Below are 144179 nucleotides of genomic sequence, written 5' to 3'. Positions count from 1 at the left end.
CTATCCCACTTTCACTCTAGAATAAACTCGACTATCTGCTCAATCTTTGACTTATGACAAACTAAACAGACATACACAAACTCTGCGACATCTTTCTTTTTACTAAGCAATTCCTTACGGTCCCCCCAACCTCTTTGAGAATATGGTTCGTCAATTTTTTTTTGCTAACATGCCCCACCAATTTCAAATTTTTGATTTTTTTTCAATCAAATTTAATCCTCTTGTCATAAACGCAGCAATGTGCAAGAACTTCCTACTCGATGCATCTACGATCACATTCGCTTTACCCGGATGATAACTCAACCTAAAGTCATAATCCTTCAAAATGTCTAACCACCTCATTTGCCTCATATTCAACTTCTTCTGATTAAACAGATACCTCAAACTTTTATGAGAGTAGTCTTCAGTATATTCTCCGACTTTACATGTATCCGATGATAACTCGATCTCAAATCCGTCTTACTTAACCAACTACACTACTGCTCCACGGCGAAACACTCAACTTAACAGACTTCTTCTCTAGTTGTTCTTCTAATTGTTCCTCTAACTCAGTCATATCTCTGAAGCAGACCCCACAAACGTATGAGCACTCTCCTTCGGACATCTCTACTTTTCCTAGCTTCCCACACTCGAAACATCTCGGAGGGATATAACATTCTCCCCCACTTGTCTCAAACCCACCTGCAACCTTCTGCTGAGACTCCTGATTCCCACACCTAGCTGCAGACCTTTACCGCACTCGAACTTAGTCTCACAAAAGAAACAAGTATAGACAGTGTTTAAACACACGTTGCATACAAGGGAATGAAACACAAAACACAATGTCTCACACAAACATTTAGGTGACATATATCTTCCCTTAATTTTCAAAATTAAGAATCAGATCATAACGAGAAAGGATGAATATATCGTAACAATGAAATTCCTGAAACTAATCACACATCTTGCAAGATAGTTAAATAGTGACACTAGGTGCAAGTGTAACTATAACAATCAACACATAATAAAATACAAGCGATAGACAAACACAACTGACACCACGCCCACTCGATCTGACTAGACAGACCTGCTCTGATTGACACATAACACACACCTAGCCCACATAGTCCGATTGGACCAACGGGGCTCTGATACCACTTTGTAACGCCCTAAACCCAATATTCAAAAGTTACTCTAATTCAAGAATGCTTTTCAAAATTACGCAGCGGTTATAAATAATAAATAGGCTTGGAGTCAAAATAACTTATGAAAATATTGGTTTAAGGTATTACATTTTTCTTCATATTGCTAATGAAAATAAATTAGCATAAGCATCACTAATAAAAATATTTTTCTTTTCTAACAAGAAACATTTTAAATTAAAAATAAAATGACAGAGTAAATGACTCTAAAAACTCTTCCCCGTGTCACAATCAGAGCGGAGCTTCATCAAGAACTCAAGCACACGAGACTCAACAACCTGGAAAACCTGGACTCCCAAGAGTCCAGCACGTAACACATAACACAAAACAGGGTGAGTTTATGCAATAAGCAAAAAAAATAGGAAATATACAACAAGGTATAAACATGATTATATCACGTTAATAATTCATGCAACATTTATACCATTTAGCACTCACCAATTAACACCCACAAATTATCACTTATCATTTAGTACGCAATTATGCAAACATCAACCAACAATTTATCAGTCACACAACATTTCATCTATTGAAATTAAGTATGCAATGTCTCCCTAGACACGACCTATATGCATGTGGTACCCATCGTCATAATTTTGGAAAACTTATTCCAAATGTTTTAGATCATCGTCTCTAAAATAACAGTAAACTAGATCATCGTCTCTAGAATACTCATCAATAGACACAACTTATGAATGCATGAATGTGCATATACCAAACATATAGTTTTATCTCTATTATAACATCAACATAATATGGATAACATAATCCAAATATTCTAAATCATCGTCTTTAGAATACATCTACTCATGATAAATCATCATTTATCATCATCAAGAAATTGAACATCATAGTTATATTCATGAACAATCACACCTCGTCATTGTACATAAGCACGAAACACCGTCATTGTTCATACACAGGAACACATCACTAATACACCAAAAGAATTCATACACCAATAAAATTCATCATTTAGTATACGAATAAAATTCATCAATAATCCACGTCAATGAAACTTCATCAACAAACTCACAAATAAAGTTTATCAATTAAATACATTAACTAACACATTAATTTAGTTTCATTCATATATTCATCACCATCATCTTTTCAATATAACGAACAAAGCACCAACTCAAACAAATCATCTCACAAAAATTGAGTAGATTCACACCACAATTTACCATGACTATAACCCACTATCATAGTATCCCATAACTCCCAAAACTCACATAAATGGATTCATGTTTAGTTCTCATTAATCCTAACTCAGCCTACTCAAATTAACAACAAAACAACAACCAATTCATGAAATTATCGATCAAAATTCATACTTTCAATCTATTCAAACATAACAACTTCAACAGTTCAAGCATGAATTTTTATTGTACAAATCACTACTAACTAATAACAACAACATGGATTATTAATGAGAAAGCATAAAAACATAATCTCTACTCATGGGTTTTCTCAAAAAACCCTCTCCTAAGGAGAATCATAGATTACTTGGGAAAGAGAAGCTTAGCTACTCCTTTATTCTATAACTCAATCCTACTTAAAAACATAAACTTCCCTTACCTTTGGTTGTAAAGAAAATGGAGGATGGCAATGGTTCTTGAAGCTCCACCTTGTTCTTGCCTTTTTCCCTCTTTTTCTCCCCAACACATCTGGTGCAATCCGAACTCGATTTCTTCCTCCTCAGACCTTGTTTCAACGATCCGAACGGTCAAAAGTTGGCCTCAGATGTTATGAACCTACCCTCAAAATTTGAAGGACATCCAACGGTTAACGAATCGGGAATCAAAGTTTTTTGTGAGGCTGCTGTGTTGAAAACGAGATTTGCATTCCTCATCTCTTCTTTCTCTTCAACTTTCACCAAAACCCTTCTTTTTACTTCTCTCTCTACCTCTTTCTCTCATAAATAAGTCCAAAACCTCTAATTATTTATTTTCTCCCATAACTAACTCCTAAATTATACTACTATCTAATTTAATCTCAAACCACAATAATTACACAATACATAAAAACACACTTAACATGTCAAAATCAATTTAAAATTCATAAACACACAAATACACATAAGCACATAATTAGACATCATTTAATAAATCATATATCCCTAAAGTATTCCTAATTAAAATTCGGGGCGTTACAACTCTCCCCCACTTAAAGAATTTGCGTCCTCAAAAATTATCTGACTGGAACAACTCCGATAAGACTCCTTCATCCGGCTTTCCAAAAGAACCACCAAAACTCTGCTCACTATCAAGTATGATAAAACTAGTCTATTCCAGTCAACACAATTTCGTCTACTATTAACAAGAGATTAAAGGTGATCAGTTCCTCAATTTGTCAATAGATAGCCGACAATCATGACGATGGCATATTCCATTTCCACCAAACTACAATAGTGCTCCCATAGCACGAACATCCGTTGAGTATCATTCCATAATGAGTACAACACCACTACCGCAAGTAAAATTCAATCCATTATACTCCGGAAAAACATCATCGCATAAAAACTTCACAACTTCTCAAATGCCCATAAGTTCTCAATTTTCCCTAAATCTCATAACTGTACCAAACCGTATGTTCATATTCGAATCTCATTCCAACCACCGTCTGAATACTACCATCTCAATCTTCGGTTGATGGCCAAGGCTTCCCAAATTCTCCTGACACAATGTCAAAACTTGTCATCTCTGACAGACAGATTCTTTTACACAATTTTCAATTTCTTTCGTAGAACTAACATGACTATTTTACTTTCAAATCATCACTTAACTACTTTCTATGCACTTCAACACGAAATATTTATCTCTTTTGACTTTCCCAATCAGGGCACATCATGTTTCGTCATAACTCCAAACTCTCCTCCAACTTTTCTTAGTTTTTTTTTTTTCCAAACTTTTCATCATTTCCCTATTGTGAATCCTTAAGCCACATTCTCATTAACACATCTTCCCAAACAACTAGTCCTTCTCACTCCTTCTATTAGTCCATTGCTGATATACTTTAACCTCATCTCTACATCAAAAGCCTCGTGTGAAATGCTCCAACATACTTTTCCACCTAATGATTTCTCCGTCCTGATTTCTAGTGTAACCTTTTCTCAATCTTAAATCTCTTTTATTTATCTTTGATTATCCATGAGTATTATCTCCACAATTATTGTTCAACTTCCGTTTTGATACATCCTACTTACTACTCCAAGCTCTTATCTGAAAGGTGTTTTTCGTAACTTCCACCGTCATTGATATACACATCTCAGTTGATACTCAACACAATCTCAACTCCTTATAAGGTACTTCACCATAGTCCTTACACAAATTCATCGAATACTATCCCACTTTCACTCTAGAATAAACTCGACTATCTGCTCAATCTTTAACTTATGACAAACTAAACAGACATACACAAACTCTGCGACATCTTTCTTTTTACTAAGCAATTCCTTACGGTCCCCCCAACCTCTTTGAGAATATGGTTCGTCAATTTTTTTTTCCTAACATGCCCCACCAATTTCAAATTTTTGATTTTTTTTCAATCAAATTTAATCCTCTTGTCATAAACGCAGCAATGTGCAAGAACTTCCTACTCGATGCATCTACGATCACATTCGCTTTACCCGGATGATAACTCAACCTAAAGTCATAATCCTTCAAAATGTCTAACCACCTCATTTGCCTCATATTCAACTTCTTCTGATTAAACAGATACCTCAAACTTTTATGAGAGTAGTCTTCAGTATATTCTCCGACTTTACATGTATCCGATGATAACTCGATCTCAAATCCGTCTTACTTAACCAACTACACTACTGCTCCACGGCGAAACACTCAACTTAACAGACTTCTTCTCTAGTTGTTCTTCTAATTGTTCCTCTAACTCAGTCATATCTCTGAAGCAGACCCCACAAACGTATGAGCACTCTCCTTCGGACATCTCTACTTTTCCTAGCTTCCCACACTCGAAACATCTCGGAGGGATATAACATTCTCCCCCACTTGTCTCAAACCCACCTGCAACCTTCTGCTGAGACTCCTGATTCCCACACCTAGCTGCAGACCTTTACCGCACTCGAACTTAGTCTCACAAAAGAAACAAGTATAGACAGTGTTTAAACACACGTTGCATACAAGGGAATGAAACACAAAACACAATGTCTCACACAAACATTTAGGTGACATATATCTTCCCTTAATTTTCAAAATTAAGAATCAGATCATAACGAGAAAGGATGAATATATCGTAACAATGAAATTCCTGAAACTAATCACACATCTTGCAAGATAGTTAAATAGTGACACTAGGTGCAAGTGTAACTATAACAATCAACACATAATAAAATACAAGCGATAGACAAACACAACTGACACCACGCCCACTCGATCTGACTAGACAGACCTGCTCTGATTGACACATAACACACACCTAGCCCACATAGTCCGATTGGACCAACGGGGCTCTGATACCACTTTGTAACGCCCTAAACCCAATATTCAAAAGTTACTCTAATTCAAGAATGCTTTTCAAAATTACGCAGCGGTTATAAATAATAAATAGGCTTGGAGTCAAAATAACTTATGAAAATATTGGTTTAAGGTATTACATTTTTCTTCATATTGCTAATGAAAATAAATTAGCATAAGCATCACTAATAAAAATATTTTTCTTTTCTAACAAGAAACATTTTAAATTAAAAATAAAATGACAGAGTAAATGACTCTAAAAACTCTTCCCCGTGTCACAATCAGAGCGGAGCTTCATCAAGAACTCAAGCACACGAGACTCAACAACCTGGAAAACCTGGACTCCCAAGAGTCCAGCACGTAACACATAACACAAAACAGGGTGAGTTTATGCAATAAGCAAAAAAAATAGGAAATATACAACAAGGTATAAACATGATTATATCACGTTAATAATTCATGCAACATTTATACCATTTAGCACTCACCAATTAACACCCACAAATTATCACTTATCATTTAGTACGCAATTATGCAAACATCAACCAACAATTTATCAGTCACACAACATTTCATCTATTGAAATTAAGTATGCAATGTCTCCCTAGACACGACCTATATGCATGTGGTACCCATCGTCATAATTTTGGAAAACTTATTCCAAATGTTTTAGATCATCGTCTCTAAAATAACAGTAAACTAGATCATCGTCTCTAGAATACTCATCAATAGACACAACTTATGAATGCATGAATGTGCATATACCAAACATATAGTTTTATCTCTATTATAACATCAACATAATATGGATAACATAATCCAAATATTCTAAATCATCGTCTTTAGAATACATCTACTCATGATAAATCATCATTTATCATCATCAAGAAATTGAACATCATAGTTATATTCATGAACAATCACACCTCGTCATTGTACATAAGCACGAAACACCGTCATTGTTCATACACAGGAACACATCACTAATACACCAAAAGAATTCATACACCAATAAAATTCATCATTTAGTATACGAATAAAATTCATCAATAATCCACGTCAATGAAACTTCATCAACAAACTCACAAATAAAGTTTATCAATTAAATACATTAACTAACACATTAATTTAGTTTCATTCATATATTCATCACCATCATCTTTTCAATATAACGAACAAAGCACCAACTCAAACAAATCATCTCACAAAAATTGAGTAGATTCACACCACAATTTACCATGACTATAACCCACTATCATAGTATCCCATAACTCCCAAAACTCACATAAATGGATTCATGTTTAGTTCTCATTAATCCTAACTCAGCCTACTCAAATTAACAACAAAACAACAACCAATTCATGAAATTATCGATCAAAATTCATACTTTCAATCTATTCAAACATAACAACTTCAACAGTTCAAGCATGAATTTTTATTGTACAAATCACTACTAACTAATAACAACAACATGGATTATTAATGAGAAAGCATAAAAACATAATCTCTACTCATGGGTTTTCTCAAAAAACCCTCTCCTAAGGAGAATCATAGAATACTTGGGAAAGAGAAGCTTAGCTACTCCTTTATTCTATAACTCAATCCTACTTAAAAACATAAACTTCCCTTACCTTTGGTTGTAAAGAAAATGGAGGATGGCAATGGTTCTTGAAGCTCCACCTTGTTCTTGCCTTTTTCCCTCTTTTTCTCCCCAACACATCTGGTGCAATCCGAACTCGATTTCTTCCTCCTCAGACCTTGTTTCAACGATCCGAACGGTCAAAAGTTGGCCTCAGATGTTATGAACCTACCCTCAAAATTTGAAGGACATCCAACGGTTAACGAATCGGGAATCAAAGTTTTTGTGAGGCTGCTGTGTTGAAAACGAGATTTGCATTCCTCATCTCTTCTTTCTCTTCAACTTTCACCAAAACCCTTCTTTTTACTTCTCTCTCTACCTCTTTCTCTCATAAATAAGTCCAAAACCTCTAATTATTTATTTTCTCCCATAACTAACTCCTAAATTATACTACTATCTAATTTAATCTCAAACCACAATAATTACACAATACATAAAAACACACTTAACATGTCAAAATCAATTTAAAATTCATAAACACACAAATACACATAAGCACATAATTAGACATCATTTAATAAATCATATATCCCTAAAGTATTCCTAATTAAAATTCGGGGCGTTACAAAGTGTATCTTCACCTGTTAAAAGTAATAGTGTACGATCATAGTGGTTGTGGTCAAGAGGAGGTGAGCGAAGGTTCTCATACCTAGGTGTCTCTTAGGTAGAATATAGCACGGGTGGTGATTAGGTGAGAAGTCTTAAACAGGTTGTTTATTGAGGGCTTTAAACTAATAGTATCATAGTGGATTCACTCCTGGATTGGTATCCCCCAGAGTAGGCTTATGCTGAACTGGGTTAACAAATAACTGTGTTATTTAGTTTTCTGTTTATTACGCTTGTTGTTCATTTCGTATGCGTCGTTAAATGTTGAATCATCTGATCAAGCATTAAAACTATGTTACAGTGTTGGAGCATCAGGTTCAACATCGAAACGCTAGTGTGCCAGAATTTCACCCTGTTTTTATGGTGTGAACAAAAATCATCGCCAAAACACTGTTACGACCACGAGAAAACGCCATTACAACTGCGATAAAATGCAAATAGACAGAGAATTCAATTTTTTTTGTCAATTGAAATGATAAAATCATATTTGTCTAGCACAAATATGAAAATAAATATAATTTTATCTCCTTTTAGCTCTTTTCCTAGTTCAGACTTTCATAGTTATCTCTAATTTAAGTTATTACATATATATGATACTCCTACTGCAATCTTTAATGTGACGGCTATCCGTAATAAGCCAAAATTGGGAAATCTTTAACACGAGTGCGACCATTATTTAACACTTTGACTCAAACGAATTAGATCTAGCAAAATTTGTAAGACTTTCACAACGTGACAAACTAATTCTTAATTTGCACCGAAAAAAACATCTATAAGTAATTCCGACGTAACTGAATATGATTATTTTCTACATAAGTTGCCTATTAAAATAAAAAGGAACAAGTAGTTCTCAAGACGTGTTATCTATTTGTTACTTTTACCAAAAAAACATGTGTTTCGTTTGAGAGAAAAAAATAAAAAAGAAAGAAAAATACGAAAACCAATGTAAATAAATTTAGGCTAAAATTCATTCATTAATTTCCATATTTTTCTTTCTTTTTTTTTCCTTCTCTCAAACTAAACCCACCTGCCAAAGTATATGTATCTTGGCACTAGGTCAGTATATTTTTTGGGTACAAATACTAGGTCAGTATATAGTAAGTCTTCTGAATTATTTTATTCTTAATTTAAGTCAGTGCATGATTAATATTATAATCAATAATTGGACACGGTCTCTACGCGGGGTTGATTCTATTCTAATTATAAAAATTTAGTAATTTTTAGGTACTTTAAAATTTGGTTAAGTATTGTGCCAAAAAATAATTGGTGCTTGTAAATAAAAATCATTCTAAATAAAAATTTATTTTAAATAATAATTTTATTTTGTTAAATTTTATTTAATTCGCGACCGAATTCGCGATTGTCAAATGACCGATTATCCCAAAAGTTTAAGCTGTTAGGATATAGTCATATCAATGATTTTATATTAAATTAACACGCCATGTTAAATAACCAATTATCTCAAAAACTTAAGTTGTTAGGATAGAGCCACAACAATGGTTTTATAGTATTTCTAACAGAGATTATTGAAACCCCTTTCTCCTAAGAATCAGAGAATTAACAAAAAAAAATTCTAAATATTTCTTTATTTTAAATAAATTCACATAAAAATATACAATATTTGTCAAGAGAATACCAATATGTACCTAAACTCTAAAGAACCAGAGCGACACTAAATTTTGCCAAAAAGATAATGATGTCCAACTAAATTTTTACATGCCGAAAATTCTAAGAAAAATATTAGTAACATTTAATTACCTTTAGAAAACTTGTTTATATACTAAGATATAGAAATCTTGTACTAGAAATTATGCATTATATTTATTAAAAAGTTAAAAATTAGTTTTTTCAACACATAATCACTATGGAATCCTTAGCACGTGACATTGAAGCACAAGTTAACTCTCATCATTTTATTTTTATTTATGTTGTAATAGATGATCGAATCCAGAACTTCGTGTATACTATATTATCCAAACCTCTCACTACTAAATCAAATCTAATGGCTTATTCTCATCATGTTTAAGTATTCATCATTTACTCTATATTTTTTTAATGGTTGAGTCACACTCAATTTATTGATTAATATTCAATTGATTATTAGTCGTTAGTATATTACAATGTTACGTTAGTTTTTCTCATTGCCAGAACATGAATCTTGAACCTCCAACTCCTTAACCATTAGCTCAACTAGCTTAACCAGTTAAACTACCCATCAAAAAGTTGTAAGCAGTAGGCCCTAGGAATATTGTTTCCTGCACCCCAAATAGAGAGTATTTGATCTTAATGCTATTGTATTGATTAAGCAACCGAGATGGATCGGGGTTTGATAGGTACAATAGATTTCTCGGCGTTATCTGGGAACGAAAACGTACAATGAGTAAATACGTGATAATATTGATAAATGGCTAGAACCTGTGTAACTGAGATTAAGGGAATATGTATAAATGAGTGATTGAAATCTAATCTCATCAATCTAATCTCTCTGTCAACTTAATCATCGTTACCACTTTCATGTTTTCACAAGCTTTCATTAACAAACTTTGCATATCACCTTACTTAAAATTATATTAATTGTTGAATGACATCGATATCGCACCAGTTTCTGTGGAGACGATAAAAACAATACTTACTTTTGTACTTTAACATAAATTAATTAACAATAAATTAAGAAATGCACAAAAAAAAAGTCCAAGAATATTTTTCTTTTTTATAATAATCCAAGAATATTTTAATCATAACATTATTTTGCATTGAAAATATACCTATTTTTAATAGGAGACAGAGAAAGTATTATTTGATTCTCTCTTTCAATCAACTTATAAACGATTTAAAAATTACTTAGAAAAATAAAAGACATTTAAATAAAGCCACCTTATAGCCAATAGCCACATGACTTGTAACCTTAGCAGCATACAAACATTTCTTTAAATACCTTCTTTTGCATTGGAATTCATTGCAAAAAACAAAAATATTCACTTGTAAATTAGTAAAGACAAAAACAGAGATGAATATTTTCTATTGTTTTGGAAAAAAGTTGCAACACCTTTGTAACACATCATGCCAAAAACTTACTTATCTTATCAAATCAATTTTTTTCTTAGCAGCATGTTTTTGTCGTTTCATTCTCCTAAGAGCAAATCCATTATGGATTCAAATTGTATATTTCATTTCTATTTCCATTTTGGGTTTTGGATTTCTCAAAGTTATAAAGCCTTTAAATCAAACAAAACCTAAAAACTTAGATTTGTTCTTCACATCCATTTCAGCCACAACAGTTTCAAGCATGTCCACAGTTGAAATGGAAACTTTTTCTAATCCTCAACTAATCATCATTACCATCTTAATGTTCATAGGTAGTGAAATTTTCACATCAATGGTAGGACTTCATTTCATTAGATCAAGACTCAAAACTGATCTTGATAAAATCGCTTCTTCTCACGCACGTCTTGCTTCTCTAAACCCTTTCATTGTTGATCAAATTCATCTTGAACTTGAAATGGTCACAAACGAGGTACACAATAAATCGCACGAATCTTTACATAGCATATCACACGAATCTTCACATAATAAATCACATGAGTCTTTGCACAATAAATCACACCAATCTTTGCACAATATTTCACATGAATCATTGAGTACAACAAATGAAAATTTAAGGTACTTGTCTATGAAATATTTGGGTTATGTAGTTCTTGGTTACATTGTAATTCTCCATATTACAGGTGTATTTGGGGTTACTCTATACCTTGAAATGATTCCTAGTGCCAAACAAGTATTAAAAAACAAGGGTCTAAACATAACCACATTCTCTATTTTCACAATAGTATCAACTTTTGCAAATTGTGGTTTTGTTCCAACAAATGAAAACATGGTTGTTTTTAGACAAAATTCAGGTCTTTTACTTATGCTTATCCCACAAGTACTTCTTGGGAACACATTGTACCCTGCATGTTTAAGATTTTGTATATGGGTATTGGGAAAATTTTACAAGAAAAAAGAGTGTAATTATCTTTTGAAACATACAGAAGAGGTTGGTTACAAACATTTGTTAAAGGGGAAGCATTCTGTTTTTCTTGTGGCTACTGTTTTTGGGTTGATTGTGGTACAAGTTACATTGTTTTGTGTAATGGATTGGGATTCAGAAGGTTTGAAGGGTTTGAATAATTATGAGAAATTGATTGGTGTGTTGTTTCAAAGTGTGAATTCAAGACATACAGGAGAAAGTATTGTGGATATCTCAATTCTATCACAAGCCATGTTGGTATTGTTTGTGCTCATGATGTTAGTTTCTCTCTATTTCCCCTGCCTCAATTATTATTATTTTTTTGTCAGGTAATTTAGCGGCTAGAAATTCCTCCCTTAAGGGGGATAAGTGGAATGATTGGGGTTTGAACTCCTACCCCTGCATATATAATGCAATGTCCTACCAGCTCCACGGGACAACAATTATTTATTCTTAGACTAATGATATTAGACACTAATTTTTCATACATGCACTTTATGCCCTTTAAAAATGCATGTTCCAACATTTATTTTTAAAAAATGCATTATTGCAGTTTGCTAGCAGTAGGTTACATATAATATAATAATGTCGATTTCACTTATTTCATTCTTAGGTTTGATCATTTAGTCCCATGATATATAATGCTGTCACTCTCCTTATCATTTCCATTTTTCAATTACAATTATTATGCATAATTTGACTTCTTATTATTCCTAGGTTTTCTCTAATTTTTTTTTTTTTTTTGACAAATGGTTTTCTCTGATTTTATTAAAAAAAATAGTTGATTTATCCTGTCTATTCTTTCTAGTATTTTATAACCCAATCATTGCTACTTAATGTACTATTATTCCTAGAAAATATACTTTTAAGCAAATTAAATAAATTGGTTCAAGGAAGTACTAAGAAATAAGAATAGTACTCCAACCAAATTACAATCTAATTATTCCAATAACATTACTCAAATAATATTGACTTGTTGAATGTTAGGAGTAATAAATAATACGAGTTAAGTAAGTAGTACATGCTTAGATAATAAAATATCATAGATATATTTGATATATTAATTGAGACACAAATTTGAATTTTAGTACTCACTTTCTTACGCTTATTAAAAATTTGTTACTAATTTCTGTACACATGATGTACAGGTACCTTCCTCCTTACACATCATTCCTCCCCATAAAAGATGATATGAAAAATTCAAAAAGCAATAAGAGGATGAAAAAGAGAAGAGGAAAAGTGACAGAGAATTTGATATTATCTCAACTCTCCTATTTAGTCATATTCATAATACTAGTGTGCATAACCGAGAGGAAAAAATTGAAGGAAGATCCTCTCAATTTCAATGTTCTCAATATTGTTGTTGAAGTTATCAGGTTAGATTTCTATTAATTCCAACCTTTCCCATTTCTTTCAATTGTTTGGTCATCACCCTTTCTTCTAACTCCAACATTATAATATTAAAGGTTGAATATTATTTATAATAATTCATTAAATATTGACAAAAATAATTAAATATAATTAGTAACTTAGATAATGTAGTTACACTCCAATTTTAATCTAAAAAAGGTGGCTCAATAATGTTGTATTTTATTGAGTTTATCATGTTACTTGTTGCACTTCAAATAAAAACATCATTAATTCCACAAGTCTTCCTCGTGGCAGTAGCAGATGCATTTTACTTGGTCACGTCTCGAACATGATGATACGGTGTTAACTAACATTATAATCCAATAATACAACACATCATGATTTTGTCAATTCTGGGCGCGCCCTACAAAATTACCAAAATACTCAGTCTGTTATTTAAGTAACGGATTCTACGTAGGAGGGTGTTTTTCTCTCAAAAATCTCATTTTTATAACATCCGCTATTTAAGTAGCGGATTATAATGAGAAATTTTTATGTTAGACGTTGTTTTTTTCTTCTCAAATTTCACATGTTTATAACGTCCGCTATTTAAGTAGAAGAATCTGTCCGCTACTTAAGTAGAGAATTGGTAAAAATCTTGGTAGAGTATTTTTTTCCCAAAATTTTTCATTTTTATAACACAGGGTCATATGTGTGAATTGAGGCGGTAATTGTCGCTTTGTCCGAATAGAAGAAAAAAGAGACAAGGAAAAATACAATTTTTTATTTTTTTTTTGTAATGTTAACAAACAATCTAATATATAATTGGTTGTCGGTATAAGTTTCATTTGACGTAGAACTTCTTAATTTTTTTAAGAAAACTATTATCAAAATAAAATTACTTTTGGAAAAATAAAATTAAGGTTAACACAAAGTAATCAAATGATTTTATTTTTAGAGGACGACCTAGCTAATAATTGTACAATCTCATTATATAATTAATTTTATTTTGAATAAGCACAAATAATTTCAACATGAATATTCATAATGTTTATGTGGGATACTATGCTCAAGTTGTTTATTTATTATAATATAATATAATATAATATAATTAACCCATGTATATGTGTCTTTTGGAATATGAACAGTGCGTATGGGAGCGTAGGATTTAGTACAGGATACAGTTGTGAAAGACAATTGCATCCAGAGGCAAATTGTGAAAACAAGTGGTTTGGATTTGTTGGAAAATGGAGTGATGAGGGTAAAATTATTCTTATACTTGTTATGTTGTATGGAAGGCTAAAAAAATTCAATATGGATGGAGGGAAGCCATGGAAACTTCTCTGAATATTATTGATTCATTATATACACATCTTCTATTTCACACATTTGTACAATATTGTCTTAAGATAACAAGGGAAAATTATGTGGAAGGCTCGTTACAATTCCATTAATGTAAGCGATTTGAGTGTATATGATTGAATTGAGATTTTAAGAATGTGCTAAATATATATGTTTAGGTAGGTAACTTGTCCTTATGCATGCATCTTTGAAAGAAAAAAATTGCGTAAAAAACAAATTATGATCAATCACAAAAAATTAGTAGTCCACATCAGATCTTAGAAAGGATAACTATAGATTTCATTTTAGTCTAGATCTTGCACAGACATTATATGTCCAATGTCTATTATTACATAGCAAAATCAGTGTTATAAAAATAATGACCATCACCTTACATACTAGCTAGGTTCATATTTTAGATTTACCTAACCCCTTTTAAATAAGTAAAAAACTTTAAAAATTTCATTCAGTGAAATATGAATTTTATCTTATATATTTTGAAAATAAAATTATAATACATTAAGAATGGGATATTTAAAAAAAAAAGGTAACTGTTTTTTTAATGAAATTATCAAATATAAAAAAAAATGAAGAGTACTAAATAATTGAATTATAAAAATATTATATCAAATTGTCAAGAAGCACGGAAAAATATGCCCCTAAGGCCCAATCCACACATCATAGGGTCTGTTTGTTATAGATTTTTGGTTTAAATGATATTATGATTCATGTAAGTTGAGGTGTTTTTGCTTTTAGTCTTTGTATTTTTTTTAGGAATTCATCCATGTAAGTTGACGTGTTTTTTCTACGGATTTTAATATTAGGGACTCAAAAGATTTTAACATACATGGATGAAGCTATTTCAAATAGATTTTCATAAAAATCATTTTTGAAATATAACTCTTTAAAAAAATTGTGATTTTGACTATGTTTTAATCTTCAATAATGTGGCTTTATGTTATATGATGTCAAAATTAGTGTTTCAATTTAGAAAAAACAAATATAAAAAAACTTGTAATATTTTGAAAAACAGTTTTAGAAAATCTATTTTCAAAAATTCAAAAAAAAAATCATTTTTTTAAAGCTCAAACAAACAGATCCATATTCATACATAGAAATTTCTTTTGGCGCTCACACCCTTTTTAAGTTTTCATTTTTAGTCGTTCTGTTAGGTAGTGGATGTTGTAAAAATAAGAAATTTTTAGTCCTTATACTAGATAGAAATTTGATAAGATATGATTATATACATGCGTAAACTTTTTTTACATTAATGCTAAATATCAATTGAAACCAAGTTTTATTATTTTAGTTCAACAAAATTAATTCTAGTATTGTATAAACTTTCAAATTTTATATATATATATATATATATATATATATATATAGCAAGGTTACATATTTAAATATAATTTTATTAATCATTTTTAAATTAAATGATAATTGATAAAACTTCTACTAATATTATTTTTTCAAAAATCTCAGTCTAATAGGCTAGTTCATCCCAATTTCTTATTTATCCTTAATTGAACTGAAGCAAAAATATCAATTATTTTGGAACCTTTTTTTTTACAACTCAATCCATTCTGAAATGCTGCCCAATTGAGCAACTTGCCATAAAAGGACAGTATACACCATCCATAAGTAGTTCACGAGTTGAGACACAATGAAAATAGACTCCACTATTGTTGATATAAAAATTATTTGATAATAAATAATGATACATATTTGGTTTCATATAAATATTTTTTTGGCATAATCTAGATATCTTTTTCACACAAACAAATCTCTCGGATCTTGTGGGATCTAAATGGATGACAAATTTTCCCTAAGATTTATAATGCATGTGCATGTCCAAGTCAAAAATCAAATTCAGAACTTTGATTAAGGTATAAGAGACTTGCGCTATTTCATCTTAGAGCTGGTTTCAGAAAAATATCTTGTTGAACAACATTATTACACAACAATAAAGAGTCAAAAAAACAACATTATTAGATATTAACAGTGTATTAAAATTGTAATGTAGCTAATTAAGTGAAAGAACTTAGCATAAAGAATAAGATAAAGTAATATAATGAGAACAAAACAGTCACGAGACACTACAAAACAAACCACCTGCCACCACACCAAAGCTTTCTTCCTCTGTCTGTGTTCAACACTTTTGTTCTCAAATTCTCAAATCAAATCACAAATCAAATCCCTTTCATTCATTTGCGTTCTCTTCCTATAAATCAGAAACTTCAACTTTTTCAAAAAAAAAATCAGAAACTTCAACTAATTAATCTCACTTTTTAGTTTTTCTTGTCTTTCCAAACACAAACATAAACATGGTTCTAACACAGTCAATTAAGTATTTTGTTCTCTTATGTTTCACCTTTGGTTTCAACTTGTTAACCACTTCTGTTTATGCCCTCAACATAGGAGCTGAAACTACAGGAGTAGCTGTTTCTGTTGTATGTATCTTAATTTATGTAAGTGTAATCACTACTTTCTTAATTATTTTTATTTATTTATTAATTTTTCTGTAGAGCAAAGATTGTAGCAGACAATGTGAGTCAAGTTTCTGCTCAGGTACATATCTTCATATTTATTATTTATATATATATATATATATATATATATATATATATTTTGTTTGATTGATAATTAAGATCATTGGATTTAACAGTGCCTCCATTGTTGAGATATGGAAAGTATTGTGGACTTTTGTATAGTGGATGCCCTGGTGAAAAACCTTGTGATGGCCTTGATGCTTGTTGTATGAAACATGACCAATGTGTCACAGTCAAAAATAGTGAGTTCTCTTTATACAACATATCTTCTTAATTAATAACTTAGTTCCAAATTTGATTTTCCATTATTAGTATCAGTAGAATCTAACACTATATAATTGATTACTCTTAGAATTAGGTTTATGCCTAAAAGCTATATGGATAGTGAAATTTGCTCGTTACAGAAAATATGTCGGTGATCTGATAACAAGTGATCCGATAAGTTATAGATTGCGTCAAAAAACATCTTAGAATTTGAATTTGAGCTTAACTAAATTCTAAAAAATAGTTCATAAAGTAGGACATATAGTAGTAATGTAATTTGGATTTTCCAGTAATCACTAGGTCCCTTTAGAAAGTAGACCTTCAATTTGGTACTTAGTATTTGTGAGCTACAAGTCTTTGTATGAAGCAAACCCTGAATTTTTTACTCAGAATCCTTTTTACTCAAACACACTATTAATTTAAATAAAGATGGTAGGTAGGTGATAAGGATTTTTTACCTAATAAAATTACTTTTAATCAGTATATCAGTTGGCCTTGTGCTTGTTATGAAGCTTATGTACACATATATAATAAATAAGGACTAATCATGACCCTTCACCTAATTACTTCATTTCTGGATATTTTCTTATTCATGACCCTTTTCCTTTTGCTCAAACGTATACGCTTAAGAGGACTAAATATCAGTAGTGTTACCAAACTAATATCATTTACTACTATTTTATGGAAGACTCAAAACTATTATTTTTGATAATTTTCAAAACAATAATAAAAAAACAAAAACAAATTTCCATGCTTTGTCAAGGTTATAGAGTTATGTGGGTGGATCTTAGTAACTGCTATAAACATCTAAGTAGCATCGCACTGTGTTCGGTTTTCAACACATGTTGGCGTTGGACGCCAACACAATATTTAGCATGATATAATAGTTACATTTAATTATTCTATTTTCTCAAATTATTACCAACATTGATGTGTCAATGTTGTATTAGTTGTCCGTGTATGTGTCGGTACTTACTTACAATTAACTTCTGATGCAGATGACTACTTAAGCCAACAGTGCAGCCAAACATTCATCGACTGCATGGATAAATTTAGCAACACAAAGGCTCCTACATTCAAGGGAAACACATGCCAAGCTGATGATGTTATTGAAGTTATCAAGGTAGTCATGGAAGCTGCGTTGCTGGCTGGAAGAGTTTTACATAAGCCCTAATCAGTAGTAACCTCGAATTCTAATCAAGTCTTAACTAAGACATGAAAAATAATATTCTTCTCACGGTTTTTGTAAAACCCTTTAATTCTAAAATGGATATTTTTTCATCTGTATGAACTGTCAACAAATGAAAGTAAGGTTGGACAAGTCTTGAAAAGGAAAATCGAATTGAATATGAAGGTTCAAAACTCTGCAATATCAACAAATTATGGTTTTGTGTGTGTCCAACATAGTGATAATTGAAGATAAAATAACTGTTAAGTAGAATAATGCTCAGAAAATTGTGAGGAAAACCGTATGTGCACAATAATTAGCTAAAATAACTGTCTTGACAAAAATAGGTCAAATGCTGAGTTGCTATGATTATGCATATCAGACCTATATAAGAAGGCATTAATTAATTACATGGAGGTGAAACAGAGAGAACAGGCAAAATGATATATTCAACTTAGTAATTGACTTCAGCTTCTGCTTCTTTTTCTAATACTCATCAAACCGGTGTTTGTTTCCAGCTAGGTTCTGCGCTATGTTGTTTAAGCTTCAAGGGTGGTAATTTTGGCAACACCCAACTTGGTGAACCTTTAAGCCACAGCCCTGCACCAGTATCTTTGTGCTTGAAATCGGGAGCTCTTTCATTCCTCTGATATGATTAAAACGAAACATTACATCAATAAAACAAATCTAATAAGCATGAAATAAACTTGTACCGATTTAAAAACAGAGACAAATCAGACAATGATGTTACCTTGTCTAATCTATTATCCCACCATTTAGTTGGATTTTGCAGCAAATCATTCCAGGACTCATCACCTATAAACCAAGTTGAGAAACTTAATATGGTTATAAAACAGATAGGAAGTGACAATAAATGGAAAAAAGGACATGAAGAATCATGAGTTGCAGAGTGCAAACAAAACACGAGACATTGATCAAACATGAAAATGGAGAGCATCTACAAGCTACTATAAGAAACCACTGAAAATATCTCAGTGCCAACTATATCACAAATCACATTTATGATGCATAGAAAAGTCTGTAATAAAGGAAATTATTCACACAGACCTTTGCTTTCCTTTCCTTGTTTGGATTTAACAACAGCAGCATCAAATTCCAGTTCTTTCAGTTTAGATAAAACCCACTGTGGAGCCCTGTCAATCCAGATGGAAGAACTTCCATCCTTGCGCTTGAAGTCAGGGTACTTTGGTTTCACCTACTAAGTAGATACAAATATAAAAAATCCCCCAAATATATTAATCTAAGAGAAAAATATACCAAAAGTCATCAATCATTACCAATCCACTGCGTTTGCTCTCACGGAAATCCCACCACTGCTTTGGATCATTTAGAAGGTCACTCAAAGAATCTGAATAAGAGTTTTGGTATTTCTTTTCATTGGCTGTAAAATAAATCAAAATGGAAATATTGTGGATCGTTCAAACTACCCAAAGAGAAAATTTTACTATAAAATAGAAGAGAATCAAGAGACATACTTATCGATTGTTTCAGTTCAGGTTTTAATTCACCATCCGTCTTGCTTTCAAAAGCTGCACTTTTTGGACTCTCCTACATTTAGATTCACAAAATTTCAGAAAACAAGTACAAAGGATGTGTTATTATAGCCAGATAAAAGAAGGGCAAAACAAAGGATACGAATCAAAAAGTGGAGAAAATTCACAAACCTTTGTTGAATGGTCATCCTGCCATTCACTGGGTTTATTAATGATATCCTTCCAGGATGGCTTTACGACAAGTTCCGCAGTTTCCTCAGAATGGATATCCTTCTTCGATGGATTGATTTCGTCATCCTCATTTTCTAATAAGATATATATAAATATTACCAAAAACTTATCAGAGATTATAGCAGAGCTAAAGCAACACACTGTTACCAAATTTTCACTTTCATTAACATTTGCCATGTTTAACATAGTAGCTGTACTTCACATCCTTATCTTGTATAATATAATTACAGGATGTTTGGATTCACGTTTTTTGAAACCAAAATATGTACTTTTATAAAAAAATCTCTGGATTCTCCGCCATGAAACCAAACATACACCCCGTTTATTTACAATTACAGGATGTTTGGATTCACATTTTTTGAGATTTTACTGCATCCCTATGTTTATTCAATGTGGATTTATAAACCTAGAGAAATCATAGTTAGGGTCTATTTGGATTGACTTATTTGAGTTCATCTAGTGGCATAAGCACCTGTGAAACTGTTTGAGAGAGCTTATGGAAATAGCTTACATATGTCGATTAGTTGTTTTCAGCTTATTTCGATAAACTCTCCAAAATATCTTAATATTATGAAACAGTTTGACTTTATTTTATCTTTTATCATTAAAATTGGCTATACATAAGCCCGTAGTATATGAACTGATTATCCTACAAGCACTTAATTAAGTACTTACCAGACAAAGAACCATTTTTTTGCTTAGAAGTTAAAGAATCCTTCTTGATACGAGGATAATCTTGAACAAAGTTAAGACTCCGTACCATAACCTAATAAAACAACAAAATCAAAATTTCAAACATAGAATAGAAATAAATAAACAAACAAACAAACAAACAAACATTACATTGCGTGAAAGAGGAGAAAAGAAACCTGAAATTGATATTGAGGATTAGAATGTTTGGGACGATGAGTACTAAGTTGTCCAGCAACATGAACAACATCATTAAGTTTGAGATGAAAGTTAGCAGTATGAGCTAAATCACCTTGAAAAAGAAGAGGAATCAAAAGAGAAGAAGGATCTTGATCAAGACGAGTGATGACGGTGGCGGCAAAAGGGTTACCGTCGGGAGAAGTATCGAAGTGAATAGGTTTGGTGACGGTGCCGATTAGGTTGACAGAGTTAGCGAGTTTAGGTTGAAAGGGGACTTCGGTTGGTTTTGGAAACTTGGATTTGGATTTGCGAGTGGTGGTAGTGGAATAGTGAGTATTACTACATCGGAGACGGAGTAACAAGGATGAAGAAGAACAGACTCGCCGCAAAGAATTCATTTCCAAAAACCTTTCCAAAACCCTTTCTCAGTGAAGGACTTATTTCTTTTCTTTTTTTTATATTTTTTTTGCATCGATGGAGGACTTATTAATATTAGGGGGTGTATTTAATTAGGATTTCAATGGATGTTAAAATACTTTTTTATGATGACAAAATTATGTGGTATTCAATTAGGATTTTAAAAGACTTTAAAAAAGTCTAGTAGTATTCAATTAGGATTTTAAAAGACTTTAAAAAAGTTTAGTGGTATTCAATCAAGACTCTTTACAACTTACAAAAAGTCTTGTGGTATTCAAAAGTATTCTAATTTCGATGGATTGTTTAAAAAATAGGATTTTAATGGATTTTGATGGACTTTTTAGTGAATTTTGAGCTACAAAAAGTCTTTCCTCATATCATGAGATTTTGATGGATTCTCTTTTTATTTTTTATTTCTTTCATCTTTCATCATGTTTCTATTTCATGTTTCCTGATTATCTCATGTTTTATATAATCGCTAATATTTTCTCCCTACCTCTCTATTGCCGTCGGAACTCATCAGTTCAAAATATGTTCTTCTCTTACAATTTGCTATATTATCCATACAATATAATTATAAACCTCTAACATAATTTTACTGAGTTTCTTTTCTTACAAGTGGAATGGATTATATATACTTTTCAATCAATTATAACTTGTGTTAGATCAAAAATGTCTTCAACGTATATTAGGGGTGTACATGGGTTGGGCAAATCCGGTCGACCCGGTCAAACCCACCCAACCCAAAAAAGTGGGTTGGGTCGGGCAAGTGGGTGGATATGGATTTCAAAAATGAAAAACCCATTAAAAAAATCGGGTTTCGGGTAAAACCGGACCCAACCCAAAAAACCCACTAACCCACTAGTGCTATGTTTCTTGAAATTTTTTTATGAAAATACTAAAGATTTTTTCATTTGATTATTAAATATTTTTTATATTGAAAATGAGTTATACTATTTTTTACGAAAATAAAAAAGATTGAATAATTTTTATAAACAAATATGATAACTTTTCGCATTATTTTTTTAAAATTTAAAAAATTTGAATAATTTTCATAAATAAATATAGTGATTCATGGTTTAGTCATTTGATATTAAAAAAAGCAAAAAAATCATTTGGATAACACGCTATCCAACCCGTAAATTAGTAGATTTACACACAAAAATGGGTGATTATTTTTTATAGTGAAAAAAAGTTACCCTATTTTTCAAGAAGATACATTGATTGAGTTATTTTTTATGAGAAAATATGATGATTCAATATTTAGATATTTAATAAAAAAAATAGAAAAATAATTTGGGTAACCCACAACCCAACCCAATCCAACCCGGAAATTAGTGGATTTACCCAACCCGGCCCAATGTTATAACGGGTGGTTATTTTACTAAACCAAACCCGGAGTACCATATGTGGTTTGGGTTTTGGTTTTGGCCAAACCCAACCCAATCCGGCCCACGTACACCCCTAACGTATATCACTCACAAAAAACGATTTGCTATATTGTTCAATAATCATCACACATATACCACTCTCAAAATTCTTCAACATAATTTTTTTTTTGTTTTTAATTTAACATGTAATTTTTTTCCCATCTGTTATGTTTTTATTTTTTATTTGTTTTGTTTTCTTGATTCATTGATTTTTATTTTGTTATATTGATTAATTGTTATTATTAATATTGGATGTTATTTTAGGAAATCAATAACTTTGTTTCTTTTTTTAAAAAAAAATTACTAAATCATTTGAAATCATAAAAATCCATAAAGTACTCTAAAATCTAGAAAATCTGTGTAATCAATTCTTTAAAGTCTTGATTTGAAAATCGTGATTGTTGAAAATGTCATTTAAAATCCCACAAAGTCAATACAATCCCACAAAATCTTAAAGACTTTTTTTGTTAAAATAGTCCTTTGAAATCTCAATTCAATACACCCCCCTTAGGCTGAACTACACATTTGGTCCCTTACATTTATTTTAGGTTTCAATTTGGTCCCTTACATTTAAAAAGTATTAATTTGGTCCCTTACGTTTATTTTAAGTTTCAAGTTAGTCCTTTCCGTTAGTTTTGTCACTAACACCGTTTGAACAGTACACGTGTCAGCGTGTCCAAGTGCCATGGGTCAGTCCACGTATGCAAATTGACTGACACATGTGACAAAATTGACGGAAATGACCAACTTGAAACCTAAAATAAACGTAAGGGACCAAATTGATACTTTTTAAACGTAAGGGACCAAATTGAAATCTAAAATAAACGTAAGGGACCAATGTATAGTTAGGCCTTAATATTATCACTCAATATTTACTTCATGAACCTTTCAAAAAAAAATTTACTTCAGCTTAATTTTTCTCCTAATTAGCAAATTTAATAATTATTATATTATTTGTCAATTTTCTCCTAATTTTTTTCTTTTTAAAAGGGCTAGATCTCCTAAGTCTTAGGATATAGTGTTTAACGAGGTTGATTTTGCCATCTGAAAAAGGGTAGCAATACAGTTTGTTGTCTGTTTGCATTTCATTCAGGTGTATTATCTTATAATTATTGATTTTGAAAAGGAAAAAAAAAAGCGCTATTTTCATATCCAAAACCTTTTTTTAGGATCCAGATTGCATGTGATCAAAATTGCATGCCGTCAGATCAAATATGACTATCCGATTAAGATTAAACGGTCTAGATTTAAAACAATCATGCAATCTAATAAAGTTTTCTTCCAATCTAAAATGTCCAATTATGAACAAATGACCAATTAAGTACTTATGCTTATTTTAGAAGCAATGCCAATTAAATACTCATTGTGTTTTGCTCTAATGAGAATATATATTAGGTACCAGTATTTAACCACCATTAGAGATGGTCTAAGAGAATCCACAATGAAGTTCTCCAAATTTGAGTACTTAACTGGATCTTACGTGGACACATCACTTATTTATTATTTTTTAATAATAATACCTAATAAGTATTCAAACCCTCCAAACTAGCACTTCTTAAAAAGTTCTAAATGGGTTCATCAATAACTTTACATCATTACAATGGCTTATTATTTAATAACCCATAATTATCTATTTTATAATATAAATTAATTAAATTACAAAATTAGTATGTAATATTAAGAATTACATAATTAAAAAATAATTTAAAATAACATTACATAATTTTAAAAACAATTAATTTTGTTGATCATCATGCCCGAAACATTGTCAAATATGCTCGACAAGACTAGGTTGAAGTTGAAGATGAGCTCGCCTATCTTGAATGTGTGTGTTGGTATACTACCATTTTTTTCTGAAGCAAATTGATCCAACATTAATGTGTGTGCAGGTGGTATACTACCATGTTAATACATTTAATTGCGATTTTGTGTAAATATCCATTAATTCAAATTGAATATATAAAAGAAAACGGGTCCCATGAAAAGAATATTTTAATGAAAAATAAGGTGGGTCTGAGAGGAGATAGTTCTTAATTGAGAAATAGTACTTACTCCCTCTATATAGGCATGGCAATAAAACTCACACATGTGGGTACCCGCCCAAACCTTACCCGCTTTAACGGGGAAAACCCGAGTTGACCGGATTTGGGTTTGGGTTTTTCCCGATTTTAAAAGATGAGTTTGGGGCGAGTAATGGGGACATTGATAACCACCCCGACCACGTCCCTCAACCCGCCTCGATTATACTAAAATTAGATTTTACCTATTTTTCATTATAAATCCTTAAACAATCTCTTATATTACATTCATATGTTTATTTTTATTTTAATTTGAGTATTAAACAAACCATTTTCTCTATTTTTTTTCTTTATTTACAAAAAATATTGTTGAAACAAAATAATTTTGGACATTTAAGTTTTTTTTTTAATAAAACAATTACCAAAATACAATCCAACTTCATGTCGAAAGAGGCATAACGGGATACCGGAACCCCGCCGGGCATACCCGATCCCCGTTGGGTATGGATTTTGGGGTATACTTTTCATCCCCGCTCAAAAATGGGATGGGCTTGGGGAAACCCGAACTTTATGGGTTTGAGTTTGGGGAGGGCAAAACCTCCCCGCCCCGCCCCATTGCCATGCCTACCTTTGTACCACGATATATGTTGCTTTGACACTTTTACACATATTAAGAAAGGTAATTAATGTTGTATGGAAAAAAGAGATTATGAGTTGATTTATAAAATTGTCTTTCATTTATGGTATGGAAAAAATAAATTGAAGAATTGAAAGAAGAAAGAGTAATAAATAGTTAAGGGTATAATAGAAAAAATAGCATTAAATGTTTCATTGGTAATATAAAGCGACATATATTGTGGTACAATTTTTTTTCTCAAAGTGACATATATTGTGGTACTGATGAAGTAATAGATACTCAAATGGATATTGCTACAATGGTCTAAGATTGTTGTTTGGATTGCTTTAATTTTTACAATTACTTGATTTATTTTTTCACATAGTAAGAGATTAGCCTATTTCATTATATCAGATTATTTCCTAGAATATTTTAATCGTAATTTTTACAAAAAATAATTAAGATTCCTGGATTGCTTTACTTTTTACGTTGACTTGATTTAATTCTTCACACTATAAGTGATTAACCTTTTCGTTTAGATCAAATTCCTTTTTATGTTTTTATTGAAACTTTTTACATAAAAAATTAAGATACAATGTCAAAGATTATGGTGCCAGTTGCTTTACTTTTTAAACGATCTTGGTTCTTCACCAGAGACTACTTTCTTCTCTTAGAACAAATTCCTTGATAGTTTAATTGAACGATTTACATAAAAAATAATTTCATCATATTTTTGCAACAAAATAAAATTGTTAGATAATAAAATAATTAGTCTATGTTATTGGGCCTGTTAGTTTAGAGTCCATTAGGTTTTATTATATATTCTCTAGTAACTTTTTTGTAATGTTAAGTTATTGGTATTCTATTGAAACCCTAGCCGTCTTTCTTTTTTCCTATTTGTATATCTATATTGTTAACATGGTATCTAGATGGTTCGATCCACCTTGAACCACTTGTCGCATCCGATGTTGAATTCCCAAGTGTGGGAATATGTTTATTGTGTGTGTTTGATGTTTGCTTGGGAATATTGAAAGAAAATAAAGAATAAGGAGAATAAGTGTCGTTGTTGTGTGTTATTGTTGTTGTCGTGGAAATTCTAGCAATTGCTTTCATATTGTTGGTTTCTAGTAAGTTATGTTTTGTTACTTTTTGTCATGGATAATTGCATCGGTCAGTCTTTGGGTTAGTGTCGCTTTGTTTGTCAACGTCTTATTGTTGTTTGAGTCATGCTTATTTGGTCTTTGATGATTGATTAAGTTTGTAAGCTGCAATTATGGTTTGTTCTTCTCTCACCTCTGTTTGATCTGATTCCTTTTGTTCAATATTGGATTTTGGTTTCTCGTTGCTTTAGTGTTGGATCTAGTTAAGGCTTGCTATTTGGAAATTTTGAAGTTGAAGTTAAATTTATTCCATGCTTCGGTCAAACAATGAAAGTTGCATGTTTTTGGTAAATCGATTGGCTTTGAAGAAATAATTTGGTGGCTTTTTAGATGCATTGAAGTTGTTGGCACATGATGAGCTATCACGGTGGAACATGGTGGTTAATTAAAACATATGTAGTTTTCATTGTTCCACAAATTGGAATAGTGGATCGTGGGTTTCTTATTAGTTTGGATTCTCCTTTTCTTAAGTCAGGTACGGACCGACTTAAAACGTCATTTTAACCGACTTAAAAAGCGTTTCTTAAGTCAGATCCAAATCCGACTTAAGAAGTCAATACTTCTTATGACTGGAATTATTAGGTCAGGCTCGGAACCGACTTAAGAAGTCGATTTTAACCGACCTAAGAAGTGTTTTTTCCACTAGTGAAGGCAATATGTGGAACTTTTTAACATGATATGGTTGCTAGGCATTGAAGTAGTGACGACTTGCTGCAGCATTGTTGTGAACTATGGTATTTTGGAAGGAATTGGTAATGTTTGGTATGATTGTATTGTTTGATTTGGTCTGGTTTGATTCTTCTCTTTTGGTTGTTTGGTGAGTCGAGTGCTCACAATTTTGTCTCTTTTGATCGATTGCATTGCACTTCTCCCTATTGCACTTCTTCTGATTGTATTGCACTACTCCCCTAGTGCACTTCTTCTGATTGCATTGCGCTTCTCTCTACTGCACTTCTGATTGTATTGCACTTCTCCCCCTATTGCACTTCTTCTGATTGCATTGCACTTCTCGCTATTGCACTTCTGATTATATTGCACTTCTCGCTATTGCACTTCTTCTGATTGTATTGCACTTCTTCCTATTGCACTTCTTCTAATTGCATTGCACTTCTCTTCTGATTGCATTGTACTTCTCCCTATTGTACTTCTTCTTATTGCATTGCACTTCTCTCTATTGCACTTCTTCTGATTGATTGCACTTCTCCCTATTGATTCTTATGATTGGTTTAGTTTGAATTTGTTCGATTGATTTGGTTTTTGGTTAGCTTGGACTGCATTAGATTGGACGTTGGATTAATTTGATTTGGTTCTCCACTCTTTGATGGTAAATTGATGCTCTCAGTTGATCATGATCTTAATTGGGTTGATTTATTGTCAGAGCTAATTTGTAACAAGTTTAAATCTTAGTAAGCTTTAGCTTGAGGGGTGATGTTAGAAGTTTATTTTATTTGGTAGTTTATTTTATTTTCGTATTTTGTTTGACAAACTCACAATGCTTCTTATTGATGCATCGTGAGTTTGAGAGTAGGTGTTAGATAATAAAATAATTAGTCTATGTTATTGAGCCTGTTAGTTTAGAGTCCATTAGGTTTTATTATATATTCTCTAGTAACCTTTTTGTAATGTTAAGCTATTGGTATTCTATTGAAATCCTAGCCGTCTTTCTATTTTCCTATTTGTATATCTATACTGTTAACAAAAATAATTACATATTTAAGTTGCAGGTGTATCTGTGAAGAAAGAGGCGCATGTGAACTTTTTGACTGACCCACAAGAATGGAGATCGACGCTTCGACCCGCAGATATTCTAGTGTACGGTTGGACAGGAGGGAAACATGTTTGTGTGGACTTGACTGGTGTTTCCCCACTTGTGGGATTAAGGTCAGGGGATTTTACCGTGGGACAAGCGACCCTTAAAGCTGCTTCAAGCAAAGTGGCCAAACATGAGAAAGCGTATTCTGACAATCAACACGCTTTTATATCATTCGTGTTTGACACTTTTGGCTTCCTAGCACCAGATGTTGCTGATCTTTTAAAAATAGTTCAAAGGATCATGCATAACAATATTTTCTCTCATAGGTCTATGGATGTAGTTTTCAAAATGATTGGTTTTGCCATCCAAAAAGGTTTAGCGGCGCAAAAAAAAAATTACATATATTTGTGTACATTAAAGTCTAAACTTATTATTTCTAACAAAAGAAAAGTTTAAAATATATACCCAAAAAAAAGTCTAAAATTATTATATTTTTATGAATGCAAGCTTTGCCTCCAATTTTTCATTTCTAAAATATCTTTTGTTTTTTATTATTATTACTAGGCAAGCCTCGTGATGATGTGGCATCTCTAAGAAAACTTCACATTTTTATTGAAACTTTACCAACTTCTCTTATTATTATTATTATCATTATTATTAAATCTAAAATAATATAAAATAACATTTATCCTAAGCCTATTTAAAAATTGTTTCACAATTTATTTTGCGTGTTCATTCATCCCCAAATTTCAAATTATCTACCTATATGTTACTATAACTATAGTAATAGTAATAGTAATAGTAAGTAATAGTAAAAACAAGAAAGCCTTAAAGACAATATTATTGTGCTACTCATCACTACCACAAAACCACCACTGAGCATAATTTTGGAAATCAATACTGTTTGATGCATATATAACAATTATAAATAAGATGATTTCATTTTTAATTATTGTGTTTTTGCAGATCGCAAATTATATCCTTTTTGATAATTTACTCAAAATTTTATGAATAACAATTAGAAAGATGTGTAAAGCATTTTGGAAAGCTATACTTTGTTAGCAAATTCATACCAGAAGTCTAATATTTGATGATGTGGTCGGCAACAATATGGTGGTGCATTCGGAGTATTAGAAACAACATTATCTTTTAGGGTAAGTTGTTAATGTAGGAAAATTAATGGATCAAGTTCGAAATATCACTTGATTTTGTTTCTTGGGAGAAAAAGACTCTTTGTTTCTTCTAATAGGTGAAATATATAATCAATGATTTATTTGCAAATCATGTAAAATTTTGTTGGTAAAGAGTGTCCATTATACTCCACATCACATAATTCATTTTACTTGTTAAAAGAGTGCGATTAATTAATTCTCTAAACTTTGTATTGTGTGTGCTCTCGTGATTTTACAAGATTACAATTCGGTCTAATAATTTTTTGGGCATAATTTTTTAGCCTAAAATCTATTTTTAATATAAATTATTGTTTTGTTCAATATTACACGTTTTTAGTCATTGTGAAATATTGTTTGTATGAAAGGGTTTCGGACTGTGAAATTTAGATCCGATGTTTAGATTTGAAATTCACAATAAAAGAGAGTGTGTTGAAGTGTGTTTGTTAAAGAGTGTGTTGCTAGCATTATTCTATGAATTAATACTTGTAACTCATGCAAAATGGCAAAAGTTAATATGCATAAGCCTTTTCTTATGTATGGTGCATAAGTCATTCACAGCCACCAGATGATTTTACACATGTAATAATCATAACTGAAGAACTTTCTATTTTTGCTTGCTCAATTTCGGCCACATTTTACATGCGATTCGATCACCGATTTCGAAAACTAATACCAGAAACATTCATAAAATTGAACGATGATCAAAACGGTATAAAGAACGTCGAGTTTCGTTGATTATTGAGGGAGAACGAACCGGGTCGCCGAACTGGGTTGTCGTGACCCGTTTTTGCAGAAAATGGGTGAGGAAGATGATGAAAAGTGACGCGCGTCCACGCCCACTCTCACTGGCGGCGCGTGGGGGCGCGTGCGGTGCCAAGGAGACTCCAAATTTTTTTATTATTTTTACATAAAAATAGTAAATTATTTTCTGAGAATTTTGGGACTAGTTTGGTATTTTTCTGAGACCTGGAACTATTTTTAGTTAATTAAATGAGGTAAATATGCTTTTATAAATATAAGATATTAATAAAATTTTCCCAAAATTTTATTTAGCGTATTTTAAATTATTTGGAACGGTTGGGGATACCTCACTCTCTTCGGTTTTATATCGTCTTAAAAATTTTAATTTATTTCACAATTTTTATTAAGGGTTAAGTATGTTTTTGGAGAACAACTCTTTGAAACCATTCCACAGCAAAAATGGTTTCATACCGTTATACACTAAAACCATTAGTCTAGTTAAATGGTTTCATGGCGTTATACACCGAAACCATTATTATAGTTAAATTATTTTATATGAGCATTAGTGTCAAGATGTTATACACTGAAACAATTAGTCTTGTTAATTGGTTTCAAGATGTTATACACTGAAACCATTTGTCTAGTTAAATGGTTTGATACTGTTATACACTGAAACCATTATTATAGTTAAATGGTTTTATATGAGCATTAGTGCCAAGATGTTATACATTGAAACCATTAGTCATTTTAATTGGTTTCAAGAAGTTATACACTGAAACCATTTGTCTAGTTAAATGGTTTCATACTGTTATACACTGAAACCATTATTCTAGTTAAATGGTTTCATAGCGTTATACACTGAAACCATTAGTCTTGTTATTTGGTTTCAAGATGTTATACACTGAAACCATTAGTCTGGTTAAATGGTTTCATAGCGTTATACACTGAAACCATTATTTTAGTTAAATGGTTTCATATGGGCATTAGTGTCAAGATGTTATACACTGTAACCATTGTTATTAAGTAAAACATCACATAACCATTTTACAAAACCATGCTACATAAAGCAAAAAATCATATAAAGCAATTAGGGTTAGTTTAGTTGAAAAAAATTTGGATAGTATGCATGAGATATTGGATTCGATCATTTTTTTATTGTAAAGAAAAATCGATATATATATATATATATATATATATATATATATATATATATATATATATATAATTAATTAATGTATGAAATTTTATTTATATTGTGATTATGATTGATAAAACTTAAAATTAAATTGTATGTTTGACAAGTATGCTTTATATATACATGAACCATTCGTTATTATGTTGGGCATCGAGGGGGTGTATGACGAAAATTAATTAAAAATGGATTTTTATAATATATACTTCAAAGGAACAAAAATTATTATTTAATTGGAAACGGGGGGCGCGCTAGAAATTTGGGGGAGGGGTACGCTAGAAGTTTGGAGGAGGGAAAAAAATTGGGGGCGCACTAGAAATCTAGGGGAGGAAAAAAAAATTGGGGGCTCACAAGAAATCTAGGAGAAAAAGGAAAAAAAACTGGGGGGTGCGCTAAGCAAAAGGGGGGCGCGTAAGTAATGGGGTAGTATATGGGGGGCGCGAGTAATGGATTGACTAATTTTGGGCTTGGGCTGACCTTTGGTTGACTTTTGGTGTAGGAAGCAAATATGGTGGGTGTAGAAAGCAAGTTTATGCATGGTGCATAAGTTTAGGCTTATGCACCATAACCACACAGTAAATATTCATCACTTTCCTCACGCAACATTGGATGACATCTCTTCAATTTTAATTTTTTTTTATATGAATATCTCTTCAATTTTGTACAATAAGTTTTTTTTTTCTCTTCACTATTTATTGGTTTCTATATAGTGATTTAGGTTACTCTTAGATTGGTGAAATATTTTAGCCATACATTATTTTATCGATATAATATTGATTTGTCTATTTTTTAATATAGATATTACGAAGAATTTTTGGGGAGAATTAGAAGAAGAGAATAAAAGAAGGTTTTATATTTTGCCTCCATTGAATTTTTAATGGCCAAAAAGTCTATAAAATAAGATAGTTCATGAAAGTATATATCTTTAAGTCCATTTCCACCGTAGTGCTATTCACAATACCAAATTTATATGTCCTAAACATATACAACTCCTAAAACAAAAACTATTGCATTGAATACCTACTAATCACAAAATATTTCTTTTTTCACAATTATATAATGCTATAATAACCGATTCCATAAATCTATGACCGCCCAACCAAATCTAAAAATTTATTTATCTTATTATTAATCAAAAATTTCGTATCTAGCTAGAACAACCCTCACAAATTGCAAAAACTAATTTGTTAAGAATGAAGCGGATTGAAGCTCTAGAATCATCATTAGCCGGAATCAAAAAATTGGCGCGATTTGGGTCAGAATTTGTATCGATTAAAGAAATTATCGTTGGAATTCCCAAAGTGATACATTCTCTAAGAGCTGTATATTCTTCTTGTTGATCAAGGATTATTACAATATCGGGTAACTTTTGTCATATATTTTATGCCGTCCAGATATCTTTCCAAATGAGATAATTGTCTCTTCAACCTAGTGGCATCTTTGTTTGGAAGAGAGTTTTCATTTTCCCCATTTTTAGCTCCGTTCTCAAGTCTCCGAACTTACGAAGTCTCGTTTCCGTAGTATACCAATTCGTTAACATACCTCCGAGCTATTTTTTATTAACATAATGACATCGAACTCTTATTGCAACCCGTATTACTGAATCGACTGCTTCTTTTTTCGTACCAACAATTAAGAATTGGTTTCCTTTCCTTGCTGCATGAAAAACCAAATTACAAGCTTCGGATAAAAAACGAGCAGTTCGAATAGGATTTATAATATGAATACCTTTCCGTTTTCCTAATATAAAAGGTGTCATTCGAGAATTCCATTTCCTAGTACGATGGCCAAAATGAACTCCAACTTTCAGCATCTCTTCTAAAGTCCCATATATATATATATATATATATATATATATATATATATATATATATATATATATATACTTAATTAATAAAATAGTCCCTTAAAGACATTTTTGGTTTTACATAGGTCCCTTAAAGAAAAAAAAGGTCCGAATAGGTCCCTTAAAGAAAAAAAAGTCTGAATAGGTCCCTTAAAGACATATCCGTTAATCAGTTTGGTCCTTTCCGTTCATTTTTTCGAGGACCAAACTGATTAACGGAGATGTCTTTAAGGGACCTAACTGATTAATGAAGATGTCTTTAAGGGACCTATTCAGACCTTTTTTTCTTTAAGGGACCTATTTGGTCCTTTTTTTCTTTAAGGGACCAATGTGAAACCAAAAATGTCTTTAAGGGACCATTTTACTAATTAAGCCTATATATATATATATATATATATATATATATATATATATATATATATATATATATATATAGGTAAATGCTAAATAGTGCCCCCGGGGCACTCTTTAAGCCCTTAAATAGTAAGTTTTATATAGAATTTTTATGGAAATGCGTAAAGTCAACGCATTGGAAATTGAAATGTTTAATTTTTTGAATAAAAAGTTTCTTTTAATGGAATGCTTAAAGAGTGCCCTCGTTAGCAAGACCCATATATATATATATATATATATATATATATATATATATATATATATGGGGTTTTCTAACTTAGACCCTAGTTAGGTCTAAGTTAGCAAGGTGCACCTTTTGAGTTGGACAAAAATACCCATTTTTTTTTTTTGAAACAATAGAGCAACTGGGGCATGTATGTAATTTGCATCATAAAAATACCCTTTTTTTTTTTTTGAAACAATAGAACAACTATTACATTTTTTAAATTTCTTCCAAATTTCGACCTCATTTTACGTGCGAATAGAACGCCGATTTCAAAAACTAATACCGGAAACCTTTGTAAAATTGAAAAACGATCAAAATCCATATAAGGAACGTCGAGTTTCGTTGAGTATTGAGGGAGATCGAACCGGGTCAAAAACCGGGTCGCACGACCCGTTTCTGCATAAAACGGGTGGGAGGGACGATGAACAGTGCGCGTCGCCCACGCCCACTCTCACCGGCGGCGCGTGGGGGCGCGTGCGGCATCAGGGAGGCTCTTTTTTTTTTTTTATTTTTTCATAATAAAATAGTAGATAATATTCTGGAAATTTTGGTATATTGTATGAAATTTTTGGAGACCCGAAACTATTTTTAGTTAATTAAATGAGTAAAAAGGTAATTAAAAATATTATAATTCCATAAAAAATTTCCAAAATTTTATGTAAAGTACTATGAATTATTTAGAACCCTCTTGTGTACCTCACTCTCCCTAGTTCAAGTCATGAAATTATTTTCACAAATTCCGCTGATTATTTAAAACCATTTAACAAATAATAATAATAATTTCATAGATTTGTACTCTGAAACCAATTGTTTTTTTATTTGTTTCTAATAAAATATTAGATAATATTCTGGAACTTTTGGTATATTTTATGAAATTTTTTGAGACCTGAAACTATTTTTCGTTAATTAAATGAGATAAAACGGTAATTAAAAACTATTGTTTGCTTCTGAAACCATTTAGCGGGAAGAATGGTTTCAGAGAGTTATACTGTGAAACCATTCTAGCAGTAAAATGGTTTCAGAAGCAAACAATTAAAAATCAACTCCCCTGAAACCATTCTATCAGTGAAATGGTTTCAAAGTACAACGCTCTGAAACCATTGTACCAGCTAAATGGTTTCAGAAGCAAACAATTAAGAAATTACTCACTGAAACCATTCTACCAGTAAAATGGTTTCAGAGAGTTGTACTGTGAAACCATTCTACCAGCTAAATGGTTTCACAGTATTATATAAAGATAATTAAAGGTAGTGAAAAATTGAGTTTTTTTTTTTGTGTCCAAATCAAACGAACCAAGTCTCTATTTGTAGACAAAAAAAAATTATGAATTTTGGTATAAAAATAAAAAAATAAAAAATTAATTTACAACGAAATAATTGAGTTTAAAGTATTAAATGGAAAAAAAAAACACGCCAACCACCCAGCAGTTGACACGTGTCCTGCTTTTTTAAAATGAAATTTTCTCTCTCCAGGCGCAGATCTAGTGTGGTGCACGCGCTGGCTTATCATGGAGATGGATGATCTGGACTGTCTGATTGATCCGACAGCCATGATGAGATCATTTCTTGGCCGTCTGATGGAAATCAACGGTCTGTAACGGTGGTCCTGCGGTAGGCGCGCGACACTGGATCAGCGCCAATATGTTTTTTTTTTTTTTTTTTTAAAAAAAAGAAAGGGTATTTTTGTCCAACTCAAAAGGTGCACCTTGCTAATTTAGACCCAACTGGGTCTAAATTAGCAGCCCCCTATATATATATATATATGAGTTTGCTAATTTAGACCCACTTAAAAACATGAAGGTTTAAATTAGCAAGGTGCACTTTTTCACTTTGGACAAAAAAATTCTTGATACTTAGTTATTATATACAGACTAGAAACTTGAGGGTTAATTAGGTAAATTTTATTAAATACTAGCAGGACACCCGTGCGCCCGCACGGGAGTCGCGGCGTTGCCGCTTCTCGGTAACATGAAATAGTAAAAAATAAAAAGGATATAATATTTGGTTATAAAAATAGAAAAAAAAAAACAATGGTAAAACTATCATAAAAAAACTTTAGGTCTCCGTATTAATATATGAATATAAATATAGATAATGTAAAAATTATGAAAAAATAGGCTACCTTATTAATATATTAGTAAAAACATAGGTCGTGTAAAAATCACCAAAAAACTTAGGTCCATGTATTAAATCACCAAAAAACTTAGGTCCACCGTATTAAATATGAGTATGTATAACCCGTAAAATTATAAAAAAAATAAATAAAATAGACAACTTAATTAATATATAAATAAAAATAGGAAAATGTTAACATGTGCACCAAGGGCACATGTGTTAAGGAAGCAAAAGTAGAAATAATACATTGAAATTTGTGCATTTAACTTCTTAAACATTAAAAAAAAAATTCGAACATTAAATGTAATTTTCTATATTTAGAAGCTTAACATGTGTCATTGTGCACATGTTAACATGACCCATAAAAATATATCTCCCGTAGAAATCACAAAAAAAAAAAGTTTTCATATTAATATATGAGTATAAATATATGTCCCACATGTGTTATAAAAGAGCGGGCAAACTTATTAATATGAGTAAAACACATAGGTCCCGTAGAAATCTCATAAAATATATGCGTATAAAAAATAGTAAAAAATTGGAAACTTCATTAATAAGAGTATAAAATAAGCCCCGCAGAAATCACACAAAAAGATTATATCCTTGTACTAATATATGAGTATAGAAATTATGAAAGAATGGACAACCTTATTAATATATATATATATATATTAATAAAAAACACAGAACTCGTAAAAATCAACAAAATAATTAAGTCCCTGTATTAATATATGATCCAATATAACCCGTAAAATTATAAATAAATAAATAATTTTATTAATATATGATTAAAAATATAAGTCTCGTAGAAATCAATAAAAAAAAGGTTCTCGTATTAATATATGAGTATAAATTTAGGTCTACATAAATTATTAAAGAACGTGAAACCTTATTAATAAGAGGAAAAATATAGGTCCGGTGAAATTCACACAAAATATTATGTCCCCGTATAAATATATGAGTATAACTCGTAAAATTGTAAAAAAAAAAAACTTTATTAATATAGGAGTGAAAATATAAGGCCCGTAAATATAACCATAAGAAGTAGGTTCCCGTATTAATGTGAATATAACCCGTAAAATTATTAAAAAAATAGACAATATAATATATTAGTAAAAACACAAGTTCCGTGAGTATCACAAAAAAATAGTAGATTTTCGTATTAATATATAAGTATAAATATTAGAGTTGGGTATATGGGTCATGGTCCGCAGGTCGACCCATTTAACCCGCAGCCCGCACGAGCTTAAGACCATTTTATTTTGGTTCGTTTATATTTTTGCTCGTGTGAGTTGGACCTTTAAATCCGCGGGTTATGCGGGTTGGACTGTGACCTGTCTTATTATTATTTTATCACTTATAACATAGGTCCATGTCCAAATCCAACTTTCTAAAAAAAAAAATAGTCTAAACCCTAACTATAAAAAATAACAACACACTCTTATTTTTACTCACGTAGACAACAACACAAAAATGTCACAAATTTATTTATTTTTATTTGTTACTTACAATTTATATGTTATAATATAAAATTATTAACAATATAGTTTTTTTAACTTTTATTCTATCAATATTTTAGTTTAGTTTTTGGGAAGTTAAAATATGTATGAGTAACCATCACATAATGGGAAGTTTTTTGTGCAAACTTTTGAATATAAACACAAAATATCCCTGAATTCAATGACGTGTCAAAAAATAAAATAGGAATAAATTGGAGATTTCATAGGTATTTTGTTTTCTTATATAGAGAGATTGTGCACCCATTTACTAATTTATACCCACTAACATAAATAAACAATCTAGAAAATAAAAAAAAAAGATAATGTGATACGATCCAAAGTTCCAAAGCACATTAAAAGATGAAGCATATGAAGCATGTAAAATTCCTATAGAACAATATTTATAATCAGTCCATGTAATCGACAAGCGTGAGGACTAATAAAAATAAGGTAAATTATCAACAAAAAAAATTCCAGTGATAAAAATAATGTAAATTAATACGACAAGCTTAGTATTGATAAGAAAAACAATCCAGTGATGACGTACACTAGCTTTGCAAAAAGGAACAAACTTTGAAAACATTTATCAACAAAAGAAAAAAGATTGAAACAAACTGTTTGAGAATCTCAAGGATAAAACAGTTTTGTAATTTTTATATCAAACTTACCAAATTGCCCTTCAATTTTAAGTATTAAAATTGTAATTGTAGAAGAATGAGTTTTTTTTTTTTCCAAAGCGAAAAACAACACCTTACTAATTTAGACATTCATATTTTTAGGTGGGTCTAAATTAGCAAATTCCAGTAGATGAATTAATATGAGTAAATTGGTGCAATTTAAAAAGATTAATGAATCACTTTACATTACCAATTAAACATTTAATGTTAGTTTTCCTATTATACCTTTAACTATTTATTACTCTTTCTTCTTTCAATTCTTCAATTTATCTTTCCTATACCATTAATGAAGGACAATTTTGTAAACTAACTCATAATTTCTTTTTTTCATACAACATTAATTACGTTTTTTAATTTGTATAATTTGCCCAAAGTGACTTACATTTTGGAACAGAGGGAGTATTTGGGAATCAAAATTTGTTGTAGAGTTAAAAACAAAATTTGATATGTTTATAGAGATGTAAAAGTTATAGGGTTAAATATGTTTTTTTGTCCCTATAGTTTCTCATAATTTTCATTTTAGTCCCTAAAGATTTTTTTCACATTTTTTAGTCCCTGAAGTTTTTCCGTCAATGCTTTTAGTCCCTACTTTTCATTCAACTCGTGTAGACTTTCACATTTTTGAATGATTTTTTGTATTCATATTTATAATATTATAAGAACATTTTCGATAAAAATTTAGATTTTTTTAAGATAAGATGAATTATTTATGTGCAAAGAACTGAAAAATTCATATTTAATTCATCTTTTGTTAAAAAAGTTTAAAATTTTGTAATAGAGATTCATATAATTTACTAAACATGACCGCATAAAAAATTTAAAATGGTATACACGAGTTGAATGAAAAGTAGAAACTAAAAACATTGACGGAAAAAACTTCATGACTAAAAAGTGTGAAAAAATCTTCAAGGACTAAAATGAAAATTCTGAAAAATTATAAGGAACAAAAATATATTTAACCCAAAATTATATAACCCACACAATAGTTATTTACGAAAAAATTTCTTTATACAAAAAAGTTTAGCAAATTTTTGTCCCCCAAAGAATCTAATTTTTGTATAAAAGATTATTTTTTTTAACCGAAAACAAATTTACTCTGATAAATATTTTATTAAATTTTTGTCGCCACACATTTTTTTTGGTAAACAACACTATTTTTTCTTGACAATGGGATTCATTGTTATTTATTACTTATAATTCTTTTTTTTTTTTGGATACTTATTATTAGTATAATTTTTTTATGTGTCAAAATTGTAAATATGTAATTAATGATTTTTTGTGTTTGAAATTTTATAAACAAAATGGACTAACAAAAAATTTATTTGAAAACCAAATAAATGAATAAAAACATATTTGAAAGATGTGAGAAAGATGTGTTGTTGTTGTTGTTGTGTCTGATGGTGAGAGAGAGAAAGAATGGATATCTCAATGGTCGGTCCACAACACTTATCCTTTTATAACCTCTATGACATGCATTATATGTTTGTTTACAACTTTGTCCATCCACTTAATACCAATGTCTACTTGTATTCTTTAATTATCCCTTTATATTTGTTAACATATTTTCGTATGGTCTCTAATAATTCTCTCTAATTACTATTTCTCTATTAATTGAATTTGAATGTTACATTGTGTGATCGTCTTAGTTACTATTTCTCTAATCGTTCTGTTAAATATGTTTGGATCTCATCCCCAAAAGCTAGCTCAAAGGGTGAGGTTGTCCTCACATATTTATACACTTCACATCCCGGGAACCTAAGCAATGTGGGACTTCAAACAATCTCCAACAACACAACAACATATTCAACACCCACCCTCACGCCTAACGTGGTCCTGGGTCAAATGCTCACATTACAGTCCTTAACCCGGCTCTGATACCATGTTAAAACTATTCAAAAAGGAGGCTAGGGTTTTCCATTACAATAAACCAAAAAGTCATATAGAATAATAGATACAATAGAGTATATAAACTAGTAATTATGAAAGACTAAACTACCCTTACAATAATAATATAATTATTATCTAACACGTTCGTCTTAGTTGGAGATTTCGGATCTACGATCCTCCCTTTACCTTATCCTTTAATACAAGTTGCTATTTTCATTATAACTCATTGTTAGTTCTGATTCTCATCTATCATCAATCGTATCATATCATAATCCATTTCACAACACAATTAGTGTATCCCTTCATTTTCACACTTTGTATACCTTTCCAAAGTCAAATTTTAATTTTTCTATTAACTGATTTATTATCTCTCCTTTACGTATTACTGTAGCAACTCTAAAATATGAACATACTCTTATAGTCTTCTTTAATTTCAATGGTTTGACCAAATATTTTTTTGAACAACAATGGTTCGACCAAATGTTTGCAATTGCAATTGATGCTACATTTTAACCCTGTATCTCTTCTTTTCTTTTCGTGAGAACATTTTAACCATTAACATCTATGAACTTTTCGGCTTCTCCGCATTTTCTTAATTAAATGTACGATTTCGGCTTCTCCGCAATTGCAATTAATGCAGTTTTCACCATTCAAATTTTATAATTGTACCATTTTGGCCCCTCAATTTTTAATTATGCGATTTTAATTTCCTAAATTTCACAATTGTTCAATTTTAGCCTCCAAGTTTCAATTGCTCGATTTTGGCTCCTCAAGTTTATCCATTTTGCATTGACTAGCCCTCTGTTGACTTTTTTAACTAAAAATTAATTATGTGACATTTTAAAATTTAAAAATATTTTTTAAAATAAATAAAAAATGTTTTAAAATTTAAAAAACATATATAAAACAAAAATATTTGTTTTAAAAAAATGTAGTATTAACTTTGTTAAAAAAATGTATTAACTTTTGTTTTAATAAAAGCTTTAATAATTATTGTTTTAAGAAAATAGTTTATAAATTTTTAAAAACACTTTAAAAAAATAGTTCAAAAAAAATTTGTAAGCTATTTTTTATAGCAAAATTATTTTATAAACTACGAAGAAAACTCATTTATTTTAATTTTTTAATTTCGAAACATCTTTTTAATTTTAAAATATTTTTAAAATTTAAAATTCAACATAAGTGATTTTTAGAAAAAAAAAAACGGATGATTCGCAAATGCAAGGGGGGGTAAATTTAGGGGACCAATATCAAGCAATTGAAATTTGGAGTTTAAAAACGAACAATTATAAAATTTAGGGGATTGCACAATTAAAACTTCGGGATAGTTAATGGTAGCCCAACTGAAGAGTTCAAAGTTTGTAAAGGGTTACGTCAAGGCGATCCGCTATCTCCTTTCTTGTTTCTTATTGCAGCAGAAGGCTTGACAAGCAAGATTAAAAGGACGGTAGAGATTGGTAAATTTCAAGGTTACAAAGTTAGTGATTCACTTCAATTCAAGATACTTCAATTCGCGGATGATACAATATTGGTGGGGGAAGACTCTTGGAACAATCTATGGACCATTAAATCTGTTTTGAGGGGCTTTGAAATGGTGTCAGGTTTGAAGATTAATTTTGTCAAGAGTAAGTTATACGGTATAAATGTCGATGAAAGGTTTCTTTCGGTTGGATCTTCTTTTCTTTTTTGCAGGTCAGAAAGTATTCCTTTCAAATTTATGGGCATTCCAGTGGGTGCTAATCCTCGGCGCAGAGAGACTTGGAGGCCGGTGGTGGAAGCTATGTCAAAGAGATTAAGTAGTTGGAGTAGTCGACAACTGTCATATGGTGGTAGAATTACGTTAATTAATTCGGTGTTGGCAAGTTTACCTTTGTATTTTTTCTCTTTTTTTAAAGCTCCCAAATGTGTCATACAACAATTGGTGCGGATCCAAAGAAATTTTTTTATGGGACGGTGGATTAGAAGATAAAAAGCTATGTTGGGTAAAATGGGAGCAAGTGTGTCGTTCTAAAGATCAAGGTGGTTTAGGGGTAAAAAACTTTGAACTTTTTAAATAGAAATCTAATTAGCCTTTTAACTTTATTTGATCACTTAATCAATTAAGATTCCTAATTGATAAATAGCTAATATATTTATATAAAGATATTTGCCCACATAATATTATTGGAATATCATAAAATATTCCAACATCAAATTCATCTCCTTCACACACCAAAATTGGATTTGATATTTTCTTTTAATCGATTTTTAAGCAATTATTTTGTGGGTGATGGTCTTCCTTAGAATCCTGTTTTATTTACCGTGGCCAATCCCAGAATACTGTTGGATTCAAATTTGTTTTCTTTTGAAAATTAGTTCCCCTGAAAATAGAACACTGAATTATGAAACGTTAATTTTGAGTTGGGGATACCACGAACTTTATTTTGGTCTAAAACAGTAATTTTTTATTTTTTTTTGTATTAAAACAGTATGTTTTAGGATTACGGTGCACAGTATAATTTGCGGGCGCTGCAACAAAACTTTCTTTTTGGGCATTATGTTTAAACTAGTCCCACACCCGTGCGATGCACATGTATTATGTGGTATTTTATATTATAATGTTGAAAAATTATTCGTATAAATTTTAACAATAAGTGTTGTGAAAATGAAAATAATAATAATAATAAAGTGATGTACTTATCACTTCCTCCAACCAATATATTTTCAACCTTATATGTTGATCATTCTTCAACTAATTTTTTTTATCTTTGAAACCAAACTATTTCCCAAAGTAGCAAGAATCTTATCACACTGGATGATCAAAGTAAAAAAAGGGAAAAAATCAATAATAAAAAAAACATCAATGGAGATTAAGTGAAAATGTGAGAAGTATATCAATATAGTACATCACATTTTCATCAACAAATAACATATCTATAGACGTAACCTCAGTTTGGTTTGTATTTGTCTGTTACATTCCACACATGAACAATTCAAACTTTTAACTTTAGATTTGTTTTTTCAGCTACTATAGTAGACACGTGAGGGTAGATAGGAGCTATGGTTTGAAAGAGTAATTTTTTTTTAACTAAAAACTAAACTCAATAGAAATGTAATTAAGTCAATAATGTATACATTCTTCGTATTTTTTTGTGTGACTAAATTATAAACTCTTTGTTGTTTCTATGAAAACGGTTGACATTTAAATAGGATAAATGTTGAAAGAGAATCCAACTATGCTCATCTTCATTGTCACTAAGGAATGTTATAATAATGTAAAAAAGTGTAAGCAATCTTGTGACATCAATTTTTGGATAATTGGAGAGGTATAATTCAATAATAATGTAGAAAACTGTAACATCTTGTGACATCAATTTTTGGATAATTGGAGAAGCATAATTCTTTATTATTTATTATGAGATTGATATAATATAAAAAAAAAATAGAGATGAGAATGATATAATATAAGGAAGTGATGTGGCATTATTGTGTGATTTAATTGGATGTAAGTGGGTGATATGGATTTCATTAAAGATAAATTAAATAAATAAATGCCGTGTGCGGCACTGCTCAATTCTGGGTCAATTGAGTTTCAACTTCGATTGGTATACGTAAATATGTTGCATATCATTGTTATTCTTCTGTCTAGAATTCAAAATTTATTTTGCTTTGATTTTGAATCTATGACTTTGTTTTGTTCAATTGCCATCATATATAACACCCAGAGACAAACTATTAGAACATGCATCTAACCCATAACCATAGTCAAGTAGCTAGTAAACAGGGGAAACATGAAGCAAACACCAAATCCAATTCCAAACATGTTTCTACCATGAAAAGATTTTGCAGATTGAGAGTTAAAACAAAACATGCATATAATAATTCTTTCCATTGCAATGCTAAAACATAAAAAATATAACAGTAAAACATGGTGCAATATATTGAAAACCAGGTTTTGAATTTGGGTTGAAAAGTTTACCGACGTTTAGTATAATATATATGAATATGATAAAAATAATAGCAGTAATAAATACTAAAAAAACGAATTCTTTCTTAAAGGACACAAAAAAGCTACGGCTCTTTCTTGATCTTGGTTTAATTAGAAGGATAGAGCTTTTTATTTATTTTAATATTTATTTTATTATTAAAATAAATAAAAAATGAAAATATTTTCATTCGATTGGTTTACTCAACTCACGAGTTGATCAAAAAATCTGTTGATTTGGAATCACCGGATGGGTAGGTGTTAAAAATGATGATATGAATATGATATGACATGAATATGAATATGATATTCTAAAATTAGAAACTCTCCATAGTAATCATTAATTGTTCTTTTGTTATATACTCCAATTTTTTAAAATTTTACTCTTAAGTTTAATATTTTGAGAGTTTTATTCTCTTTAAATTGTAATCTATTATTCATTTTTTAATACTTTTTAAAATGGATTGCAATTCTCCTTGTATTATGTGAGTAGTGGACATGCCTATCAATTAATGATTCTATTTTAAAAGAATATTTATCACTTTTGTCAATTTTTTCTTTTTTTCTTATTCTAACAAATTTTAACCGAATTTGTCGTTATATATAAAGGGCCCATAGCGGAAAGAAATTGAATTAAGTTTGAATTTTAGGTATTTGGCGCCACTTCTTCCTTCTTCTTCTTCTTCTTCTTCTTCTTCTTCTTCTTCTTCTTCTTCTTCTTCTTCTTCTTCTTCTTCTTCTTCTTCTTCTTCTTCTTCTTCTTCTTCTTCTTCTTCTTCTTCTTCTTCTTCTTCTTCTTCTTCTTCTTCTTCTTCTTCTTCTTCTTCTTCTTCTTCTTCTTCTTCTTCTTCTTCTTCTTCTTCTTCTTCTTCTTCTTCTTCTTCTTCTTCTTCTTCTTCTTCTTCTTCTTCTTCTTCTTCTTCTTCTTCTTCTTCTTCTTCTTCTTCTTCTTCTTCTTCTTCTTCTTCTTCTTCTTCTTCTTCTTCTTCTTCTTCTTCTTCTTCTTCTTCTTCTTCTTCTTCTTCTTCTTCTTCTTCTTCTTCTTCTTCTAATTATGGTGTGTTTTGCATCGCAGGTGCTTTTCTTCCGTCGTTACATTCCATTGGACCGGACCGGATCACGGATCGATATTGCATTGCAGGTACTGAAATTATTCACACTCACCTCAAATTAAATTCAATTTTAGGTGAGGAACTGAGCGTTTTCGGTTTCACCATACTAATTCATGGAACATTTTGAACTAATTTGAAATTTGAAGTGGCATTGCATTGAACCGTAGTGAAATGAACTCACCTGAAATTGAATTTCAGGTGACGTTTCACCATACTCGTAGTGACGATCTGAGCGTTTTCACCATAACATTAGATCTGCGTGTTTTTGGTTTCATCCATTTCACCGTCGAAACTTGAACGAACACATTGAATTGGAGTTTGATTTTCACTTGAGTTGCTCACCGAATGTTTTCGCCGATTAAATATATTTCTGAAATTGAAATTCAGGTAACTATATTGTTGTATTCTTCACCTGGATCCATTAATTAGAGTTTGATTTTTTTCCTTGAATTGCTATCTAATTAAGTATATGATCGAATGTTTTTCACCAATTAATAATCTAACTATATCGTTGATCGTTGAATATTCATTTAGTTAGGATCAATATTCCTGATTTCATCTTATATATATATCCTAATTAACGAGATTGTAATTAAATTTTATCCTAGAAAAGGAAAATGTAATTTATTCAAGGCTAAATTGTACTTCTGCCCTCCTAATTAATTTTCACAATGCGTCAAAAAAAAAATCACAAACTTGTGATTTTTGCCCTTTAACTTTCAAAATGGCTCTTTGGGCCCATAACTTTCACAAACTTACAATTTTTGCCTCTTGACCAAGTCAACACAATGTGGCATGTGACTCACATGCCACATCAATATATGTGGCAAGCCATGCTGACATGGCATAGGAGTACTTGTCCGCATGGCAAGACATGCTGACTTGACATGTGAGTCACTTGCCGCATGAGCGTTGACTTAGTCAAAATTAGAGGGGGGCCATCCTTCTGCAAAAAGGGGCTAAATTTAGTGGGTCAAAATTGCAAGTTTGTGAAAGCTAGTGGGCCAAAAATGTTTTTTTTTTTAAAAAAAAAATAAGGGGTCAAAATACCAAGTTTGTGAAAAATAAAGAGATAAAAGTGCAATTTATCCCTTATTCAAATAAAAAAGAGAAAACTATATAAAAAAAAAATACATCAATGAAAATAAGAGATAAAAATAATTTATTTTTAATGGGTAACTGCAAGAAATATAATTTGTTGGAAAAAATGTAACGTTAAAAATGTTTATAGGATTATTTATATAAAATAGGATGTATAATATATGAATGTAATAAGAGTTATAATTTACGATCATTTTGTATTTCTAAGTAACATATATAATATTTACTATCACGTGACATATATAACTCAAAAATTCACATTTAGTATATGAAAAATTTAGAAAGAACAGATTCAAAATTCATGCATGTAGTTTTTCTTTTTTTGGTATTCAAAATTCATGCATGTAGTTAGTTGGGGGTGGTGTTGGTGATTAAAATAATATGTATATAGTTGGTTGATGATAGTGATTGATGTACACAACTTTATTAAAATGTCATATTTAATATATGAGAAAGATGTAAATTTATTTGTGTACGATTTATCTAACGTGTCTTTAAAAGATTCAAACTCTTTGTTGGTTCCCCTGATTTTAAATAGATGAATATTCATATAGTGAGAAAAGTAGCAAAAGTAAATACTACTATGATCAATGTTAATGTAAGGGGAAAAAAAAAGTATATATATATATATATATATATATATATATATATATATATATATATATATATATATATATATATATATTGGAATATAAAATCTATTGAATTGCATCAACCTTGGAGCATATTTAACCAATCTATCCAAATCATCAAGATTGAATTTCCTTTGCTTCAAAAAAAATAAAAAAAGAGTGAATTTCCATTGTACTCACAAATGCTTCCAAACCTTAACCTCTCCAAAAATCAATAGTCAAATATTTTCCAATAAAGCTTGAAGGATGGGGTCCACCTTTTGACCAATCAACCCAAGTCAAAGTCCTATTAGAATTCCTCTTCCCAAATTCATTACTAATAAAAGTTGGCAAGTAATGTATTCACTATAGTATGGAGAGTTGCAATTCTTTTTTAACCTAGGAAAATATGTCTTGTCAGAGATTATTTGAAGGAGTTCATTTGATAAAAGTAGATTGTGGAGAAATTGAACAATGGTATGCATGATTCTGAAAGTAACACAAAACGTTGTTTGAGAAATCAAAATCCATGTATTTAGTTAGTTGGAGGTGGTGTTGGTATATGTAAATAACTTTTTGTTTTTGATAAATAATATGTATATGATAAATAATATGTATATAGTTGGTTGACGGTATTCTTAGTGATTGATATGTATGACTCTAAAATGTCACATTTAATACATAAGAATGATGAAAATTTATTCGTGTACAATTTATGTAATGTGTCATTAAAAGATTTAAACTTTCTGTTGATTTTATTTTTCTTTATCCAAACTTTAGGATATGTTTCGTGCGCAAGATAAGAGACAAGATATGATAACTGTATTATACTTACTATGTGACAAAATATAAGCAAAAAATCATTTTGTTCATTGTAAATTACTGCATTAACATTCTGCATTTCACATTCTGTTTCTTAGCTGTTCAAATTGGTTTCAAATTTAGATCTGATGCATTTTATTTATGACACTTACTCGAAACAAATAGTGACAAACTATAGGGAATACTCACCAAATGGAGAGAAGGTATATAGTAAGAAAACAAAATAGACAATTTCTAACCGAAGGATATATATATTCAATTATTCACTATGCAAAACAAGAAGAGCCCCAAATTTTAAATCAATGAATATATTCATCTTGGGAGAAAAGTAGCAAAAGTAAATATGATTAATGGAAGGAAAAAAGTCAAAAAAACAAAGTATATTGGAATACAAATTAAATCAATTGAATTGCATTAACTTTGGAGCATATTTAACCAATGTATCCAAAGCATCAAGAGGAAATTTCCTTGCAAACAAATGACAAGTAGTTGTCCTAATTCCATTGTACTTACAAGTGCTCCCGAACCTTAACCTCTCCAAAAATTCAATAGTCAAATCTTTTCCAATAAACGTTGAAGGATGGGGTCCACCTTTTGACCAATCAACCCAAGTCAAAGTCCTATTAGAATTTCTCTTCCCAAATTCATTACTAATAAAAGTTGGCAAGTAATGTTCATCACTATAGCATGGAGAGTTGCAATTCTTTTTGAACATAGGAAAATATGTTTTGTCGGAGATTATGTGAAGTGCAAGGTAACGATCAATTTGAAACCATTGAGACCCTTTTTTCCATTGTGAATCCTTAAGCATATTGGTTTCCACAAAGGTTTTTTTTGAGTTCATTAAGTAAGTATAGATTGTGGAGAAGTTGAACAATGGTATGCATGATTCTGAAAGTAACACAAAACGTTGGTTTGAGAAATCAAGCAATGCATTTGCTAGTAGACGTCTCTCTGCCTCTATCATGCTAGTTTCACCCCACTTTGTTTCCTGTATTACCAATACAAAATTATGTATCTGCTTAAATAACTCAAACAATTTAATCGAGAGTGCTTATTATGTAAATATTTAGGTATAAGTTTTTTTTGTCAAATAGTTTAATGGATTGAAATTTCACTTTAAAGATGAATAAATGAAGTCTTCTGGGTTCGAAACCGACTCCTGTATATATAATGTGATATTTTAACAATTGAGTTACGCTCACAAGGACTTTATAAAGTTATTGTTATAACAAAAGATAAAATTAAATGAGTATTAAATGAAAATAACTATGTACAAATATGCTTCCTTTATCTGTGTAATATTTTTCAAAATATTGCTGTGAGACTTTTTTTTATTTGTTAGGAGATTGTAGATTTGTAGTCTTCTGTAAAAATTAAGGAGTAATAACCTATGAAATATGCCGTGTATTATTTAAGTGTATATTCATATCGTTTTTACGGATTGATTTCGGCCTGTTTATAGTGTATGGATTTATTTCTGTGTTAATGCTCGATTTATTTGTTAATTTTTAATCTCATCCAGATAATAATTTTAGGAATCGATCATTTTATATTAACTAATTTTAGATTTCCTTATGTATATGATTTGTCGTACAATAATAAGGGCATAGTCAAAGAATTTTTTCATGCCATATATACACACAAGGTGAGGAAATGAATCTTCTTATTTCATTTTTGGTTATTTCTAAATCTCTTATTTATTTTATTTTTTTATAAGCAAATGATTGAATTGTAAGGAGTATAAGATATACTTTTTTTTTGTTGATAATTTTAAAAAAGAGGTGCAACACAAGAACTTCCCAGGAAGTCAGCCATCCTAGTACTACTCTCGCCCAAGCACGCTTAACTGCGGAGTTCTGATGGGATCCGGTACATTATATGCTTTGAATACACGATAATGAATCTAACAAATAATTTAAATCTCTTATTTATTTATTTATTTATTGCTAATGTTATTTATTTTACGGTTATTGCGAATGTTATTTTCAAACAATTAATGGAAATCACAATAACTATTCTTTTGTTTTAAATCAACAGTTGTTTTTTGTACCAATAATAAAAATAAATAAAAAATTAACAGTTGTTTTACTAAAATAAAATTAACAAAAGTTAATTACTGTAGCATAGTACTAAACATCCAATTCTTCCTTGAAAAAACAAATACCTATTTTGTTGAAATAGTCCATAATAAAGGTAATAAAGGCATACTTTGAACAATAAAAAAGTGCAAAAAAAAAAGTGTAGAAATCGTTCTTGGAATATTGTCTAAGTATGTCAAAAAGAGGTGTTCTTGGAATATTAGTGAATTTGATGTTTATTCTATCAGTAAGAGGTGTTCATATTTCTTCACCAAAAAAAAAAAGAAAAAAAGAGGTGTTCATATTCCTGTTGGTTTAGAGTCCATTAAGTTATATATATATATATTCTACAGTAACTTTTTGTCTTTTTGTAATGTTATGTAATGCAATGATATTCTATTGAAACCCTAGCCGTCTTATTCTCTTTTCCTTATCTCTAATTCTAACAGCGAGAACGTCTAATTATCTCGGACGGAATAAACGATTAATTGTAAAGAAAAACACCTAAAAACACGTAGTAAAGAAGTTTGGAGGAAAAGAGAATACCTTGCTTGGGATTCTCCGGCCATAAAACACCGAGCTTTGATTATAAACTGTTTGATTGAAAGAAGGGCTTGGATGAATGTAGATAGAATACAACCCTTCATTTCCTTTGAAGAATTTCTCCCAAAGAGGAGCCAATAAAACAGGTCCTTTTGTCAAAAACATAAATGCAATCTTTGGTGTTTGTTTGAATGGAGTTTTATCAATCATAGGAACAAATGAAGCTCTCCATAACAATTCATCCTCATTCATATCATGCATAGCCATTGGAATCTTCAAAAAATCTTCCAAACTATTTCGATTAATAGAAAATTTTGTTTGGTTATTGTGATCATTTGATGTTGTTGAGTTGATAGATAAAATTGGAGGAGAAAAATCATGAGGAGGTGGATTGAAGCTAAAGGATTGATTTTGGAATTGTTGGATTTGAAAGTTGAATGCAAAATTTTTAAGACAAAAAGTGAGTGTGATACCAACAAATAAACCACAACCAAAAACTAGGTTATAAGCTAAGAAGTTAAGAGAATAGAGTTTATCATTGATAAACTTTAGATATGATGAGACTTTGCCTTGTTGATCCTTATTGTTCTTCATGGTTATGGCAACAAAAAATAAAAATGGAAGAGATTTTGTATTGCAAAGATGAATCGAAATTTTGTGTTTATATTGCTATGTGCCTATGTGCAATACAAGTAGTGAAATTATTGAGTTTCTAACACTGTAAAAAAAAAAATATATATGTAGTGTGGAACAGACAAGCATCGATGAAGCTTTACCTTTTTCACCTTAAATAGATTACTCTTTTTAGGTAAAAACCATAAATAGATATTCACCTTGATACCAAAATAATACTAATAATATTGGTATTGTGGACTGACCAAAATAATACATAATTGTATTGTGTATTTTTTTTTAAAAGGAAGTGATAGCTAGCACATGAAACTCTCACACATAATTACGAAAGTTTCGGATTTAAATCTGAGTGAAAAAGTTTAATTTAACAATATTAACATTGTAAATTAAGCTACTTTCTAAGTCAATGTTTTATCAATGTTCATTTTCTCGAGTCTCCACCTGGGGAGCTTCAGAGTCTTCTTTTTGACGATGTCTTCGGGGTTTGCATACCTAGAAATATCCGTCTAACTTTGTAGTTTTGTTTCTTTTGGGTTTCGGCCCTCTTTTATAAAAAAAAAATTAAAATTGTAAATTAAGCCGTTTTTTATTGACAGTGTATTTTACTATTATTATATGATGATGATAAATGGGATAGAATTAAAAGTTTCTATATAAAAAACATTGTATACTTGACCAATAAAACATTGTATTCATTCACGTTTTTTAACGGTGGCTAAAATAAATTTTGTACATATTTAAGATAATTAAACATTAATAAAATATAAACAGACTGTGCCGCTAACTTTAAACAGGGATATTTTTGAAGCCACTAGGTTTGGTCTAGTGGTGAGGAGTTTGAGTAGTATGCAGGAGGTCCTAGGTTCGATCCTCTCTGACTCCGTTGTAACCAAAAAAAAAAAGGGATATTTTTGTCAAAAAAGGGAATGTTTTAATTTTGATGAATACTTAAAGGAAATTATTATCTGATAATAAAAATGGAAACTTGTTATGGATACCAAAAAAGAAAAAAAAGGTCAGAAAATATTGTTATGGCTTGAACATGCGTTAAGTATTATTTTTGTAAAAAAATAAAAAGGGTAACGTGTGTTAAGTTTGCCCATAAATTATTAAACAATTATATTTTTTTTATTTTTTGGCTTTCACCACTAGTTTAATGTGGTTCGGGTCAGTTTTGACATCAAGTGGTTCAAGCCCCCTTCCGATTGTAGTTGCGGGAATCGAACCGTAGTCTTCTCTACCAAAACATACCTTAGTGCATTATTACAAAATTGCAGGTGCATTCTCATTTGGCAATTGTTTCAAGCTCATCGTATCTCATGTTCACACCCCCAAGAGCACCACCAACCAGAGATAAGGCATGAACATCCGAATTGGAAAATTGTTGGGTTTTGTAATGTTGTTATTGACACTGGTCTTGTTGAAATTAATTTAGAAGGCTATATGTACACTTGGTTCAAATGTTTAGGTAAGGATAATGCTGTTGAGGAACAACTCGTTGTAAGGGGGGGACTATGCCTTACGCCAAAGAATAAAGAAAAGAACAGGGCATGCCTAACGTCAGAACTATTATTAACGTCAGAACTATTATTAACGTCAGAACTTGACATTAAGTGAAACTATTGCAATAGATATATCTATTCATGTTATAATCACTATTTTGTATGTAACTTTTCAGTTTATGCAACTGACAAATATTTGTCTTATATTTCAATCTAAAGTCAGAGAACCAATAACATATCTCTCACCTCATTTTATAGGAACATTTGATGTCTGATATATATAGCAGATTAGCAAAACAGAGTTTATGGTAATTTTGGTTTTAAAAACTCATCACATCAGACAAGTTCATTAGTTTTTTGGCCTCTCAGCTCACAAGTCTGCACAGTTGGAATCTCCAAGTATATATATGCATTTATGGCCTCTCAGTTTTCTGGTGCATACTTCTGGGCATTGAAGCAAATGAAAGGGTAGAAGATAAAAGGGAACAACTGCAATTTGATTCTTCATGAATATTCAGCAGTCATTACAAATAAACTATACTAGGCGCTCGGTTGAAGCACATTCCTATGAGTACTTTCAGTTTAGTGTGTACTCAGTTTATCCAATCCAATCAACAATACATTTTCTTCTTCTCGTTAACTCGGGTCGGGTTCCTATCCTATCAGTTATCACAAACAGCTAGTTACATGATAAGGAACTATTCTACAACCTAATACAAATGCAGCTAGTTACATGACGCCTGAATCTATCAAAGGTATGCCATAACAAACATGAACGTAATGCAGACATCATTCATAATTTGAGTTATACAAACTGCATATGGAAAGAGTAGTAATGTGCAAGTAAAGTTATGAAGAGGATCTACCAGCAGATACGATAAGTTGAATCAAATTAAAATGGACGTAGTTTAATCCTACAAGAATACATGTAATATGACACCTATTCTTTATCCAGCAACAGATACAAAATGTTAAAGCAATTTATACTGAAAATAGTTTAATCCTAGAGGCTAGAACTAGAAGAATCAAGCTATGTGATACCTTTTCTTTCTGCAACATCTCCTCCTCCTCCTCCTCCTCATGTTACTTCCATATTTCTGAGCATCACATCACTCTTAGAGTAAAGAACATACTGTCAAGCACAAGCAACTCAGAACTATTACCAAATTTCAAATGTTACTAAGCATTCGGTAGAAGAACAGACTGTGGAAATGAGTCAGACCCATTATTAGGCGCACCCTTTATATTGAGTATAGAAGTAATCAAATTATAAATCTCAACATTCTCAAACGAAGGCACCTTCTTCCCTCTTGCAAATTGAGGACCATGTCCAATGAAAATAGTCCTCATGGAAAAAAATTCATTATCATAACCATGTGCACCACCACACTCTTTGTTACCCGTCCTACTCTGCTCCACCTTATAACCCTCATGAACCAACCCAATTATCGGGGGAATCCTATCACTATCAGCATAATGAAGCCTTTCAGGCAAATCCTCCTTAAGAAAAACCTTCAACTTATTCCCATTCTCAACTTTCCCCGAACTCAACCCTTCATTCATCTTAGCCACAACATCGGCATAGGAATAATTACTAGGCGGCCAAATCGCAAGCAAAGGCGTATAGGAATGAACCCAATTAGTTTTAATCTCGACCCAAGAAGCTAAATCATCTAAAAAAACAAGCTTTTGATCACAAGTAGCAACCATACCATGATCACCCACCATAATAATAGTAACATCATCAAAAAACCCTTTTTTTTCCAAGCCATTAATAAGTCTCCCAATAATCCCATCAATCCTAGAAACAGCTTGAGTAACCTCATCATCATCAGGACCAACTTGATGACCCTGATGATCAGGATCCTCAAAATAAAGAGTCATAAAAACAGGTATTTGATCAACAGGTAAATCAAAGTAGTCCAAAACAGAATCAACTCTATCTTCAAAATGAACAGAACCATTATAATGTTTACAAAATTCATCAGGACAAGTCCAAGAGCCTTTAATTACCTCAGAGCCAGGCCAGAAATAAGTGGCAGCGGATAAACCGTTGTTTACGACAGTTTCCCATAAAGGTTGACCTAACCACCATTTAGATTCATGACTTGCCATGGTAAATTTGTCACCAGTGATTGGATCGTAGAAGAAATTGTTGATGATGCCGTGATAAGGAGGGTAGAGACCAGTGACGATGGAGTAATGATTAGGGAAAGTGAGAGTTGGGAAAACAGGGATTAAACCTGTGATGGCTTCAGTGCCATTGGTTATGAGACGGTGGATGTTGGGAGTTGGGGTTTTGAATTGGTAACCGAAACGGAAACCGTCGGAGGAAATGAGGATGACGACGGGATGAGGGAGTTTTTTGAGGGGACGGGAAGTGGTTGTTGGTTCGGAAAGAGAGAAGAAAAGAAGAGAGAAGATAATGGCTGATATGAGTGACATTGAAGTGATGAGTTTGAGAAGAAGAGTTGGTTTGTTAGAATGAGAAGTTGAAGAAGTGATGAATGGTGTTGATACTTCTTCTACTTGTTTAGTATCCATATTCGGATTCTATCTACTGTATCAACAACTTGCTACTTCTGATTATTATGCTTTCTTTTTCTTCTTCTTCTTCTTGTCGGTAGTATGATTCTTAGATCTGTTTAGATTCCATCCATGTGTCGGTTCCGTCAGTCACGTGTCAAAAACTAATGGTGTTAGTGAAAATTTTGACGGGGGACTAACTGATGGAACGGAATAAAAGATAAAAGACCAACTTGAAACTTTTAAAACATAAGAGACCAACTTAAAACTTAAAATAAAAACAAGGACCAAATGTGCGAGTTATTTATTTATTTTTTTTTATAGAAACAAACTCTCTACTTTGTTTAAAACATATCTAGAAGTAATAACTAAGGTTTTGACTTTTGAGTAGTACTTATTATTTTTTTAAGCAAAAGGAATATATATTAAATAAAAATAAAAAGTACAGAGACTGGGGGATATAAGACCTGACCCAGTTACAACCCAAACGGGAATACATCGTGATCAAATAAAATCAGGTCGAATAGCCCTATTCAATCATAACAAAACAAACACTCATCACAAGCGCAACCTAGCGAACCCGCGTACGGGCCCGGAACCAAGTTACAAAAAAAGATGAAGAGTGAGAGCATCACCAAGATAAAAAGGGTTCAAAACTTAGCGAATGGATCAACCGTCAACACGGAACCAAATCCACGTGCCAACGATCCCCTGAACAAGCAGCAGGCATAAAAGCTCTTTCGAGCAAACAATCCGCAGACGAATAAGAAGTTGATACAAGAGTAGAGGCGGTTATTGCGTCTTGAGACCTGCAGATATCAATAGACCTGGAGCATCAGAGAATCAAAGAGCGCAGCAACACCAACACAACCGGTTTCACAAGATGCGTTTGAACTCAGATCGTGGGATGAACAAAACGTTATTAACGAAACTACCCTTTCGGGTTAATAGAACCAAACCCTTTCGGGTTAACAACACCGTATACCACCCAATCTCAACGAGTACAAAACGAACACAAAACAATACAAGGCAAACAACAACAATGAACCGCAGTCGGCGAACAATACGAATACGGAACATACAAATAGAACGAACTCATCAGTGGCAAACAAACGAGCCAACGGAAACAGGAAAGGAGAACTTAGAGAACCACAAGTCCAGGAAGAACGAAATAGAATCCACCGGAAAAGATCTCCGAGTACCCAAAGCCACTGAAACCTACCGAAGAAAACGCAATCCGACGCCGGTGAGTGATTTAAATTTGAGAAAAAGGCAAAGCAAAACAAGCAAGAAAAAGCAGAAAAAGAAAAAGATATAAAAAGTAGGTGCCTTAATTAAAATAAATAAAAATATCTGTTTCTTCGGTTCCTTTTTTTTCTCCTCAAACTCAACCTATCCACTCACTCAAACTCAACACAACACAACACAACACAACACAACACAACACAACACACTTTGTTTCTTCTTCTTCTTCTTCTTCTTCTCTCATCATCAACTCAACTCATGTATCTAATTCAACCTTCTTCTTCATCATCATCATCATAACAATATTCTCTTGTGTTGTGTGTAAATGGCGTCACCACATATTCATCATACTATTCGATTACAATTTCAATCTCTTCCACTTTCATCTTCAACCTCTTTCTTCACTACTCTCCTCCCGCTTCCACCTTCCCTCGATTTCTCACCAAGGAGGCTTTTCTCTCTTCCTCCACCGCCCTATTCTTCTTCACCTTCCAGAAAACAACAATTGCTTCCTTTCAAGGTTACTTTTTTCACCCTATACCCCTTTCTCATATTACTTATTATTATTATTAGGTGATGTGATGATCATAAATTAAGTATCTTTATGCCACCCCATGTTTTAATTATGCTCTAATTACACTCTCATTCCACATTTCAATCTTGGGTCACTCACATTATGATTAGGATTAGGATAATCCCTTAAAAGAATTAGAATTAGAATCATGTGTGCTTTTTAGTATTTAGCATTTAGAATTAGATGTTCACATATGAAAAACATATGCTAGCTAGTTCTATGCAATCTTCGATTTTTTGAACGAATAAACCACCAAATTCGTTCTTGACTTTGTAGGGTGCTTTCAAATAGGTCATGACATTATGAATATTTTATGAAGGTTTCTAACTCTGTCAAATTTTACTCATATTGGTTCTTGTGAGTTGTGACAGCATATTAGGGACTAAATTGATAATAAGTGGTTAAATATAGGAACTAAATTAATAGTTAGTTGTTAAAATATAGAGACTTATTGCCAATAAGTTATTGATGAGTAAGTGGTGATTAAATGTAGAGAAGTGAAACCTAGCGTCTCCTGATAACACTCTATCACCTTAATCCATTCTTTTGTTGAGGGTCTGGCACTTATTACAGGCCGCTCTGTCATTGTCTCGTCAAGCCAACTTAGCTTTTTGGGAGGTTAAACTGCGGGTGCTTCCCTTCACAACCACCAGTCCCATATCAAGTTAGTAGAATTCGAGATGGGGAGAGTCAAAATGATACAAATGCGCATTTCCTCTCTGTATCGAGAGGTATTAGATCGAAGTCACATAAGTAACCGACTTGACAGTTTAATAGAGTCAAGGATCTTCTTGAAATATTCATAATATCAAGAACCTATTTGAGAGCGTCCTACAAAGTCAGAGACTAATTTGGTGGTTTATTTCTCTTCGAATATAAAAGTTACAGCTTTAGAAAGAAAACTTCTTTGGACTATTGTATGTTTTTTAGTATGTTCTCTCTATTGATTTCATTCTATTAGTTTGTGATGACCACAAATGAGTTACTGGGCCGAAATAAACCGCACTAGTGAATGCTTTATTGACCTGCACAACCAATTAAGCGTTATTTACTATTTAGTAAAACTCTGTAACTTCCCCCAGCTTTATATTTAGAAATAGCTTCTTGTTAATATTGTTTTTATTTTTACTTTAGTTAAAATGTGTAAAGCATCATGGATGTTACAAGTTCCATTGTTGCTTATTATTATGTTTTTCCATCGGGAGCTTGTATCTGGTTCATCCATACTATTCAAATGCTCTAGCCAGACCAGCTGAGATGGCTTATAAGTTATAATTGTTTTTACTATGTTCTTGAACGTTAGTCGAATATATGGGTTATGTTACTGGTTACTAAAATCTACTGTTTTCTTCTCACAGCTTTTGTTGGTTTTTACTCACTTTTTGCTTCAGGTATGTGCAACTATTGCCGAAACTGGTCAACCAAAATGGTGGGAAAAGAATGCACCAAATATGATTGACATTCACTCCACACAAGAATTTCTGAATGCTTTGAGTCAAGCTGAGGATAGATTAGTTATTGTTGAATTTTATGGGACTTGGTGTGCTTCTTGCAGAGCATTATTCCCCAAGGTACTTTTGCTTCAAGAATTTAGGCTGTGTTTGTCAATTATAATTAGATATTGTTAATGGCTGCATACTTAGGGTAAATAACAGTTATGTAATTGACTGGCTCACACATCAAACATGATCAACAACATGTGTAAAAGGTTATACCTTGGTTCTAGAAGTGATGCTAATCTCTAAGTTTAAGTATTGTCCCTTGACAAGTAAAACCTTTGAATCACATCACATTATTATTAAATAAATCTTTTCATGGCTGTCAGGGAAATATTGGTTTATTTAGACCTGAATTAAAAATAATTCAATTCGGTGCTTGTATGTTTTCCAGTTTGGATGATGTTTTTCAATTCCAGACTTGCAATTGCTCAAAAGTTGGTGTTTATAGCTTTAGAAAGTCACAGCCACAACACGTTGGGATGTGAGAAACCTCAACCAAACACATATCCAAGCAGACTATTAATATGTGCTTAATTCGCATGCTGCTTCTGATTAAAAAAGACACAACAGTTTTTATTCTTGCATGCTGCTTGAATTATACTACAGCTGTCCTGTACCTGATATATTTGTTTAATGGCTTTGGCAGTTATGCAAAACAGCTGAAGAAAACCCTGAAATTATTTTCCTTAAAGTAAATTTTGATGAGAATAAGCCAATGTGCAAAAGTCTGAATGTTAAAGTACTTCCTTACTTCCACTTTTATAGAGGGGCTGAGGGGCAGCTTGAATCGTTTTCATGTTCGCTTGCCAAGGTAAAATTTACTATTTAGTTCTGGTCATGCTAATCTTTTCTGGCTTCATTTTAAGAGAATGAGTAGTAGTTATTTATTGTTAGTGACTTAGTGTATGTTCTAAATTCTAATTTATATTTTTTAATCACAAAATGTTAGTATAGTTAGTAATATTATTATGCTCGGGTGAGGACCGAACCTCATATCTTCTTTCACTCCATTCGTTAACTCCACCACCCTAACCACCAAACCAACCTTATATCTCCTATTAATGTCTATTTTGAACCCAAGAAATGTATATACCGTAAACATATCTTCCCTCCTCGCTAAACATATTATATTCTATATAATGTAGAATTTAAGGAGAAAAAAATGCAAAAGTGCATAAAACTGATGAATAATACTTTTTCAAATTCCTGATGCTTATGTTTTCTGTAGTCGGATCCTGCGTAATTCTCTTAGGAACATTGAGCTAAGTTGTACAACATTTGCTGTCTGTAAGAAGATACTGATAATAATGCATATTTGAGTGCTTGGCTGTTTTAATTCAGAAAATGGATATTAGATGGATATAGATGTATCAAATTGCATATCATCACTTGCATATTTTCCTTTTTAAGGACTAGAAATGTGTACCTCAGATTTCTAAAGTGAAACAAAAGTACGACGATGGATATAGATGCTTATAATAGTGGATAGAATTTAATTACATAGAATGGTGGGAGCCAAATCTTCTAATTTAATAATAAGCTCTAATGGTTCTTTTGAAAATTACAGTTTCAAAAAATAAAGGATGCCATCCAGACACATAACACAGCTCGATGCAGCATCGGTCCACCTAAGGGAATTGGTGATTTGCTTCTTGAACCTTCCTCTGCTCCCAAGGATATACCAGCAGAATCTGTTTAATAATCATAATACAACCTCCATCCATCTGTAGCTTTTATAAGTTTATCTACGGAAGAGTTAACACCATCGGAAGCTGTGGTCGAGAAAGACTTATGATGTGAAGGTTATGTGTAATCTGTATATTTACACTTGTATTATTTTTTTTATCTGTTTTAGAAGGATATAAAGCAGAATTTTTCTATTCTCTTTCATTCTTGATCATTCATTAGCTGATTGTAATCAAGTACTTGAAAACTTCAGTGAAAATGACATGTTAGGTCTTAAGTTGTATTTAATTGAAAAATTTGTGCATCTGTAAGCTGAATACAGCTTGTTATGGCTTCATTCTTTTGCGAAATCGGTAGTTAGACGAGCAAAGAACACATTAATTTAGCTCTTAATTTTTTTAATTTAAATTATAACTATTTCTGCTGTTACAGAACCTCTGTTCTTGATGATTTTTGTGAGACAATATATTTATAATTAAGTTAATAATATGTATATATTTATAATCTTAAATTATGTTGAGCGATTACTAATAAAGTTTAGCATGAACCTTAGCTTATATTAATTACACTAGGTGAGATTATAGTTACACCAATCTGGATCCTCAGCTGCAGCACTGTCTGCTGCGGCTGCTGTTGTATCATCCTGGCCCTAGACGTACACTGATATCTGTCAATCTAACACAATTATATGCCTATAATATGCAAAGTATTTATTATACCTGCCACAAAATTTTTTACACGCTGCTTTCTTCATTCCCACAAAGTCTTTCATACAATTCCTACAACAATATACGGATAAAGCTTTTGTGCCTCAAATTCCAAATTAGCTTTTTCTTGAGTGGTCCATCAGTATTGTTTTTCTTAAGGTGAGTCAACCATTCATCATATCATAATATTTTTATCTAATTTAATAACATTCGAAAAAGTGCTTATGGAATAAATTAAGAGTTAGCAATGGTGGGTAAATAGTGTAGTGGTATTGTAGTGTCATTCTATATAGTACGTGAAATTTCAAAATGATTTCACACAACCGCATTAATTACACGCTGCAGCAACCGCAATGACTGCAATCGCAACAACCACATCCGTGATTTAAGACCTTGCTCACACAGAACAAAACATTGGTAGCGGTAATTATTTGGTTCCATATGCAAGCGGTGTAAAGGACAAAGTGACCATGACAGAAGGATAAAGAAAAAATATTGCATAGTATAGACTGACTTGGATCAGACAAGCCAAGAGTAATTTTTATGCGGACAGTGCCAAGAGTATAGAAGTGAATTTGTATAGAAGTGAATTGATAAGCCAAGAGTAATTTTTTTTTTGTTTACAATGAGCTGGGGATCGAACCCAGAACTACCCAAATTTCTCACCACTAGACCAAACCCAGTGGCTTAAGCCAAGAGTAATTTTTATGCATATAATTTGTATAGAAGTGAATCAAATAAGTCAATGATCTACCCTTGATTGGTCGTAAGTTTACTTGGTTCAAAGGGGATGGTCTCTCGATGAGTTGTCTTGAGAGGTTTCTTCTTTCGGAGGAGTGGTGCTTGACTTGGCCCAATTGCAAGTAGGTGGCCAAATTGAGGGGGTTATCCGATCATTGTCCTCTGGTTCTTTCAGCGAAGGAGGAGGATTGGGGACAAAGTGTTTGTGAGAGAGAAGTGGAATTCGTTCCAAATGGATGGATGGGGAGGGTTTGTGCTTAAGGAAAAGTTTAAGTTGATAAAAGGGGCTTTGAAAGAGTGGCACAAGACTCATGTCCGAAACCTGCCTAGTCGTAATGATTCTTTGAAAGACCGGGTGTCGGTTTTGGATCAAAAGGGGGAAGAGGAGGATCTGTCAGTAGATGAGATAGCAGAGCTTCACGGGGCGACTGCGGATATTTTCTCTCTATCTAGGTTGCATACCAGTATTAGTTGGCAACAGTCTCGTTCGTTATGGCTCAAGGAGGGAGATGCAAACTCTAAGTATTTTCACTCGGTCTTGGCAGGTCGTCGTCGAAGGAATGCTATTTCTGTGATCCAAGTGGGTGGGAATACTCTAGAGGGAGTGTCTCCTATTCGGCAGGCTGTGTTTACTCATTTTGCGGATCACTTCAGGAAATTCAATGTGGAGAGGCCTGAGGTGGATAACCTTCTGTTTAAAAGGTTGAACCATTGTGAGGGTAGTAGTCTCACCAAACCTTTCACAGAGTTAGAGGTGAAATCTGCTGTATGGGACTGTGAGAGTTATAAAAGCCCAGGCCCTGATGGGATAAATTTTGGTTTCATTATGGATTTTTGGGCTGAACTTCGTGGTGATGTTATGCGTTTTATATCTGATTTTCATAGGAATGGTAAATTGACAAAGGGTATCAACTCTACTTTCATCGCTCTGATTCCAAAGGTCGACAGTCCTCAACGGCTGAATGGCTTTCGACCAATTTCGATGGTTGGTAGCCTGTACAAAATTTTGGCAAAGGTTTTGGCGAATAGGTTGCATCTCGTTATTGGTAGTGTCATTTCAGAGTCTCAAACGACGTTTGTAAAGGATAGGCAGATTTTGGATGGTATTCTCATTGCCAATGAGGTAGTAGATGATGCTCGGAAGGCTAAAAAAGAACTCATGCTCTTTAAGGTGGATTTTGAGAAAGCCTATGATTCCGTGGATTAGGGGTATCTGGACGCGGTTTTGGAGAGGATGGCGTTTCCAACTCTTTGGAGGAAGTGGATTAGGGAGTGTGTGGGCACAGCTACTGCATCTGTTCTTGTTAATGGAAACCCAACTGATGAATTCCCTCCTGAACGGGGTCTTAGACAAGGAGATCCGTTATCTCCTTTCCTTTTTCTATTGGCTGCTGAGGGTTTGAATGTTCTGATGGAGGCTATAGTTACTCATAACTTTTTTACGGGGTTTAGGATTGGGGAGAGTGATTCGACTTCAGTGTCGCACCTTCAGTTTGCTGATGATACCCTTTTGCTAGGGGAGAAAAGTTGGGCTAATGTTCGGGCTTTGCGGGCTACTTTGGTGCTGTTTGAGACTATGTCTGGCTTGAAGGTTAATTTCAATAAAAGTATGCTGGTATGTGTGAATATCCCTGTCTCTTGGTTAGGTGAGGCTGCGTCTGCTCTGAGTTGTAAAGTGGGAAATATTTCTTTCCTTTATTTGGGTCTTCCTATTGGGGGTGATTCGAGGCGTCTGATTTTCTAGGAACCGGTGTTGGCTCGGTTAAAGAATAGATTATCTGGGTGAAAGAGTCGTTTTCTTTCTTTTGGTGGTCGTCTGGTTTTACTTAAGTCTGTCTTAACCTCTTTACCTGTCTATGCTCTATCCTTCTTCAAAGCTCCTCCAGGTATCATTTCCTCTATTGAATCTCTTTTAATTAATTTTTTTATTGGGGGGGGGGGTGAGGATTTTAGGAAAATCGCTTGGGTAAATTGGAAAACTATTTGTTTGCGTAAGGAGTATGGAGGTTTGGGGGTTAGGCAGTTGAGGGAGTTTAATTTGGCACTTTTAGTTAAATGGTGTTGGAGGTTGTTAGTGGATAGAGAAGGGTTGTGGTTTAGAGTGTTGGTGGCTCTGTATGGGGTAGAGGGAGGGAGATTCGAGTTGGAGGGAGGCGTGGATCATTGTGGTGGCGAGAGATAGCGAGTATTAGGGAGGGTGGTGGTGAGTCAGGTGGTAGGTGGTTTGGTGACCATGTTGTTAGGAGGGTTGGAGATGGGTCCGATACTCTTTTTTGGACAGATTCTTGGTTGGATGAGACTCCTCTATGTGAGCGGTTTGGGCGCTTGTTTGCTTTGGCAGAGACCAAATCGCATACGGTGGCTGAGATGTTCTTTTTAGGGTGGGGGTTAGATGGGGCGGCGTGGGTGTGGAGGAGGCAGCTGAGGGCTTGGGAGGAGGATTTATTGGGGGAGTGTCAGTCTTTACTCTCTGTCATTTCTTTACAGGTACAAACTTCGGATAGGTGGCAGTGACAGCCAGACCCTGATACAGGCTACACTGTCCGGGGCGCTTATCAGCTACTGACTACTATGGATTCGATTATTGTGGATGATGCAAAGCATCTCATTTGGCATCCTCAGGTTCCCTTAAAGGTTTCCATTTTTGTGTGGCGTTTATTGCGTGACAGGTTACCCACAAAGTCCAACCTTGTCACCCGAGGCATTTTATCTTCTGCAGCTCGTCACTGTGTTTCTGGTTGTGGGGTGGCCGAGTCGACCCACCATTTATTCATCTTTTGCAGTACTTTTGGTTCTATTTTTGATTTAGTTCGCTCTTGGATTGGCATTTCATCGACGGGTTTCACTTCTATCCGGGATCATTTTGTTCAGTTTACTTTATCAGCTGGTGGATCTAGAGCATGTCGGTCTTTTCTGCAACTCATTTGGCTTGTTAGTTTATGGGTTGTGTGGACGGAAAGAAATCATAGATTGTTCAGAGGTTCAACTAGCACTCCTCATCAGATGTTGGACAAGATCAAGCTCTTTTCTTATAGGTGGTTGAAGACGACGAGTGTTACTTTAGTCTCAAATTACCATAGTTGGTGGTCTAGTCTTTTGCTATGTTTGGGCCTTATATGATTGCTTGTATTTCTTTCTGTGACTATTTGTAAACTTTGTTAGTCTATCTTAGCACATCTTGTGCTGAGAAGACTGTTTTTTGTTAATATATATATATATATATATATATATATATATATATATATATATATATATATATATATATAGAGGATGTATATTATGAGAATGATAAAGATATATGAGAATATGAGAATAAATTACAACCCTTAGATTTAAATGAAGGAGTAGGATTAGAATACCACTTAAATGAGTCATGTGCCATTGTGATGTGTCATTATTATTACTATTCACTTTCTCTCTCCTCAAAATTCTTCCTTCACACGTAAAAACACTTTCTCTTCTTACCTATTGTCTCTTTGCTTCTGCCGCTCTTCTCCTCCTCTCCGCCTTCCACCGACGTCTCTGTTTCGGGAAACCTCCGCTGACCCATAAACTTCCTTCGCGTCCCTCTCGTCTCATCTTTCTCACCGCATCTCTCTCCGCGTCTCATGAATTTCTCTGCCATCAAACCCTCTTGTTGTGAATCTCCCTTTGCGTTTAATACAATTTGAGTCGGGTCTCTGTGTTCAATTTGAGAATAATAATGTTATTAGTTTGTGTTTAATTCAATTAAGGGTTAGAGTTGGTGTTTAATTTGGGCAAAAATTGGTTGACAATTGAAAAGAATTAAGCCCAACAATATATTCAATAATTCAAATTCATGTTAAATTATGCGCGATATCTTCAAATTCATGTTAGAAATAAGCAACAGAATTTGTTCGACACTTAAAAACACACTGTTATGACCATATCAATTGTTAGGCTCAAGGAAATATGCTGAGAACTCTTCCGTAGCTTATTTCTATCAGCAACGGTGTTATCTTACGAGGAGCTTAATGTGACTAATCTCTTATTAGCATTTTGGCTCTGCATGTTTAACTCACCTGCTGTGTGTTTGGTGGATTCTCCATGTAATCAAACAAAGTTGCAATTGAACCAATAATAAAAGAATCAAATGAAATTGCAAATAAATTGAAACATGAACCAATAACATTGTGGTACAAGTAGACCGGTTTTTTATTGTGATGGAAATGTTTTGGAGGCATGTTCTATTCTAAATTTGAAAGTGAAAGGACAGTAGTTTCAAAAGCATGCATATGGCTGGTACAAATAAAGAAAAATTGTGGTACACTGACAAGGTACACTGATATTACTGATATGGTAACAAATGATCTATTTGCAATGATCTATATTACTGATATGGATTACAACTTACATCCATCCAACGCCCCCGAAGACATATAACGCATGTCCCGTGCGTAGGAAGATTCAAATTTCTTTTTGATCCTGCCTTTGATGAGCAAAGAAGAAAACTCTTATCTTATAGGGATGTATTGAGGCAATTCAATCAAACTTTTTCATTTAATATAAGATGATAATTACAATTTGTACAAAGATAGAGCTAATTCCCATTTACAATGTGAATCACTCTACAAATAGAGCTAACCCCCATTTACAATCTACGTCTTCGACAAAATCAACGCAGTGCCAAGTTCTTTCATTTACAATGTGTAAGCATAGTGAATACAAACTAAGCACCAGTGAGCTTTGTCGCATATTACAACTACATTAAACTAAGCATCAATTTCAGTTAGTCCTCGACAGAATTTCACGCTAGTCTTCGATACCAGTACCAATTTCATTTAACTGGTCTTGGACATCAGTGCCTAGTTCATTTGCCAATTTCAGTTAGTCTTCGACAGAATTTCACGCTAGTCTTCGACACCAGTACCAATTTCATTTAACTGGTCTTGGACAGCAGGGCCTAGTTCATTTGCCAATTTCAGCAGTGCCTAGTTCAGTAGCAGTGCCTAGTTCATTTACACTTCAACTGCTGCTACACCAGTACCTAAAGAACAAATTGTTTCAAACAAGCATTTTATCAAACATCTAGAGCACATTAAAAAAAAAACAAATAGCTTCTATATTAGTTGTAAGGTTAAATACCATAAAATCAAGGTATGAGGGACACAGAGATTTAAAAAAACCCAATTATACAGAAAATCAAAGTATAAGAAGGATACAAAACAAGAATAAATCAAAAGGAAGAGAAGCAAAAAAAAAACCTTGTTCCTGGTGTGGCGTTGATGTTCAAAAGAAGAATAGATCCAAACTCATGAAATTGAACAGAGAAGGAGGCGGTGATGTTCAAAACGAGAGATATGGGTGTGGCGTTGTGAGGTCCATCGGCGGCGAGTGGCGGCGTCGCGTTGAGAAAGAGAGATCGAGAGAAATTTGATGAAGGAAGGAAGAGAGAGAGAGAAGCTCGTTTGTGAGAAAAGCGAGTCACGTGACTCACTTACAGTAGTCTTTTAATCCTACACCTTCATGTTAATCTAATGGTCATAATTCATTCTCATATTCTCATATATATTTATCATTCTCATAATATACACCCTCTATATATATATATATATATATATATAATTTAAATGATTCAATTAATATGTACCAAATAATTGCATGCTTTGGGACTTATATATATATAGTAAAATTGGCTCAGCGTGCGTGATTAAGTCTAGGGCCAGGATGATGCAGCAGCAGCCGCAGACAGTGCTGCAGCTGAGGATCCAGATTGATAGTTACACATTGAAATCTAGCGCAAGTGGTTTGTGCGTAGTGTGTGAGTGTTGTGAACTCTGAGGTATCACGTTTGATTCATATTAATAAAAAGAGTGAGAAAGAAGATAATATTTTTCTCTTATTTTCTTGTATACAAAATATATATAACTTGCTGACCAATATGTGGTTGAATAATTTTATTTTCTATAAAAATTATTAATATGGATTGCATGGTTTTTCGAAAAAAAAATATGATCCTAAGTGACTTAGATCATGTGTTTCTGTATAGTCACATAATCACATTCACTAAAAGGAAAAACTAATGTTTTCACTTCATCATGATTCATGCATCATGAGACATGAGAACTTGTCCTAAAAAACCGTAGAGATCCACAACATTTGGGTTTTCTAGTGATATTCTTCTAACATCAACATTCATCATATTCATATTCAGTCTTAGAAAATGTTTATTTTTTATTACCTTCATTCTGTGTTCTCTCCACTTTTGTCTGAATAATTAACAGACGAAGATGACAACGTATGGAACAATCTCAGAAGACATTCCATCAAATCCAAACTTAATTTACGTTTCAGAGGCCAAAGAGCGGTTCCAAGCAGGTCTAGGCGTAACAAGAGCATGGACAGAAATTTTTCAATCTTCTCATTTCAACTTACCATCTTCCTTCTACGGTGCAATTCAAAGAATCAACACAAACGCCAAACATTTTCGAGCGAATTACGTGATCATCATATTGTTCATTCTTTTCCTTAGCTTACTAGGACACCCAATATCATTGATCATATTCATCGTGATGATGATCGGATGGTTGTGTTTATATTTCCTAAGAGTTACACCTTTGGTGATTATGAGGTATCAAATTGACGAACGATTTGTGGTTATCGCATTGTTGTTGATCACCATCGGTTTGCTTGTGCTAACGGATGTAACACATAATGTGGTAGTTGGTTTGTGTGTTGCACTAGGTTTTGTGTTGATCCATTCTTTGTTGAGAGAAACGGAGGATTTGTTCACATTGGATGAAGATGTAAGGATTGTAAGGGGTGTTAGAGATGTTATCAAAGTCCCTCTTAGACAACCCGGTTCCTCTTCTTTTACTTTGCCATCTTAATTAATTACCAAAATTGTGCTATCTATTTCCTTTGATACTATATATATAGAATCAACATGAATTTATATATATTTCATTTCTTCTCACTTCCTTTTTTAATTCATGATTGTTGATTCATTATTATGTTATTATACAATAGTACAATATATAAGATGAAATAAACTGCAAATTTCACTATGATGATCACAAATGAGTTATGTAGTAAGTGTCAAATAACCAATTAACACGTCTCCTCACGCAAGAGCTCACTTGAGCTTGAAGCGTGGATAATGCATAGGTTCACCTATCATATGCTTAAATTCCACTTTTTAATTAAAAAGTGAGGGGAGTAGGGACCGAACTCTAGACCACTTTGCCATAGAGACTCTAATACCATGTCAAATAACCGATTATCCCAAAAGCGTTATCATAGAGTCATATCAATAATTTTATATTATTTCTAACGGTAAGTAAGACAAGATATTATGTACAGTACTAATTAAGGCGGTTATAATTTAATTTTTACGTCAATTCATGATGGTCAAGTGAAGTCGAAACGTAGATTTAACTCGTAAACTCGTAAAATTTACCTCATATTAAAATAAACATATATAATATATGTTTTAGCTTATTTAATTTTGAACATAATCTGAAATAACAATTTTATTTTTAATTTATAAAAGTAAGTATTATGAATATTAATTTACTGAAATATGACAAAATTAATATATTATTAATTTAAAATTAAAAAAGTAATTAATATTAGATAATTCACACTTAATTGATTTTCTCTCATTATCATTAGTTAATATGACTACAGACATGCATTTCAATAACAAATAACACAATTTTCACAAAAAATATGACTTTTTTGTTGTTGTTAAATATGACTCTTTGAATCACGTATGTCATGTGAGATTAAATATTATATATGATTGAAATTAACCCCTATTATTTTATTTTACTTTTATGTATCTTTTTTGTCGACAATATTTATGTGTCTATTATTTCTTAAATAACTTATTATAAAATAAATAGGTCTTCATATTAGTATGAGTAAAAATATAGATCTCATAGAATTTTTCCAACAAATAGGTTTTCGTATTAACATAAGTACAATATAAATTACAAAAATCAAATAGATCCCGTATTAATGTATGAATAGAAAAAACAAAAAAGATATCCCCTATATTAATAAATGAGTACAAATACATATCTCTGAAATTTCAATAAAAAATAGGCATCCATATTAATATATAAATAGGCTAGCATATTGAATTTGTTGTGTTTGGTAAAATTAGCGGTTGAACTAGCTTATAAGTATGACATGACATAAAAAGATAGACTAAATTAATATTTAATTTTTTTCAAGTAAGATGACAGAGATAAAATTGAAAGAAAAACTGATAAGTTATAAGCTAATAAGTTACTTAAAACAGTGTTTGAAAAATAAATTATAAACTAGTAAAATAATCTATAAAATCTATTTAAAAAACGTTTATCAAACAATGTTTTTTTAATCATATGAATTTATAAACTATAAACTCCAAATCTGACTTACCAAACAGAGCCATTACCTTTTTCTTTTTTTGAATTTCGGACAGAAGAAATGTTCGAGGAAGTAGCTTCTCAATAACTTTGTGTAAATGGAGCTATCATAACTCTTGAAAATCAATGTATCCAAAAGTCCTATAAATATTTTTTTAATAAATTAAATCTATTGATTAGATGTAAACTCAATTTGTTTTTCACCTAAAATATGTGATAATAGTTGGCCCTGAAAAGGACCATTAGTCATAATCCCTTGGCCCTCGACACTGAATTATATATTTGGTAAACTAGATTTTTTATATAATTATTTTAGGTTAGAATAGAGTTAAATAACAAATAAAACTATATGGACCACATTTGTCACCACCAAGGTTCCTAATAATAGAATTCATTTTTGCTTAACCAATGCATATATATCTAAATATAGGTGCCTTGTAAAGATTAAAATCTTGAACTCAACCACCTCATTCTTCAAAAGACAACCACATTTGCTTAACCAATGCATATATATCTAAATATAGGTGCCTTGTAAAGATTAAAATCTTGAACTCAACCACCTCATTCTTCCAAAGACAACCAATTGGTGTGTGAGAAGAAATAAGAAGAAACGTGGTCCAAGAAGGAACATACTAGAAGATAAAGACATCATGATTCATAATCTTTAAACAAGGATAAAATGGCTTTTAAAGAATGGCACCCCACCCTTCTTTTACACTGGACAAAAATATATTTTGCATTAGTGCATGATTGTGCTCACAAGGATATGATTACTATGTCTATAATTAATGGTTTATGTTATATTTGAATTTCGGAAAACCGGTTTTGGAAATCAATTTTCAGTCGCACAAGATATTATAAAATTGAGTCACTGATTAGTTCATTATTTTTAAGTGGTTTTGTGGTGCCGTTTAAAATTGTGCGATACAGACGATTAACTTTGACATCCATAATAAAACAATTCATATAAACAGACGATCCAAACATATCATGCACTTGATTTTTAACTTTGAATTAATTTTTCAACATACTTTCATATAAATACTTGAATTTGTATTTAGAATAAATTTAACATGATGAATTCATTGAAGATGAATTTGTGACACTATCGAACTAAACAAACACTATGCTAATCTGGCTGTAGTGATCACAACACAAGATTCCTTGTGCAAATATCTTGTATCCTTTGCAGTGCTGGATCGATGATTTAAAAGGTTATGCATAGATCATCATGTACTAGTAGTAGTTCTTAAAGATCATTGAATAGGTTTTCGTCGTTTTCTTTTTAAATAAATAAATGTAAGTAAATCAATTGTACCACGATTGGTCAGATTGATCTCCATCCTGATACGTTTTGCATTATTTGTACATGCTAAAGGAGCGTCATGCATCATATACATGTACTATATATTACTCAACTTGATACTTTATTATACATGTACTAGTGAATTATATATTGTCTTTTAACTCAACTTGATCTAAGTTCACTGACTTTGTCCATCAACCAACTTGCATATTTTTTTTACCTATAATTGAATTAATTAATTATACATGTATTTTGGATCAATCGATTACGTGAGGAAAGCTATTATATCTGAATGAATTTTCACAAATTACACATTGAAAATCATCAATGCCAGTTTCAAATGCTAAACTAAACGTAATATAAACTTTAAGACAGAATAGTATAAGACATAATATAAATATTTAAGGTATTATCTTGTATGATATAGTACAAAAATGTTATTTTAATATTTTAAACAATTTATATAATGAATAAAAGATTATTATATGATCCGGTAATTAAAAATAAAAATTTCAATTTTTGTTTAATCCCTTAAATTTTAATTTGTTTAATCCCTTAAATTTTAAGACGATATAAAACCGAAGAGAGTGAGGTATCCCCAAATAATTCAAAATACCCTAAATAAAATTTTGGGAAAATTTTATTAATATCTTATATTTATAAAAGCATATTTACCTCATTTAATTAAATAAAAATAGTTCCAGGTCTCAGAAAAATACCAAACTGGAGTCTCCTTGGCACCGCACGCGCCCCCACGCGCCGCCAGTGAGAGTGGGCGTGGACGCGCGTCACTGTTCATCATCTTCCTCACCCATTTTCTGCAGAAACGGGTCACGACGACCCGGTTCGTCGACCCGGTTCGTTCTCCCTCAATAATCAATGAAACTCGACGTTCTTTATACCGTTTTGATCGTCGTTCGATTTTATGAATGTTTCCGGTATTAGTTTTCGAAATCGGTGATCGAATCGCATGTAAAATGTGACCGAAATTGAGCAAGCAAAAATAGAAAGTTCTTCAATTATGATTATTACATGTGTAAAATCATCTGATGACTGTGAATGACTTATGCACCATAAGTAATAAAAGGCTTATACATATTAACTTTTGTCCTATAAAAGTAATAATTGTTATGTCCGAAACTTTATGGAATGTTAAAATAAGATGAAAATATTTTAAAATAAAAGTACACAAATTAAAAAGTTTCTCATTTTCTAAGAACAAAATTGGAACCACAGACATATAAAAATGGATCAATCGTATCATTCCTCATTTAATATTTAATTATTTATACACCATACTCTCCAATTCCATGATGATGATAAGTGATAACTCTTCGTTTGGTGAGATAACTCTCAAATAATAATACAGTAATACAATAAAAATAACAAAATTAATTAGTTTTTAATTTTATTATTATTGGAAGTGCAAAGAAACACGTTGAATCGGCAGTGAGGTGAGATTGAACTAAGAAACAACCTCGCCGTACTTTCCTGTTTCACCACCGCATCTTCCTTCTCCACCAACACCGCTTCCACCAATTCTCCATACTCCGCCGCACCGTCTCCGGCACCGGAACCGGCAATAAATGCTACAATAGCCGCTTGTACCGGTCCTAAACTAGGATTATAAGCAGCAGATTCCATATATGAACCTTTATAAACATTCCCGCTCGAATCCAACAACGCCACACCGGACGGTGATTCACTGTACGGCGCGTGTGATTCATTCGCCGCTTCCAGTGCCGCAACCTTCAACTGATTAGTATAACCGTTGGATTCGGCGATTGAATCATCGATGGATGCTTCGAGATCGAGAAGCGACAAATCATTGTGACGAGGCTCCAAGAAAAGAGGAACGTGTTTAGGGAGAAGATCGTGAGGACCGAAAGGATGAGAGAGAAATTGAGAGAGAGAAGTGAAATCCGATGAATCGGAGTTAGTTATAAGGAGAGGAATATCGGAGGCGCCGCGGATTTCTTGAAGAAACTGACGGCAATGACCACAAGGTGCGGCGGAGACGGCGAGATATTGAAGCTGAGTTTCTTTATTTTGAGAGAGATTTGTTAAGAGAAACTGTTCAGCGTGAATTGTGTGGTGAAATGGAAGGTTAGGAAATTCGACGTTAACGCCGATGAAGATTCGGCCGGAGATTCCGACACCGACGGCTGCTACGTGGAATTTGGAGATGGGAACACGGGCTAATGGTTGGGCTGATTTGACGATGTTTGGGAGTAGTTGGGTTAGGGTTAAGCCCGTTGATTGGGATATTGACTTAGCTTCTGAGGCTTCTATTATGAATCTGGGTTCAGCCATTTTAATAATAAATAAATTAAATGACTTGAAGTGATGATGATGATGTGAGAAAGTGAGTGAGTGTGTTAAAAGAGATGAGATGAGGAGTGGAGGAACGGGGAAGATATGTGATGGTCCTCATGCTAATTTATAGATTGATTGGAGGAGGAATGGGTAATATGCCATTGCCAGCTATGCCATACTTACTACCAATAATTTGGGTTGTTTTTCTTGTCAAATAGGACTACAAAATACATCGGGTATTTACTTTCTTTTTTTTTGGGGGGTCAAATTGAGTATTTACTTAATATTATTAATAGGGTCTTGTTAAATAGTGCCTCCGGGGCACTCTTTAAGCATTCTCGGGGCACTATTTAGCATTTTCCTAAAAAAAAAACATCATTCACATTTCAATGTCTCATGTAATCTTGCTTATATTACTTTTTAAATTATTTATTATGCAGTTTATTAAATTATAATTTTTTAAAATTGGAAAAAGAATTTTGTCAAAAAAAAATAATGGAAAAAGAATTGATATTTTTTATAAATACCCTTTATTTTTACGTTAATGTATTCAGACATAAATCAATTCTGTTTAACTCACTTTTAACCAAAATCAAATCTATCAAGCTCAATTATGTTAAATCAATTTTTTTTTTGCAATACAACCAAACACAACAATAGTCATGTCACTAATCACATTCATTATTTTGATTTTAACATTGCAAATTTAGTATTAACCGATGATCAATTGATACAATATGCACTAGCAGATATTAAGACGATGTTACGTAGTTGTGGGAAGAGTTTAAAAGATTATCCTCCATGTCAGTCGCATTACGCTCAAAAGGTGAGATAGTTTTAACAGTTGCCTCAAGTGGGATTGCTGCATTGCTTATACCTGGCGGTAGAATAGGACATTCAAGGTTTTGTATTCCTCTAAATGTTGACGAGTTTTTAACATGTACCATAGTTCCTAAAAGCCCTTTGGCGCTATTAATACAAAAAACAAAGCTCATTATATGGGATGAAGCACCAATGATGCACAAACATTATTTCGAAGCTGTTGATCGAACTTTAAAAGATATTCTCAAGTCTGTTGATGAAAAAAATAAACATATTCCCTTCGGTGGAAAAGTTGTTGTTTTTGGCAGAGATTTTAGACAAATTCTACCAGTAATACCCAAAGGTACAAGGCCAGAAGTTGTTGATGCTACTATTAATTCTTCGGTTCTTTGGAATTTTTGTGAAGTTTTAACATTAAGTAAAAGCATGAGGCTTCGCGGTGGTACTTCAAGTGCAGACGTTGAACAAAGAAGATTGTTTTCTGAATGGGTTTTGGGTGTTGGCGATGGAGAAATTGGAAATGACAACGACGATGATTTAGAACTTGACATTCCATCAAATTTATTGATTCCAAATTCAGGTGATCCTCTTGCTTCTATTGTTGAAAGCATCCATCCCCAACTTTTACAATACATGAACGATATAACGTATTTCCAAAATAGAGCTATACTAGCTCCTAACAATTCAATAGTCGACACAATAAATGATTATATGTTGGGGGTACATTGCCTCTAAAATCTAAAATATGTTATTGTGTTTTATTTTATTAGTAGGCTACTTTACAAACAAACCTTTTAGTTACACTTCTTTTTACATTTACCACTAAACTAAGTCATACAATCAATGAGTTAAATGCACAATTGCAACCACAAAACCCTACTTCATTTGTTATTTCTCCCTTTTTTTTTTATCTTCAAATCCAATTTTATGTATCTCAAATTCAAATTACCTCACTTTATACAAATTCAATTTTTTTATTAAATAAAAATCAATTATTAACTGGGCATCGATATATCCTATACATATTTATTAACTGGGCATCGACTATCTGCCACGTTTTTTTTTTAATATAGGTTGATTACACTTTTTTTTTTCTTTTTATCTACAAATTCAATTTTTTGTATGTAACCCAAATTCAAATTACCTCACTTTATTTTGTTACTTCTCCCACATTTTTTTTTTCCGTTTTATCTACACGTATTTTTTTTTAATCTTACTTTAAACAAAAAATAGTTGTCCTTTTATTTTATGTTTTCATTTTTTGAATTTTTTGAAAATTTTTATATGGAAAATTTTCATCAATAAGTTAGCGATACTAATTACCTAAAAGAAATAAAATATTAATGCTATATTTGTCCATTTATTTTATATTTGTCTACACGTATTTTTTTGAATTTTTTTTATATTTTTTTTGATATCAACTTAATTTTTGGACTTCAAGCCAATATTCAATTAAGTTAATTTTTAATTCAACTAAATATATTTAAGAACAAAACTTAGAAACGGTTCCATAGAAACTGTTTTTTTTTGTGCAACCATAGAAACGGTTTTTACTGTGACCAATTAAAACATGACACATAGATCATATATACGTGTAGACAAATAATAATACAGTGCAACCATAGTAACCATATTTTTTTATAATTTTACGGGTTATAATAGATCATATATTAATACAGTGACCTAATTATTTTGTTGATTTTTACGAGACCTGTGTTTTTTATTAATATATTAATAAGGTTGCCAATTCTTTCATAATTTCTACATGACATATATTTATACTCTTATATTAATACAAGAATTTAATCTTTTGTGTGATTTCTTCAAGGATATATGCTCTAGGATTTATCTTCAAGGATTTAAGCTTCGAAGTACGGAGTTAGTTCTAGAGTTGTGTGTGATTTGCTCGTAAGCTTTTAAGCAAGAGTGAATCTTAGTTTCATAGGAGAGTGTCTCCACCATTGGTTCTCATTGTGTTGATAACAACGTTGTCTGTGTTGTTAGAAGGAATTGAGACGGGGTCTCATATATAGGAGTTCCTAGGTAGAAGTTGCATTGGGTAGGGATTAAGTGAGGAGTTGTAAACGGGTGAGTTTAACTTCGAATTAATACTGCTGATAGTGGACTTCATTCCTGGATTGGTATCCCCATAGTAGGTGACGTTGCACTGAACTGTGTTAATAACTCTCGTGTTATTTATTTTAATGTCTTTGTTATTTGTGTTCTGTGTACAGACAAGTGTTGACACACTCTGCTCAACACCTACTGCGTGACAGACAAGTGTTGACACACTTTGCTCAACACCTGTCTACTGTGTGCCAGGAATTTCAATTTTCACTATCTTTCATCAAATATGAATCCTTATGATTTTTACTATCTTGAAGACTTTCTAAAGTTTTCTCCAGTTTCTCCAAACTATGGAAATCTTAACATGGTATCAGAGCCTCGGTTTCGATCACCGAGAAAACGTCTCGCTTCCGCCATTGTACCGGTACCGGAGAATTCTTCCATTGCTTATCAGGAAGAAGTTTACACTGTACTTTTTGATCCACCTTCATTTCTAATGGTTCACTCCATTTTTTATCACTTGTGGAAGAAATCAAAGATGGAGAAGAAATTCTTGCCACTTCCTCCTCTGCGAACTTCAATCTATATTCAAGAATCTTCCTGCAATTCAATTTCAGAAGCAGAAGATGAAATTTCAAGTTCCTCAACCTGTGTTCTTGAATCAATTATATCAGATAGCAGTTTCAATTTCAGTTTTGGTAATTTTAATTCTGAAAGCGTTCCAATCAAGTTGATCAAAGCCGTTAAACCACAGATTGAAGGATGCGCGATCAAGATTGGGGAAATTGCATGTTCCCTTGCCTCCTTCAACATATCTAAAACTTCACAATCCATGAATACAACAATGAAGGTGGCATTTAGAATGCACAAATTGTTAAATTTGTTATAAGTTGATTTTTGACCCTTAGATCTGATAAGGAACACAATTTTATTATAGTCTATCAACACCAGATTTTATCTCACAACCAAATTAAATCTATTAATCTAACCTCATTCTCTATCACCTTCTCCCTCCTCACCATCACTAGTTTCTGACAAAAAAAAAACTACACCCATTCCTAAAAACTGTGTTGCTATGGGATTTTTGCTAGCAAAAGAACTGAATCGGTCCAATATTCCAGATCTGACATTTTCAAACTTCCAAAGAGAATAAGATGCAAAAAAAACTATACGAAGAAAAATCGATTATAAATTTAAGCTCCACTATTTTGGTAGATTTTATCCAGAAAAAAATCTTTGAATTCCAGATCTAAAAACTCCATTGTTGCGGCGCACGAGCTCCTTTGTGTTCGGATTCAAAAAACTCCATTGTTGTGGCGCACGAGCTCCACAATTTTGGAATCCATCTAGTGAAAGGGAAGAAAATAAAGTTGTTCATTTAAGTTGTTAGCTAAGCTATTTTATCCCAAATTTTTGTGCTGTGATTTTTTTGTTCTTAAATGATTTGAAGATGAAGAGTGAAGAAGATGATGGTGGGTTAATATTATTTAATTTTTTTAGATAAAAACATTAATTAAAAAATGACAAAGTGTAAAAAGGTGGCATTTAGGGTGCATAAGGTGTGATGAAGAATGATGAAGAAGTCGTATAGTGATGAAGAAGGAGGAGAATGAAGAAGATATGTGATAAGGTGTAGGAGGTGTATGATAAGATTTAGTGGGAATGCAAAATCTAACCTCCCATTTTGCTTTTGAAACTTTGTCTATGGTGCACAAATTTTACATTTTGTGCACCCTAAATGCCACCAACAATGAAGGTTAAAGAATTTGAGAAGAAGAAACCTATTGTGAAATTGAGCACTCCTTCAACATTTGTTGAATATTCTTCTAAATTGATCAAGAAATCGATGGAGATCATCCATGAGGTTGATTCCTTTTGCAACAAAATTCGCTCCATCACCTCCTGTGTTAGTCATGCTCTTGAAGATACGGTTCATTTTAATCTCAATCTCGTTTTGTTATACATGTGCTCCTTGCTTCACCACGTCAACAACACAATTCTCACTGTCGAAACCGTTTTCGATCCCGACGGTGGAGTTGAACCTCTTTCCGTCGCAACTTTTGGTGGTACGATAACCTTGATATCTTCTCAGATGTTAATTTTTCGTTTGATTATCGTCTTAGCTATTGAATTTTCCGGTGAATTCGCCGTCACTATTTTTGATCCCGGTGGAAATTGTCTGATGAGTTTGATGCATTCAATTAGTTTGTTACTGTCACAATCCCTCCAAAAACAACGGAATGCTTCAAGAGAGGGAAGGCTTGAATTCCTTATTTGTTTTGGCCCTGGATCGTTTTCTCTCCTGTCTAAGCAAATTCTGATGGTGGATGCTTGTGGCAGTGAAGAGTGTGTCAGAGTATTAATTCTGGTGGAAATCGCCGCCGCTCACCGTGAATTCACTAGCGTCGTTCATTGTTACAAAAGGGATGTGAGCAGAAAATTGATGTTGAATCACAACTGCAAACCTGATTATTCGAAAATGACATCAAAGCATTGCGTTTTGTACAGGTCCACTGGAAGAGTTTGAAACGACGTCAGAAGCTGCGTTTTGAGCAAAAACACTGCGTTTGAATTTTAGAAGTTTTTTTTGCTTCCGGTAGCTGATGGAGAATTGTTTTGTTCTATTGGGCCTGAGTCTAAAACCTTGCTAAACTGCAGTCTGGGCCTCTCATACTTTCCTACCAGTTCTATGGTTTTTTTTTGCTAGTTTACCCTCATTTCTCCATCATTTGTATTTTCATTGTGATTCAAACTCAAATTGGAAAATTTTCCAATGTTGAGTTTGAGGGAGGATGTTAAGAATAATCATGATTAGCTAGTATCTTCCATTAGTTAGTTAGAGTTTATATTAGTTTGTTAGACTTTGTTATTAGGTGATTTGTTAGTTAACCCCTAAATTGCTCTATATAAGAGCTACCATTGTATCATTTTCACTATCTTTTATCAAATAAATTTAATTTGTATCCATTGTCAGTATAATTTTTTTTGGGTAAATAGGTTTTTACCCCCCTGCAAAATAGCCGAATTTTGTGTTACCCCCTGCAAAATAAAAATTTTGGATTCCCCCCTCGTAATATGAAGATTCTTTGTCTTTCCCTCCTTATTGGCCAACTTGGACATTATTGATGATGTGGCAAGCATACATGTCTTTTCTATCACTTTTTATTTATTTATTAAGTGCCATGTAGGTTAGTTAATTATATGTTTATTCTTTTAAAAGAAAAAAAATATAAAAAAATATTTTTTCTATAGTTTTTTTTTACCGAAAAAGAAAATATATAAAAAAAATATAAAAACATATTAGAAAACATAAGTCCAGAAACCTTCTCTCTATGGAAAACATGTCTTCTTTTACCTTCTTCATCTCCCTCACAACATCATCTTAAAACTAAACCAAAAACCCAGAAAACTCCAATTTTCATCTGATTCCCTTTTGCATTCAATTTCTCATAAAAGCAAGTTCTGTTAACCATTCATCGAAACCCTCACATCTTCATCAAATCCAAGCTCATCGTCACTGTTGACAATCATCCCTCTTTTTTTATTCTTTGTCCATCTTGTGTTGCCGTGATTTCAAAAATTTAAAGAAGGGTTCTTATAAATTGAAAGTGAATTACGACTGATGCTGGGGTTTTTACGGTGAAAATTGAAAGTGAAAATTGAAATTGAAAGTGAATTACATCTTGTGTTGCCGTGAAAATTTCACTGGTTTTTAGAATTGGTGATGGTTGTGGAACGAAATCGATTAGGGTTTGATGATGATGTTGCTGGTGGGTTTTGTTGTTGTTGTTGTTGTTGATGAATATGAGTTTTGTTCTAAGTTTTGTTTAAGGAAAAAAAATCTAGATTTATTTTTATGAATATGTTGTTGTGTTCTTCAGATTTTGTTCTTCCTGTAAAAATACTGGAATGTTGTTTGTTGTTATAGATACTTTCTGTTGTTACAAATATTTTGGAAAAAAAATTCTATAAACAAAATTAAGATTATATTTATTTATTTAAAAAAAAAGAATATTGTAAAATTATAATCTGATTTATTTGTTTATTTTTTGGAAATATATATACAATAGAAGAGGGGAATTAATTTTATTCAAAAAAAATATTTTTTAAAAAATAAATATGAAATATATTTATATATGTGTCACCGAATAAATTAAACAAAATTGAAATAAAAAGCCACATAAGCTGCCACATCATCAAAAATTAAGATTTCATATCTAGTTGGCCATTGAGGGGGGTAATTGGAAGAATCTTGACTTTGCGAGGGGGGAATCCAAAATTTTTATTTTGCAGGGGGTAACACAAAATTCGACTATTTTGCAGGGGATAAAAACCTATTTACCCATTTTTTTTTACATATGCATCCAATGATGTATTGTCACATCATTTGATGAATGTCAGACAAAAATGTTATAATTAGTCAACGACAATAATTTATCCATAAATTTTTAATTTAGAATAAAAAATAACTAAAAAAAAAATAGTTGAGAAAAGATTAGGATGAATGATGCAAAGTAAAAATAAAATGCAATATTCGATAAACTCAAGCCAAGCATGAATAAATAAATAAAGCAAAGATACAAAACATTTGAATCTTTGATACTACACACAACAAGCAGCAAAATTGGAAGCAATTCAGTCTCGCTGCGAACCCTAGCTATAGCACCATCTTCGTTCTTCAACTCATCTATGTATGTATTTCTTCTCACTGTCACTGTCGATTTCTTTTCTATTTTTTCTTGTTCTGAATTTCTGTTGTGATTTTTTGCTTGTTATTGATATTTGGTGTGATTTTTGAATGTTCTTGTTTCTTTGTACTTGGCAATATGATGGGATGATTAAGCTAATGATGGAGGGTTTTTCTTTTTGTGCATGTGATTGTGTACAGTAAGGGGTGGTGTTGGAAATTGTAAATTGAGATAGGTTGTGCCTTAACCAATGAATCAAGTTTGGATTCAGCAACTTTGAAACTGAATTTCAGTCTTGTTTCTAAAATGTTTTTCGGGTTCGGGTGGTCTGTGTTAAATTGAATCAAGAAACAAGAATAGTAAAATCGCGCTGTTAATCCCCCTATGTTTCAGCATTGAGCTTGTGTTTTGAGGTTGTATATTTTTTTCACTTAGATAACACCTAAATTATCCTTAAAATTTCATGCCATATATTGACTGTGACGAAAACTGGGGTGAAATTAAATGAACACATTTCTCACGTCTTAAGTATCTTAAATCTATCATACAAAATGATTGGGAGATGTAGAGGGAGGTTATCCATGTGATAGGATTCAGATAGGATGCGTGATTGAAGGAAATCTTTAGGTGTCATTTGCGACATAAAAGTACCACCAAGTTTAAATGAAATGTTATTACATAGTTGTAAAGTCCTCCATTGTTGTAATGTTATTACTAACAAGGAAGTATACTAATTGTCACAATGATGTGAATCTTAAGATTGATGTTTGGTCATAGAGACAAGATGGAGTAGAAAAAAATTGTTTTAGAGAAAATTGAGATAGCTCCCATTGTAGAAAATCTTTGATAGAGTCTCATCCTAGGTGGTTTGGTTAGTATGTTGTTTTGATGAAGCTTTTAAGCAACGTCTACCGACTACCATGCATCGTTGATCCTTTTGATTTTTGTTGAAGGTATAAATGTCCTTAATGATTTTTGACATTATTTAGGTAATTGGTTTTCTTGGAACTTGTATATGCAGAAAGTTACATTGATTTAGTGCAAATTTTACTTTTGTTTCTGGTAATTTGTGTAGTCAGTGCTTAAATATTGATATATAGTTGAATGTGTCTTTGCTCTACGCCTTCCATCTATTCACAGTAGGGGTTTAGTATCTTATACAGAGTTGACCATTAGTTACTTGTCATATACCTCCGAAGATTCCAATCTTGGAATTTCACATTGTTGCATTTTTTATTTACAGGTGTTTATTAACTAACTAACTAAAAGACGTTGCCCCAACAACTCAGAAGTTCATATCAGAGTGTACAGAAAAGGTGAATTGCTTGGCTGTTGAAATCGTGTGTGATTTTCATGGTGTAGTCACTGCTATGCAAAAATATCTTGTGGATTCCTTATATATAAATCAAAAAAAAAAGAAAAGAATGGGCAGAGCGGCAGCAGGGACAAATGGAGGAGACTTGAAGAAAAAGTGTTTGATGATGGATGATAACACGGTTGAATGGCTAAATCTTCCTCGAGAATTATGGTTAGATATCATATCCAAAAAATTGAATACATTTGATATTCTTCGATTCCGCAGTGTCTGCACTTTATGGCGCTCTATTCTTCCCCCTCCTTTTCCATCTCCTTCTCATACACTTCGCATTCAAGATGGTAAGTTTTTGCTACTCACCGAAACTAAAATATATCGCCTACAACCATTATTGCCAACTTGCTCTTCTAATAAAGGGTGGATCATAAAGGTTGAAAAATCGAAATCTGGCAAATTTCGTCACTTAGATGTTTTGACCAACACTCAGATCTCACACACATTCCCATCTAATGTGTTAGATTTCATGAACTTACGAGTTAGGGAATTGTTTCAAACATATACTCTCAATTTTTCTAGTGATGGAGGTAAATTTAATACATTTGAGCCCCTTGATGATGTTTATAAAGTAGTGTTGTTCTCTGATGAGGGTCTTGGTCAGATGGTCTTTACCCTGCGTAAAGATAGAAAATTACGTGTTTCCAATATTGGATATAACAATTTCATTATAGTGGATGATGGGAATAGAATCTATCATGATATAATCCTTTATATGGGGAAGGTTTATGTTGTGGATAAAAGCGGAATCATTTTCTGGATCGATTGTTCATCCTTTAAGTTGGTTCAGTCCTCACCCTCGTTAAATAACGATGGTAAAAGTAAGTATTTGGTGGAGTCAAGTGGAAGTCTTTTTGTGGTTGAATTGTATTTTAAAAGAACTGGAGTGAATACCAGAAAATTAGGCATTGATATCAGTGTTCTAAAGGTTGATGAAGAATCAAATAGATGGCTTCGTGTAACAGACTTGGGCGATGTTCTGTTTGTTTTGAGTAAAGACTTAAATTTTTCATTGTCTGCTAATGATTATTATGGTTTTGAAGGAAATTGCATCTACAGCAGTGCTAAGGGCAGGACTTCTCGTTTCAGCTTGAATAATTCAGAAGTTAAATTTGTTGATCACATTTTTTGGCCTTTCCCAACCTTGTTCAATTCTGATAGTGTATCATTTCATATCCAATAAGTATTGAGTGTGTGCTACATATCATGAACCCAAGTGAATTCTCAACCAATGATATTCAAGTTTTTATTATTTGGATTTGGATTTATGGTATGAACTTATTAGATTTTATAAAATCGACTTATAAGGTGATGAATGTCTCTTTTTATATCAACTCTATTTTTTTTTTCCCCAATAAATTTAGGAAATGTATTATGTACGTCACCCAATTACTGGGCTCATTTTTGTTTCATTTTTGTGTGGTTATGCAGCACGAGTAATAATATAGGTGGGTCTTGGAGTTGGAGGTATCATCCCTTCATCTAAGAACTTGAAACCTCACCAAAATTCAGAGGTTCGTCGTGTTGGCAGAACGAACAAGCTTAGAATAGGTTCAATTAGAGATGTCATCTGGTGACAGAAGTAAATTTCATCTTTAATTTTTCCATTGCTAATTTTTGTGTCAATAGGGTTTTAATTTTTCAATTCCATTTTGTATAAGATATTTTAACGTTTTCTAATCAACCTTTTTTTGGGAAATATTATTTTGTGATTAACCTGAAACCTTAGTGCTTTGATACCAACAAGTATAGAGTTTATCATGGTAATTCTTGCCGATATTTTATAACTTGAAATATTATTTTATAACTATTAATTCTATAATTTGATTTATTTTAGTCATTTTAATACGATAAATACCACATGAAACATACAACACAAATGGAAGATCACATGTTTGAAGTTTGAATGCCACGAATATCTATCCTAATAATTTCAGCATTTGTTAATTGAGTTAAGATTTATGGAATCATGCTATACATAACTGTGAAGTACATAAATTCAGAATAGATATAACTGACTAAGAACAGAAACAGCTTACCTAATAATCACCAACAAAAATCAGCACATTCAAGAGTCCTTTCATATTTGTTTTGGTTTGTGCCATGTGCTAATGCCATGAGTCCCAATGATAGCAAAAGAGAGAGAGAGAGAGAGAGAGAGAGAGAGAGAGAGAGAGAGAGAGAGAGAGAGAGAGAGAGAGAGAGAGAGAGAGAGAGAGAGAGAGAGAGAGAGAGAGGTGCAAATAGCAGTTAAAATGGGGTGAGAGGATAAGAAGGCAGCCACGTAATGTGCATGTAAATCACTCACTAACTTATGAATGATGCATTACTGAGGATAATCCAACGGCCACAACTTTTTGTTCCTAGAGATAGACATATTGATTGATATTGTAGACTAGATTTTTGTGTAGCAAAAAAGTAACAGAAGCATATATCATGTACTCTTGGTGAGTGAAGAAGTGAAGATGAGTAATTTTGTTGGAATAAGGTTACCAGTTGTGGCATGTTATTGTTGTTGTGCCACACCAAATCCTCATCACCCTCCTCGTACTATTGTTGCTTCCTCTTCTTCTCTGCTAAACAGGAAATTTAAGAATGTTCCTCGTCGCATGTTATTAGGCTTTGGAGCATCTTCATTAACATTCTCTCACTTTATGTCTACTTCTTCTGGTGTCAAGTCCTTCATTGCCTCAGCTAGAATAACCTCTGGTCCCTCCGTCGATCAGGTCTTTCTCTCATAATAATATCATCTGTTTTTCATTTACATATTTCAATATTCTATATACTCTATAGCACACCAACACTTCTAATCATAGGCGTGTCCGGTGTCTGACATGTGTTCCAACACACGCGATTAAATTCAATTAATTCATTTTTTAAAATTATTATAGGTGTCAGACATGTGAGTGTCTGTGCTTGATTGTCTATATCAATGCTGAATTGAACTTTCCTACTTGTTATTACTTGAAATTTGGTTAAATTCAATCATTTTTGTTTTTCTAATCCTTTGCCCCGTATTATACCTTTTTGTAGATACTCAAGAATGTGGAATGGCCAGAGCAATTCCCCTTTAAGGACGAGGATTTTCAACGCTTTGATGAGTAAGTTAAGTTCAAACAACTATACTTTGGCCATGTTAGGATAAACAGCTTATAGCGCAATTGCTTATTGTGATAAGCACTTTTGTATAAGCTATTTATATAGCAAAAAAAAAAAAGTTAATTTTTTTTTGCATAGGCTATAAGCTGTTTTCATAAGCTATCTTGAAGAACTTATGAAAATAAACTGAAAACAGCTTATGAACAATGGGCCCGTTTGGATTTGACTTATTTTTTAGCTTATGAAAATAGCTTATGCAAATAAATCAAAATTTATGTTAATTCGTAAGTTTTTACTAACAAAAATTGTCTCTTTATATGGTATTTTTTCATAAACTACCTTAAAAAAATTATAATGATACATAAAAGTTTACTTATTTGCATAAGTTGTTTCGAATAAGCTAAAAAATAAGCCAATACAAACAGGCCTTTTATAAGTTCTTCCAAACAGTTTCACAAAACTTATATTTGTAGATAAGCTCAAATAAGTCAATCCAAACTAGACCTTACATTGAAGTACAAAGTTAAAACATTTCTTAAATCTTCCCTAATTCCCTTTAGGTCATCAGATTCTACATTCTATGAAGCACCTCGATTCGTAACACACATTGATGACCCTGCAATTGCTGCTCTAACTAAGTATTACTCCAAGGTTTTTCCACCTAGCAACACTCCTGGAGTAAGCATTTTGGATATGTGTAGTAGTTGGGTAAGAAATTTAGTAGTGCTGTTACTCATTTTCTTTTCTATAGTATTGCATACATGTATTGTCATCATAAATCTTCACTTTGCATTAGGTCAGCCATTTTCCGTCTGGATACAAGCAAGAACGAGTCGTAGGATTAGGCATGAATGAAGAAGAACTCAAAAGGAACCCTGTAAGAAAATCCTATAGCCTGAATATAACTATCTAGCCAGAATTTCATTCAATGAAAATATAGGGACATGGCTACATATCAAGAAGGCCTTACTGATAGAAGTTCTTTTCTGTTGTAGGTCCTCACGGAGTATGCTGTACAAGACTTAAATGTGAACCCTAAACTTCCATTTGAGGATAACTCTTTCGACGTCATCACTAATGTGGTAAAAATACCTCTTCATATATTTTAACTTTGGTGCTGGAAACTAGTGCAAGTAATCCATGCTATTGGCTGATACTTGGATTGTACGATACGATGCATATGTTTGCAGTAGTTTCTTTGAATTTCATTTTTCTGTTAATCTCATAATCTCACTTTTCTTCACTAGACAAGCTAAATCAAAGCACTACTATTAACTACTTGAGAATTGAATATGCCCTGCAGGTTAGTGTTGATTACCTAACAAAGCCTCTTGATATTTTCAAGGAGATGAGCAGGATACTCAAACCAGGTGGATTGGCCATAATGAGGTGAAAATCTTGTCTGCTATCGTTTTAGAATTACTTCATAATAGCATTTCTGTAAAATCTAACAATTGAAAGAATTTTTACGAACATGCACTTTCCTACAAAATCATCACTTTCTTTCTTTATTATTCAATCATGTTCATCCGTATACAATTAAATAATCCATCCCAGAACTTTTCAGGACCCTTCGAACAATTCATTGTCATGAATCAATATACTATTCCATGTTAAGACATTATGGATATGAAATGTTATAGTATTTTAGAACCATTGAAAGTAACATTTATAAACCAATCTGCAAATAATTTCACACTGAAAAGGATACAATTCCAACTGTGGTTCACAATTTTGTACATGTGCAATTTCATACTGAAAACGACACAACTTCAATCGTGCTTTGCAATTTTATACTGTGTCATTAAAGCGATTCCTTCAATCATATAATTGCATTAAAACAATCACTTCGTCTTTTCTGTAATACCATTTCTCTTATCTATTATTGGTCTTATACCTCTTATTGTCCTATTCAACTAAGGATGACTTCATCGATGATTTCAGCTTTTCGAACCGATGCTTCTGGACAAAAGCCATTTCTATATGGACATCAACCGGGGATGCTGATCATGTTATGATTGTTGGATCCTATTTTCATTATGCAGGAGGATTTGAACCTCCTCAGGTAATTCTGTCACTGATATTTTCCTATTTTGTTAGGACAAGCTTCCAGTAGCATGAGTCTTTAAACTCCTCTTTCTAAAATCTAACTACCTCGCTCGCTTTGTTGCATATTTTACTTCTTAGTTCTCTGTCTCTCACACACCACCTGTATTATATCTGAATCACAACCCTTGCACCAACAAAACTAGCCATTTGTGGTGCATCCATGTCGTTTTAATTCTTGTATTAGTAACTGATCATGAAGGGAAACTTGTGATGAGAATGTATCTTGTGATATATGTTCAGTTTTTGTGCGACTTCTATTCTTATTATTCGGCATTTCCCTTTTTCTAATAACAAAATATTTTGACAAAGATCAGTTATTGACATACTAAATAGTAGTTTAAAATAAAGCAGAAGGTTAATTACTTCAACTGGTTTTTTTCACCAGTTGACAGAATTTTCTTTTACTAGTCATGAAACAAATAGGAAAGTCTCTACAATGTTGTAAATGATGTGATCATTATGTGACAGTGTTGCCAATGCTAAGGCCAATTTAACTTCTTTTTCTGTAGGCTGTGGATATATCTCCAAATCCTGGACGCTCGGATCCCATGTACGTTGTGTACTCGAGGAAGCTTCCTACCGCTTAAGAGAAATATATAAAATGAGAATTTGTAGCAGGTGTATTTACCTATCAGAAGTTACTTTGATGGAGAATTTGTTCATATTGTATGCCAATATTTTTATATTTTTAATGTTATAGCATTGTTTCATATCATGTGCAATAAAGATAAGAGAGTTAAAGTAATAAACTTCATGACAAAGGCCACAAGATGGCATGTAGCAGCCATAACACATTAACACTACCTTTTTTTATCATGTGCAATAAAGACAATGAGATATTTTTGTCTAATCTGCTCCAAGATTTATAAGATAAACTATTTTATGACATGGTCTTCAGAAGGAAGGATATAATGTTCCATTGACTGCTAGATAGAATCAATCTGATCTTACCTAAGAAATGTTATTTCCATGAGAGTGATGAAGTTTATGAAGTCACAGTTTTTTCATCCTCTATGCATAATGTGAATTCCTATGTTTGTTTTAAATGATTCCCAAGCTTATTAGTGTAATACTTGTGTACCATGTAGTACATTAATAATAGAAGGCAATGCCAAAAATCCAAAATAAAGGAAAGGTGAAACAACACAAAAGAAAGAAGTGAGAAAACATATAGAAGAATAGACTGACGTATACAAATAGGAAAACAACAACCAAATAGTTCGAGAGTCTTGGACTCAGTTATTTAGAATTCGATTCTTTGATCTTCAAATGCCTAACATTCCAATTGAGGTTAATTACTTGGATGAGTCTACATTGTTGCCTTTATACATTTCTAAGGATGGAGAGATACAGTGAGTGATATTAACAAATGAAGAAGATGACAAAGCAATTATCTATAATCAAAGGGATAATAGAGTAGTGAGAGAACTACCATTTCCAACGATATTCATTGGTTCTCTGCCATTGATTACGTTGAAAGCTTAGTTCCGACTCCTTGGAAGTAAGTTCTCTTCTACCGTTTGAAATCTTTGTTTTTATTATCTAAAATGATTTGTCATTCGACTACGAGGAAAAACTAAGCGACGTTGCTCTTGAGATCGATGGATAGGATGATTTGTACCAGTATCATCAAAGTATAGGAAAGTAGGAATTATGAATATTGGACATATGACTTGGATCTTTAGTTATTTTGAAGTTTATATATGAAATATGAACTTATATATTAGTTTATGAAAATTGTTGCTCGTTTGTCTAAAAAATTCTTATAATTTTGTTTTTAGTTTGATATATGACTTGGATCTTTTGTTATGTTGAAGTTCATATGTGGCATATGAACTTATATATTAGCTTATTCAATTGTTCACTTGTTTGACTCAAAAGTTATCATATTTTTATTTGAAAGTGGATGATAGATTTAGGGTGGGTGGAAATATATGATGAAGCTTATGTGTATGTAAACTATTGGGAAACACATAAATACTCCAGAGAGCATAAGATAAAATTTAGAAGTACTGTAGTTTCATAATATCCATGAGACCAAGATGACTGCTATTTAATCTAAATTTACTGTTCAATACAACAAATCTTGTTATGTGTTAGTTTGTTAACACTAAGCTTACTATGTGACTGTTAGTTCTGTTGTTAATTTGAATAATTTTGACAGTACTGAAATACACAATGAGATGAGATGATATATTTTTGGCTAATCTGCTCCAAGATTTAATCATTCACAATGCTAAAGCTGATTTGGATTGAAAATAGAAGACAATGCCATAAAGCTAAAAAAGAAAAAGAACTAATTAAGAAGAAAATAATGTATAGAGAACGTACAACAGGTTAACTTATAATTTTTCCCTTTATGGAATCAAAGAAAAAACATATATTTCTTTGTTATTCATTCATATAACAACATGAAAAATGAAAATAAAAGAAAATGGAAACTTGGTGTTACATTTTCCTTTCTTGGCTATATTGTAACATCAAGTAGAAATTAAGGGTATTAGGATACTTTTTTTTTTTTTTTTAAGTTACACATGATTGTAATAGTACTACTAGTTCCCATTGGCCTTATCCTTGATGGATTCAAATCTAGGACCTTTGTCACCAAACTTAGTTTTGCCATAAAGCTCCAAATAGTCACCATAACGATAATTACTTGGATACAAAAGCTTTGGAGCTGGAGAAATAATGGCTTCACCAATTGGATTATAGAAACTTGCAATAGAGAGTCTACTTCCATTCTTATCAGGCATAACTCTATGCACAACACTTTTGTATAAACCATTGCTCAACACTTCAATTTGGTCACCTGTTAAGACGATTGAGAAAATGATTTAAACGAGCTTCTAAAATTGGTGGACACGTGTTAGACACCAGACACAACTTTGATCAGACGTGTTAGTGTCATGTAGATAAGCTATTTATAAAATAGCGCGCAAATACCTGTGTTGACAAAAATTGCATTGTTTTTGGAAGGTGGAATCTCAACCCATTTTCCATCTTTGAAGAATTCAAGACCAGGGACTTTGTCATCTTGAAGCAATAAGATGATTCCACCAGCATCAGTGTGTTCTCTTAATCCTCTTACCAATTCTGGATATGGACATTCAGGGTACTTTGCCACTTTTGTTCCCATAGCTGGTCCATTACTTCCTGAAAATGCTTTCTTTATGTATTCTTTCTCCAAACCAAGATTCTCACTCATTACCTCAGATAATTTCTCTGCCAGTTCAACTAGTTTTCCAATGTACTCATCCATTGTTTTGCTGCATTTACACAAGCACATAATATACATACTTGGTATAAGACCTTGTTTGTTTGGATAAAAACCTTATTTAAGTGCTTATGCTTATCGTATAAGTTTTTATGTATAAACTTTTTTTATAACAAAACATAAAATAAAGTCAAACTATTATCATACAAGTTATAAACTATTTTCATAAACTATCTTGAAGAGCTTATGGATCAATATAAGCTCAAAAAACTTATGAACATGTCATAAGCTATTTTCATAAGCTCTCTCAAACAACCTCTAAGATGTATGCGCACTTTAAGACAAAGAATTGGAGGGAATCACGTTTCTATATTATAGATCATTGTTAGCTTGATCTAAGATTAGCGGAATTTCAAAATGACCATTCAATTTTAAAATTCTCGATCACATTAGTCCTTGTCAGACAATTTCATGAACTAAATTGACTAATCCAAAAAAACTAATATAATTGAAGATTTTCAATTTTAAGTACTATTTTTGTAATATTAATAGTTTCAGGGACTAAATTGAAAATCTACGAAAATTTTCACATTCTATTATGCTTTAGAAAAGAAGCCAAATGTTAGAAGTTGAATTGACTAACCAAAGCTCCTCAGAGAGATTAGGAATTTTCCTAATATTAGAAGTTGGACGATGCCAAATGAAGAATGAACTTTCCCAGTCTATATCACAGGTGTCTTGCTTTTTCTCCAACCTCTTTGCTATCTCAGATTGGTAGAAACTTTCCTTCAGATTATCTTCATAGTAATCATTAATCACTTTCTTCACCTTCTCCATCAACTTCCCTTCAATTTCATGATTCTCAATCTGCACAAGTAGTAACATGTTACATTAAAAGCATAAAAATAAAATGTTACATCAAAACACCATCACAAATCCACGGTTTGATCCCCCACAATGCGATCAGGAGGGGGATGAAACCACTTGATGTCAGAACTGACCCCGAACCAGATTAAGCGGTCCAGTAGGCAAGATACTGGTGGTGGAAAAAAAAAACCAACACAAATACTAGTACTATTATTATTCACATTACCAGAAAGCACCCCCATTTTTGACATGCTTCATGCAAAAGGGCCATAGTTTCATCCCTTTTGTCACCATTGAGAGTGCTGAAATCTATAACAGGAATTGCCATATCTATGATAAGTGTATTTTTGATTTTTTTTTGTTAATATGATAAGTATTTGTTTGATGAAGTGATATAAATGGATGAGGTATATATAGTGTTAAAAAAAAGAGACAAAAACTGTCTTAACAGAATAATAAATAGAGACTAATTAATTAAATAGTGTTGAGTCTATATTTAGTAAAGACTTCAAATGAGTGGACATTTATTATTATATATTTTAGATTTGATGGTCAATCAGATTTTCTCTTGTGTTCAAAGTTTTGATTCTTTATTGTTGTGTTGTACACAAAGATATTTCAAGTAGCCTTGTTTTATAATTGAGGCTTCCTCTAATTTGTAGAAGAAAAATTATCTTGCACCATTTTTAAATGTATTTTTTATCGTTGAATCAATAAGTCATATTATATCGTATTTGATTTAATAGTATCATTTATTATTAAATAATCAAAACTAATTTGTATATGATATAAGCTCAAATAAGTCAATCCAAATAAATCACGTTATATCGTAACCTATTTTGATTCTTGAGTCTTACCTGTGCATCATAAATTTGACCTTTAGTTGAACCAAAAGCCACTGTGGATTGAGTCCAATGATTCAACATTTTAAACTATAATGTATGTAAAAAACCAGGGGCAGTGGCCCAGAAAGCAAGGTTTCATTGAATCAAAATCCAGAAAAGGGAACATTGAATCAGCCGGTGGGCGATTTTGGCTGGATGCTGTTGAACACATGTAGTAGTAAGTAAGGACTAAAGAATAACTAGGAACACATGTATGACGATACACCGATAAGAGTTGAGTCTAGTAGAAGGAGCTATAGTATACTCTTATAATATGACGAAACAAAGTTTGAAAATCTCAATTTAACGAGATTCACATTTAATGTCTGATACGCTTTGAAGAGTTATCTCTAGTAGAATAAACCTATAAAAACTAAATCTAGGATTTAGATTTCACGCAGTAAACACGCAACAGGGTAATTGATTTTGACTCTCCGAACTCAAATTAATGGTGTAAAATTTAAAGGCGAACGATTGAAAATGTATATGTGTAATTTAAGCCGACTGATATTAAATAAACGATTGAGAATCTATATATATCCTAAATGCATGTACTCTTGTCGATGCAGAGAATCTTTATCCTAAATGGACAAGACATAATAATTGTAGAATCATCAACCATTACTCATTAGTTTATACCAAACCGCACATAGAATGTGAAAAGTCTTTGAAAATGTCACCGGGTTTTACATTTCAATGAATAGAAAAATGCAATAGTACATTTTGATTTTGAGTAAAAACCAAATTTGTCCCTATAATTGTTCTAAAGGTTCAGTGTACTAAAATGCTGCAACTAATTAGATTCTGACATTAACAAAATTATCATATTAATAGAGTAGTTCTTGAAATTTTAAAATATTGATCATATAATTTGTTCTTTTGTAAGTGCCAAACACAAAATGTTATGACACTCATTCATATAATAGGATCTATCAATGTCATTATTAATGTTAACAACTAAGATCGATATTTTCGTGAGTATAATTCAGTTGGTTGAAATATTATAATAATATGCAGATATTAAAGTTTGAACCCTAAATTTTTCACTTAATTCATCTTAATTAGTGAAATTGAGTCCACCAAGATACTTGACAAAAAAAAAAGAAATAACACCAACACTTATTATTCCTAAGATTTCGAGTGTTCTACACGATATATAAGATAACAATCACCGTTAATAAATTAATTGAATATCTTTCTTCCTACATTTTTTATCTACAAAATCATTTATATTTTTTATTTTTCATAATCACGATTCTTTATAGAAAACTCTATTAAAATCAAGCCATTTAATATACCTTGTGACACAGTAAACAACAACAAATATGAAAAATAAGATCCATATTTTTTAATAATTTTGATTTAGATATATTGGTGAGCATAACTCAATTGGTAGAAATATTGCAAATTATATTATAGGAATCAGAGTTTAAACTCTGATACTCTCACGTATTTACGTTTAATTAGAAAATGTGGAATTCTAACCACCAGACTACTTGACCAAATATAATTTAAATTTAGAAAAACTTCTCTCAAATGCAACAATAATTAACAAACAAAAATAAATAGTTAAAATAATTCTATAATTTATGTAAGCATAATTTTTTTGGCCACCCAAGAAGATAAAGTTACGTGGTTGCATAAGTTAAACATGCTCAGAATCGCAATTGGATGAAGAACCAACATAATCAATAGATTTTCCAAATTTTAAATACTATTTTCTTTTACAATAAATTTTAAATACTATTTAAAATTTGGTTGATGTCAAAAATTAAGTTGACATGTCTTTACAGTTTCTGATACTAAATTGAAATTTTGGTAAGTTTCGTTATACAATATATTTTTCATGCTGCCAAACTTGACTTTAGCAACACCATTTGTTTATAGCCTCCAAGGCTCTAGCTCTCGAAATTGGATTTAGTGTAATCAACTTTTTGCCAAAATATTATCCGACAATTTAAAAATAATAGATTTAGTTTTTTTTATATTGTAAAATACTGATTTTAAATATAGACCGTTCAATTTTAATCGAATAACCACCAACACATGACTACGTGACTGCTGGGATTTGCCGGCAAATCTATCTATCTAGATTCATAGCTCTATTAAAAAATAAACAGAAAAATGGAAAGAAAAGAGAATGTTTGTAAGAGTGAAGTGAAGTTTAAGGAAAGGTAGATATTTCAAAAAAGAGCAAGCCACATTATTTTGTGGATGAAAACAATTGATTAATATTTATTTAGCAAAATTTAAATAGTCAACAACTTGTTTTTTTTAGTAGCTTCAAACTCCATTAACAAACTATCCAATGAACCTGTTTTAATTACTTTGGTTTTCTGTGTTTCTAAGTTATGTTTTTCCTCCAATTCTCTGCATGCTTGGCCTAATGTAGATTATTATCTCATGAAGGAAGGAAGAAAAAGAGATAAAGCATCATCATAATTCATAATATCGTAAAGTGTTAATGCAAACTGCAATCTTTCTATCTAGACAAGATTTAAAATTGAAGTCATGCTTGCTTATTCACACTTTCTTTCGGTGAAATCAAGTAACTTGCTAATTTATTAGTCCGAGTAGTAAACCTTAATCAAATGGTTAGGGTTAATAGCGGAGTTAGACTAAAATTTTCAGATGGACCACTACAATTTATAGATTAAATACTTAAAACAAAAATACGCATAGCATATATATCGTAGGTGTCATCATTGGACCGGGTATATATTAGACGTCCATCATTGGACCGAGTCGATATTAGACGTTCCCAAGATCTATGGTGCTAAAAATGAGTTTAGTTCTTATAAAATTAACGAATTTTGCTTTTTGTTCTTATAAAACAAAAAAATCACATGTTATTTCATGAGTTTAGTTCAGTTGGTATGGACATTGTATTATATATGCAGGAGGTCGAGGTTCGAATCTCAGTCATCTCACTTATCCACCTTAAAAATGAAATTTCTAGTCATTATGCCTACTTGACAAAAAAAAAAATCAAATGTTTTTATCCTTAGAATAATATCAATCTATTTTGTTTTTAATCCTAATGAACAACATTTTGATATGTTTTTAATATTTTTTTAACAAAATATGAAATTATATATGTTTAATATAATATATAGACATGTCTTGAACAAAAAAGGGGTCAAAACAATGACATTAAGATTAGGCCCGTCCCTATGAGGTGCAGGGTGAGCGACAACATCGAGCCTCAAAATTTTGAGGGGCTCAACTGAAAATGTTGAATTAATATAATAATAATAATAATTATATATGGTTAGTGTTTATAAAATATCAAATGTACTCAATAGATTAATTATGAGGCCTTATAATAATGCTTATATATTACCAATGTTTAGTAAAATATCATATGTTTAATAAAAAAAGATATCCTAATCAAGTAAAAAAAAATTACACGTTTCTTGATTAAGAATTTCCTCCCCTCCCAACCGAATTTTTTCCATACGCATGAGCCATGAAATCGAATATGTGACCACATGTTTAAGGGAACCAAAACGCCTACCGCTTGAATCAATTCATTATTGATGTTTCTTATGTTACTTATAATTTAAATAAATGATATATTTTTTAAATTTTTTTTAACATGTTTTTTATTAGGAGTCTATTTTTAATATTTAAATCAGACCTCCAAATAGTCAGGATCGACCCTGATTAAGATGAACATAAACATAAATTGGTGATGACCGATGAGAGACTAAAAACAAAATAGAAAATATTTAGAGTATGAAAAAAAAGTGATTTTGTTTTTATAGAGATAAAAACCAAATTTACTAATTTTATTTTATAAGGATGAACAATATATTTAACTCTAGGAAAAATATAGAATTTAAAAAAAAAAAATAAAGATGTCGATTTGTTTCCTTTGCTCTAAAGGGTGGCTATTAGAATTGGAAAGGGGAATTGAATGTGTATGAGATATGAAGAATAAAATATGGGTAGGAGTTTAGGTGGAATTAATTGTAGTATTGGAATATGAATTTGAAAGGTTTTGCAAAATGTTATTGTTGACAATTAAGTAATTAATTAATTAAAAAAAAAAGTAGAAGATTTAGGCGGACTATCAAGTAAGTTTAAGAGGGAAACCTGTTTTCTGTCTTAATATATAAAGGATATTAACCGGTTGAACTCAATGTCTTAATCTATAATATGTAATAAGCCAGGATGATTTCTCTTTCTCTCTCATATGCATTCTTCTCTGTGGTTCATTTGACATTTAATACAATTATGAGTTTTAATGCGCATTTTCTCACATTTTGAATTTAAAAAATATTTCCTTAATTTTCACGGAGCAATAAATGTGATATAATTTCGGTAATACATTTATTTCTAATTATGGTAAAAATACGTTTTTCATGGCAATAGAAGAAAAATTCTTATATTATTTGTGAATGAAAACCATACATGATGATGGATGAGATGTTTGAACTAATTTATTATCATACGTTGTGTTTTTGTTGATTTATATGTATATGTTTTTAAATATTTTTACTTTTAATTTATACAATATACTTTTTTATGTGGTTTTGTATTGGTAGATTTTTGTGTTATGGTTCTTATTGCTAATTTGATGAAAATATACATGTTTTGATTTCCAGGGATTCCCATGGAGATTGATTTGTGGAGATAAAGTTGAGATTCATGGAACAAAATATATGCAACATTCATATTATTGAGGTACTATTATTTTGTGCAATTGTTTATTCTTCTATTTTTCCTACAATTATAATTAATCATGCTATGAAGGACTAAACATATACTCATATATATATATATACCAACAATATGTAGATATCACCATTTTATTTATGTGATAGGTATTTCAGGTATAGTAATATTACTCTTTTTTTGTCTTTATTTTTTTTATTCACTTTCTCATCAAATTTTCCTCACATCAATTTTAATCTTCTTATACTTTTGTTTATCCTATTTTTTTTTTCTAGCTACAACAATCATAGGTATTCTCTTCTTCTCTTCACCTCTTTTGTGTGACTTATTTGTATGACATTTTTTTTGGTCTAATTTTTTATACATTTCTATCATAATTGAATACCCTGATTCGAGTGTTTGCAACGTGTATAACCTTAATACATGGTTTCTAATTTTGATTATAATTGTTTTCATTGTTTATTGCAGATTCATGATCCAGTAAAAAGATAAGAATGGTATACCATCTATATATGTGATTGATCTGTGGTTTTTATTTATTTATTTGGTCAAGATCTATGGTTTTTATTTTATATTGGTATTTCTAGACATCTATATTTTTTTTTTACAATAGACATCTATATCTTACATGTTAAGAAGATGAAATAATTACATGTAATAGACATCTATATTAATTGACCTCTCTGTTGTTGAGAAGATGAAATATTATATTTATCTTACATGTTTATTGAACCTCTCTATTGTTATGAAATAAAAATTTGGAACTCTCTATTTTTTAATTCTTTTTATATGTATTTTTTCATCTCTCATTCTTTATTCTTTTGGTTTAATCTACATATATATACATATTTAATCAAAGTTTAAACATTAATAAAGTGTATCATGAAAGTGTACACAAGACACATGACAATTATAAATTATTATACTTTTATTATTAAAGCTTAAGTAAAAAAAATGTAGAAACTTTAAGTAATTTCTAATTTATATAATTCTCTATAAGCAATCATATATATGTTGAGGCAAAATCCATTTTAGTGTTTTAATGACAACAAACCTTCTGGAATAAATGTTAAGTTTTATGAATGGTGATCTACTGATGTTTGCACTTGAGTTTTTGTTGAAAGATAGGTAATGACAAAAGTGGACAAACTAGAAGCCACTCACATCAACAAGTGCATTTTATATACTCAAACAATGAAAGAAATGGAGTAGCATCAAATGATCATAACAATAGCATCACAAGCTTCATGAAGATTTTTAAAGGATGTGGTTTGAATCATAAGAGGTTTGATTTGAAGATTCAAACAAGAAAGCAAGTTTCATGGTTAATAGTCTTCCTCATCACCACAGAGTTCACAATGAGTATTAAAGATTCAAGGAAGAATATGAAGATCGTAGTTGATGGAAATACTTGCATCACGAGCTACAGAAGAACATAATTGATGTTATATCATGTCAAAGCTCACGTTGAGTTTTGTTACATGCTTTGAGGATTTACTACTACAATTAACATCAATGAAAATGATGCATATGTTGAAAATCTTCAAAACCTACTCAAAGTTTCATCTTAGCTTCTCAAGACAAGAATGATCTAAGAATGATTTTACATGAATTTGCAAAGGAGCTTATGCACCACAATGCATAAAAGTTTCAATCATTGTCTAAGCTAGAAAATGATAATCCTCATGATGAGTACTCCCACGCCTCCACTAAAAGCATCTCAAAGTACTCAATGAACAAGCAACAATGTGTGCAAAACATCAAGAGGAATTGTGGAAAGTTTTGCAGTAACATGAAGATCCCACTTTAAGAAAATCTTGAGATACTGTTTCAAGAATGATCTGAGAACATTCTTAACAGACAGACTGCACTTTTGAATATAAGCATGTTTTGGATTAAGTGCTTTCTGATTTTATAAGTCAACTTTGGACAAAACAAATAAGCACTTTACAAAGGAAATATGGATCAAATCTCTACAGAAGATAATCTCTTTTAGGATCAACAACACTTGGTGGAATTTTAAGTATATGCTTTCCTAGTCATAATTCATGCAAAGAATTATGAGTTTGATCATTCATGATCTTTTGTGGCATTGATCAACCAACTGAAATATCTGATCATATATCATAGGCCAATCAGATTGCAACAACACTCTTTGAACTATGAGTTGTATTGTACTTGAGAAGAAACATTCTTCAATGCAAGTGTCATAACAAGTACACTTTTGTCCTACATGCCTTGATACTTTTCCAGCTGGTTTATTCCCAAGCTAATGCTATCTCTGAGTTGTCCTTGAGCCTACTGAACAGCTGCATATCACAAAGAAAATAGAGATGAAGCTTCATCACACTTGCTGATGCAGTCAAGACTGGTTCAAGACTGATTCAAGACTGATTCAAGAACGATCCTGCACACAGTTTTTCAAAACCATTTCCAACTGTCATGAGTCCTTTTACTGAGGTTCCAAATGGCTATATCTGACCTCTGACATTGGAAGGAAGCAGGAAACAACTCATTTGTACTTGCCAACAACTCACACTTCTTTGCCTCTTGTGGATCAAAGCAAAATTCAGTTCAAGACTGTTTCAAGAATGAGCAGAGAATCTGGCAATTTTGCAGCAGCTGTCTAAAGCATCTTTGGCACTGAGTAACAGCTATAATTTGCTCTCTAACTGATATACTTGAAGGCCAAGACTCACACATAAGGTTGCATCTATAAAAGGCAAGCAAATCCAAGAGAAAGAGCAAGAGTTCAAGCTACAAATCATCAATTACTTGTTTTTGTCTACAAGTCCTAAAACTCTTCTTTCATCACTCAAACTCAGGCTCTTCATTCACATCATACTTCTGAGTTTATTGAGTGTTTCTATTTGCTTCTCAAATAACCTTTGAGTTTCTACAAGCAAATTTCTCAAGAGACCACTTTTCAACATAACCCACTTTTAAGTGGTTATATCTTTGTCTCTCAATTTTACCACTCACACTCCAGCTCTCTATCAACCTATTGGATCACAATATTACTGAGTGTATTAAGTGTATTTTGTATAAGCTTCTCAAACTAGTTTTGAGTTTTTGTATAAGCTTAGATCCAGAACAACTTCCCTTTGTAAAAAGAAGATTGGCTCAAGTCAATACGTAACTATTGATTGAGTGACACCTCTGTATGGCTAAGGTAGATCAAGCTTGTAGGGATTGGAGGTTTCTGATCGTGGTTTAGATCAAAGAAGATTTGTATTTGAGATCGGTAGTATCTCGAGATCATAGTGGAAAACTCACAGGCGTGGGGACTGGACTAGCCCAGGATTTGGGTGAACCAGTATAATTTTTGTGTGTGAATCTCTCTTACCTTTAACTATTTATTTACTGCAAACACACATCACACAAACCACTTAATCTACATTCACTTTGAATTCTCACGCAGCAGAGAACATTCTCAGAACAAGCTCACGCAGCAGAGAACATTCTCAGAACAAGCTGTTTTATATTCCACTAACATTTATCCAAGTATACACTTGAGATTAATTTTGTAGAGTTCAGGATTAATTTTAAAAGGGTCACAATTCAAACCCCCCTTTCTTGTGACTATTTCTTCCACTTCAATATAAACCGATTTCATTTTTTCTCTCATATTTTATGGCCTGATTAAAAACAACCAACACATCTCCTTTGATTTTGCCTTCAATGAAATCTATCTATATCTATAATCTATAAATCTATAAATATGATAAAACCAGATTTATTCTCTCTCATCTTCTCATTCATTCTCATTTCTCATGCATTTGAAATTTAATGTGGTTATTAAAATTAATGACAAAAAAACAATCTGTCCAAAATGATGATAAACAACGAAAATGGTACATGTAGAAAAAATTGTTCAGTCCAGCCCATTTGCGTATTTTATTTCATTAAACCAAATTAATAAAATTGTTGACCACACACCATATGTAAATATGATAATCCCAATTATCACATTAATTACATTCATGATTCTTGCCTTTTTTTTAAAACGCATCATTGATTTATTGATTTAATGAAATAAAAGTCATTCCATTCGTTAGACCAATAGCGTGTTTTTAATAAGGAAAAGTTTTTCTATAACATTAAACTGATATAAATACAAATAATAAAATGACTTAAAAATTTATTTGAATCTTTTTATGACAAGAAAAAAGTTGTCTAAATATAGCAATAGCAATAAGAAATTCCACAATTTTATGCGGAAATTTTTTTTTCCACATAAACTGTTCAATTAATACTTTTATTTTTGGCCAAAATCGTATAAATGGTAATCAATTATGTAATTATGTAATTAAATAATGACATAAAAAAAAAAAGTTGTACATATGAGAAATATATGCAATTAAGGACTAAGGAATTAATGACTGATGAATATACATAACCGATAAAATAAGAATTATTCTTACTATTAAAACAATTTAAAATAAGAATTATTATTAGTCATTGCAATTGTAATAGGATAAAAAAATGAGTGTAAACATGTTTATTAAAAAAAATGTGTGATATCCTCTTTTAATTTATTTTTAAAAATTGAGAAGCTTTATACGATTTTGTTTATAATTCAAAATTACAAATTTAGAAAATGACTACTATTGTACAGATTTATTTGTTAGTATTTATTTACACTTTTAATTTTAAGATATTTCATCCATAAATCATGGAAAATAATTAATGTTATTATTTGATGTCTTTCTATTCTTATTTTTTATTTTTTATTCTCATATCTTATTTTTCTTGCAAATATATGATGTATATTTTTTTATCAGTATTTACTCCCGATTTTTTTTTTATTTTTATAATGATTTTGTCAATATGATGTTTTATATTGGATTTAATCATTTGTTATATTTCATTTGCAGATATGTAGAAAGAATGTGAAAGGACTCAATTAAGACCAAGATGATTGCAATTAAGGAGAAAATTGATTTATTTTTTATTAGGTTAGGATTATTTTCCGTATTATTTTTTATTTATTTAGAGAAGACCACAAAAGAGGAGAAAGGGCGATATAATTTCCCAGACTCTTTTATTCTTTTCTATTTGGTTAGTGTTGACGTGGAAATTTGGTAAACAACCGCTAGTTTAAGTATTTAAACTCGCGAGACCAACTAGTAAATCTCAGGACAATTTTGTGTTTTATTCGTTTTAAGAAAACTGTTTGAATGTTCGTTTTAACAAGGAATCAGATACTTAGAAATTAAATAGTTTTCAAAATACAAGAGAAACTAATTCGAATCGCCTCGAAATAGCAGTTTCTCGAGCAAGTAGTTGGAACTCAACTTAAAGAAAATTACTGGAAAGCAAATTGCATTAAATGAAAAGCAGTTACAAGTAAAGATGGTTCACAAAACATACATTTCTCCTCTGAATTCCTTTCGTTCGATCGCTGAGTACTTAGAATTTTAGAGAGAGTGTTTGTATAAAATTTTGTGACCTTTGTTCTGAATGAAACTACTATAAATACTACTCCAAAGTGGTAACTGCTTCTTGATCATCTGGACGCTCTTCGATCTGCCACGTCGACCACGTTCTCCACTTTCATCTTCCATTCCTTCAGCGCGCGCCAATGCCTTTTGGGCCGTTCGTTGTTTCTTTTTTGGGCTTGGCCCAACCACCTCTCGATTCGATTTCGCGCTTTCGATAACCTCCTGGTAAAACCAAAACTGGACGCGTTTTCCATAGCTCTCGAAACGCTCCTTGGCTTCGACATAGTTAGCTCTCGACACCAACTTTGAAAGTTTTATTTTGACAATATAACCTCCAAATAAATATTGGACCCACCAATTATATTTAATTGATAAATACCAAATTTATATCCAACAAATTGCCCCCCAAAAATGCCATTTTCGACGGTGTCTATCGAAAGAGGAAGTGGCATTTTTGAAAGTATCAATGGATAACTTTCTTTTCCATTTATCTCTCCTATCGTTTAGGCTGCCATTCAAAACTTTGGATTGGCTCCAAAACTTTTTTTCTTTTTTTTTTTCTTTTCAACCTGTCAAGGGGTTTGGACACTTATCAACATAGGAAGTTGAAAAAATTTGTTATTTTCATCAGATCGCGTGCCTCTATAAATAGCTAGATCCTCCCTTTATTGCGTTTTCTTCAATTTTTCGCTCTGTCAACTGTTCATCTTCTTCTTCATCCTCCGTGATTCTTTCTTGAATTCTTGCTTTCAAAAGACTTCTTATTCTCACCGTTCTGTTTATCACCACGTCACCAGCTTTCTTTTCACTCGGATTTTCCTCAACTGTCTCAAACAACCTGTGATTCCCAAATTTAACCCTAATCACCGTTCTTTTACACCATCTTTACACCTTCATCAATGGCGTCAGGTTCAGACGTTGGAAAAATCCTTCCTTACGCCGGTAGGTGGACCGCCGCCACTCTTTCTTCTTACGATACGGATGTGGTTCCAAAACCATCGCTGCGTCTGGACTTGCAAAAGTTTTGGGAAAATCAATTAATCTTTCCTTATTCTGTTGATAACCTTGTGCATGCGTTTGGGGGACCCAAACCAAGTGATAAAAGTCGGAATTCCAAGGTTCTGTCTATTTTTCCTGTTTATAAACCTTGTGCTCCTAGGGTTTTCATTAGTGAACCCTATAATTTTAGCTATATCAAGGCGCCTAACAGAGTGTTTCGATCGGCTCCTTCTTTGAATGACCAATACCTTGGCTGGTTAGACAGGGTACAACGTGATAAAGCTGACATTTGGCAAGCCTGTGGTATTTATGACCTTATTCAACTTTCTCGGACAGGCCTTAAATACCAACAAGAGATGATTATTGCTGCTTTACACTTCTTTGAGTCTTCCACCAACACTTTCCACTTCGAATGTGGCATGATGACTCCTACTCTGCTAGATGTTGCTGCCATTACTGGCCTATCACCTCTTGGCGACACTTATGATCCTTGCAAGGCTTCTGACACCATCAAATTCGATTTTCGAAACAAGTCTTACTCCAAATACATTGTGGAAAATCGAAAGACTAGTGATGAAGTGAGTGACGAAGAACACGTTGCTTTCCTAACCTTATGGCTATCGCAGTATGTCTTCTGCACTCAATCTCTCCAAGTAGCCAAGAAATTCATCCCTATGGCTATTCAACTACATGAATGTCAGCAATTCAACTTCGCTCGACTTGTTCTTGGATGTCTTTATGAATCTATGAGGGATGCTTGTGAACACCTTAAGAGAACAGGCGATGGATCTACCTTTTTAGGTGCTGGCCCCTTCTGGTTGCTGCAATTATGGCTAACTGCCACTTTTCATGCTGAACTTGACCTTTTCTTGCCTGAGCCATACTATGAGGAATCAAGAACGCGCCAAATCGAAGGCACAAGGCTGGCAAGAATGATTCCTAGGGAAAGAGGCCTTAGTTATGATGTGGCTTTTCAGCAATATTTTAATGCTTTTTTCAGCCTGAAGAAATTCAAGCCTAGCTTTGCTCCTTTTGTGGATAGGCCACTTGGTCCTCCTTGGTTTACTCACAGATTTCCTTCTCCACCAGAATTTGAGATGGTAACCAACAGCATTTGGAATGCTTATTTAATGCCTACAGTCTTGTCTTGTCGAATTGGTTTGACTTCTGGAGATTTTGGGTTAGTTGGCTACTTCCCAAACCTGGTGTCTCGCCAATTTGGCTTAACTCAAATACTCCCTAAGAGCATATACTTAGAAGAGAGGGAGGTTTGTTTAGGCAAGCATGGCATGACAGAACCACAGTTCCATTCGTTCTTGAACCATTTCAATCAGCCTTCTTATGAGCTTACCCCATTCGACTTCGCTCCCTCACGTGCTTGCACTAGGGAATTCTTTACCTGGTGGTCTCGACACTATGAAGGACGCCTGGTTGACAAGACTGCCTTGCTTACTGCTATCTCTAATGGGTTCGACTCATCTATTTTGAACAAGATTAAGTCGAACCTGAACGCCAGAGGTATTCTTTTGGTTCTACTTTTACTTGCATAATTTTTTACCTTGCGTGCTTTTCTCTTATGCGCACTTCTCCAATGCAGGGAGTAAGTCGAAGGCAGGTTCCAGCAATTCTAGCAAACCTCTTCCTCCACCACTTAAGGTTGAACTAAAGGTAAGCCTTTGCCTTTTTGTGGCTTCTCACACTTTTGTAGGATTTCCATATTAACTTTGATATGCCCTTTCCAGATTGCTTCACGCAAAAGGCCTCATTCAACTGGAACCCCTTCTGTTTCGAAGAAACAAAGGCCTATTCCAGCCACTTGTTCGAGTGCTCCAGATGAGGTATCCATTTAACTAAAGACTTCTCTTTCTTTTGTCTTAAATGCGAATTTACTGAACTGTGGCCTGTATGATATTCCTGTTCTCTCGACCATCCCTGAGCAGACTAACGTTGCCACCGCTCAAGATCTCCCTCATAATGCTGAACCCATTACTGATGAGAAAAAGAAAAAGAAGAAGAAGAAGAAAGAACACCAACCCAACCAAGAAGGCACTCCTGAGCGCAAGTCCTCTGAGATTGAGGCACAACCTGATACTCTGGCATCACCTGAGGACCCTCCTTTAGAGCAATCGGAGAGAAAGAAGAAGAAGAAAAAGAAACAGAAAAAATCTCCTACTGCAGCTACTGTTGTCGAGGCTTCTGCTACTGCAAAAGAAACAACTTCACAGCCTGAAGCTTCTGCTACCCCTCAAGCCCAAGTAGGCCATTCTTACTTCTTGTTACTTCTTCAGCTCTTGACTGTGTTACTCATTCTTTCATGGTTTCATTTGTTTCAGCCACACAATTCTGCTCAAGTTATTCCTCAAGATGAGCCTGCTCCTAGCAAAGCGGCTGAAGGGGTGGTCGAAGGACCAAGTGGTACGCATCCTGAAGATATAGCAGAAAAACCTCCATCTCCTCAGCCTGTCGAAACCGCCATCCTTACTGAAACCTCATCACCACCTAAGGCTCCTGGCTCACCTCACCGCGCTTTCGAAGATGATACCCTTAGGCCTAACAATGACGGAGACCAACTTGATCAAGGCCTACCGCAACAGAATCCTTTGACAAACCCTGCCCCAGTATTGACTGATAATGATCCTCCAATCAACTTTCAAGCTGACCCTGCTGCTGACACTGAACAGAGGCCAACAGTTGATGGCGAACACTCCACTACCAATCAACCACAACCAAGTGGGTCAAACCATGAGTCTAGTTCACCCAGTGCTGACACTTTCGACTCTGATGATGGGAACTCCTACATTGGTGATTCACTTGGTGAAGAGGGAACTTCTGTGTCGAAGCCACTTCCTACTGTTGTCTTGCCAGCTGAACTTGCCAAAAAGTTAAAAGATTTAACTCCAGTAGATGCACTCAACAAGCTTTTATCAAGTCATGGCGCCTCTAGCTCCGCTGTTGAGGACACAGAGGGTAAGGAAGATGTACTTGAGCAAGAACAGTTTGAGCATGAAATCAGATTTAGGCGAGAAATTCTTAATGGGGATATGCTGGGCCTACTTGAGCGTGACTCTTCTATATATTACAACATCAAAGCCCTTTTTCGCAAGCTGCAGAACCCAAGGACTGACGAAGCAATGTTCCTTCTAGTGACTCAGGCTGAAACCTTTTTAGAACAGTTCGTTAGTCAATCTCAACTCCTAACCAGGACTAGCAGCCTTCTGACATCTCTGCTTGCAACCCAGCAACACCATTTCGAGCAAGCTAATAATTGCAATGCAGAGGTCACAACTATCAAAGCTGCCTCTGATGAAGCTCTTGAGCAACTTGTGGCTTGTGAGAACAATATTGCTCAATGGCAATCTGAAATCGAAGCGTTAAAGGAAAAGGTTCGACAGGAAGAGGCTAAGATGGAAAAACTAGCTGCAGTAGCTATCGAAGCACAAAAGGTCAAGCTTGATGAGCTAGCACGTGAAGGCATCCAACACTACAGTGATGGTCTAGCTGTCCAGAAGCGGGTTGAACACCTTGCTAGTGATAAAGAAATGCTACAACGTAAACTGGCGTCTATTCGAACTCAGTATTATCAATTCCAAGCGGCCAATCAAAAGCCTCCTTCGACATCCCAACAACAACCTTGACTTTATAAATTTTCCTTTTAGTCTTAAGTTTTTATTCTCTTTTGGACGTCGTAATTGTAAATCTTTTAACACTAGCAACTGTCGAACAATTTCGTACATGCCTTTTGAATGTATGCCCTTTTTAGCTTTTTAATGCTGCATGTTCATATATTGGCTGAGTATGTTATTCCTTTGTTGTTGTTTGCTTTCCTTCTTTTGGGTTATTATCCCAAGCCTTATTAATGGCATTTTGTAAGGAATGAAGCGAACATGTTTCCAAAGCAGTCAACATAATTAACTACATGGCTTTGGGCATTAATGCCATGGCATTTCCCTATGCAAACTGACCATGGTTAGTTGTAACTACCTAGCCATTAACGCGTATTAATCCTTCTATAAATACCCACGCCTTGCAACTCTTTTGTTCATCACTTTGCACAAATTAACGCATCAACACCCCTCAGCAAAGAATGGATAACAAGAAAAGTTCTCCTTCCTCTACCCCGGGCTCAAGCACGCCACGTCCTCTTGGAAGGGGACGAATCAAGATTCCAGCTACCAAACCTCCACGCACTAGAATCCGTCGCCCTAGGCCGGCACCAGCTAAGGTAGTAGAAACCATCATTCTCTCTTCTGATTCTTCAAGCTCTAGTTCAAATGATGAAGATGAAGATTACCTCGAGTTCCTCAGCACCCTAGAGCCTGACGAAGAATATCCAGGAACTCCGACTCCTTCTTCTGAGGATGAAGACTCTCAGATCTCAGAACTTTCCAGTTCTGATTCAAAGGATGAAGGAGCGCGAGCCCAGGGTAAACCTTAAATGGTTACCCTTCAACATTCAACCAACTCTTGTACTTTCTTGAACATTCTTGAATGATTGGTTGTATTGTTGATTTTGTATGAATAAACATTGATTCTTGGCATTTCCTTTTACCATTTTGCAAATTTTATTCTTGCGTTATTCGTTTCTTATGCTTATTTCTTGCAACATTGGCTTGTATTTCTTTAAATATTTGCCATTCATGTTGACTGAACGTTTCTCAGGAGTTAACTCTTCAATCTCATAAGCTCCATTTGACAAAACCTGAGAAATCTTAAATGGCCCTTCCCAATTGGGTGACCACTTTCCAAAGACTCGATCCCGTCTGTCCATGGGAAGGATGACTTTCCAAACTAAGTCTCCTACGTCAAAGAGTTTGGATTTAACCCTTTTATTATATGCTCAAGCAATTCGTTCCTTTTGTCGAATCAAAGCATCTAACGCCTGCAACCTCTCCTCATCCACGTCTGTTAATTCATCTAACATTATGTTCCCATAGTGATCAGGAGGTAGTTCACATTGCCTTTGCACTCGAATTGACTGCATCATTATTTCAACAGGTAACACAGCATCGTGACCATATGTTAATCGAAAAGGTGTCGAACCCGTTGACTCTTTAGGAGAATTCCTACATGCCCATAGGACTTGGTCCAAGGTCTTATGCCAATTCTTTGGCTTTTGAGCAACGTGTTTCTTAATTAAATTAATTATAACCTTGTTGGCCGCTTCAACCTGGCCATTTGCTTGAGCATAATAAGGCGTCGAGGTCATTAGTTTAAAACCTGATTGTTCAGCAAAATCTTGCATCTTTCGACCAACAAACACTGTTCCTTGGTCTGTAGTGATCGTCTCAGGAAGCCCAAACCTATAAATAATATGGTCTTGGATAAAATTGATCACTGTTTCCTGATCCACGTTTGTTAGGGCAACGGCCTCTATCCATTTGGTAAAATAGTCGATCCCAACTAGTATATAACGTTGGTTCTTGGATGACGCAGGCCTAACCTCACCAATTAAATCTAAAGCCCAGCCTCTAAAAGGCCAAGGTTTGATAATCGAATGCAACTCACTGGCAGGGACGTGTTGTATCCCTGCGTGTTTTTGACACTCTTGACAGCCTCTCGCATATTCTATGCAATCCTTAAGCATGGAAGGCCAATACAAACCTTGTCGGAACAAAAGCCATTTCATTTTGTGGCCTGCTTGATGGGCGCCACAGGCCCCGCTATGGGCATTTGAAATCGCTACATACGCCTCATTTTCATTGAGGCACTTCAACAAAACTCCCTCAGGAGTCTTCTTAAATAACTCATTTCCCATGATTGTGTAATTCAAGGCTCTATATTTCACCTTCCTATCGGCTGTACCTGTTGGATTTTCTATGTATTTAACAATGGGTTGTCTCCAATCATTGTCAGCCAAATTGTCAATCACGAAGACCTCAGTCATCACTTCGTCAAAGTGTGCATCTGCCATTTCTGACTCCATTTCGACACTTGGTTCATTTGCCCCCAGCTGGTGGGGTATTACCTCACATGAGATTAGTTTTTCTTTAATTTCAACTATCTCATCTAATTTTTCCCTTGTTACCTTATAGCCAGAAGCAATTTGAGCTAAGTCATTTGCTTCTTGGTTCTCGATCCGAGGCACGTGTTGAATGTCACAGGAATCAAATCGTTTTAGTAACGAGAAGGCAATGACAAAGTATTTCATCAAATGTTCTTGAATGCATTTGTATTCCTTTGCCAATTGTTTTATTACTAACTCAGAGTCTCCTCTGATTTTAACATGTTTTGCCCCCAAGTCTAAAAGAATCTTTAGACCTGCAATTAAAGCCTCGTACTCAGCTTCATTATTAGAGCATGTTCCATTAATCTTGTACTTAAACTTTGTTGGAATCTTTAAAGGAGAAATGATTAAGATTCCAATTCCTGTACCATGTTTGTGCTTCGAGCCATCAAAGTATAGCATCCAAGGTTCACGTTCTACATATGTTATTGGAATCTCAGCCACTGAGTGATCAACAAGAAAGTCAGCCACTATTTGACCTTTTACAGCCCTCAGGGGTTGGTAAGTCAATGAATATTCAGTTAAAGCTAAAGCCCACTTCCCAATTCGACTATGCAATATTGGTTTCAATAACATATGCTTAATGATGTCAAAATGAGAATAAACATAAACATGAACTGGTTTGATATATTGCTTAAGTTTGGTACAAGAGAAATACAAACATAGACAAAGTTTTTCAATTGGACTATATCTAGTCTCAGCATCATTCAAGATTCTACTCAGATAGTAAATAGCCTTTTCTACGCCATTTTCATCCTCTTGTGCGAGCATGCTTCCAATAGTTGAATCTGATGCTGCGATGTACAACTTCATTGCTTTGTTTCGAATAGGAGGCATTAAAGTTGGAGGCTTCGACAAGTATGCCTTGATATCATCAAATGCCTTTTGTTGTTCCGTTCCCCATTCAAATATATCACCTTTCTTGAGCCTCAGCAGTGGAGAAAAAGGTTGAGCTTTGCCACTTAGGTTTGATATAAACCTTCTCAAGAAATTGATCTTTCCTAGCAAAGATTGAAGTTGTTTCTTCGTTCCTGGAGGTTTTGTCTCCATGATAGCTTTTGTCTTGTTTTGGTTAATTTCTATGCCCTTTTTATGCACAACAAAGCCAAGGAAATCTCCTGCATGTACACAAAAAGCACATTTTAGTGGATTCATCTTTAATCCACATTTTCTCATTCTTTCGAACGATTTTTTAAGATGTTCGATATGTTCATCCTGGGAGGAGGATTTCACAACAATATCATCAATATAAACCTGCATAAATATTTCGATAAAATCATGAAAAATTAAGTTCATGGCTCTTTGGTACGTTGCTCCAGCATTTTTCAATCCAAAAGGCATCACCACCCACTCATAGGTGCCTAAAGCACCAGGGCAACGAAATGCGGTTTTTGGCACATCATCTTCGTCAATAAAGATTTGATTATAACCTGAATAGCCATCTAACATACTCAAATATTCATGCCCTGCTGCTGAGTCAACTAACATTTCGGCTACAGGCATGGAATATTCATCCTTAGGTGTAGCATTATTCAAATCTCTAAAGTCTATGCAAACCCTAAGTGATCAATTTTTCTTAATAACAGGAACAATATTAGCTAACCATTCCACATACCTGGTTGTTCGAATGAACTTGCATTTGAGCAACCTTTCAATTTCTGCTTTGATCTTTGTCATGATTTCCGGTGCAAACCTCCTTGGAAGCTGTTTTACAGGTTTCTTGTCTGGTCGAAGGGGTAGCCTATGCTCCACAAGATTTCTGCTTAGCCCAGGCATTTCGTTATAGTCCCATGCAAAGCAGTCTCTGTATTGCTTAAGCAACTCGACCATTCTGTCTTTTAGGGTTGGGTCTATATTGGCACTAATATAAGTTGGCCTTTTAACAGAGCCATCTCCAATATCAACTTCCTGCAAAGGATCTTGGGCTTGCATTCTTTGAATCGAACTATGTGGATCTTTCTCAAAACCCAAAGGCTCATCATCATAGATACAATCCAACCTTTGCTTTTTTCCGTCATTTATCTCACTAGCCTCCAAGGCCAGTTCGTCTCTTAAGTCACCATTGGCCTCGACAGCCATATCTTCTTGAACATTAATGGCCTCAAGAGCCATTTTGATTCTATTTTCGGCTGCGTAAGCCGTAATCCGATCCCATGCTGGGGACTCAATCATCAAACTCATCATGGTTGACCCATCCAGACACTGGTGGGTATGCATCCTCACATAAGGGTTTCTCTATGTCTTCCCTTTCCCAACAAAAGCCATGGGTTGGATGCAACTTAACTGAGTGGTATACATTTTTTGACACCACTTCATTTGGATCGAAGGCAGCATCTTGCTCACCACAAGGAGCAATCAAAGCCAGGTTTTTGTCAAAGTTCTGTAAAGTCACAGTGCCTGTCTCTGAAACATATGCACTTTGATCTGCTTCCACATTCTCGACTAAACCATCTTCTCTCCAGATAATTAATCTTTGGTGCATGGTTGAGGGAACAGCTCAAACACCATGTATCCATTCTCTGCCTAATAACAGATTGTAATTAGGTTTGGCAGCTATGACCATAAACAAGGTCTTCCGAACTGTGCTACCAACACATACTTCCAATTGCACTGCCCCCAGGGAATGGCCAGTTTTGCCTTCATAGTTGGCCAGCACCACGTTGTGGGAATGAAGGTCTGTGTCATAGAGACCTAATTTCTTCAACATAAAGTGAGGCATGATATTCACCACAGATCCTTCATCCACTAAGACTTTATTGATTCCCACATTATTGACCTTTGCCCTAATGAACAAAGCCTTCAAGTGGTTCTGCATTCCCAGGTCTGGCTTCTCGAAGACAGCTTTTTGCTCTTCGACACAACCATTTTGCATAACATAGTAACACATTGGCTTATGATCAGCCAAATTAAGGGCCTCGAAGTCTTCTTCCAACTCATTGACTTCAGTAGGCACATCATATTCTAGTGGCAAGATGGATACCACATTGACCATGACGTCGAAATCAGACCCCTCATCCAGGAGATCATCATCCTCCATGTCATCCTCATCTTCTGCCCCTTCTTGGGCATTTCCTGCTCTTGGCTCTTCCAATATTATGGAAAGCCTCTCTTTTACTGGCCTCTTGGCCATTTCAACCTTTTCAGCTTTTTGGGTTGCAACAACCTTGCCCCCAGCCTCAGCCTCTTTTGCTGTCAACTTTTGTTTCCTCTGAAACCTTCGCCACTGAGTGCGAGTCATATTCCCTTATAGTTATTCCTATAAGAATATTTGTTGACTTCAGTGGCAGCATTCACTGTTTCCTTTCCAGCTACCACTTTTGAACCCTTGGGTTCAGCTACAATGTTCACGTTGACATTGCTAGAGCTTCCATTTTCCATCATCCTTCGATTGAAAGTGACATATTGTCCACTCACCCATTGGTTAACAGGTGCTCTCCCAGATGGTTTGAAAGTGTTTTGGGGGCCTAGCCTTTGCTGGATCGAAAGGCCTTTGGTAATAGGTTTTCCCCAATTGGCCCCTTTGTAAGGCCAAGCTTTTTGATTTGGCCTAGCTTTTGGCCATTTTCTCTTGTTTTCAGCATAAGGTACAACATTTTGAAGGCCTGTAGTGGCCTCTTTGTCGCACACAGCACTGCATCTAGGGCAATAAGTTCTCGTAGAAATTACAAAAAAATAGTCCTTCATATTAACATGAGTAGAAATTAAAACTATAATATATATTACAAAAATAGAATAGATCCCGTAATAATGTATGAATCTATAGATTTCTTTACTGTCATAATTAATGCATATTAATTTATTTTGTTGGGTTGGAATGCATATATATTTTTGTAAACTTGTTATTTTCTTTTGTTAAAAAACTATACTATGTGTTTTTCTTTGTGTGCCCAATTTTGTGTTAGTGTAAGATTAATACGCTAGTTATATATTATTTCTATATTTGACTTGAGCAATTGAGTACAATGAAACTTTTTTTTTTATCGAAAGTGGCAGTGAAACTTCTAAATAATATTACACGTACAAAACAAAAATTTACACACATAAACTTTAATTTTCTCTGTTTAATTACCTTTTTCTGCTTTTTTTCTTCATGTTTTCCTTATATAAACTTTTTTTATTTTTTTTGGACACATAAACACTTCTTTCTTCATGTTTCCCTTATATAAACTTTTTGGACAAAATATCCAAATTTCCATGTTACAACTATAAGATCAACCAAAAGAGACAAACAAACAAAACTAATTAAATGATAAGTCAAATTTCAATCGACTCTATAACATATTCATTTGAACAATAAAAATTGTATTTCAGGTAAACATTTCAAAACTCTAATTAATTCAAATTTAATTACAATAAAATAAATAGTTTATGAATCTTGAAACTGCCAATATAATATTGAAAGTACCAAAGATAAACCTTGAATCATCTGCAAAAAAGAAAAAAGTTGGATCAAATAAACACATTCAAGTTTTGAAAGAAATTAACAATAAAGATTAACTAACTGTTGGATATAAATTTGGTATTTATCAATTAAATATAATTGGTGGGTCCAATATTTATTTGGAGGTTATATTGTCAAAATAAAACTTTCAAAGTTGGTGTCGAGAGCTAACTATGTCGAAGCCAAGGAGCGTTTCGAGAGCTATGGAAAACGCGTCCAGTTTTGGTTTTACCAGGAGGTTATCGAAAGCGCGAAATCGAATCGAGAGGTGGTTGGGCCAAGCCCAAAAAAGAAACAATGAACGCCCCAAAAGGCATTGGCGCGCGCTGAAGGAATGGAAGATGAAAGTGGAGAACGTGGTCGACGTGGCAGATCGAAGAGCGTCCAGATGATCAAGAAGCAGTTACCACTTTGGAGTAGTATTTATAGTAGTTTTTCATTCAGAACAAAGGTCACAAAATTTTATACAAACACTCTCTCTAAAATTCTAAGTACTCAGCGATCGAACGAAAGGAATTCAGAGGAGAAATGTATGTTTTGTGAACCATCTTTACTTGTAATTGCTTTTCATTTAATGCAATTTGCTTTCCAGTAATTTTCTTTAAGTTGAGTTCCAACTACTTGCTCGAGAAACTGCTATTTCGAGGCGATTCGAATTAGTTTCTCTTGTATTTTGAAAACTATTTAATTTCTAAGTATCTGATTCCTTGTTAAAACGAACATTCAAACAGTTTTCTTAAAACGAATAAAACACAAAATTGTCCTGAGATTTACTAGTTGGTCTCGCGAGTTTAAATACTTAAACTAGCGGTTGTTTACCAAATTTCCACGTAAACAAATTGGCACGCCCAGTGGGACTGGTTTTGTGTTTATTAAAGTTGTGTTCTTTGTATGTTGTGGAATGAGAAACTTGGTACTTGCATATAACTGGTAATAAGTTAGGTTATGGTTAAAACTACTCAGAGATCTAATCCTAGTAAAAATCAAAATTCTAGTGCGATGAATAGCGAAGCAAGTTCGAGTGGTGGAGTCGATCCACCTCCACAGAGTTTGGTAACATCTGAGTTGGTGAATGTTCCAATATTCTCCAGTCCAACTATTTCGACTGTGCATGATGTTATTCCAACTTTGCCAATACCAACTATGGCAATTCCGTCCGTGACTGCTGGTTTTGGACGTTCGAAACCACCATCAGGTCAGGGTTTTATGTATGGGCCTCCCCCTACACTTGGCTTAGGGATGCCAGTTTTCGAATCTGATAGGTATACTTCGTCAAGGGTAACTCCCACACCCTTAACGACTGCGTCTGTGTTGTCTTTGAGGCAGCAAATGGATGAGAGCAACCATGAAATGGTTAATCTCTTAACACAACAAATAGGTACTGTGTTTAATCCATTAATTCAGAATACCAACGAGAGTTATCAAATGTTGGCATTTCAAATGAGTCGAATTGCAGATTTTTTTGGGACACCCCCACCACCTCCTAGAGTAAATCCTATTACTCCACAAGTAATATTACCTGCAATGTCATCGACTCCAGTGCAGCAAAGGCCAACTTATGTGGCCAATGAAACAGTTCCTAACCCAACACCTACGCCAGTTGTACAAGAGGAAACCTATTATCCTCCCGAGGTTAATCAAATACCTCAAGTAGTAAATCAAAACCCTCATATTGTCAACCCAAATCCACAAGTGGTACATCAGAACCCCCCGGTGGTAATGGTTAGGAGGAACCAGGATCCTGACGAGGTAGTGCGGGAGGTGCAGAACAATAACTTGCTTGGCCAACACAATTTGGCTAACATGGTCGAAACGATTTTGGCCCAAAACGGCCTAAACACGGGTTGTCGAAGGCCAAATTTTGTCTCTGCCTTCATGAATACGTGTTGCAAACAGAGTTACCAAGAGGTTGGAAAGTCCCAAAATACACTAAGTTTGCTGGGGACACTAATGAGTCAACCGTAGAACATATTGCTAGGTATTTAGCTGAGTCTGGGAATTTGGCGAATAATGAAAATTTGCGAATGAAGTATTTTCCTAATTCGCTTACCAAGAATGCATTTACTTGGTTTACAACTTTGCCTCCCAATTCGATTCATAGTTGGGCCCAATTGGAAAGGACTTTCCATGAGCAATTTTATATGGGCCAAACCAAGATAAGTCTGAAAGAGTTAGCCAGTGTAAAAAGAAAAAACCAAGAGTCAATTGATGACTACCTAAATAGGTTTCGTTTGCTGAAATTCAGGTGCTTTACTCAAGTACCTGAACACGAGCTAGTGGAAATGGCTGCTGGTGGGTTAGATTATTCGATTCGAAAGAAATTGGATACCCAATACCTTCGAGACATGTCACAGTTGGCTGACAGAGTAAGACAAATCAAAAGGTTAAAAGCTGAAAAAGTTAGAAATTCTAAGTTTCAGAAAAAGGAAGAAATAGGTTTTGTTGATTCCTATGATAATGAAATTGATTATGAAATTAGTGATGAATACTTAGATTTCGATGATAGTGATATTAATGTGGCTGAATTAAAGTCTGGGCCTCCTTACACTTGCAAATTGTTGAGGCCGTCGAATGGAAAAAATCCTATCGAACCAAAAAATGATAAGTTTGTTACGAAGACTTATACTTTCGACATTACTAAATGTGATGAAATTTTTGATTTATTGGTGACTGACGGCCAAATTATTGTGCCAAAAGATATGAAAATACCACCAATAGAACAAAGAAAGAAAAGAGGTTATTGTAAGTTTCATAACTATTTGGGACATAAAACTTATCAATGTGTTGTTTTCAGGGATTTGGTGCAAAAAGCGCTGAATGAAGGAAGGCTGAAGTATGCTGATAAGGCAAAGCCTCCAATGAAGGTAGATTCAGATCCCTTGCCACCTGCTGACGCTACCTATGTCGAAGTCTATGACTGCAACATGGTTGAAGTGATAGATGCTGCTGCTCCAATCAAGGCTGTGCCTGAAGAGGAGTATGAAAAGAGGGTGCGTGAGGTGTACCCCAAAATACTTAAAGAACTAAAATACGCTAAAAAGAATACAGGGACTAAAATAAAATTTAAAATATTTATAGAGATGAAAAATTTCTTTTAACTCTTTTATAAATATATTTTTTACCCGTGCTTGGCACGGGTCAAAATACTAGTTCATTATAATTTCAGTTTGGATCAATAGAGCTGTATCTCAAGAATAAATGATGCTTAAGGAGTAAATAGTTGTTGCTTTAAGTAGAAATGCAAATGGGCTACTGGATCTTATTCCTGAATCCCTATGATGGGTAGTCAATTTACTATTGGGCTTTCAAAGCTGTTCATGTTGAATTTTTCTCTACCCACTTCCGTGTTTCTTTTTTACCCCACGTTTCCAATATTTACCCACTTCCGAATTTAAACTAGAAAAATTTCGTAAAATGCATTTCAAAGTTTTTATACAAGGGCAAAAATGGAATAATGGGGGGTAGAAAAGAAACACAAAGATGGGAAGAGAAAAATGGAAGAATGAAGGGTAGAAAAATTCAATAATATGGGCTTTATATATAGTTTTTCAATCCCCCCTCTATATGCTCAAATCTGTTAAAATATAAATTATAAAAAATGTGCTTCGGATAAACCTCCTGCATTTTAAGAGGATAAATTGAGAAATTGACCCTATATTATATTGAAGTTGTATCTTACTAATCTTAATTTGCCAACAAAGGTTGATTTAATTGGTAAGAAGTTGGTTCATTTATATTTCACAAGAGCATAAATTAAACTTATGCTGCCATGATTAAGACTCTTGTTGGTTGATGATTTATAAATAGGAAAATGCTAACGAGTGCTCTAGGACATTTTTTAAGAATTTTTTTTTTGACAATAGTCTTTAAAAACTTTAAATAGTAACTTTTTATGAAAATATAAAAAGTCAATGCATTAAAAATTGACATATTTAACTTTTTAAATAAATAGTTTCTTTTAACATTTTATCATCCGAGCTGTGCTTTGTTTACGGTAATAATAACTACAAGCTTATTGATCTACTAATATAACATGAGTAGATGACTTAAACCCATACCATGAGTGTCAAGTCAACCATTGGTATTCAAATGAAAGTAATATTGAACTTAGGATTAGCTGATTAAATCTACTACTAATTAATTAAGAGACTAAAACACTTGTAATAACTATATTATTAATTTATAATTGACATGCACAAATGACAAAACTCAAAGTTTAAAAATTTTGTTTGGTGAATAAATGGAGAAAGTGAGCATGTGGAGATTTATCGTGTCAACAAAGAACGAAAAGTGAGGTCGGTCGGTCCAACTCTGACAAATTCAATTAATATTGAGCTCATCTCATCATAGCTAGCTCATAAATTTGTTTCATTCAGAAATTAAATCAACATCATCAAAAAGAGCTTATTTAAGTTAATAATAATATATGGTCCCCAATATTTACTCAATGAATTTGAGTACATATATGATGTATGTGGATATATGGCTATCCAACATTTCCTTTGTGTGTTTTCTGCCATGCAATGAATGCAACTTGCCCTTGGTCCTTAAAATCCCTTTCATATTGTTTTTTTCCACAAACTTTTTGTTTTGTATCTTTCTGTACTATACTATTCTTTAATTTCAAGATAGATAGCAGCTTCATGACATATGGAGATATATAATTATTATACAGATGATGTTTAATTTAAAGATTAAAGGTGTAAAAACGAAAATATTCTTTTTGAAACTTGTGCATTTGATATTTTAAACATACTGTATATCAATAAATTTTTTTATTTTTTTTATACAATAGAGATGTTAAATTTATTTTTTTAGGTATAACTGTAATAATTAACAATTAGAGATCGATATATTATATGAGATTAGAACACACTTACTTGATAATCATAATCACAAACCATCGTTACCAGAAGCGCACCAATATCGAAAACATCGATATATTAGACAAGGTCTTCCTCTGCCTATCACATGCTCCATTCTTTGAGGTCTTTGATGGGGAAGACAACAAATGAGCGTTCATTTGACAACGTGACGGCAAAGGGGACCTAGCCTATCTATTTATAAGATAACAACCCTAGTACCACCCATCATGGACTCTAGAGTTGGGCCTACACTTTGTTTCTACACAAATCAGAATTAGTGTTCAAGCCCATTATTACTGATCACAATTATCGGGCTTAAGCATCATCAAATGGATCACAACAACATCAACCCGTTTTTATTAAAACCAAAACCCACAATTGATTGCAGCCCACAGAATATTAGAAAATATTCTAACATTCTCCCACTTGGGCAAAATCAATTGTGTATATTTAATTTGAAGAAAACATTTTGAAAACGACTCTCGGGTTGATAACATATTTTAACGTGGCCACATTGATCCCAAGATGCAACATCTAATTAAGACTCCATCCAACAAAAGTTAAATGATATCGAATCATAGCGGTAATTATATCATTATCGACACAACACCTTCCATGGTTACAAATACCACCAAACTCCGTCGACTAGTCATTTGTGTAGAGTATAGCGAGAAAATGATATGTTTGTGATCTCAACCATACTATCATTTTCTTCGTCAGTCCTCAATTTCTCTCAAATGCCTTAAAGCTAGAGAAATTCTATGGTCCATAAGATACCACAAGTCCAAGCTCCAAAACAATGTTGACTACCGCGGTATAATGATCTAATCAACATCGAGCTCCAATATTTTAGACATAATTTCTCTCAAATGCCTCAAAGCCAGAGAAATTACATGGTTCTTAAGATACCATAATGCCTCAGCTCCAAAATAGTGTTGATCACCGGCTAAGTGATCCCGACAACACTGAGCTTATTTATTTATGTTTTCACATAATGCCTCAGCTCCAAAATAGTGTTGATCACCGGCATAGTGATCCCAACAACACTGAGCTATAATATTTATTTATATAATGCCTCAGCTCCAAAATAGTGTTGATCACCGGCATAGTGATCCCAACAACACTGAGCTCAAATATTTTTATATTTCAAATAATTTCAAATTTATAAAAGGAGTTAATATAAAATTTTAAACTCCCACTAATCAAGTATATCAAAAGAATATAAGTTATCTCCTACTAATCAAGTGATCTATGATGTTCAACATTTCAATGGAAACATAACTGGAGAAATTCATTTGAATCAAAACCAAATTGAATTAGTATTATCAAAAGAGCCCAATATAATAGTACAATCACCTTTGGGCAGAATGTACAAACTAAGGTCAAATTAATCCCCAGTCAAAACCTCAGATGAGTTAATCAATGAGTATACATTGAGCTTTGAAAGTTGTCACCTTTGGGCTGGCAAATTCCTCCGTTCAACGCATTCTCCAATAACTTCATCTCAAATTAATTTTTAATCGTAACATATAATAATCACCTTTGGGCAGAAAATTACATGTTATAATTAAAATCATTCCTCAAACTACAAAGAAAATCTCATCAATCAATATAAGTGGTCCCACTTTGGTGGTAACGGCCTATACCAACACACGAAATCTCTTGCATAGGAATCAATAATTAAAAGTTTTCACATACAATTATATGTCTTTAGTTGGGGAGAGAAATCATTACTATAAAACAGTCAACTCATATGAGATCATTACTGTGAAACAGTCAACTCAGTATAATAAATAAATGATTTATGCAGCGGAATAATATGAGACTTCATTTGAAATATTATTGAGGATATAAAACAAATAGTCCCGAACTTTTATAAATAACATAGGACTCCTCAATATAAGTCTCTATAAACATTTATAAATAGTTGACATGTAAAACTCTCCCACTTGATAGAGAATTATAGTTGAATTACCAATCCAAAAGTGTTAAAATATTTAAATAAATATTCAACTATTTTCTCTATCACACAATGGACATGTCAAACAATGTCACACAAATTTATATTTTTCCAGAATAAAACTCTCAAAATATTAAACTTGAAATACTCTCACTCAATAGAGTAAAATTTAAAAATCGGAGTATATAACAAAAAATCAATTAATGATTATATATAGAGAGTTTATAATTTAGAATATTCCGTCAAAAAAAAAAAAAAAGAATATTCCGGAAAAACAATAAAACTTTCATATATAATTGCACATTTATCATTTTAAAAAAGGAGCTAGTAGATAATGTTAGAAAACAAATTTCTCCTTATATGCAATTATATAACAAGTCACAAGAGGATAAATAATTACACCACTAACCTCCAAGAGTGTGACTTTTTCATCCTTGCAAATAGAATCAATGAGAATCAAAGACTCCGCGATAAGATATTTGAAGGTGTCATCTCAAATGGTCACAAATCAAGTGCAAACCGTTATATCATAATAATAAAAGAAATCTAATAATAAATCAATGCAAAGATAATTCAATCTCCAATCGCCTCAATAATTGCTCAAAAAATTTCTCTATGAATATTTCATAATTGAGCAGTATTCTCAAAAGAAAGAGAGTGACAATCACCAAGGCTAAGCAGGAGAAAATATGAATGCTAGCAACATTTAAAATTAATAGTCCAAATTCTGAATTTGCTCATAACTACAAATATTAAATAAATACTATTTGAGCAAAACAGAAAAAATTTGAACACTAATATCAGAACACGTTAAATTGAATTGTGGTTGGTACCAAAAAAAAAAAAAAAATTCCTCAACCAATTTCTCGTAACATACTTCACATGGTTGCTACAAAATAGAATCATGTCTTGTTACTATAATTATCGATCCACATTATCAGTAAAACTTTATTTCCACATTAGGAACTTATATAATATAAGTGATCAATTCCAAATAAAGTAATAATAATAACCACTGATATAAAAATAAGAAAAATATGGATCTCTCTGATTTATAAAGGGAACTTATATCGGTTCCGAAAATTAGAAAACCACAATTAAGGGACAAATAATTACAAGTTGAAATCTCAAATCAATAATCAAAACTGAATGCACTCATTGTTTATCACTGAAACGCAACAACAAGAAACAAACCACACAAGTTTCATCCCATTGCAAATCAAAATTAGATCAAAGTATGATATTTGCATAACTTTGCAATAAAAACAGTTCAGTGCTTTGATCTTATATGGTCACTCTGTACTGTTTAGAAACGATATAAATAAAATTCTGAATACAATCATATTCACCTGAATGGCATATATGAAATAAAATTAAGCCAAAGAGCTATAAACAAGAAACAGAGACCAAACGATGCCATTGCATATTACTTATAATTTGTTGAAACCGAAAACAAGGCATATATAAAGCACAAACCGCAAAACTAAATGATTTGATCGGAAAAATTCATAAACAATAACATAACCAAAACTTGAAACTTGTATGTGGCAACTTCTAAGGCAATCAATGAAAACGATAAGCCAAATAACCAAACACGGCATAAATAATTATTTTTTCTGAATTATCAATTAGAGGAATGATCCCATAATTGCAACAAATTCCAATAAATAAGATTGTCATACAATATTTTGAAACCAACAAATAGGTTTATAGCATCTACAGTTTCAGGTCAATCAAAATTAAATAAACGTGATTGACTGGAAAAATATATATATAGCCGAATAAAATTTCTCAGTGATCAGACAGACATCGCTATTATTCACAAACGCATTCAGCAACAAGAGAAGCATATGATACACTAATCCATGAACCGAAATCAATTTATTTATTTCCAATATAGCATATGAATCAAAAAGGATGATTTCGGGAAAAGGATGAATTTCGGCTCAATAAAATTAGGGTTCTAACTCATATAATAAGAGGCTCTGATACCATATGTAATAATTAACAATTAGAGATCGATATATTATATGAGATTAGAACACACTTACTTGATAATCATAATCACAAACCATCGTTACCAGAAGCGCACCAATATCGAAAACATCGATATATTAGACAAGGTCTTCCTCTGCCTATCACATGCTCCATTCTTTGAGGTCTTTGATGGGGAAGACAACAAATGAGCGTTCATTTGACAACGTGACGGCAAAGGGGACCTAGCCTATCTATTTATAAGATAACAACCCTAGTACCACCCATCATGGACTCTAGAGTTGGGCCTACACTTTGTTTCTACACAAATCAGAATTAGTGTTCAAGCCCATTATTACTGATCACAATTATCGGGCTTAAGCATCATCAAATGGATCACAACAACATCAACCCGTTTTTATTAAAACCAAAACCCACAATTGATTGCAGCCCACAGAATATTAGAAAATATTCTAACAATAACATGTACCCTTACCCTTAGAATAGATGTTAATATGACCCATAAATTTTTCTGTCTCCATTTTTTGTTTTATCAGTAAGTAAAAAAAACTAAGGTCTAATTTTCAAGAGACCAATATCATCACTCGAAAGGATAATGGATAGAGTAGGAGGACAAGATTTCCAAACCATTAAACATTGATTCATACTAGAGCATATTTGGCAAGCCAATCAGCACAAAAATTGTCTTCTCTCAAGGTATGTTGAAAATGAAGAGACCAATCATGAATCTTGTAATTTCGAATACGGTTCACCACATGGACATAAGGGTGGGTATTCGGAACCTCTTGATCGATGAGATTGATAGCGACTTTGGAATCAGATTCACAAATAACTTCAGTGTATTCTTCTGACCAAGTCAAACTAAGACCATGGACAATTGCTAATAATTCAGCTTTAAGGTTGATGGTTATGCCACAAAAATCCGAGAAACCATATCCCACCAATATTGTTATGAATGATCTCTATTTAATATATTAATTATGTGAACATATAATGTACTGACATTTATTACTTTGAAGTTTATAGTTTTTTCTAGTACAAACTTAATAAAAAAAAAAATTGAAAGACAAAGACAAGTAAATCTCTTTGTATTTTTTGAAATATTTGAGTAAATAATGATGAATGCATGACGGAGAAATGGATGTCGGTAAATTTTTGTAGAGCTAGAAGTCGCACATTTTTCATGCTCTTAAATATAAGGAACCAAACATAAGGAAGCCAGACCTGCTACGTACACATACAGTGATTTAAATGTATCTAAATGATGGAAGAGGATGAGACGAGGATCAATGCCAAAGAAGAAACTATTGAAATATAGTACATAAACTTTGAACATAATAATGATATGTCGATAGAGTTGGTTGGTACACGTACATAATTATAAATTGTTTCAAACAATTTAAATTTATTTAAAATAACTATTGGAGTTTAAGTTTCAGTAGTTAAGTTCAACATTAACTGTAAATGAAAAAAATATTTAATTTATAAGAGAAGTGACTCATAAACTTAATGTTTTAAGATTTTGAATGAAGTTGTATGTGGTATCTTGTGATCTTGGATCATTGTCTCATTGTTTCTCTCACGCTCCCCAGAACTTCCCAAGAAGTGGTATCAAACTCAACCCAAGTGTGGAAGGGGTTAAATGTTATATCGACTATGAATGAGAAAAATGTTAGAGACTATAACCCTTAACCTTGATGCGGATTTGATTCCACTATACCCGCTTATATTTCTCTATATAACCCTATTCAAATATAACCCTTAATGTTACTATTATATTTCTCTATATGCTCTATTCAAATATATCTTTTTCTAGAATAAATTTGATTACTAAATATATAAAGAATTTAATTAATTTTTTCTAATTTACTAGTTACATTGACATGTTTTTTTGCTCAGTGAAAATTATATGTTTTTTTTTAAAGATTCCCTCAAACAAAAATCGAGAATGAAATACTAAAAAAAAGAGTTTTAATTCTCCTCTTCTATAGGGATCATATAAAAAGCAACACATTTTAAATGGATTCATAACGAAAGGCTGATATAAATGTCATGGGTCATTTTTTTTTCCCTTAATGTATTCCATCTATCTCTTAAATTATTTTGTCTGGTCTTCGTAATTCCCCCCAAACTTTTCTAGACTCCCGAACAAACAATTTTAAAATAGAAAATAATAATAATAATAGAGAAGGAGGCGAAAATAATAATAGAATGAAAATAAGGAGAGAAAGTAGAAGGTAGGAAAAAAAATGTAGAGATACAAGTAAGAAATGAAAGGTGAAAATGAACACCTTGTTAAAATTCTATGCAATATATGTATATATTAATTAGTATTTAATTTGCATGCACCTAAAGTTTTTTCGATCTGTCCCTTGGTTGGATCCAATAAATTTTTGTGCCAAAGAAACCATCCCAAAGTTTTCAAAGGCTTTTTCAATAGGTAATAATAATATATTTGAATTTTACAATTATAGTGAGTTTGTTTTTTTGTTAGTAATTTGTGAGAGTCTTTTGGCGGTTAGTAATCTTTTTGAAGTTGATCGATCATAATTTTTTTTTTTTCTTTTGCAGTGTGCAATAAGACACGTACTATAGTATGTATAGGCCAGATATCTTTATCAAAAAATATTATATAGGCCAGATATTATAACGTATGTCTACTATTTATAAGCTTCATGTATATTTGGATTTGTGTTATATATATAGTTTTTTGTACATCCATAAATAGCATATATCCTCATAGCTTATAGTACGTACAATTCATTCATAAGAAAACAAAATGATATCATCCACAATTTTCATGTGAACATTAATAGAACATGTATGCAAAAGTTGTTTGAATGAAAAATCCATATAATAATTGGACAACTACAAAATGGTCACATGTAGTAAGAAGACGACGCAAAAGACTCCGTTGGTTGAGATGTCATATATCTTAAAAAGTGCTCATAAATATGACCTATCATATTCATTTATCCAGACAAAAATATAGACCACTATATCAAAATTGTCTCAAATTTTAATATTAATTAACTTGTCATAGAAGTAGAAGTTTTTGGTCTTATTAATATATTTTAAAAAATGTTTAATCGTTGTCAATTTAATAAAAAAATAGAGAAAATATTAACGTGTTTTTTAAAAGTTAACTAATTTTTTTTGTCAAATTAACGCCGATCAAATAATTATTTCGGCCATATCGAGATGAAAATATAGTGAAGTTTCTATGTTTCAAGAAGGAAAAATAGTCTAGTACTGTAAAACTTGTTGTTTGCTACTAGCCTTATGTATTTGGTTACAAACAAATATGTAATTAAAGCAATCATAATAAAGCAATCATATTTAGATTTGATTGACAAATTGAAAATCTAAAATCTATGGAGTAAATGAATAGAGTGTGACAAAGACATGTACACCACACAAACTTATTTGACACTATGCAATATTTGACTATACAAATATGAAGATAAGGATATGATGCAAATGAAGCTTAACCAAAGACTATGAGGTGGGAATATGCCAAATTGAATAGGGACATTCTATCATGAAGTTGTTTTGCCTTTTCCGTCTGAATTAAGTTAAAATCATTCAGCTGGTTCATGAAAAAATAAATTGTGGACTTCATTGTCTAGATTTTTCAAAATAACATGTGTTAATTCTATATTTTCTCAACTTTTGACTTCTTAATCATTCTGTCAAACCACCAAACCACGTTATCGCTCCAATTTTCTTGTATGGATATATATATTTATGTTTCATCAGTAAAATATAAGTATCAGACATAATAATATACAACATAATATATCACAAAATAAAATTTAAAGTATTAAACAAATTTTTAGAATTGAGAGTTTGGCTTAATTCAATTCTACAAAATTGACTTGTAATCGATCAAAAATCTGATAGTAGGCGGTCCGGCGAATCGTGGAGGAGACTTTGATAGTATCTTATAATTGAGAGTTAAGTCTAACTCAACCCTACAAAATCGGCTTGTAAGATGAGGATTGTCCTCATTTATAAACACATATTCAGGTCATCTCGCAACCGATGTTTTTTTTTTTGATAAGCAAAACATGAATTATAAGGAGTACAAGGGGTACTCAACTCTTACAATTCAGAATAGATCACTTTAGATGCGTTGAAAACAATCTAAAGGATTATTACGCCATTCAGAAAAAACTAAATTAACATTGTTCCCTGTTCGGCCTATAAACCAAAATCAATGTGAAACATCTTAACACAAATTTTGTCTTGTACGATATTTTTTGAACAAAATGTTATTTTGACATTCTATACAACTTGTCCAGAGGACAAAAAGTTGTCTCGTGGTTTTGTGAGAGACAAAAACTTAGTCCCAAGAACAGCTTTAAAATCTATCATATTGTACAACTAAAGTTGTTATGTCCAATCTCTTAATTGTTAGCAGATCAAATACACCCATAGTGTGTACTGTCCTTGAGAACACCATATCGAACCCTTAACTTTGACATTTGTGATTTATTGCTTTAAGCTGAAGAAAGGAAAATTGGCTAAGAGAATCTAAAGAATATATTTTTGTTTATAATTAATGGTAGAAAGAGTATATTTTAAAAATCTCCATAGTAAATGTACATATAGGGGAATGAATTTCTCATGAGCCTAGACGGCTACCTTTCCAACCCAAGATAACAATTTTGTCTCAAGAGCTTAGAGCTAGGGATGGCAGAAAAACTCAAACCCGTGAGACCCACCCGAACCCAAACCCAAGTCAACGGGCGAAACCCGAATTGACTGGGTTTGAGTTTGGGTTTGGGTGACACCCGAAAATATGGGTGTGGGTTTGGTATCACTCAAACCCACACCCGAAACTCATACACCCACCTGAAACATGTTAAAATTACCTAAATACCCCCACATATATATTAAGTGTAAAAGTAAAATTAGGTTTTCCACAAACCACAAACCAAAATTGTGTTTGAATTTTGCTTGAAAGTTGGAAGAACTTAATTTTGGTTTAGTTGTAATTTAATTTCTTGAAAGACTATTTTGTAATTTTAAATTCCCTTGTAATTTTAAACCTAAGTTTTTGCTAAGTGATTGACAATATGTTTAAATTCCATTGTTTTTACTTAAATTTACCTTGTTTTGCTTAAATTTGCAAAGTAGTACAAAATTTGTTGTGGGTTTGGGTTTGGGTGTAAAAAACCCGAACCCAATGGGTGTGGGCGTGGGTATGGTTTTGCCACCCGAACAAATTTGGGTTTGGGTTTGGGTTTGGGTGTTGATTTCGGGTGTGGGTTTGGTATCACTCAAACCCGCACCCGTGGGCGCCCATTGCCATCCCTACTTAGAGCTCACCAATTTAGTTTTTTGCTCTTTTTTTTTATGCTATACTAATTTTGTTACAGATCATATTCAACATGTTAACACTTATTCACTATAAAAAGTCACTATTAGTTAGACATCTTTAACTAAAATTTTAAGACTTTAAATATATAAATCAACACTTTATTTTTCATTTAAAAAATGTGAGAGTACTATAACTAGTCGCACTTAAGTTCTAACTTTAATTCTTGACCAAAATTTTTTTTTCTAACTTTATTTCACTATATTTTAAAAATCTCCATAGTAAATAAATATATATAGGGGGCATATATGTCTTATAAACCTAGACTGCTAGCTTTCCAACCCTAGTGATAGTGGAGTCCAAAATTTTCTCAACACAATCCAATTTTGCTTTTTACCGATCGAGGAATTTTTCTTTTATGTAACCAAAAGTGGAAGTGAACAAAATTTAATCCAATCACGTGGTTTTTTTGGCATCAGCAGTCTCTATTATGTTGTTGAGTTATGGACACTCTAAAGCACTACAATACAAGCAACCAAAAGAGCTTGTTCCAGTTGTAAGCTTATGATATAATTATATAATTAATCACGTTCTAACACTATAAGTAAATATATATTAAAACATAATACTATATTGGGTAGGTAGGTACCGATGTTGATGACTTGCTAGTTTAATTAAATTTGTAGCAAAAATTTAAAGTTTAATTTCATGGTTGAAAAGCCATACCACTCATATGATATGGGTGAGTATTTCATTCCATATATAGATTCAATTTGAATTTGACTTGCGGAGTATTTTTTAGAGAATGCAAATAAATAAGTTTTCAAATATTTTTACTGATAAAAGTTGTATTAATTTTATAAGTTGTTTTTTCATAAACTACCTTAAAAAGCTTATAATAATACACAAAATTTTACTTATTTGCATAAGCTATTTCACATAAGTTACAAAATAAGTCAATCCAAACGGGCTCATAGTACTAAACAAAATTGATTTTTTCTATAAATTTTAGCTTAACCGACAAAAACCATTAAAATTATTAGGTTAAACGTTGTGACTAGGATTCGAACCTCAACTCTTTTACTTATACGTGTGAATTTTAATAGTTATTGTTATTTGGTCTATCTAAAAAAAAATTAATTTTAACTAAATTATGTAAAATTAATTTTATCTTTTTAAACTTTTGCAGCAATGTGTTTTAAAACATAGATTGAACTAATCGATTTAATCAATTTAATCCAACAATTGATTTGATCTCGATTGTATCGTAGTTCGATTAAATTAGTTTTTTTATTTATGATGAAACTGAGGATCAAATCCAAAACTTCTAATATATTATCTAAATTACAGATTGATGTTTTTTTTGTCTTTAAGTGATTCTTTGATTCTTAAGAGATTGAAACTCTGATAATTATATATTCAAAGTTCGACCCAGAAATAACTAAAATTTAATTAATGATTGTTTAAGAAAAAATATAACTCAGTTTTTTTAATCCATTTTATATATTGGCATATATTTTTTTTTGAACAAGCATATTGGCGTATATATAAACATACACTAATCAATTAACTGCTCTTAGGGATATCAACGGCGCAGGGAATGTGCGGGGGAAGCTTCCCCGTTCCCTGTCCCAAAGTGCATTCGGGAGAGATTTTGTCTCAATCCTCGTCTTCACGGGGGGATATTTGTCTTCATTCTCATCCCCACAGATCCTCACGGTAATCAAATATTAATAAAATTTCTATATTTTTCGGTCAAATTATGACAGTGGTATGACATTATTTTTTCTGTCTTATTTAAAAAAAATATATTTTGCGTCTTTCTTTTTTAAAAAATAAAAACAACACATCATGCATTCATAACCAAAAAACATTTGGCTACTAATAATCATACAAAATCTAACCGTCAAAATATTCCACAGCAAAGTATGCATAATTGATGACAAATCGTCACACTCTCTAATCCATGCCTATTTTAGCAACATTAGATGCATTTTAGTAGGTTTTTAGCAATAAATATAAGAGAAATCTAACCATAAGCTTGATTACTTGATTTGCAAGAAAACAGGAAAAATTGCAGGAAATGGAGGATTTTCACTACGCTGGGGGCGTAGCCCATCACGCGCCGCGTGATGGAGCTCACAGGGAGCCAAGAATTTTACTCTGATCACGCGCGGCGTGATGCCTTACCACGCGCGGCGTGAAGCTTTGTTGAAGATGAAGATTGCTCTCTGACTTGATCACGCGCCGCGTGATTCTGTTACCACGCGCGGCGTAGTTGATGGATTTGCAACCACGCGCGGCGCGATAGATCTGGCGCGCGGCGTGGTTGCCTTCTGTATATATAGTTTCTGCATAATTCTGTTTTCTGGTTGGAAAAATTTGGGAAATCTGATCTTGATCTTGGGAATTCCAGGCACGATTTGAAGACTGATCCTGTGTTCCAGAGGAAAAAGGTGGCTAGATTGGAAGCATTCAACATCATGGGAGTTGATTCCTTGAAGTTGGAGCAAGAATCGAGCTACTTCACGATGAGAGGCTAGACCTCCATTGAGGTTGGATCATGATGAGGAACTAACTACTGTATTCCATGTAATCAATTGTATCTGTATTGAATCTCTCTCTTATGAATGTTATTCAATGAAATTCCATCCTTAATGCTTTACAATTTCTGATCAATCTTGCAATGAACTTAGATTTTAATTATGTACGAGAGTATGAGTTGAAATCAGAACTGAATTCATTGTGCATTTGAGTGTTTCCGGTCGAGAGATTGAAACATAGAATGTAGCATACGATCAACGCGTTTTCAAATACTCCGCTACCGGTAGCTTCCATCCAAGAGATTGGAGAAGTATCGGTAGAGGATAGGGTGGATTTTGACAAGAGATTGCGATTCACCATATTGTTGATCTAGTTGTAACATTCGAGTGATTCATTACGATACAATTGAATTGCATGTGAATACTATTGTTTAGGGAATTGTCGACGATCCAACCTCATTCTTAATCAATTGATTTCTCAACATTTTCGTACAAACACTTCCTTCAAACCAAACCCCCAATCTATGTGTATTTCTTGCATAATGTCTATGAGCACTATTCGACTAGTTTGATCACACAATCCCTGTGGATCGATATTTTTATTACTACGTGGTAATTCGTTCACTTGCGAAATAATCCATCAAGTTTTTGGCGCCGTTGCCGGGGATTGTGATTGACTCGACAAGGCGATAGTGTTCATATTTTTCTGTGTTTTCTTTATTTTTCTGTTTTATATTTTTCTCCCGGAGCGTTCTACTTGTGTGTTTCATTGTGCATGCGGAGAACAGGTCCTCAAGAGCTGCAATTTGATCCAGAGATTGAAAAGACAGCTCGCGCAATTCGAAAGGCAACAAGGGAAGCTCAAGCTTCAAGGGGAACAGCTTTGCTAAGGGATACACCGGACTGTCAAGGACAGACTGCAGCAACAATGGAAGAAGAACAGATTCCACCGGTTCCTCAACCGCCAAGGCGTACCCTTGGTGATTATGGGAGGAGAGACAATGACGCGTTGGCAAATCAAGGCTTTCAGCCGGCGAATCCTGTCTCATTCGACATCAAGAACACGGTCCTCTCCGCCCTAAAAGAGAATCCTTATTCAGGTTCGGAAGCTCAATGCCCGAATTTACACTTGTCTCACTTCTATGAAGCCTGCGACTATACCGATCCACCGGGGGTGAGCGAATCGGACAAAAGACTTAGGTTATTCAAGCATTCTCTCACCGGCCGTGCTAAAGATTGGTTGGACACGATACCCGCCGGAACTATTGAGACTTGGAGACAGCTGGAGCGGAAGTTCTTGGATCGTTACTTCCCTATTCATAAGTTCCTAGAAAGAAGGGCTGAAATTAGCAACTTCGAACAAGCGGATGGTGAAACGTTGTATGATGCTTGGGAGAGGTTCAAAGTTTGTCTTAAAAGGTGTCCGAATCACGGTTTCGATGGCCACAACCAGATGCAAATGTTTACCCAAGGTTTGAGGGCTCAGACGCGAATGATACTTGACGCATCAGCCGGTGGTTCGTTGAAGAACCGTGACGAAACTGAAGCAAGAGAATTGGTGGAAAGCATGGCTCAAAACGAGTATAGAGCTACTAATGATAGAGGAGCCAAGAAGAAAGGCGGAGTGTTGGAATTGGATACTCAAACAGCGCTATTGGCACAGCAAAAGCTCATGACTAGCCAAATGGAAGCAATGATGAAGCTGCTGTCCAATCCGCAAGTTCAATCTTCTCCAATAGGTAAAATTGACAATATGCGCTGTGATTTTTGTTTGCAGGATCACCCAAATGGCGGATGCTTCCCGGAGGGTTCAGAGGAGGCTCGCTACCTAGCCAATTTCCGGAAGCCGTACAACAACAATAACAACGGTTCCGGGTGGGGGAACGGTATGCAAAGTCAAGGTGCACCGCAACAGCAGCAAAGGCCTCCATCAAGGATGGAAGAGACTCTAAATCAGTTCATGCTCATGACCCAAAGCAACTTTGAAGCGATGAAATCGAGTCAAGCAACCTCTAACAAGAATCATGAAGCTTCTATAAAGAATCTTGAGGTGCAAATGGGTCAGCTGTCAAGACAGTTTTCTATGTTGCAAAACCAAGGAGGTTTCGGAGGAAACACTCATGATAATCCGAAAAATGAAACTTGCAATGGAATCACTTTGAGGAGTAGAGAGATACCGGAAAGGCCAGCTGTGGAGAAGCCCTTGAAAAAGAAGGTCAATGAGGGAGAAGTTGAGAATAAGCAAGAGGTCGTAGTTGAAAATGAGAGATATGAGGGAGAAGTAGAAAATGAAAATCTGTCTAAGGAAGTGGAGATTAGTGAGGATGAAGTAGAAGAAGTTGAAAAACAGAGGGAGATAAAAGAAAAGGAGAGTAAGAAGGTTGAGAAAGGTAGAGGAGTTGATGAATCGCCGTATGCTAGGATGCCTTTTCCTAGGAGAAAGAAAGTTAAGAATCTTGAGCGGGAGAAGGAGTTCAAGAAGTTCATGAAGGTGTTGAACAAGCTTGAGATGGCTATACCTTTAGTTGAGGCATTGGAGCAAATGCCGAGTTATGCAAAGTTCTTGAAGGAGCTGCTCACAAAGAAAAGAAAACCATTAGATGATGAAATGGTAAGTATGACGGAAGAGTGCAGCGCTCTCATCCAAAGGAAGCTACCTCAGAAAAAGAAAGATCCGGGGAGCTTTACAATTCCATGTTCTATTGGCAATCTCACTGTTGAAAAGGCTTTGTGTGATTTGGGTGCGAGCATTAATCTGATGCCGTTATCAATGATGAAGAAGATACCGGGAGCGGTAGCGAAGCCGACAAAGATGAGTCTCTCTTTGGCGGATAGATCGATTGTGCATCCGGAAGGTATTCTCCATGATGTGTTGGTTAGAGTTGCTGGGTTTGTGTTTCCCGCAGATTTTGTGGTCTTGGACATAGAGGAAACTAGGGATTGGGAGCCCTTGCTCCTTGGTAGACCCTTCTTAGCAACTAGCCGTGCCCTAATCGATGTAGAGATGGGCGAGCTCATGCTAAGGACCGATGATCAGCAGGTCACATTCAATGTCTTTGACAAGATGGAGTGTGATGATGGAGACCCACAATGTTTTAAAATCCAGGTTTATGATCATATTGTTAAACATGCTCTTAAGTTACCTTGGAATGCACACTACTTGCCACATGGTGGCACTTCTTTTCCTTAACCCTTAGGGGTATGGAACGTCAAGCATCGGGACGTTAAACAAGCGCTGGTTGGGAGGCAACCCAACGGTTTCTAATGTTTTAGTGTGTTTATTTTTGAAGTATGTAGGTAGGTGTGTAGCAGAAGCAAGGACAGGAAGCAGAACAGGGCACAACAGAGCTCTACTACGCCGGGGGCGTAGTACAATCACGCGCGGCGTGATCCTTCAACACAGAGGAAGGAGTTTTAGAATGTATCACGCGCGGCGTGGGGATGCATCACGCGCGGCGTGAAAACTGGAGAAATATGGAGTCTCTGACTAAGTGATGACGCGCCGCGTGATGGTGATTACGCGCGGCGTGGCCTGTTTGAAAGAAGTTCTTGACCGTTACAGTTCGTACTACGCGCGGCGTCGCAGGGGTCACGCGCGGCGTGGCTGCACAGGAAAGCGTGTAAAATTTGAATTTCTTCATCTTTTCAACTACTCCATCCGTCTCATCATCAATTCACACGGTCTCCCACACGAAAAACTCCATTGTTAACCCATTTTCACTCTTCAAACCTCTCCAATTTCACTTCTAATCACCTTCAATCATCCATTTCCTTCACATTCACATACCACCCATATCACCCACTCCTAATTCCACTCCAAATCCCTCATTTCATCACATTTCACCACTTTCCCAAATTAACCCACTTCAATCTATCTACTATCACCATGTTGACACGGCTAACTGGAAAGGGAAAGAAGAAGAGTGATGCTAATCCAACACAAGAGCCTCCAAAGAAACCAAGAACAAAGATGAGTGCAAGCAAGGGCCAATCTTCTCGGTCCGCTCAAGCATCCCCTCCTCGCCGGAGCAATGTTACTCGGCCACAGGTTCATCCCCACTTCATCAGTGCAGTTCATGAGAAAAGGTACTCACAAATTCGAACCTTTACTATTAATCAAGAGAAGGGTTTTGGTGAGGATTTGCTGAATGGTGTAGCTGAGTTAGGGAATGAGATAAAGTCTAGGGGATGGGAGAAATTTAATAAATTGATGATTAAAGATGAAGTGAATCCTGGAAATCAGATGTGGGTAAGGGAGTTTCTCGCGAACGCTTATTTGCCGGACCAGTCGTCAGTTCCGGAGTTCTATTCGACAGTTAGGGGAATAAGAGTGTACTATTCCGCAGCTCACATTAATACTTTATTGGGTTGTCGTGTGAGAGGTGCTTGTGAGTTGGTATCCGAGAAGGAACGAATTTCTAATGGTGGCCTTGCAGTGAGAGAAGAGTTAAAGACGATTGTTTGTAGGCCTGGAGCTAGATGGCTGTCACACTCCGCCTCATCCCTACCTACTAGGTTGAGTTTGACGAGTTTTAACCCTATTCACCGTGCTTGGGGGGAATTTTGGCTTAAGAATGTTAGAGTGGTTGGTAATAACTCTGAAATCCAGATTGATAATGTTGCTGCTGTTCGATTATTAGCTGATGGTCATTATATCGATCTTGGTCTTTGGTTACAAAGGGATTTACATGAGATGGCAAATAATAATAATCCGACTTTTACTTTGGGGCATTGCAACTTAATTGCTGCTTTGTGTAGAGCAAGCAATGTCCCTATGTGTGTGCAAGAAGGTGACTTACATCCCGTCCGTCCACTATCTTTATCATACTTTGAGAAGAGATTTGAGAGAGGTCCGATTGTGCCCCGAGGTGAGGGGAATGTTGCAAGAGAGGAAGCTTTGAGGGAGGAGGAAGAAATTAATCGGTTTGAAGAAGGTAATCATCCGGATCAACAGGGGGATCCGGTACATGAGTATCCCGATATACCAGCTCAAGACCCTCCTCGTTACTCTCATGATATGAATCAGCTTGCTTCAATGTTGCATCAAATGGAAATTTCTCAGTATTCCGGGCTGCCGAATCTCTACTTTGATACCGCCTCTTCCATGTACACCGAGGCGATGACTTATCGGTCTACTTTCCCTCCTCCTACTTTCGGGACTTTGTATCCCGTTGATACTGATTGGGAGGCGCATCAGGCGAGGGAGCTGACATCTTTTCAGGCCAGACAAGCGTACAATTCGGGTCTGAGAACTTCTGAGTTGGCCGAGATCGAGAGGCGACGCCGGGTTGAGCAGGATGAGGCCGCTGCTATGGAGAGGGAAATGTTGGATGTGGATGGGCTGAATTTGAATTTGAATAGCCCGTTCACAAACTACTTCACTGGCCAGCCGGATAACGCGGTTTGACGTTGTTGGTGATGATGTTCTGCTGCTGCTGCTTTACTACTTTACTACTCTACTACTCTATCTTTCCTTAAATTGTCTTTTACTTTCGTTGGTTTGTAATAATGTTTGATGTTGCTTGGATATTGGCTGGATATTTTATTTGTGTACTCTGAATTTGAATCTTCTCTTGTTTAATGGTGGAATGGTTTTTACTTCTAGAGTTTGTTTCAATATTTTGGCATGTTCTTTCTAGTTACTTGAGTATCAATTACTTGATTTTCTCCGTGTGTGATTTGTGAAACTTGCAGTGCAATAGCTTGTTGCACTCATGTGATCAAGAGGCAAAGGACGGGAACGCACACTTTTTGACCGGCTCTTTGATTCGACCCAACCGTGAGGTATTGAGCCAAACACTTCTCATCCTTTCTATGTGTGATATCCACTCGTGTATTGTCTCTCGATTTTGCTTGTCGTCTCTTTATTTGATTGGTAATTTTGTCGCACACACGAGGCATGTTGTTTTGGTACCTTTGAGCCTTTCTATCCACCCTTACATATATATCATTTGCTTAACCAATTTGAGCTGAAAGAAAATATGTTATTTTTACAAACCCTTAAGAAATTTTTGATGAAAAAAAAAAAGGAATGACTTTCTTGGAGGTTAGGCACCTAATTAGTGGTTGATGCACAATGCTCACCACTAAGTTTGGGGTTGCTCTTTGGAATTAGCAAACAATGAAGTTTGGGGTGAGGGTACTAGAGAACTTACAAAAAGTTTTTGGTTGAAAAAAAATTGAAAATTTTTCAAAGATTCAAGGCTTTAGAGAAAGATATGTTGAAAAGAAATGCAAAAATGAAAAAAGAGATGAATGTGAAAAAAAATAGAAAAGAAGTACTAAAAGAAGTGATAGCCTTGAATTCTAAAGAATTGCAAAACTTTGTTTGATGATTTGAAAAAAGTTCTCTAGTCCACTATAGTTCAAAAGAAAATGGTTTTTGGTTTATGAATTTTTGACCTTAGGGGGATCTAACTCCAAGTTTTTCTACTACTTATCCAAAAATGTCACCATCCACCCTAGCCAAGCCACGTTATAACCCTAAAAGACCTCTAATGTGTGTGCACAAAGTGAACCGAATGAATTCTTAGACTACTTGCAAAATTATTGTTGACTTGCATTGATGTGTTGATTTGAGTGAATTACCCATATTGAAGAGTGCATGTGAGTAGTGTGATGGAATCATAGAGCCGTGGTCGGAAAGTGTGAACTACTTGAAAATGTCTTGCGAGAACGGTTGTGCAATTGAGCATTGTTTGCAGGTGGATCATTGATCATCAGGTGAGTCTCACGTATGTATGATTCGAGTAAATTTAAGGAAAATGCCAAGGTCTTGACACAGAAGCTTGAGGTAAAAGTTGTTTCCTTGAGGACAAGGAAAGGTTTAAGTTTGGGGTTGTGATGACGAATCGTCACACTCTCTAATCCATGCCTATTTTAGCAACATTAGATGCATTTTAGTAGGTTTTTAGCAATAAATATAAGAGAAATCTAACCATAAGCTTGATTACTTGATTTGCAAGAAAACAGGAAAAATTGCAGGAAATGGAGGATTTTCACTACGCTGGGGGCGTAGCCCATCACGCGCCGCGTGATGGAGCTCACAGGGAGCCAAGAATTTTACTCTGATCACGCGCGGCGTGATGCCTTACCACGCGCGGCGTGAAGCTTTGTTGAAGATGAAGATTGCTCTCTGACTTGATCACGCGCCGCGTGATTCTGTTACCACGCGCGGCGTAGTTGATGGATTTGCAACCACGCGCGGCGCGATAGATCTGGCGCGCGGCGTGGTTGCCTTCTGTATATATAGTTTCTGCATAATTCTGTTTTCTGGTTGGAAAAATTTGGGAAATCTGATCTTGATCTTGGGAATTCCAGGCACGATTTGAAGACTGATCCTGTGTTCCAGAGGAAAAAGGTGGCTAGATTGGAAGCATTCAACATCATGGGAGTTGATTCCTTGAAGTTGGAGCAAGAATCGAGCTACTTCACGATGAGAGGCTAGACCTCCATTGAGGTTGGATCATGATGAGGAACTAACTACTGTATTCCATGTAATCAATTGTATCTGTATTGAATCTCTCTCTTATGAATGTTATTCAATGAAATTCCATCCTTAATGCTTTACAATTTCTGATCAATCTTGCAATGAACTTAGATTTTAATTATGTACGAGAGTATGAGTTGAAATCAGAACTGAATTCATTGTGCATTTGAGTGTTTCCGGTCGAGAGATTGAAACATAGAATGTAGCATACGATCAACGCGTTTTCAAATACTCCGCTACCGGTAGCTTCCATCCAAGAGATTGGAGAAGTATCGGTAGAGGATAGGGTGGATTTTGACAAGAGATTGCGATTCACCATATTGTTGATCTAGTTGTAACATTCGAGTGATTCATTACGATACAATTGAATTGCATGTGAATACTATTGTTTAGGGAATTGTCGACGATCCAACCTCATTCTTAATCAATTGATTTCTCAACATTTTCGTACAAACACTTCCTTCAAACCAAACCCCCAATCTATGTGTATTTCTTGCATAATGTCTATGAGCACTATTCGACTAGTTTGATCACACAATCCCTGTGGATCGATATTTTTATTACTACGTGGTAATTCGTTCACTTGCGAAATAATCCATCAATAATCATACAAAAGTTCATAACCAAAATATCTCAAAACCGGTAATTAGTAAATATCCAACCCAAATTGGATGACTCCTCGGTTATTTTTTTTTTATAAAAAAAATCAACATTTAATATATATTAATAATAATAATAATAATATATAGTGTATATACGGACGGATTCGGGGAATCCGTGCGGAGACGGATGCTTCGTCCCCGATCCCCGCCCCGAAGTGCCTGCAGGGGGATTTTTGCCTTCATCCCCATCCCCACAGGGATAAAATCTTTGTTTTCGGAGCTCCGAACGGGACAATCCCCGCAGGGATCCGCTTCACCGGATGCAAATTGACAACCTATGGAGGCATAGACATCATTAATGGATTATGATTAATTATTGCATAGATTAGTGCCTAAATGACTACCATTAACATTAAGAAAAATATATATGTTTCTATGATCAATAGATCATATTCTTCTGCATGAGTTGATATATAGTCGACAATAAATGAAACAAAAAATTAAGATACACCTCTCATATATAAACTTTTTTATATAATATATATAGTTTATTCTAAGTAATTAAGTCACACTAATTGGCCCATTAAGAAATGAACTCTTAGATGTTTTATCTTGTTGTTCCATGGTCTTATTTGACTTAGGAATTACTGCAAGACTTAGCTCAAGCTCAGGTGTTGTTGAATTTGAAGAATTTGGTATCACCAATGTCATATTTAAAGACTTTGTTAGAGGATGTAACCAATCAGGCACAACTTCATCTTCTGTTTCTTCAGCTTCTTCAATCTCATGAGTTGATTTGGTTTGTTGTTGAAGTGAGGTTATTAGTAGTGACAAAGTTGCATTATCCTTTTCATGAGCTTCACATTTGGATTTGCCGCTACCAACCTAAACATATATAAATATTCCACAATATCATTAAATTTGAGTGATTCATATTATTTTTTTCATTATATAAAATGTAAATATCCTTAAAAAATGAAAAATATCTTTTTTTTATACAAAACAAATGAAGTAAAATATTAAATGTCAGTTAAAATAGTCTATGACAAAGACTAATTTGACAGACATTTAAAATTTGAATGGTCAAATTGACATTTTTTTAAAAAAAAAAGAAATTCTAGACCAAATTGGATAGCACAACTTTTTGAGCAATGAGTTAGAGCCTTAGAGGTCTTGGGATTCAAATCCTGATAAAAGATTAAAAAAATGTAAATTTAATAATTAATAACTAATATTAGCCGTTCCATACAAAATTGTTTACTCTTAACACACTTACTTATGATATTTTTGGCATCCAAAATACGACTCGAGTGACTTGATAGTGAGTTACAAATAAATTTTTTTATGGGCTCCAATTTCATCTTAGTCACTTATATAATTCTTAAAAATTACTCTATCATGATTTACCCATTCAAATGGAAGAAAAACACCATTTTGTCCAAAATGACTCATTCAAACGCAAGAAAAAAATAGTATTTTTCAAACCAAAATGTGTGGTTTATAAGAAATATGTAAAAGTGTAGTAAAAAAAATAGGTAAAAGTAACTCTCCTTATAAAATCAACTTTGTAAAGTAAGAATTTTTGTTACTTATAAACCCCTTTCTAACCTTATTTCTTTCAATGTGTGACTTTTAAATATATGTTATAAATTATTATTGAAATAATTAATTAAAAAAGGAGTGCTAGTTAATCATCAACTAAATATATAATATATACCATGTCAAAGAGGCTAGAACGTCTCTTCTTCTTATTTAAAGTTGCAAGTCGAATAAAGTACTTTTGAGCATGGCTTGCAACTTGAGTTGGTGTTCTTGTAGTCACATAGTTTCTAGAGATACCTCTCCAATCTCCTTTTCCAAGCTTCTCAAGTCCAACAAGAAATTTTCTGTGTTCTTCTTCCGTCCATGGAACTCCTAATTAATAAAATAAAAAAATATGCACAATCTTGTTAAATATTAATATTTTTAAGGGTGATAATTTAATCAATGATTTAAAATTATACATGAACCGGCTAGAATTGATTGAAAACAAAGAAATTAAATACTAGCAAATTTAAAAATAAAATAAAATAGAAAACTTTTTTACAAAATAATCGAGTTTATCAAAATCAGAGTTTTTTCGGCTAAATTTAAACGAAATCACTACATTATAGTTTCATAAATAAATTCGTATAACTAATCCATCAAAACACAATTTAATTAAGAAAATAAGTGTTGGAACAAAAATTAGACAAGAGAAATAATAAAATTAACACTAAAAATATTTTTATATATTACTACAATTAATTAATACAATATATATATATATATATATATTTACCTTTTTTCCTTTCTTGTGTTCGAACTATAAGACCATCTGAAAGATAACCAATAGAGGTTTTATCATCAATGTTTAATCTTGAGGAAGAAAAGGAAGAAGTAGGAGAAGAAGATGAAGTAGGAAAAGAATCCATGCTAAAGCTCTTTTTCATGGAAACACAAGAAGATGATAAATCAAGTTGAACACCAAAAAGTCTAACTCCAACAAAACTATTATTTCCTCTTAAAGAATTACAAGTCCTTGAATTATGTCCTATGTTTCCACAATGTGAGCACTTTCTACCCATGTTTTTGTACCAAGACAAACCACAAACACTAAACTTGTGTTTATTGTCTCTTAGAGGGAGAAATTAGAAATTAGAAATCCAACACAAAAGAACTTATGTGTTTGGTGATATATATGATGATTGATTGGTTTGAGCAGTAGAGTTTGTGAAAATTGGAAGCACACCAACACTATTTAATTGTTTGGACATAGTTTATTCAATGTGGATACTTTATTATATATAATAAAAAAAATGTGGATACTTTTTCTAATTCCTTTATTTTTTAAAACTTTTTTTATAAGCAAAATAAATACTAGATCACAAGGATATAGGTACCTTATCTTATTTGTGAGTACGGTACTTTTGTATGGACTATACTAATACACACCACATTGATTTTTCTCGATCCTTCTTTTCTTAATAAAAATTACCATTAATTATGAGATATTTTTGAAACGACATAATACTTTGTTTCTATGGTAATATAGAATTTGACTGGATAATAAATAAAATTTGACTGATGATTATTTCTGCTAAAATTCAAACTTTAAAATTTTGAATAATAGAATTTGTGGATCATTTGAACTCAATCAATTGAATAAAAACATTATATATATATATATATATATAGTTTAGATAAATGGATCAAGATTGACTACACTACATAATTACTACACACAATTTCACATTATTTTTAATTTAAACCATCAATAAAAAATTAGACGATTTAACTTAAAAAAAAATGTGTCTTTTTTATCTAAAATAACCTAAACTGTTAGTTTATAATTGAATGGCTGAAATCAATTATAAACTTAAAATTTGACTGCTAAAATTCAAACTTAAAATTTTGAATAATAGAATTTGTGGATCATTTGAACTCAATCAATTGAATAAAAACATTTTAATCCTTACCAGAGATCAACCAGTCAAATATTTGAAGAAATTTACATATGTATATATTATAATAATAAATATTTTATCAAAAAAATATTATACTAATAAATACATGTATCTATAAATTGTATTTTTTTGGTCCCAAATGTAATGTGAAACATCAATGAATTATTATGTAAAAGATAAAGAAGGTCAGAATTTCCAATCTTTGGGAGGTAGATCTATCATATATGGTCTTAGGTCTATCTATGTATATGACTTGAAAGAAAAATAGAAATATCATGGAAACGAAGTATGCGTTGAAAATCGTGTCCATCAACCACCATTACTTGCCATGGAAATTACTAAAGGTACATGTATATCTCTATGTTGTTATTAGCAATAACATTAAAAAAAACGTGAATAGGACGTGACAATCAAATTTTGTACATTCTTTTTTTCACCCATTTTAGATTTGAATGTTTCAAAGTCAGAATCAAAAGTAATCTTGCTTTCTTTGAAGGCTAGATTAAACCCTTTTGTGGGGGGTACTTTTCTTTATTCAAATTCAAACATTAATTTGATATATAGAATAACACTTTCATTTGATTGACATGAAATTAATCAACAATGGATATAATGATGAATCAATACAGACAGCTAATTATAATTAGATTAAAGCATTCATTATCCATCATAATTATAGTGATTATCATTTTGATTAAATCCCTTTATGAGAAGGAAAAGTGGCCCGGAGAGGTAGCTACAATTGGACATATCACATCATGTTAAAAGCACCATACAACATGGCTTTGCAAAAGGGATAATGACATTTCTGTTCAATAAATTAATGTACTAATTAATGTCAAAAAGATTAATTTAGATACTCATCCAAAATGACCTAAATTCAGAGATGATTGAGTTACTGAGGATGACGATATATAGCTCCACAAAGGGGTGGTATAGTGTACCTGCAAATATTCTGATGATCAAATCAATATAATAAGTGTGAATTTTAGATTTTTAGGGTTTTAAAATAGTATACGTGAATTTTAAATAGTGTGTCATAAATGTGTTAATATAATAGGATAGGATAGTTAGGATTTGGGGACGAAAATCCTAATTAGAAATTGTCTTGGGTAATAATTGTAGATAGGTTATGATATGATCTTCATCATCATGTTGTCTTGATTTAATCCCCCTACTTACTTTGGTATGCCTCTATTGTATTACTCCCTCCGGTCCTTTTTATAAGAAACACTTTGAAAAAAATCACACAAACCAATGAAGCACATTTAACATAGTTATTTTCATTTAATACTCTTATAAATTTAAATTTATTCCATGTATACCCTTATTTAATTACTCTTTATTCAACTAACTTACTTGTTTTTAAATTCTCTCTCATAATAAATAAGGGTATAAGTGAAATTGAACATTTAAAACATTTGAAAATTGGTCAAAGTTTCTTATAAAAATGACCAAATTTTTTGCCCTAAGTGTTCCTTATAAAAAGGACCGGAGGGAGTATCATATTATACAGTTCGTTCTAGATTAATTAATGACTTTAAGGAA

General features: G+C 33.1%; 12 protein-coding genes, 2 long non-coding RNA genes and 2 pseudogenes across 16 annotated transcripts; 6 read left to right on the top strand and 10 right to left on the bottom strand.

Annotated features, from left to right (window-relative positions):
* Positions 1 to 1185: 1185 nt before the first annotated feature.
* On the bottom strand, positions 1186 to 2989 carry LOC123884657. Its single transcript, XR_006800893.1, has 2 exons — positions 2763 to 2989; positions 1186 to 1468 (listed from the first exon to the last, which is right to left on the bottom strand). It is a non-coding gene; the product is annotated as an uncharacterized LOC123884657 (long non-coding RNA).
* Positions 2990 to 5710: 2721 nt separating this feature from the next.
* Positions 5711 to 7846, bottom strand: LOC123884656. The gene is made up of 2 exons (XR_006800892.1): positions 7288 to 7846; positions 5711 to 5993 (listed from the first exon to the last, which is right to left on the bottom strand). It is a non-coding gene; the product is annotated as an uncharacterized LOC123884656 (long non-coding RNA).
* A 3019-nt stretch (positions 7847 to 10865) lies between these two features.
* Positions 10866 to 14778, top strand: LOC123885131 (probable cation transporter HKT6). The gene is made up of 3 exons (XM_045934385.1): positions 10866 to 12185; positions 13056 to 13283; positions 14406 to 14778. The coding sequence occupies exons 1-3, from the start codon at positions 10909 to 10911 to the stop codon at positions 14602 to 14604; spliced, it is 1704 nt and encodes a 567-aa protein (XP_045790341.1). The 5' UTR covers positions 10866 to 10908; the 3' UTR covers positions 14605 to 14778.
* A 1905-nt stretch (positions 14779 to 16683) lies between these two features.
* On the top strand, positions 16684 to 18748 carry LOC123885130 (phospholipase A2-alpha). The gene is made up of 4 exons (XM_045934384.1): positions 16684 to 17048; positions 17124 to 17166; positions 17264 to 17389; positions 18410 to 18748. Exons 1-4 carry the CDS (start codon positions 16923 to 16925, stop codon positions 18583 to 18585), a joined length of 471 nt encoding a protein of 156 aa, XP_045790340.1. The 5' UTR covers positions 16684 to 16922; the 3' UTR covers positions 18586 to 18748.
* An 83-nt stretch (positions 18749 to 18831) lies between these two features.
* Positions 18832 to 21654, bottom strand: LOC123885129 (protein OSB2, chloroplastic-like). The gene is made up of 8 exons (XM_045934383.1): positions 21194 to 21654; positions 21000 to 21090; positions 20265 to 20398; positions 20076 to 20148; positions 19878 to 19981; positions 19648 to 19795; positions 19331 to 19395; positions 18832 to 19225 (listed from the first exon to the last, which is right to left on the bottom strand). The coding sequence occupies exons 1-8, from the start codon at positions 21590 to 21592 to the stop codon at positions 19076 to 19078; spliced, it is 1164 nt and encodes a 387-aa protein (XP_045790339.1). The 5' UTR covers positions 21593 to 21654; the 3' UTR covers positions 18832 to 19075.
* An 11051-nt stretch (positions 21655 to 32705) lies between these two features.
* Positions 32706 to 33524, bottom strand: LOC123884399 (annotated as a pseudogene).
* Positions 33525 to 48345: 14821 nt separating this feature from the next.
* LOC123884397 (glycosyltransferase BC10-like) lies at positions 48346 to 51330 on the bottom strand. The gene is made up of 2 exons (XM_045933483.1): positions 50573 to 51330; positions 48346 to 48936 (listed from the first exon to the last, which is right to left on the bottom strand). The coding sequence occupies exons 1-2, from the start codon at positions 51161 to 51163 to the stop codon at positions 48346 to 48348; spliced, it is 1182 nt and encodes a 393-aa protein (XP_045789439.1). The 5' UTR covers positions 51164 to 51330.
* LOC123887703 lies at positions 49727 to 49843 on the bottom strand (annotated as a pseudogene).
* A 2247-nt stretch (positions 51331 to 53577) lies between the features above and the next one.
* Positions 53578 to 55378, bottom strand: LOC123885371 (venom phosphodiesterase 2-like). Its single transcript, XM_045934646.1, has one exon. The coding sequence runs from the start codon at positions 55246 to 55248 to the stop codon at positions 53884 to 53886; it is 1365 nt and encodes a 454-aa protein (XP_045790602.1). The 5' UTR covers positions 55249 to 55378; the 3' UTR covers positions 53578 to 53883.
* Positions 55379 to 56613: 1235 nt separating this feature from the next.
* Positions 56614 to 60571, top strand: LOC123886629 (thioredoxin-like 2, chloroplastic). The gene is made up of 4 exons (XM_045935934.1): positions 56614 to 56995; positions 58441 to 58620; positions 59195 to 59359; positions 60116 to 60571. The coding sequence occupies exons 1-4, from the start codon at positions 56801 to 56803 to the stop codon at positions 60245 to 60247; spliced, it is 672 nt and encodes a 223-aa protein (XP_045791890.1). The 5' UTR covers positions 56614 to 56800; the 3' UTR covers positions 60248 to 60571.
* Positions 60572 to 62916: 2345 nt separating this feature from the next.
* Positions 62917 to 64196, top strand: LOC123884396. Its single transcript, XM_045933482.1, has 2 exons — positions 62917 to 63297; positions 63783 to 64196. Exons 1-2 carry the CDS (start codon positions 62917 to 62919, stop codon positions 64194 to 64196), a joined length of 795 nt encoding a protein of 264 aa, XP_045789438.1.
* Positions 64197 to 67641: 3445 nt separating this feature from the next.
* On the top strand, positions 67642 to 68631 carry LOC123885765 (PRA1 family protein F2-like). Its single transcript, XM_045935084.1, has one exon. The coding sequence runs from the start codon at positions 67934 to 67936 to the stop codon at positions 68531 to 68533; it is 600 nt and encodes a 199-aa protein (XP_045791040.1). The 5' UTR covers positions 67642 to 67933; the 3' UTR covers positions 68534 to 68631.
* Positions 68632 to 72605: 3974 nt separating this feature from the next.
* LOC123887035 (cytidine deaminase 1-like) lies at positions 72606 to 73860 on the bottom strand. The gene has a single exon (XM_045936310.1). It carries the CDS (start codon positions 73677 to 73679, stop codon positions 72762 to 72764), a length of 918 nt encoding a protein of 305 aa, XP_045792266.1. The 5' UTR covers positions 73680 to 73860; the 3' UTR covers positions 72606 to 72761.
* Positions 73861 to 81064: 7204 nt separating this feature from the next.
* LOC123884794 (F-box protein SKIP23) lies at positions 81065 to 88546 on the top strand. Of its 3 annotated transcripts, XM_045934012.1 has the most exons (9): positions 81129 to 81262; positions 82503 to 85354; positions 85662 to 85729; positions 86288 to 86435; positions 86524 to 86604; positions 86723 to 86809; positions 87031 to 87116; positions 87672 to 87792; positions 88346 to 88546. In XM_045934012.1, exons 2-9 carry the CDS (start codon positions 85094 to 85096, stop codon positions 88421 to 88423), a joined length of 930 nt encoding a protein of 309 aa, XP_045789968.1. In that variant the 5' UTR covers positions 81129 to 81262; positions 82503 to 85093; the 3' UTR covers positions 88424 to 88546. The 3 variants fall into 3 exon arrangements, 2 of the variants coding, with proteins under 2 accessions (XP_045789967.1, XP_045789968.1); XR_006800925.1 differs by lacking the exons at positions 85662 to 85729; positions 86288 to 86435; positions 86524 to 86604; ... (2 more) ...; positions 87672 to 87792; positions 88346 to 88546 and having other exon boundaries at positions 81065 to 81262; positions 82503 to 83936; positions 84060 to 84785; XM_045934011.1 differs by lacking the exons at positions 85662 to 85729; positions 86288 to 86435; positions 86524 to 86604; ... (2 more) ...; positions 87672 to 87792; positions 88346 to 88546 and having other exon boundaries at positions 81065 to 81262; positions 82503 to 84785.
* A 1630-nt stretch (positions 88547 to 90176) lies between these two features.
* Positions 90177 to 92308, bottom strand: LOC123887527 (1-aminocyclopropane-1-carboxylate oxidase 1). The gene is made up of 4 exons (XM_045936854.1): positions 92144 to 92308; positions 91694 to 91917; positions 90780 to 91102; positions 90177 to 90645 (listed from the first exon to the last, which is right to left on the bottom strand). Exons 1-4 carry the CDS (start codon positions 92243 to 92245, stop codon positions 90389 to 90391), a joined length of 906 nt encoding a protein of 301 aa, XP_045792810.1. The 5' UTR covers positions 92246 to 92308; the 3' UTR covers positions 90177 to 90388.
* Positions 92309 to 139558: 47250 nt separating this feature from the next.
* Positions 139559 to 141981, bottom strand: LOC123887172 (transcription factor KUA1). Its single transcript, XM_045936457.1, has 3 exons — positions 141467 to 141981; positions 140864 to 141060; positions 139559 to 140031 (listed from the first exon to the last, which is right to left on the bottom strand). Exons 1-3 carry the CDS (start codon positions 141750 to 141752, stop codon positions 139708 to 139710), a joined length of 807 nt encoding a protein of 268 aa, XP_045792413.1. The 5' UTR covers positions 141753 to 141981; the 3' UTR covers positions 139559 to 139707.
* Between the last annotated feature and the right edge of the window lie 2198 nt (positions 141982 to 144179).

The sequence above is a fragment of the Trifolium pratense genome, linkage group LG5, assembly GCF_020283565.1.
Source record: "Trifolium pratense cultivar HEN17-A07 linkage group LG5, ARS_RC_1.1, whole genome shotgun sequence".
Classification (NCBI taxonomy): Eukaryota; Viridiplantae; Streptophyta; class Magnoliopsida; order Fabales; family Fabaceae; genus Trifolium; species Trifolium pratense.
This window is presented reverse-complemented; position numbering and strand designations above follow the sequence as displayed.

Coding starts and splice junctions, on each gene's coding strand:
- LOC123885131 (XM_045934385.1), top strand. CDS start 10,909: ATGAATATTTTCTATTGTTTTGGAAAAAAGTTGCAACACCTTTGTAAC. Junction 12,186..13,055: donor GTATTGTTTGTGCTCATGAT/GTTAGTTTCTCT, acceptor CATGATGTACAG/GTACCTTCCTCCTTACACAT. Junction 13,284..14,405: donor ATTGTTGTTGAAGTTATCAG/GTTAGATTTCTA, acceptor GAATATGAACAG/TGCGTATGGGAGCGTAGGAT.
- LOC123885130 (XM_045934384.1), top strand. CDS start 16,923: ATGGTTCTAACACAGTCAATTAAGTATTTTGTTCTCTTATGTTTCACC. Junction 17,049..17,123: donor CAGGAGTAGCTGTTTCTGTT/GTATGTATCTTA, acceptor ATTTTTCTGTAG/AGCAAAGATTGTAGCAGACA. Junction 17,390..18,409: donor ATGTGTCACAGTCAAAAATA/GTGAGTTCTCTT, acceptor CTTCTGATGCAG/ATGACTACTTAAGCCAACAG.
- LOC123885129 (XM_045934383.1), bottom strand. CDS start 21,592: ATGAATTCTTTGCGGCGAGTCTGTTCTTCTTCATCCTTGTTACTCCGT. Junction 21,091..21,193: donor ATCCTCAATATCAATTTCAG/GTTTCTTTTCTC, acceptor TTGTTTTATTAG/GTTATGGTACGGAGTCTTAA. Junction 20,399..20,999: donor AAAAAATGGTTCTTTGTCTG/GTAAGTACTTAA, acceptor ATATCTTATTAG/AAAATGAGGATGACGAAATC.
- LOC123884397 (XM_045933483.1), bottom strand. CDS start 51,163: ATGAAGAACAATAAGGATCAACAAGGCAAAGTCTCATCATATCTAAAG. Junction 48,937..50,572: donor GCCGGAGAATCCCAAGCAAG/GTATTCTCTTTT, acceptor TTGGTAATACAG/GAAACAAAGTGGGGTGAAAC.
- LOC123885371 (XM_045934646.1), bottom strand. CDS start 55,248: ATGGATACTAAACAAGTAGAAGAAGTATCAACACCATTCATCACTTCT.
- LOC123886629 (XM_045935934.1), top strand. CDS start 56,801: ATGGCGTCACCACATATTCATCATACTATTCGATTACAATTTCAATCT. Junction 58,621..59,194: donor GCAGAGCATTATTCCCCAAG/GTACTTTTGCTT, acceptor TGGCTTTGGCAG/TTATGCAAAACAGCTGAAGA. Junction 59,360..60,115: donor TTTCATGTTCGCTTGCCAAG/GTAAAATTTACT, acceptor TGAAAATTACAG/TTTCAAAAAATAAAGGATGC.
- LOC123884396 (XM_045933482.1), top strand. CDS start 62,917: ATGGCGTTTCCAACTCTTTGGAGGAAGTGGATTAGGGAGTGTGTGGGC. Junction 63,298..63,782: donor ATTTCAATAAAAGTATGCTG/GTATGTGTGAAT, acceptor GTTGTGGTTTAG/AGTGTTGGTGGCTCTGTATG.
- LOC123885765 (XM_045935084.1), top strand. CDS start 67,934: ATGACAACGTATGGAACAATCTCAGAAGACATTCCATCAAATCCAAAC.
- LOC123887035 (XM_045936310.1), bottom strand. CDS start 73,679: ATGGCTGAACCCAGATTCATAATAGAAGCCTCAGAAGCTAAGTCAATA.
- LOC123884794 (XM_045934011.1), top strand. CDS start 82,630: ATGCAAAAATATCTTGTGGATTCCTTATATATAAATCAAAAAAAAAAG.
- LOC123887527 (XM_045936854.1), bottom strand. CDS start 92,245: ATGGCAATTCCTGTTATAGATTTCAGCACTCTCAATGGTGACAAAAGG. Junction 91,918..92,143: donor AAAAATGGGGGTGCTTTCTG/GTAATGTGAATA, acceptor CTACTTGTGCAG/ATTGAGAATCATGAAATTGA. Junction 91,103..91,693: donor AATCTCTCTGAGGAGCTTTG/GTTAGTCAATTC, acceptor GTGTAAATGCAG/CAAAACAATGGATGAGTACA.
- LOC123887172 (XM_045936457.1), bottom strand. CDS start 141,752: ATGGGTAGAAAGTGCTCACATTGTGGAAACATAGGACATAATTCAAGG. Junction 141,061..141,466: donor AACACAAGAAAGGAAAAAAG/GTAAATATATAT, acceptor TTTATTAATTAG/GAGTTCCATGGACGGAAGAA. Junction 140,032..140,863: donor GTTCTAGCCTCTTTGACATG/GTATATATTATA, acceptor ATATATGTTTAG/GTTGGTAGCGGCAAATCCAA.